General features: G+C 42.7%; 1 protein-coding gene and 1 non-coding gene across 2 annotated transcripts; both read right to left on the minus strand.

Moving 5' to 3' along the window:
- Window positions 1-13,610: 13,610 nt before the first annotated feature.
- Window positions 13,611-98,338, minus strand: TEX14 (testis expressed 14, intercellular bridge forming factor). The gene is made up of 6 exons (XM_073617957.1): window positions 98,228-98,338; window positions 90,538-90,703; window positions 84,287-84,420; window positions 77,351-77,432; window positions 77,092-77,219; window positions 13,611-13,761 (listed from the first exon to the last, which is right to left on the minus strand). Exons 2-6 carry the CDS (start codon window positions 90,640-90,642, stop codon window positions 13,644-13,646), a joined length of 567 nt encoding a protein of 188 aa, XP_073474058.1. The 5' UTR covers window positions 90,643-90,703; window positions 98,228-98,338; the 3' UTR covers window positions 13,611-13,643.
- Window positions 98,339-139,034: 40,696 nt separating this feature from the next.
- Window positions 139,035-139,253, minus strand: LOC141130899 (small nucleolar RNA U3). Its single transcript, XR_012242541.1, has one exon. It is a non-coding gene; the product is annotated as a small nucleolar RNA U3 (small nucleolar RNA).
- Window positions 139,254-144,179: the final 4,926 nt, after the last annotated feature.

Raw genomic sequence — 144,179 nt, forward strand, 5'->3', positions numbered from 1 at the left:
GCTGAGGTCACAGGTCGACCTCTCCTTCGGCCATCTTGAGTACTGGCTGGTCTTCCCTGACAGGCTGAGGTCACAGGTCGACTTCTCCTTCGGCCATCTTGAGTACTGGCTGGTCTTCCCTGACAACTATACTGTAGCACAAATAGCACCATTAGCATCCCTTTGCACGTCATCAGAACTTTCATTGTGGTCCAGATTAACCATTATTTATAGCTTCCCCCATCCCAATCTATAACCTGATATCTCCCCCAAAACCTTAGACCACCAATACTAAACCCCACTCTACAACAATCATTGAAGCAATGAGACTCCCTCAAGTATTCCGATAAACTAATCTCACCCCACCTCCCAGTCTCAAGGATTCTCTACAATCCTCTATTTAGTCCAGCCTTTGAAAATCCTCTAGATTTCATCTGGTGGTTCACAAGAGGCACAGGCCGTCTTTAAGGCAGGGCAAAAAGGGCAGCTGCCCTGGGCCCCAACATTGCTGTGGAGCCCAAAGCAGCTGCCTCATACTTGCCAACTATCCCAGTTTAAATTCCCTTTTCCCTTGAAGTTCTGCCCAATTACCATGTACAGGTGACTCACCTGCAGGCCCTGTGTTTATATGTAAATACCAGTGGCATTAATATGTAAATAGCCGCGGACTGGCGGCATTGATATGTAAATAGAGGCGGCATTCATATATATATCCTATCATGCCTCCCTGAGTTCATATCCACCATCACTTCTGCTGAATGCTGCTCACTGGGGAGGTAAAGGGGCATGCTTGAAAGTCCTGCCTACAACTGTGGTCATTAAGCCTTCCATCAGCCTGTTCTGCAAAGGTAAGGAAATTGAAGGTGGAACCATTTTTCTAAATAACATGGTGACACAGCACCATAAATGTTGGTGCATGTGAAAACGCACATCTCAGCAGATGGGTGAGGGTGTCATTAACAATTAATGGCACTGCTGTGTGTCTGCTAAAGGGGGGGACGTTTCTGTGGTGTCAAGAAAGCAATTTTGCATGCGTTCCTGACACACACACATGTGAATGTAGGCTAAATGTCTCAGTTACATTGGTGGTCAGTGTAAATCTTCTCATTACATTGGGGCTTGGTGTACAATCCTTTCATTCACACTAGTGACCAATGTGAAGGTCCCCCTTACATTGGTGGTCAGTGTAAATCCCTCCTTACATTGGTGGTTCCTGTGAATGCTCCTATTACATTTGTGGTCAGTGTAAATCCCCATTACATTGGTGGCCAGTGTAGAAACTCCTCTTTATATTGGTAGTCGGTAAAAAAATCCAAACTTGCATTTGCGCTCAGTTTTCAAATCCTCCTTTACATTGGTGGTCCATGTAGAAGCCCCCTTTAAATTGGTGGTGAGTGTAAATCCCCACTTTACATTGGTGGTCAGTGTAGAAATTCCCCTTTATTGGTTGATTGAAAATCCCCCATTACATTGCTTGTCAGTGTAAATTCTTCATTACATTGGTGATCAGTGTACATTTCCCTTTACATTGGTGGTAAGTGCGGAATTACCCTTACACTGTTGGTCAGTGTAAATCCCCCCTAAAATTGGAGATCGGAGTGAAAGTGTCACCTTACATTGGTGATCAGTGCAAATCTCCTCGACAATGGTTGTCAGTGTAAATTCCCCCTTACAGGGAGGTCATTGTATATTCCTCCTAAAACTGGTGGTTGGTGTAAATGCTCCTATTATATTGGTGTCAGTGTAGAAATCTCTCTTTATATTGGTGGATGGCATAAAATCCCCCGTTAAATGGTGGTCAGTGCAAATCCCCCCTCATATTATTGGTCAGTGTAAATCCCCTCCTCACATTGTTGGTAATTGTAAATTCCCCATTACATTGGTGGTCAGTGTAGAATCCCCCACTATATACTTGCCAAAGATTTTCAACTTTGCTCTACATAATTCAGAATTTGCCACAGTGTACTGCCTTCTAACTAATTCCATCCCCCCACCACCCCATCAACCCCCCGGGCATTGTCACTGATCGCACCCTCCCCTCCCCCAGCACTGCCACTGATTCAAGGAGTCCTAGGATGACTAGGAGTTTTGTGTCTATTGATGGGTCCCCTCACCGGAACAGTCCATGGTGTGCAGGCAGTGAGGAGATGATGTGCGGTAACCCTTAGCAAACAAATCAGTGAGCAGTAATGATGTGCACTAACCTCTTGCAACCAATCATTGAGCAGTAAGGATATGCAGTAACCTCTAGCAACCAATCAGTGAGCAGTAATAATGTGCAGTAACCTCTAGCAACCAATTAGTGAGTGGTAAGGATGTCCAGTAACCTCTAGCAACCAATTAGTAAGCAGTATTGATGTACAGTAATCTCTAGCAACCAATCAATAAGCAGAAGTCATGTGCTGTAACATCTAGCAAATAATCAGTGAGCCATAATGTGTGTTGTAATCTCTAGTGGCCAGTCAGTGAGTGGTAATGATACACTGGAACCTCTGGCAACCAATCTGTTTCAGTAAACTGATTTTGAGTCTAGCTGCTATTTATTGTATGTCTCAGAGCAGGCGGAGAGCGAAATTGCATGGAGGGGGGCCCAAGAGAATGTTTGCTCAGGGTCCAATCAATATTAACGACGGCCCTGAAAAGGCATCAAACATGTACACAAGTTTCTTTCACTGGACGGCATAATTTCTTTTTCATACCTTCAGAAACATTGGAAGCTTCCTCTGAGAGAATTTTTTAGACTCTACCAGATTACTAATTTCATACGTTCACTCCTTGAACAGAATACAGATGGCCCACTACTTTTAAGCCATTCAAAAGCAGATGAAAAAAAAACCCGCATTCAACAGGCTTAATATTACTCTTATATACGGACCTCACATCGCCCATACACAGTTCCAAGCTCCCAAATATACTCAACTGGGAACACGACTTAGGGGAATCCTTAAATGTTTCAGACTGGAACAAGATTTGGTCATCCGCAGCAAAATGCTCCAAAAATATCCTGACTAAAGAAAACGCACAAGTTGCTTTTTCAATGGTATATGACTCCAGAGCAGGTGGCCAAATTCACACCGACAGCTTTTCCACCATGTTTACGTTGTTGTGGGGTAACAAGAATTCTACACTATATTTGGTGGTAGTACCTAAAAATTTAGAGATTGTGGATATTGGTATACAATCTAAATCAAACTATTTTCCATAAAAATCTAGTCCTTTACCCCTGGGAAATCCTACTCCATAGACTTTCTTCTGACTTTACCACTAATGAATAAAAGCTAACCGCTTACTAGCTACACGTCAAACCTTAGCAAAAGCCAGGAGATAGCCCTCTTAGAACCTTATGGAGTTGAAGCAACAGATCATGGGCACTATGATTCAAGAGAAACTTACCTCTATACTAAACCATATCGAAATTTTTGAAAGCTTGGTCCTCATGACTAGAATACAATCACAATCTGAATCTAGATCATTCTTTACACTTTCTTTGAAAGGAAATAGGCTCTGTGAATTGGGAACTGCCAGGACCCGGGCACCTTATCTGATTTCTTTCTCCACCCCATTTTTTCTTCTTTCTAACCTCTCTCACCTCTTACACTCTGGCTGGCATCACTTCACTCTCGACCCTACCCTTTTGCCCTTCCCCATTTCAAATGTTTCTAAATCTTGTTAGAAGCAATGCCCCATATCATGGGCAACTATATTTGGAAATTACTACCTGCACCTCCTTTGGGCTACCTGCACACAGACTGGTATGATTCACATCCCTTTCTTCTATTTTCCACTCAACCTGCAAACAACCAAATCCTCAGGTCCCTTTTGCTGGTTTTAGTCTATGTCATGTTATGTTGTATACAAACACTTGTCTTTGAGAATTGTTGACTCCTATTCAGCGCACTCGATATACTACAGTATAAGCTACATAATGTACATCATTATGCACTCTGCATTGACTGCATTGAAGATGGCACAATGGAAAGAGCACCAATTTCCAAAGCACAACAGATAATTTAACGTTTAACCACATGCCGACCAGCCGCCACAGTTGTACTGCGGTAGAATAGCACGTTTGGGCGAAACGACGTTGTGTAACTGCCCGGTAACTGCCAATGCAAGTGCCCGGCGGTCTCGATCGTCGCTGGGCTCCCATGATCACCCCTGAGACACGGAGAACCTGGAACTGTGTGTGTAAACAGTTTCCGGTTCTCTGAGGGGAGAAGTGACATATCGTCTGTTCATACAGAGTATGAACAGTGATCTGTTATCTTCCCTTCACAGTCCCATCCCCCTTCAGTTAGAACACAAACTAGGACACACTTAACCCCTTCACTGCCCCCTAGTGTTAACCCCTTCACTGCCAGTGACATTTTTACAGTAATCAATGCATTTTTAATCACACTGATTACTGAATTAATGCCAATGGTCCCAAAAACGTGTCAAAATTGTCCGTGTCCGCCATAATGTCGCAGTCAAGATAAAAATCACAGATCGCCGCCATTACTAGTAAAAAAAAAATTAATAATAAAAATGCTATAAATCTATCCCCTATTTTGTATAACTTTTGCGCAAACCAATCAATATACGCTTATTGCAATTTTTTTTACCAATAATATGTAGAAGAATACATATCGGCCTAAACTGAGGAAAAACATTTTTTTATATATAACGTTTTTTTATATATTTTTGGGGGATATTTATTATAGCAAAAAGTAAAAAATAATGCGTTTTTTCAAAATTCTCGCTCTTTTTTTGTTTAAAAGGCAAAAAATAAAAAACGCAGAGGTGATCAAATACCCCCAAAAGAAAGCTCTATTTGTGGGAAAAAAGGGACGTCAATTTTGTTTGGGTGCAACGTCGCACAACTGCACAATTGTCAGTTAAAGCGATGCAGTGCCGAATCGCAAAGAGTGATCTAGTCAGGAAGGGGGTAGAATCTTCCGGGGCTGAATCGGTTAATTTCATTTAAAATGGAACTAAACTCTAAACATAACCACCTCCTTTTCAACAATCCGACACCCACAAGATCTTAATATCTTCTTTCCGGGTCTTTAGAATGCACAGAAGTTCATTTTATCCAGCACACGGGCACCACGCTGAGAATCTACCCGGAGCAGCTCAATGCACATTTTAAAGGAGACTGCAAACAGGCAAGCACATTTATTTATTGCAGAAGAGACAAAGAACGTCTTATCGACAATAAAGATCCTGACAGAATTTCTGTATAGCACAGGTTTGTGACCACATGTGGTTCTGTAGTTCTGCTTCTTTTTTGTCTGTTCACCTTATACTGGTACTATATTTTATGTCAATTAAAGCATGCTAAGAGCAAGTTTTAATGATGTTGCACAGTAATGGCAAAAGGGAGGGTCCTAGTATTAAAGTACCTAATATACAGGGTGACTCTGTAGGTACTTAAAAGTCACTTGTGCCAACGTCCCCGATATTGAGTTAGGGATATCAAAAGACTGAAAAAGTTTTGGGACTTTAAAGGCACAACTGTAGTGGACTACACAACGTATAAAAAAGAGTTGAATTTTATTGATAACATACAAAAAACAAAGAGGATAGACAGAACATCATTAAAACCACATCAATTCTAGACATACAATACATATAATAACACCATTGAGGATCCTATCCTGCATTTTTGTGTGTATTCCTATAGATTCGTGTACAATTAGGTCATAATCCAAATAAAGGAAAAAGGTAAACTTCCCCTAAAGAGTTGGAATTGGGGGAGCATTGCAGGTCTGGTATTCCCAGAATGATGTATTCTCCAATTGCTCTACATGTTTCACGTTGACAAGGAACGCTTCTTCAGGAGCTAGAGGTTCTATTAAAATTACATACAAATAAAGTATACAAGTACAAGTATTGGAATTTTGATATATGTTTTTCTTCTCTATTTGTATGTAATTTTAATAGAACCTCTAGCTCCTGAAGAAGCGTTCCTTGTCAACGTGAAAGATGTAGAGCAATTGGAGAATACCTCATTCTGGGAATACCAGACCTGCAATGCTCCCCCAATTCCAACTCTTTAGGGGAAGTTTACTTTTTTCCTTTATTTGGATTATGACCTAATTGTATACGAATATATAGGAATACACACAAAAATGCAGGATAGGATCCTCAATGGTGTTATGATATGTATTGTATGTCTAGAATTGATGTGGTTTTAATGATGTTCTGTCTATCCTCTTTGTTTTTTGTATGTTATCAATAAAATTCAACTTTTTTATACGTTGTGTAGTCCACTACAGTTGTGCCTTTAAAGTCCCAAAACTTTTTCAGTCTTTTGATATCCCGTTGCACAGTAATGGATGGCCAGTTTGTAAAAGCGCAATGAGTAAATTGCAATATATCCAAACCAAGAATCCCAGATTGTATCCAAAAGTTTGCTAGAATTTCGTAAGGTTATATACAGTAGAAGTGTTTAAAAGGGATAAAGCGGACTTTCAGTCATATTTTTTGTTTATTAAAAGTCAGCAGCTACAAAAAGTGTAGCTGTTGAATTTTAATAAACAGCCACTCATTTGGGGGGCGTGGCCTGACACAGCATGGAGTAGGACGTGTATCTCCTGAGCTCCATCCATTACTCCTGCTGTAATTAATCCTGGACATCCCATACTACACCATCAGCTGGATCAACCTCCCTAGAACATCCACTACATGCTGAACTGTCCATTTAAGCAGCAGGAAGGACGTAACAATATCGGGGACCCATTTAGTAATACACCGGACCCCCCAAGTATGTCACCAACCAAAGCACAGAAGGCAGCGGCGGCGAGACTTGACCAATACCGCCAACAAGACAAAGAAGATATGGAGGAAGATGGGGCCTCCAAGAAAGCAGAGGGGGGTGAACGAACAACGAATGATACTGACAAATTACTTGAAGCAATCACCTTCTGTAGAACTTCCCTCACAGCACAAATTGAGGAAGTCAAGATGGATATTTCCCTTATTAAGCAAAACTTTCAAAAGCTCAGAGATAGAGTGAAGGAAGCTGAGACCAGGCTGAGCACAGTTGAAGACGCCATTCCACCTCTACAAACATCCTCAGACCGCGTACAAAGGCAAATACACCAACTCCTTACCAAACAAGATGACATGGAGAATAGGCTGAGAAGATGTAATATACGCCTGATCGGTCTGCCAGAGGGGACTGAGGGCAAGGACACAACCACGTTCTTGGAACAACTACTGATCAACACCTATGGGAGAGAGGCCTTTTCCCCTATGTTTGCGGTGGAGCGGGCACATCGTATGCCAGTCAGACCCCCGCCGCAGGGAGCCCCTCCTCGCACTTTCATAGCTAAACTCCTTAATTACAAAGATCGGGATACAGCCCTGAGGATGGCAAGAGAGAAAGGCAATATCCCAGTAGGGAATGTCAAAGTTGCTATTTTTCCATATTTTTCAGAGGAGGTACAGCGCCGTCGGCAGAGCTTTACAGAGGCCAAGCGCAGGCTGAGGAATTTACAATACAAATACTCCATGCTCTTTCCAGCATGCCTCTGTATAGAACATGATGGACGTGCGCTCTTTTTTGAAGATCCTGAAGAAGTGATCTCCTGGTTGGAACGTCGCGCCATTCCTGAAAGAGCTGGTTGACCAGCGTTACATGACTGCATTGTTCCCTGCTGTTGTATGGAACCCTTTTTGTTGCCGCCTACTTGGGAATGTAAACTGTTCCTTACTACCCGCAAAAAAGAAGGTTTTGAACACGATATGGAATCGTTTACAAACCAGCGCATATATAAAGTACAAATTCTGGACCTTATAGTATGGGAGTCCACTTACTTTCCGGGGCTCCGGAAGAGCAGAAGTCCTACCAACAACGTGCATCGTGCAGCGAGACTTTACCCCACACACCACTGGGAAGCAGTACCATGATCATTGGAATTTTTTCTGGAACATACTAGATACATTCAATTGGAAACAAGGAGATGGAGAAACGGTACTATATCTAGTACTAATACTATGGATGACATCTCTTATTCTACTCCAACCCCGGAGCCTTAGCTAGTTGTACTGCATTTCCTATGTAACCTCGAAGTTGGAATGTTTCCCAGTTGGATACAAGTTGAGGGAATATGCCCGCACCAGTTTGGGACAGTGTAGGGCAGGGGGGGGGGTTCATCTGTTTATAGTTTGGTTTAATTTGATTGTGCATACTGACTGTAGACAACAGGTAACGCTTCGAATGCTGTGCTTATGAGTGTTCATGTGTAATATGTGCTATAGGTTTGATGCAAGATTTACATACTAGTAACCTATATGTTTCATACATAAAGAGAAAATTGCTTAACATAACTGTTTTATTAGATTCCAAAAGGTTCTATTTATGGCATCCCTAAAATTTCTTACATGGAATGTGAGGGGCATGCGTGAGAAATTTAAGCGTGCAGCAGTCTTCACATTCCTTAAGAAACAGCGTGCTGATGTGACAGTCTTGGTAGAGAAGCATGTTGAGGGGAGCATCCAGATGGCACTCCGCCGACCATGGGTGGGGTGGGCGTACCATTCTACCCATACATCCCATTCCAGGGGAGTCTCAATCTTGATAGCCAAATCGGTACATTTTGAGTTGTGTGAATTGTCCACTGATCCACAGGGGCGTTACGTATTTATTCTAGCTAAATTATATGGAGAACCCATACTTATATTGGCTTTCTATGTACCACCCCCATTTAACATTTCCATAATTAAAGAAGGATTTTCATTCATGGCCCGCCACTCTGATATATCTGCAATTTGGCTAGGAGATTTTAATACCACACTAAACCCGACCTTGGATAGACTACAGCCCGCTCCGCTCACCCCTAATACTCCCAATGAAACTAGGTTTTCTAAGCTTATTTCCACCTTCCACTTAACAGATACATGGCGTCACAAGTTCCCACAGACTAAATCGTACTCCTGTTTCTCATCCTCTCACAATAATATGTCCCGCATAGACTTCATATTCATTTCCCACAGATTAATACCAAGACTGTTGAAGGCGGTATTCTGCCCCAGAACACTCTCGGATCATAGTCCTTATTGGATTACGTTAAGTATCCCTATAGAAAAACCAACACGGTCTTGGCGTTTGAACCCATTTTGGCTCTCTCTTCTACCGGAGGATGATGAGCTCACGGATAAGTGGAAACTGTACTTTATAGAGAACGACAAGTCAGCATCGCCCTTCGCAGTATGGGACTCCTTTAAACTATTTGCTCGTTCCACGTTAATTAGTGCTATTAATAAAATCAAGACAACTTCCTCCAGTGCCCTCGGTAAGGCGCTGGAGGACTTATCCTCTACTGAAAAAGACTTTGCTACCACCTCAACCCCTGTAAATGCGGATCTGCTAAAATTACAAACCAGAGTAGTTACCCAGTTACAATACCAGAAAGCCAGACAAAAACTTTTTTTCTCCAGACAAAAAATGTTTGAGTACGGGGAAAAAGGCGGGCAAGTTGTTGGCCTACTTAGTGCACAGTGAAGATAGGCCCCCTGTGGTGATCACGCTGCATGGCACTGGAGGAGGACAAATAACAGACCCACCTAGTGTTACATCTATCTTCAGGGATTTCTTTACTGACTTGTATAAAACGACAGCTCCTACTGAAACACAATCAATGTCCATCTTTCTTGAGAAGGTGGTTTTCCCACAGTTAACAGAGGAACAGATAGACCTATTAGAGGCACCCCTCACTACAGACGAAATTACAATTGCCATTGCCAGTTTTGCTAGGTCTAAATCCCCAGGATCAGACGGACTCCCAATTGAGTTTTATTCGTAATTCAGCGAAATATTAACCCCTAAATTGTTAACCTTATACAATCATCTCTTCGAGACTGGGACTTTACCCCCATCTATGACAGAGGCAATAATAGTCCTCATCCCCAAACTAGGAAAAGATCCGGGATACCCGGAGTCCTATCGCCCAATATCCCTTCTACAGGTTAATATTAAAATACTGGCCAAAGTGCTATCTATTAGGCTTAATCAGGTTATTTTATCACTAATACATACAGATCAGGCAGGTTTTATGCCTGGTCGCAACACCTCGTTCAATCTCAGAAAACTTTATATGAACTTACAGGCTACACACGAGGAGGTTGGCACACGAGTTGTGGTAACTTTGGACACAGCAAAAGCCTTCGACTCGGAGTGGAGGTATCTCTGGAGATGTCTGGAGGGTTATGGCTTCGGTCCGAAATTTATCAAATGGGTTCAATTGCTATACCAGGCACCCAGGGCCAGGGTGGTGGCTAATGGATGGTCATCTCGGACGTTTGACCTCAGCAGAGGCACGAGGCAGGGCTGCCCCTTGTCCCCATTATTGTATGCCCTTGTGGCAGAACCCCTGGCGATATCCATTTGAATGAACACGGAGATTAGAGGCCTAAGACTAGGCTCTTTAATCGAAAAAAACAGCATGTATGCCGACGACACTCTATTGTATTTAGCGGACCCAGGCCCATCTCTATGTACCGCACTCCATACGATTGAACAATTTGGAATATTTTCGGGATTGAAAATCAATTGGGATAAGTCGCAAAGTCTACCAACTGATAGCTTCCCATCCCCAGAATCCCAAGCCAAATATTTGATGTTATCAAATATTTAGGGATCCGTATATCCAGATCCCCTGCAGATTACGTATCCCTAAACATAGACCCTCTCATTTCCATGGTTAAAAATAAAATCCGGGTTTGGTCCAAACTCCCACTTGGGACTTGGGGCCGCATAAATTTAATTAAAATGATCTTACTCCCTAAAATTCTGTATGTTCTATGGCATTCTCCGGTTTACCTACCCTTGAAGCATTTTAAATCTCTAGAGTCCCTTCTTAAGCCATTCGTGTGGGGCGCCAACAGACATAAACTGGCATGGCAAACTCTCAAAAATCAGACTGACCTCAGTGGCACAGCTCTCCCGGACTTTAACCTATATTACATTGCATCACAGTTGTCACAACTTTTTCATTTGGATAAAACGGATAGCGAGAGGTTTCTCACGCTCCTATGTCCAAGGTGGGCACAACAAACCAAGGACTCGATATACGCTATAGCATCAGGCTCGGGAGGGATGGAATTAGGGGACAATAGATTCTCTGTTATATCACTACAGGAAAATTTGGGACTTGGCTACCTCTAAACTTGAAATCCCACAGTTCACTGATTACACGCCAGTATGGCACAACAAGAATCTTCCTGAATTCAACAAAATACAAGACACATTTATATGGTCCATGCAGGGAATATTTTATCTGCATCACTTATTAAAAGACGGGCATCTAAAAATTCTTTAGATTTTTACAAATCCGTCATGCGGCGAAATCACAATTTCCTGATTCCCTCCCAAACCCTACACCTAATATTCTAATGGCAGTAATTAAGAACACAGACCCACATAAATTGATTTCAGTTTTCTATAACATGCTCTTAACCCCTGTGTCTACTAGAATAGCATATGCTCTTAAACCAAGATGGGAAAGAGATGTGGGACCAATAGAGGATGAGGAGTGGGGCGAGGCACTGGAGTCTTGTAGGGCTGTGTCCCCCAAATTATCAAATCGCCTGTCGCAGCTTTGCATTCTTCATAGGGCACACCTCACACCCCTCAGAGAGGCAAGATATAAACGCACACAATCTACCACATGCCTGATGTGTGGGAAAGAGACTGGCACCTTTTTCCATTTGATATGGACATGTCCTAAGATTCAGGGTCTGTGGTAACAAATTGTGACATTCCTCCATGATACAATGGGCTCACCCCTAGCACTAGATCCAAAACAGTGTCTTTTAGGTATAATTCCAGATACAATTGACAAATACACAAAAACATTTCTCCATGAAACACTTTTTGCAGCAAGAAAGGTCATAGCCAAAAAGTGGATGAGACAGAGGTCTCCTAAACTAGTGGAATGGAAGGTGGAAGTGAATAACACCCTGCCGTATAAGAAATGTATATATATTAATAGAGGCTGTCCTGCCAAGTACAATAAGATATGGGATTGTTGGCTCCAAGAATCTGATACCTGTGTATAATGCAACCAATTTAGTTTGGAATGTTTTCTTGAAGATACACCTTGTTGCATAGTTACTAAAAGTTCTATGTATGAATACTGAATATTTTCGCAGAATGAACATAATGTACTATTCAGCATATGTATAGACTTTGGAACAATACATGTACATGTTGTCAAGTTTGTATGTTACAGCAAATATTACATGTATGCACCAGTTAATTAATAAAACATTGTTTGATTTAAAAAAACAATCACTCATTTGTCCCTTGATCTAGCGGTAAACTCTCCCGCACTGTGTTCTCCCTGTGTCCTCTCTTGGCAGCACTGGTATCTCTACTATCGGCACCCAGCTGTGACAGCTTGCGGCTTCACAGCCGGGTGCCCACTGTGAATGCACTGTGACTGGTCCCGATGTCTTCTAGGACCTGTCATGTGTCCCAGAAGTCCTCGGGAGGGAGAACTTCTGCTTCATTTGCCTAAGGTGACCATAACAGAAGTGGGAGCGGGTACCTGTCAAAATCGGGTACCTGCTCCCCTCCTCCTCCCCAAAAGCTCATTTTTACAAACAGGAGACGGGGAGGAGGCCTTAAAGTGTAAGTTCCACTTTTGGGTGGAACGCCGCTTTGAATCAGTGTCAACAAGTAGTTACACCTCTTTAGCACCTGACTTGGTTTGTGTGTGCGTGTAAGCTATTTGGATTTGACCACAGACATTTCTCTGTTCTTTTGTAATTTAATTTATAAAATGTATTCATCCATTCTGGTGACTTTCCCCAACTGCAGTCAACAATATAGGGGTTTAGGATGGGTGAAGTCTGAGACAGATATGGCAGTGATCTCTCCAAGATTTTATTTTTTACCTGGTTGGGATGAAAAAGTAAATGGATGGTACTTGGAAAAAAGCGAAAACAAAAAAAACAAAAATGCAGTTACACTTATTTTTTATTAGCAAACATTATTTTTAATGTTTATGTAAAGCCAAAACATTTTTAGCTTTATGTAGAGTAGGGTATAAGGATATTTAATGCAGCCTGCTAGAGAGATCAACCTTCAAAGTGAATCATAGACAGTTGTCACAAGAACAGGTGACTTTACAGTTCATTAAGCCTAGCGCATTGAACATTTCTCCGATCTCCTTCCACTTTTTCTCTTGATTTCCCCTCCAGCAGTACCAGGCTTACGGGGAGTAACGTAAGTCTGAGGACCTCAAGGGAGAATACAGAGGGTGTAGGTTATGTGGGGTATTTTTTATTTTTTTAGTGGACATCTAGACATCAGCCAAACTCAGATGGGTAAAACACAAGGCAAAATATACTAGGGAGTGCTGCGGTGAATTGAATTGCACCACTAACTTCTAAATACTTGTTAAAGAAAACTCTTTACTCCATGTCATAAATCTGCTAGTTTTGATAAGTAAACATTTGTAGGGCCATTAGAAACCCATACTAAAAAGTCATTGTGTTTTTCTGTGGTCATAGCACCATTTTTTGGTAATATTTATTATAATTTGTTTTTACAACAGTGGGTATACCATTCTCATTTTCCATTACTACTGTGAAAAACATGTTTCTTATCACTTAACCTGCGGTCTCTGTTTATCTACTTCCAAAATTAGTTCATTGCTTGATCAATTCATATTTTACCTGATATTTTTCTGTTCCTCTATAAGAAGATCAGCAAAGCGCTCCTTACTGCAGTTTTCATGAGTCATCACTTTGAGGCCCTTTACTGTAACTTCTGTACACCCCCACATCAAACTACATAAAAAAAATGACAAACATTATTAAACATAAAATCCAGCATTTAGTTACCTACTTATACTAGCCATTGTACACAGCAACAGTGCTAAAGTTAGAAAAATGACTGAAAGGTTCTGTGTAATACCTCCCTTACAGATAAGGAACACACATCTATATACAGGGCCAGTAGCAGTGTACTTCCTACAAGATATCCCATGTAACCTCCTTTTTCTCATTTTTGCATCATAAATCACATTTAGGGCCAGTTCACACCATAGAAACGCAGTCCGGATGCGTTCCAGATGCTTAAAGCATTCGCGTTTTTGACACGTTCCAGTGCGTTTTTGATGCAGTCCAGTGCATTTTTTTCCCTCTTTTTTTCTTAATCCTAAATAAGGACATATGTGTTCCAGTGCATTTTTGGTGCATTCCAGATGCATTTTACAGAGTTCCAGTATAGTTCAGTGCAGGAAAAATGCAGCATGTCCCACTTTTTTTCTGAAACTAGAATGCACTGGAACTGCAAGCACTGAAGTGAACTATGCCATTGAAAATAATATAACCTACTTTCTATGCATTTATGATGCAGAAAAAAAATGCACTGGACTGCATGTGGTGTGATCTGGCCCTTAAAGTAGTTGTAAACCTCAGACATGAAATATAAACAAAACATAGTCTATAGTGTGTACTTGTCTCAATTAACCAGTTCAGCCCCGGAGGATTTGGCTGCTCAATGACCAGAGCACTTTTTACAATTTGGCACTCTGCTGATTTAACTGGTAATTGCACGGTCATGCAATGTTGTACCCAAACGAAATTTGCGTCCTTTTTTTCCCACAAATAGAACTTTCTTTTGATGGTATTTTATTTCCTCTGCGATTTTAATATTTTGCCATATAAACGGAAAAAGACCGAAAATTTTGAAAATAAAATGATATTTTCTACTTTTTGTTATAAAAAAATTCAAAAAACTCAATTTTAGTCATACATTTAGGCCAAAATGCATTCAGCCACATGTCTTTGGTAAAAAATGTCAATAAGCGTATATTTATTGGTTTGCGTAAAAGTTGTAGCGCCTACAAACTAGGGTACATTTTCTGGAATTTACGCAGCTTTTAGTTTATGACTACCTATCTAATTTCTTGAGGAGCTAAAATGGCAGGGCAGTACAAACCCCCCCAAATGACCCAATTTTTGAAAGTAGACACCCCAAGGAAATTGCTGAGCAGCATGTTGAGCCCATTGAATATTTTAGTTTTTTATCACAAGTGATTGAAAAATTACATAACAAATAAAAAATTACACAAAGTTGTCACTAAATGATATATTGCTCACACATGCCATGGTTATATGTGGAATTACACCCCAAAATACATTCTGCTGCTTCTCCTGAGTATGAGAATACCTCATGTGTGAGACTTTTTGGGAGCCTAGCCACGTACAGGACCCCGAAAACCAAGCACCGCCTTCAGGATTACTAAGGGTGTAATTTTTGATTTCACTCCTCACTACCTATCACAGTTTCAAAGGCCATACAATGCCAAGATAGCACAAACCCCCCCAAATGACCCCATTTTGGAAAGTAGACAACCCAAGCCATTTGCTGATAGGCATGTTGAGTCCATGGAATATTTTATATTTTGCCACAAGTTGCGGGAAAATGGCATTTTTTTTTTTTTTGCACAAAGTTGTCACTAAATGATCTATTGCTCAAACATGCCATGGGCATATGTGAAATGACACCCCAAAATACATTCTGCTGCTTCTCCTGCGTACAGGGACACCACATGTGTGAGACTTTTAGGGAGTCTAGCCGTGTACAGGACCCAGAAAATCAAGCACCGCGTTCAGGCTTTCTAAAGGCGTAAAATGGTGATTTCACTTCCTCACTACCTATCAGTTTGGGAGGCCATGAAAGAATAACAAAATAGCACAACCACCCCACCCCCACAAATGACCCCATTTAGAAAATAAGACACTTCAAGCTATTTGCTGAGAGGCATGTTGAGTCCATGGAATATTTTTTTTTTTTTTTACACAAAGCTGTCACTAAATGATATATTGTTCAAACATGGCAAAGTTATATGTGGAATTACACCCCAAAATACATTCTGCTGCTTCTCCTGAGTATGGGGATATCACATGTGTGGGACTTTTTGGCAGTCTAACCACGTACAGGACCCTGAAAATCAATCACCGCCTTCAGGCTTTCTAAGGGTGTACATTTTTTATTTCACTCCTCACTGCCTATCAGTTTCGGAGGCCATGAAATGCCCAGATAGCACAAAACCCCCCCAAATGACCCCATTTTGGAAAGTAGATACCCCAGGCTATTTGCTGAGAGGCATGTTGAGTATTTTGCAGATCTCACTTTTTGTCACAAAGTTTTGAAAAAAGAAAAAATAATCTTCATTTTCAAAAATAAATGACATCTGCAAAAATCTAACCAAGACAAAGCCCTTTCTGACCCTTTTTGTTTACATGAAAAAATATTTTTTTTGCAAGAAAATTACTTTTGAACCCCAAAACATTATATATATTTTTTTTAAAGCAAAGACCCTACAGATTAAAATGGTGAGTGTTGAAAATTTTTTTTCACACATTATTTGCGCAGCGATTTTTCAAACTCTATTTTTTGGGGAAAAAAACACACTTTTTTTACTTTTAATGCACTAAAACACACTATATTGCCCAAATGTTTGATGAAATAAAAAAGATAAATGGATACCAAACACGACATGCTTTAAAATTGCGCACAAACGTGCAGCCAGGACAAACTACATACATTTTTAAAAGCCTTTAACCACTTGAGCCCCGGACCATTATGCTGCCTAAGGACCAGAGGTCTTTTTCCAATTTGGCACTGCGTCGCTTTAACTGCTAATTGCGCGGTCATGCAATGCTGTACCCCAACGAAATTTGCGTCCTTTTCTTCCCACAAATAGAGCTTTCTTTTGATGGTATTTGATCACCTCTGCAGTTTTTATTTTTTGCGCTATAAACGGAAAAAGACCGAAAATTTTGAAAAAAAATGATATTTTCTACTTTTTGTTATAAAAAAAATCCAATAAACTAAATTTTAATCATACATTTAGGCCAAAATGTATTTGGCCACATGTCTTTGGTAAAAAAAATGTCAATAAGTGTACATTTATTGGTTTGCGCAAAAGTTATAGCGTCTACAAACTAGGGTACATTTTCTGTAATTTACACAGCTTTTAGTTTATGACTGCCTATGTCATTTCTTGAGGTGCTAAAATGGCAGGGCAGTACAAAACCCCCCCAAATGACCCCATTTTGGAAAGTAGACACCCCAAGGAAATTGCTGAGAGGCATGTTGAACCCACTGAATATTTATTTTTTTGTCCCAAGTGATTGAATAATGACAAAAAAAAAAAAACAAAAAAAAATATTTACAAAAAGTTGTCACTAAATGATATATTGCTCACACAGGCCATGGGCCTATGTGGAATTGCACCCCAAAATACATTCAGCTGCTTCTCCTGAGTATAGGGATACTACATGTGTGGGACTTTTTGGGAGCTTAGCCGCGTACGGGGCCCCGAAAACCAAGCACCGCCTTCAGGATTTCTAAGGGTGTAAATTTTTGATTTCACTCTTCACTGCCTATCACAGTTTCGGAGGCCATGGAATGCCCAGGTGGCACAAAACCCCCCCAAATGACCCCATTTTGGAAAGTAGACACCCCAAGCTATTTGCTGAGAGGCATGGTGAGTATTTTGCAGCTCTCATTTGTTTTTGAAAATGAAGAAAGACAAGAAAAAACATTTTTTTTTTTTCTTTTTTCAATTTTCAAAACTTTGTGACAAAAAGTGAGGTCTGCAAAATACTCACTATACCTCTCAGCAAATAGCTTTGGGTGTCTACTTTCCAAAATGGGGTCATTTGGGGGGGTTTTTGTGCCACCTGGGCTTTCCATGGCCTCCGAAACTGTGATAGGCAGTGAAGAGTGAAATCAAAAATTCACGCCCTTAGAAAGCCTGAAGGCGGTGCTTGGATTTCGGGGTCCCGTACGCGGCTAGGCTCCCAAAAAGTCTCACACATGTGGTATCCCCGTACTCAGGAGAAGCAGCAGAATGTATTTTGGGGTGTAATTTCACATATTCCCATGGCATGTTTGAGCAATATATCATTTAGTGACAACTTTGTGCAAAAAAAAAAAAAATTTGTCTCTTTCCCGCAACTTGTGTCGCAATATAAAATATTCCATGGACTCGACATGCCTCTCAGCAAATAGCTTGGGGTGTCTACTTTCCAAAATGGGGTCATTTGGGGGGGTTTTGAACTGTCCTGGCATTTTATGCACAACATTTAGAAGCTTATGTCACACATCACTCACTCTTCTAACCACTTGAAGACAAAGCCCTTTCTGACACTCATTGTTTACATGAAAAAGTTTTTTTTTTTTTGCAAAAAAATTACTTTGAACCCCCAAACATTATATATTTTTTTAAAGCAAATGCCCTACAGATTTAAATGGTGGGTGTTTCATTTTTTTTTTTCACACAGTATTTGCGAAACGATTTTTCAAACGCATTTTTTGGGGAAAAAACACACTTTTTTAAATTTTAATGCACTAAAACACACTATATTGCCCAAATGTTTGATGAAATAAAAAAGATGATCTTAGGCCGAGTACATGGATACCAAACATGACATGCTTTAAAATTGCGCACAAACGTGCAGTGGCAACAAAATAAATACATTTTTAAAAGCCTTTAACCACTTCACATCCAGGCCATTTCTGACACTTCGCTCCTACATGTCAAAAATCATCATTTCTTTGCTATAAAATTAGATAGAACCCCCAAACATTATATATGTTTTTTTAGCAGAGACCCTAGAGAATACAATGGCGGTCATTGCAACTTTTTATCTTGCACGGTATTTGCGCAGCAATTTTTCAAACGCGTTTTTTTTAAAAAAAAACAGTTTCATGCTTTAAAAAAAAAACAAAACAGCAAAGTTAGCCAAATTTTTTTGCATTGTGTGAAAGATGAAGTTACGCCGAGTAAATAGATACCTAACATGTCACGCTTCAAAATTGCACACGCTCGTGGAATGGCGCCAAACTTTGGTACTTAAAAATCCCCATAGGCGACGCTTTAACATTTTTTACTGGTTACATGTTTTGAGTTACAGAGGAGGTCTAGGGCCAAAATTATTACTCTCGCTCTAACGCTCGCGGCGATACCTCACATGTGTGGTTTGAACACCGTTTTCATATGTGGGCGGGACTTACGTATGCGTTCGCTTCTGCGTGCGAGCTCACGGGGACAGGGGCGCTTTAAAAATTTTTTTTTTTTTTTTATTGTTAATTTTACTTAAAAATTTTTATTTTTACACTTTAAAAAAATTTTTTTTTTTTTGATCACTTTTATTCCTATTACAAGGAATGTAAACATCCCTTGTAATAGGAATATGAGACGATCAGTCCTCTTTACAGTGAGATATGGGGTCAATAAGACCCCACATCTCACCTCTAGGCTGGGAAGCCTAAAATCAAAAAAAAAAATAAAACGATCGCCGCTTCACAGCTGAAGCGGCGCCGTTTTTTTGAATGCAGAGGCCGGGCGTGACGTCATAACATCGCGCCCGGCCTCCGAACGATCATAGAGACTCCGGCGACCATCTGGTCCGCCGGAAATCTCTATGGTGAACATCCGGCGCCGGCGGATCCGCTATCCGACTCACCGATCGCTGAGGTGAGTCGGTAGTAGCACCGGAGGGCGGCGGGAGGGGGGGGGACGTCCCCTCCCGCCGCCCGTAAGAACGATCAAGCGGCGGAACAGCCGCTATGATCGTTCTTATGGTGTACGGAATCGCCGGCTGAAAATGCCGGTATCTGAATGATGTCTGTAGCCTCAGACATCATTCAGATATAAGCCCCGAAAGTCGAGGACGTCATATGACGTCCTCCGGATGTCAAGTGGTTAAAAGTTACCACTTTAGATTTACAGAGGAGGTCTACTGCAAAAATTACTGCCCTCGATCTGACCTTCGCGGCGATACCTCACATGCATGGTGCAATTGCTGTTTACGTTTGACGACAGACCGCCGCTTGCGTTCGCCTTAGCGCAAGAGCAGGGGGCGTCAGGGGTGCTTTTTTTTTTTTTTTTTTTTTTTTTTGCTTTTTTTAAACTGTTCCTTTCATTTTTTTTTTTTATTCATTTTTATTGTTATCTCAGGGAATGTAAATATCCCCTATGATAGCAATAGGTAGTGACAGGTACTCTTTTTTGAAAAAATTGGGGTCTATTAGACCCTAGATCTCTCCTCTGCCCTCAAAGCATCTGACCACACCAAGATTGGTGTGATAAAATGCTTTCCCAATTTCCCAATGGCGCTGTTTACATCCGGCAAAATCTAAGTCATGAAATGCTCGTAGCTTCCGGTTTCTTAGGCCATAGAAATGTTTGGAGCCACTCTGGTCTCTGATCAGCTCTATGGTCAGCTGGCTGAATCACCGGCTGCATTCTCAGGTTCCCTGTTGAGACAGGAGAGCCAGAGAAAAACACGGAAGACGGTGGGGGGGGGGCATTCCCTCCCACGGCTTGTAAAAGCAGTCTAGAGGCTAATTAGCCGCTAGGATTGCTTTTACATGAAAGCCGGCCGCTGGCTGAAAAGAATGATACCAAGATGATACCTAAACCTGCAGGCATCATTCTGGTATAACCATTCAAAGTCGTGAATGGCGTACCTGAAGACAAAAAAATGGTTAACAATAAAGCACAGTAAACGGTAAAGTATAAAAAATTGCATACCTGAAAAGCAAACATGATAAAACATAATAACAATAAAACATTGCAGAATAGAATACAGTAAAAAAGAGCAGAACAATAGAGAGAGAGAATAGAGAGAGAGAGAACAATGAAACGACAACTATTTTTTTTTATTTTATATATTTTTTTTTTTTGTTTACACTTTTTTTTGTAACTAACTTTTATAACTGTAAACGGTTCCAGGTTCGGGTCTCTCAAAATGCGATGGCATCTTGGTACGTATATGTACGTGATTTTGCCTGTCCGTGCCACCTTGCCGACGTACATCGGCGTGAGGCGGTCGTCAAGTGGTTAAAAGTGTTTACAGCCGGGACAAACTACATACATTTTTAAAAGCCTTTAAAAGTGTTTACAAGTTACCATTTTAGATTTACAGAGGAGGTCTATTGCTAAAATGACTGCCCTCAATCTGACCTTTGCGGTGATACCTCACATGTATGGTGCAATTGCTGTGTACATATGACACCAGATCGAAGCCTTTGCGTGTGAGCACGGGGGGGGGGGGGACCCTATTAGACCCCAGATCTCTTCTCTGCCCTCATAGCATCTGACCACACCAAGATCGGTGTGATAAAATGCTTTGCCAATTTCCCAATGGCGCTGTTTATATCTGGCGAAATCTAAGTCATGAAATGCTCGTCGCTTCCGGTTTCTTAGGCCATAGAGATGATTGGAGCCATTCTGGTCTCTGATCAGCTCTATGGTCAGCTGGCAAAATCACCGGCTGCATTCTCGAGTTCCCTGTTGGGACAGGTGAGCCCGAGAAAAGGATGGAAGACGGTGGGAGTTCCCTCCCACCGCTTGTAAAAGCTGTCTAGAGGCTAATAAGCTGTTAGGATTGCTTTTACATAAAAGTCGACCGCTGGCTGAAAAGAATAATACCAAGATGATACCTAAACCCGCAGGCATCATTGTGGTATAACCACTCAAAGTCCAGCAACATACCAGTACGTTGCTGGTCCTTGTTGGGCATACACTGTAATGTTCATTTTTTCATGCAGCCTGTGGGCTGCATGAAAAAAAGAGATTGATCGGTGGGTATGCCCACCATTAGAATGCTGCCCTTCATCCACCCACTTCTAATGATGGGCATACATGCATGCACCATTTTTTTTTTTTTAACTGTGGTGGTGAAATCACCTCCTACAGCGCTGGAGTCGCTGATTTCCGTATCATGGGAGCAAACGCTGTAGCTGTCAAGATAAATAAATCAGTGCTTAAGCTGAATGGCATACCTGCTAAGCAAACGATGGCTAACAGTAAAACAAAGTAACATTACAGTATAACAGTAAGACATACAATACCATACCTGCAAAGCAAATACAATAAAAGTAAAAATAAAACATTTTTTAACGCAATCTGTACCTAAAAAATATATCCGAAAGCATGGGGGCAATCCGCCCATAATGTTAGGGGCAAATCGCCCCTCCACCCCCTGCTTCGGCATATATGCTCTTTTTTTTTTTTTTAACTGTGATGGTGAAATCACCTTCTACAGCGCTAAAGTCGCCGATTTACGTATTATGGGAGCAAACGCTGTTGCTGTCAAGATAAATAAATCAGTGCTACAGTTGAATGGCGTACCTGAAAACAAAAAAATGTTTCACAATAAAACACAGTAAACATTAAATTATAAAAGAATTACATACCTGAAAAGCAAACATGATAAAACATAGTAACAATAAACCATTGCAGTGTAGAATACAGTAAAAAAGAGCAGAACAATAGAGAGAGAGAATAGAGAGAGAACAATAAAACAACCATTTTTTTTTTTCATTTCTTTTTTTTTTACACTTTTATTTGTAACTGTAACGGTTGTAAGGGTTCGGGTCTCCCAAAATGCGATGGCATCTTTGGAGACCCTGTGAAAGTGTGTCCTAGTCTGTCCAGTGCTGTACCCTATCCTAATACTCCACTAGTGTGTGGTAGCATTCAAAACATTCACCAATGCAAAGACCAGGATGGTCAGGACAGGAGGGACAATAATAGCGGATGTCATTCCGCACTTTCTACAGACCAATTTTCTTTGGGGGGCTCGTTGGGTAGGGGTACTAGGGAGGACACGCGGAAAATGCCTCTCATGCAGGCGGCTTACTGCATTTGGATTGGGAAGTTGGGCCAGAGCACCGTCTGGAAACAGAAGGGCTGTGATGATCTCTTCCTGGAATTTAAGGAAGGATCCAGTTCGTCCTGAAGCTTTTTATAGCACATAAGCATTCAGCAGAGCCAATTGAAATAAGTATACAGACACTTTTTTGTACCAGGCCTGGCCTTACGGGCAACTAGGTACGGCGCCAACAACTGGTCGTTGAGGTCCACACCTCCCATATCAAGGTTATATTCGTGGACACAGAGGGGTTTCTCCACAACACCAGTAGCCGTAGGAATTTGGACTGTCATGTCTGTGTGAAGGGAGGACAGAACGAAAACATTCTGATTATCCCTCCACTTCACAGAGAGCAAATTATTACAATTATTACACTTCAAACAGGTTCTCTCCCCCAGCCTAAGACGGGAATCTACAAGCTGCTGGGGTAAGTCCCGGCAATTATATCGCACGATGCCACATGTGCCATTCCATGATCAAATAAGCGACTAAAAGTCCAACACAATCTTACCAGCGCTCCCTATGTAATCTGGGCAGTTTTTCGGCTCTACGTGACTATCTCTTCCCTCGTAAACCATAAAACTATATGTATAGCCTGTGGCCCTGTCACAGAGCTTACACATCTTGACCCCATATCTGGCACGCTTGCTGGGAAGATACTGTTTGAAAGACAAGCGACCAGAAAACTTAATCAGGGACTCATCAACGCAGACAACTTGATCGGGAGTAAACAAGGCTACAAACTGTTGGTTGAAGTAGTTTACGAGGGGCCGAAATCTGGCTGAACACACAACTGAATAATTATATTTGCAATGATACAGAGCTGTCTCCTGTACTTCCTACTAGCAACACTATTTTGTCTCTCAATGCAGAGACCTCTGCAAATGCCTGCAGCACTTCACATCCACCACACAAATGTTGATACTGTACACAGCAAAAGATACCATCTTCTACCAGTAGCAATTAACTTCCAGTAGAAAGCCACAGCTCAAGAAGCCTTACAGACTAAACCACAGCTTAATGCTCTAGCAATGTAATGTTATCCTGGTTTACTTCAAGGGGTTGTACAGCCTCAGGGTTTTTCACCTTAATGCATTCTATGCATTAAGGTGAAAACCTCCTCTGCTGCAGCTGCCCTCCCACCAGAGCCCCCCTTTTACTTACCTGAACCCGGTCTTTCCAGCAACGGGAACCAGCACACCAGCTCCAGATGGTGTCTCTGGTCCTCATTGGATAGATTGATAGCAGCGGGAGCCATTGGTGGGGCGGGGACGGGACCTGCTGTCTGTGCCAATGGACGCAGCAGCAGGACATGGGAGCGTGCCCCCAGGGAAAACACTTCTCCGTCGGGGCACTCAAGAAGAAGAGGAGCCAGGAGCGCTGTGGGGTGGGGCCGCTCTTTGCAAAACCCTTGCACAGAGGAGGTAAGTATGACATATTTGTTATTTAAAAAAAAAACAAAAAAACAGACTTTACAACCCCTTTCACCTCTTGGCCCCTTTAAGAGGTTTATGATGCTGGGAGGCGGGAGCGCGGCTTAAGATCATGTGACCACTGTGATTGGCTGTCACAGCTGTCACGTGGTCTGAAAACTCCTTGCCAGCGGGAGCTTTCGGTAAAGCGACAGTAACTTTGCCGAAGAGCGCACAGTACGCGCGCTCTTGGCACAAGTGTATTGGGGTAGTTAACGCAAATATGCGAGAATTTGACGCTATGGACCAGGCGCCGTGCAGCCAACGCCAAAGGGTTAAACACCAGAGAACTTATATAACCGAGGGGTTGCACAAGTTACTTCAGCACCAAACAATGAGTTATCAGATCTGTCTGACTTTGACATATATACAGTGCCTTGAAAAAGTATTCATACCCCTTGAAATTTTGTCATGTTACAACCAAAAACTTAAATGTATTTTATGGGGATTTTATGTGATAGACCAACACAAAGTGGCACATCATTGTGAAGTGGAAGGAAAATGACAAATGGTTTTCCACATTTTCACAAATAAATATCTGAAAACTGTGGTGTGCATTTATATTCAGCCTCCTTTACTCTGATACCCCTAACTAAGATCTAGTGCAACCAATTGCCTTCAGAAGTCACCTAATTAGTAAATAAAGTCTACCTGTGTGTAATTTAATAAATAATAAATAAAGCTGTTCTGTGAAGCTCCGAGAGGTTTGTTGGAGAACCTTAGTGAAAAAATAGTATCATGAGGTCCAAGGAACACACCAGACAGGTCAGGGATAAAGTTGTGGAGAAGTTTAAAGCCGCATTAGGTTATAAAAAAATATCCCAAGTTTTGAACATCTGACGGAGCACTGTTCAATCCATCATCCGAAAATGGAAAGAGTATGGCACAACTGCAAACCTACCAATACATGGCCGTCCACTTAAACTCAAAGGCCGGGCAAGAGAAGCAGCCAAGAGGCCTATGGTAACTCTGGAGGAGCTGCAGAGATCTACAACTCAGGTGGGAGAATCTGTCCACAGGACAACTATTAGTTGTGCACTCCACAAATCTGGCCTTTATGGAAGAGTGGCAAGGAGAAAGTCATGAGAAGTCCCGTTTGCGAGAAGCCATGTGGGGACATAGCAAGCATGTGGAAGAAGGTGCTCTGGTCAGATGAGACCAAAATTTAACTTTTTGGCCTAAAAGCAAAACGTATGTGTGGCAGAAAACTAACACTGCACATCACCCTGAACACACCATCCCCACCGTGGAACATGGTGGTGGCAGCATTTTGTTGTGGGGATGCTTTTCTTCAGCAGGGACAGGGAAGCTGGTCAGAGTTGATGAAAAGATGGATACAAATACAGGGCAATCTTATAAGAAAACCTGTCTGCAAAAGACTTTTGACTGGGGCAGGGATTCACCTTCCAGCAGGACAACGACCCTAAACATACAGCCAGAGCTACAATGGAATGGTTTAGATCAAAGCAAATTCATGTGTTAGAATGGCCGAGTCAAAGACCAGACCTAAATCCAATTGAGAATCTGTGGCAAGACTTGAAAATTGCTGTTCACAGATGTTCTCCTCCAATCTGACAGAGCTTGAAAGCAAAGAAGAATGGGCAAAAATATCACTCTCTAGATGTGCAAAGCTGGTAGAGACATACACAAAAAGAATTGCAGCAAAAGGTGGCTCTACAAAGTATTGACTCGGGGGGGCTGAATACAAATGAAGGCCACACTTTCCAGATATTTATTCGTAAAAAAAAATTGCAAACCATTTATCATTTTCCTTCCACTTCACAACTGTGTGCCACTTTGTGTTGGTCTATCACATATAAAATCCAAAAAAAAATACATTTATGTTTTTTGGTTGTAACATGACAAAATGTGGAAAATGTCAAGGGGTGTGGATACTTTTTCAAGGCACTGTACCTTATAATATGTTCTGAGCTCAGTAATATCTGTCACCCATGGTTTGATGACTGTCCAGAGAATTACAAGGCCTGATGATCAATCGTTAAAGGAGATAAGTTCACATATTGAAAAAAAATACGAAATGCACATTTTTTGCAGGTAGACAAATGTGCATTTATTATTTATTTATTTTTCTAAGGAGCCTGCAGAGCATTGCAACTGTGATCAGCAGATCACAGGTGCAATCTCAGGCTCCTGCAGACTCTCAGGATAGCTGTCTGTCCATACCTCGTACAGGCAGGCATCTACCTGAGAGCAAGAAGGTCAATGGACTATGAGAGCACTCTCCAGCGCTCTCATAGTTCATTGAGAACTATAAGCCATCAGCCGCACTGGGAAACAGTGGTTAAATGATGCGGCTGTGTGGGCGGTGCCCCACATGGCTGCACTATTTTCAAATTGTGACATCGGGTGCAGGGAGAAGATCCCCCGCCTGTTGTCATAGGGAGGGAGGAATTGGGGGGGAGAGGATGCAGATGCTGGAACATGTTACATAGAAATATAGTTTTCAAATGCAGATGCTCAAATGCCAAGACTAAGCTATTTGCATACTGCTCATGGCAATAATATGGTAAAGTCAAACCTGCCATACAGCCTTAATGAGGAGTGAGCAGCGCAGGGCTCTGAATACAAAAGAGATTCTTATACTGTTGCATGCTTATCAGTGATCAAGCCTGGATGGGGAACGAACACAGCTTGAGCTCGATTGAAGCCAACTTGGCAGCCTCATTGTCATCATGGTAAAACAATACAGCAGCTAAACACAGACACTTAAGGGGAACAGTATCCATCCATTTTAGTCACGTTTTAACGCACGCTGAAGTCCATTGACATACTTTAAGATGTCTATTGACATACATTTTGCATTTGAACACAACATTATGATGTGAATAGGACACCTTGGTAATTATTGTTTTTCAGATGGCCTTCCATTGATCTGGATCCGTGTCTTGGCCAGTGAATAGATTATGTAAAATCCCATGGTGTCAATCAAAAAAGAGCTCTGCCACCAGAGGTATAATCTTCAGTTTAAACCTTTCAATTAAAAAGGTCACACACGCCTTTTCCCTTTAAGAGCTAGGGTCAGCTATACATAGTTAGCACTTGTTTTCCGATGAAGACAGCTCATGGAGGAAACCATATAAAAGAAAAAGAACTGAAAGTGCTCCCTGTTTTTTATTAAATATACAAGATATTTTATTTACCCCACAAAAAATAATATAAAAGACAGGCTCATTAGTGTACAGAGTGGAAATGATTCCCACGGCTCACTGCTCCCTGCTGTAGCTGGCTGACAGCTCAAGTGTTTGGACGGATCGAGCTGTGGCTGAGGAACCTATCTTCTCTACTCCAATACACCAAATCAGGCGGATTGCTGTTATGCACACTTGATCACCTATATTTGTAGTCAGCACAGTACTTTCCTCTATTGATTGAATATTTGGCCCTTTATGTTGGGACATTTGACCATATTGATGAATGTGGTTGAAGTTTGTTTGGGTAGCAGTGACTTCATCTATTTTTGGACCAACACCGTTAGTCAACTGTTGTCACCCACTAGGTTAATTGGCCAGCCATCTTATATTTACTCCCACACCTGCCCTCAGGGTAAGATAATACAGCCTTGTGCCTATAGAGGAGAAGAAGCGAGCATTCAGCTGCTGCAGGGAGGAAAATACAGCCTACAGTCAGTTTCACTAAATGCCTTTACCGCAGCCTCCCCTCTCCAGGTTTCGGGATCGGCAACCAAGGGAAGCGATCTAATTATTACCTGCCGCCCATCGATGGGTAGATCATGATGGACGGGTTGCTGACCCCTGGTTTAGAGAAACCATCTCCCCCTCTAATCAATCTATCAACACATTCAATAATTTGTATCTTCAAAGAATCAGTACTCTTCGCATGTAAATCTAAAAAATGTTTAGTCACATTAGTCTGCATATTAGACTTTATATTCTGTAAATGATCCCTCAGTCTATCAGACAACCTCCTAGTGGTACCACTAACATATTGCACATTGCATACTTCACAAGAACATAGATTACTTAACATGTATTAGAATTCACCAATTGCCTAGTTTTGTTTGTGTCAGGGCTGGCTCAGCCCTTCCTTCTCTGAGCTGGCCGCTCAGCTGTCAGCTAATTGCCAGCTCTCATCTCTCTCCACAGTTAACCAGCTGTTGTGGATCTGCCCATCAGTCCCACCTACCTAAAGATCTCCAGCTCACTTAATTCCTGCCTTCACCTTGGTCACATCACAAGAAACCTTCTCCTGCATTCCTGTTTAAAGACTGGCTTTGCTGACATCCCTTCTGGCTCCTTATCCTGCTTGCTGTTCCTCTACTTGGATCCCTGACTTCTGGCCTGGCTGATTACCCGATCTGGTTACTGAACTCTGGCTTGGCTGATTACCCGATCTGGTTACTGAACTCTGGCTTGGCTGATTACCCGATCTGGTTACTGAACTCTGGCTTGGCTGACTACCCGATCCGGTTACTGGACTCTGGCTATGCTTTGACTACGCTTACTCTATTTACCTTTTTATTTTTATTAATAAACAAGTGTGGTTTTACTGTACTTCTATCTCGGTCTGGTTCATGGTTTCTGACAGCTTGCAATGCCTGTAGCTGCAGAGAGGTTGTCCCAAGTGATCACAACAGGAACACCTCATGCCTCCTTATCTAAACAACCCTTGGGTCCTTAGCCCACTACTAGCATCAACTTTAGGTCTAATGAACAAGCTTAGGGATAAAATGTTTCCAATTCTGGGAGATTTTGCGATGCAAACTTAACGCCCTAGGATATCCCTGTAACTGGAATCCTCAAATAAAATGGGAATATATTGATTTGTTATGCGTTGCACCTTCATAAATTCCAAACTATGTCTAGTAGATAAAATACTTTGTTCTTGCTGATCACGTTTCATATGTGGTTTATCCTTTATAGGAGACTATGGGGGTTATTTACTAAAGGAAAATCCACTTTGCACTGCAAGTGCACTTGAAAGTGCACTGATAGTGCACTTAGAAGTAAAGTCGCTGTAGATCCGAGGGGGACATGCAAGGAAAATTAAAAAACATTTTAGCTTGCACATGATTGGATGATAAAATCAGCAGAGCTTCCACTCATTTCAGATCTACCCTACTTGGATTGAGAGCAACTGCACATCCAAGTGCACTTTCAAGCGCACTTGCAGCGCAAAGTGGATTTTCCTTTAGTAAATCAACCCCCTATGGGGTTGATTTACTAAAGGCAAATAGACTGTGCGCTTTGCAAAGTGCAGTTGCCCTCTGCAAGTGCAGTTGCTCCAGAGCTTAGGAAATTAGGTAAAGCTTCACTTTGCAAAGAGTACCCAGTCACGTGCAAGAAAAATTTAAAAAACAGCATTTTTGATTGCACATGATTGGATGATGGGTGTCAGAAGAGCTTCTGCTCATTTACTAAGCTCTGGAGCAACTGCACTTGCAGAGTACACCTGCACTTTGCTAAGTGCACAGTCTATTTGCCTTTAGCAAATCAATCCCGATCTGTCACTATCCCTTGCATGTTTATAGGCCGTATTAATGATCCTTTCACTATAACCTCCTTCTTTAAAATGATTGGCAAGATCCTGTGATTCTTTGCCAAAGTTGACTGTATCTGTACAATTCCTACTCAGTCTGATATACTGACCTCTTAGAATGGCTTTGATTGGGCTCAAACCCTTTACACATTTTCAAGAAACGCATTCGCCTCCTAGCACAGAATTATATCAGTATATGTATTAGTATATGTAACTCTGCCATTTTATCTCTTCCTGAATCAAAATGCCCTGGCTTCTGCCACCTTGACAGCTTTTAAATGCTTTCAGATGTCACTTGGACCCGTACTCTCCAGGCCTCAGAATATTGATACTGGATACAAACCGCACTTCCACGATGTACCCTAAAGGACATTATTTATTATCCAAGGGGAGTAGGACCTTGGCCTCCCATAACATACTAGCTATGACAAATTTGTACAGTCTTAATTAGATGGTATCTCATCCCAGCTTAAATTGTTGCTTTCGCCCCCCAATACCCCGGCTTGTTTCTGGACATGTGGTAAGGAAGGCACTATGCTACTTATTTGGTGGGCCTGCCCAAAGGTATGCAGGCTATGGATCCAAGTGTACACCTTAACCAATACCATTCTGGGCCGTAACCTATTTAAAGATCTAATTAAAGCACTGCTAAACAAACTCCCCGAGGGCCTCTCACATTTACAGCTGCAAAACGTATCTCCTTCATTTTGTTGCCACAAAGTAGATGATTTGTAACTCATGGAGGTCCCCAGTACAAGACTTTTCTGAAGTTCAATCGCGGCTGAATGGGACCATGATCAATGAGAAATGAATGTCCATTTCTTCCCACGCCTTAAGTTCCTAATCAGAGACCCAAGGAGGGAATTTAGCCTGAATGTTGACATTTTTCGTAGGTTATTCTGTAAAAATCTGTCACGGGGTTTTCTCCGCTTTCTATTGTATTGCTTGAAATGCTGAATAAAAACGATTGAACAAGAATGGCTCTGATAGTGTACAAAGGATGACAACTATATGCATGTAACAGGGAATTTCTAATTATGGGTTTCCTATAGATCTTTAGGTGGTTGTAAACCCTCCCTCCTGACTTTTAACTATAGGTAAGCCTAGAATAAGGCTTACCTATAGGTGGGTGGTGAAAATATCTCCTAAATGTGTGCCGTTTAGGAGATATTTCACTTGCATGCGCTGTGAAGAAATGGACCTCTGTGCCATTTCTTCCCCAGCGTGTACCGTTACTGACGGCTCCCACGTGCATGTGCGGGAGTGAGGTCACGCGGCTCCGGCCAGTCACAGAGCCGGAGTCCGCTGGCCCCCAGAAGGAAGGGGGGCGAAGATGGATGCAGCCTGCACAGGGGACATCGATGGATTCGTTTGCAGGTAAGTGTCACATAATGGGCTAGTATGCGATGCATACTAGCCCATTATGCTTTTAATTTCCAGGCTTTGCAGGGAGCAAAAGAGGAAGTAAAACCCATCAGGGTTTACTTCCTCTTTAATCCCCATCTTTGGGTCCCCTTGGATCACCAAGTCTAGATAGCTGATGGTGTTCCGATGTTCCTCACTGGTGTATTGTAGATTGAGATCATTCTTGCTCAAATGAGCCAGAAACTTGTGAAAATCCTAATCTTAATGCACTATAAAGATCAGGTCATCTTTATGTCTATAGTAAAACCTGACAAATGGCCGAAAAGAATTCTCCCCACCAGGGACGTAGCACTCCTCCCGCCAATCCATGAATAGTTTGGCATATGTGAGGCAAACTTCGCCCCCATCAAATGCCATATCTCCATAACTACTAAATTAACAAAATGGGGGGTTATTTACTAAAGGCAAATCCACTTTGCACTACAAGTGCAAAGTGCACTACAAGTGCAAAGTGCACTTGAAATTGCACTAAAAGTGCACTTGGAAGTGCAGTCGCTGTGGATCTGAGGGGAACATGCAAGGAAAATAAAAAACAGCATTTTAGCTTGCACATGATTGGATAATAAAATCAGCAGAGCTTCCCCTCATTTCAGATCTACTCCTCAGATTTACAGCGAATGCACTTCCACATGCACTTTCAGTGCAATTTCAAGTGCACTTTGCCCTTGTAGTGCAAAGTGGATTTGCCTTTCGTAAATATCCCCCATGGCACTTTAGTGCCTTTAAGCCCAAAGCCAACATCTTTCTGTTTCTGTATCAAGTGTTTGGTGTCTCTGAGATATGTGGGGAGTCTCCATACTGGTTGTAGCAACTGATCAATCCAGTCCCACAAACCCTCACTCAAAGAACCTATGCTAGCTACAATCGGTCTTCCTTTTATATCACTGGTATCTTTATGAACTTTAGGTAAAGGGTGAATACGGTAATTGGGATGACTGGATGATCAGAAATACAATGGCTATAACACCCCCAAAGATTTGCCACATGATATACACAGTTCCAATTTTTCTTTATATTGTTGTTGGATAAATGTTTAAATGTTGACAAGCTTTTACATCCTTCAATTGTCTCACGGCTTCATCATAATAGTCACCTGTGTTCAGCACCACTATCAGCCATATTAATAGTTACCCAGGAATTTATCTTTCAAAGCTTTTCTCTCTCTCTTGGTTAAATGATCTCTCTGCTGTTTTCTCTCCACCTCTCTGGACAGATTCGTCAGCAGAAGTTCCACGTTTCTGGAATTCATCTAATGCTCTCCCTCTCATTAACCAGATTTTTAGGAACCTCAGGAGCCAAAGCATCACAAGATTGTTGATTAGGTAAAACCAGTAAACCTCAAGCATTGCCATTTAAACTCACTGGCCTACTTTATTCTTGAAGTGACAAAAGCAAACAAAAAATGTCAGTGTCTTGTGTGTTCATCATTTGTCATAATTAATTAATAATTAAAAGAAGTATCTACTCCAGGAAGGTGATTCTGCCCAGACTCACCAGATGTCGGGGAGGCACCCCCACGGCATCAACTAATACATCAGAATGGACTGGTGGTCTCCCAATGTTTACGCAAGGTCAGCGTCCAGCATCCAAAAGTATGTCAAATAACTTAATGTGACATCTTGGTGCATAATTCAATCCTTTGGATAGAAACCTAATCTCTTGTGTAAATTAGTAATCTCAAAAATTCAAAACATCAGTGCTCGTGTCATAGTGACCAAGTGACTTTTGTGATGGCATATAATCATGCTGAATCTTATAACTCTGTGTTTGACTCCTGCTCTCCTTGTTCTCTTTGTCCTTATTTGTGTTTCTTGTATTTGGATGAGGTCTCTCTCTGGGCCCTTTTTTTTGGGTCATTGTTGCCTCAAACTCCAGATGCCTCAAACTCCAGATCATCAGAAACTGTGAAAAGTGTCTTTTGCTTTTCTTTTTCATTCTATTAAATTCATCCTTGTTTTAGGCGATATATCCGATGTCAAAGATAACTCCCCTTCAGTATCTGAGCAGCAAATTTGTTCTATACTAAAGGTAGAGGTCGAGCCCCTTCTTAAAGTAAAGCCAGGCCCTCAGTTCCAACAGTGGATTAGTATGCTATATCATAGCCCCACTGCGGTCATTAAACTAAATGGCTTGCTTTCTGATTTTTTTTTTTTTTTTTTTTTTTTTTTCGGTGAATAGGGTTACCCAGCAAGGCTGCCCTATATCTACTGGGCTCTTTGCCCTATTAATTGAACCCCTGGCGGTGGCTCTGCGAGCCTCTCCAGAGGTGTGGGGTATTCAGGTCGGAAGTCTGCTAGAAAAGACAACACTATACGCGGATGACATGGCATTATTTTTATGTGATTCTAATACTTCCCCGTCAGCTTTGTCCATTTTGAATTCCTTTGTTGTCCCTGTCACGGAACGTCCCACACTCCGCTTGAGTGCTTCCGTCAGTATACCGCTTCCTAAGTTCTGGAACATGAGTCCAATGGATCTGGCTATAGGAACCCCCAAGAACTAGACAACACTAGTCTTGGAGTACATCAGAACTAACTTTTTATTTGAGATCTCACACAAATTTATACAGTAGGATGACTCAAAGCTAACCTAATTAACATGAGCTAATTTACTAAATCAATCATTTACCCAGACCAGATGACTCAGAGACATGACCTGTAGGACACAGACTTGTGGGCAACAAGCTTCACACAGTAGTATAAACACAATAGCAGGAGCTAATTACAATTAACAATACAAACAACAATCTCCGCCCTCCTCAGCCTAGTCATCAACAGTTCGTCTCCTAGCCAGTCCTGGAGGCTAATGTGATCAGCTCACTCAACTAACAGGTTGAGTTCAGAATCAAACAAACCAATAATAGTCTCTACATACATCCTGGGAGATATTGTGGACAAGTATTACTGTCCAATTTTAAGTAGTCCAAGATATATTTTCTCACTCACCCTGTGCCAGGGCAGCACAGGGTGACTTAGACATAAGAGGTGTATGGGGAGCTGAAACAAGGACATCCCCTACTTTCCAAGGGATTCTGAGTTCCACGGGCCCTCCCGTCACATCTCTCCCCTTTCCGCAGAAGACTAACACAGGAGGAGACCCCAGACGGGTTGACTCCAAAGTTAGTAAGTAGTTCCAGTCCTCTAATGCCTGTACCCACACAGTACCCCAAATAAATTGTTCCAAACAAAGCATTACTCACCCAGCCAACCTCTGCCTCTCTCAGAGAACATATCTGCCGCTGGGGAGAGGCCTTGACTGGCCCTTCTCCCTGAAGTCCTTTCTGCCGCTGGAGAGAAGACAGGGTGACTGGGCTCACTCTGTCATGCTGTTGGGGATCTGGGCCAACTGCCCAGCATCCCTGGAGTATACAGGTGGAGACTGAAGTCCCATCCACCTTCACAGGAAATCCATCCTCTGTTAGTTGAGGGCAGAGTCCAGCAGTCCTCGGCCCTGTTGCCAGCCCTTCTGCTGGGGACTCCGCATCCTCCGCTCCGGCTAACCGTTGGAGCAGGAGGCTGGCTTCCTCCATTCCCAAACTGTGTAGCTGCCATTGGGGAGGTGATCTGGCTGCTTCCTTTTCCATTCCCTCATCTGGTTGCTTGGACGACATGTCTATGGTACTGTCTCCCAGGTGCACTGATCTTTGCTGGGGAGGGAAGGCCACTTCCTCCACCCTGGCCAACTGCTGGGGAGAGACAACACACACCTCCTCTCCCTTCTCCCCCTGTATCTTCTGCTGGGAAGTGATTGCCACCTTCTCACCCTGGGCCTCCGAAACTGCCACAGGTGTGGGGCAGAGGTCTTGGACCCTCTGTCCGGTCGCCAGCACTTCTGCTGGGGGTTTGCTAGGTGGTTCCTCGTCTACAGAAACGTCTATTAAATCCCCAGTCTCTGGAATTGCTAAAAGTGTGGGGCAGAGTTCTTGGACCCTCTCTTCAGTTACCAGATCTTCAGCTGGAGAAGTTTGTTGTAACTCCACAGATACTGCTGTTGGTGCTGGGCAGAGCACAGTGAAGTTTGGCCCTAATACCAGCTCTTCTGCTGGAGGCTCATCAGGTTGTTCTTCCTCAGCAGAAAAGTCTATTAAATCCCCTATCTCTATAACTGGTGTCTGGGGATAGAGGTTCACCATTTCCTGTCCATGGAACCCAGAAGATGTTATCAGTGCTGGACAGAGGTTAGCAGAGCTCTGCCCTGTGGTCAGCACTTCAGGTTTGGGGACGGCAATCTTCAGATGTTCCACTGCCGATTCTCTGGTATGCTGCTGAACGTGTTCTAGCAGTTTCCTGTATGCCCTTTCCAGATGCTGTTCCTTCCTTAGCAAATGGTCCAGATCAGGTTTGAGCTCTGAGACCCCTGCAAGACCGAGCATAGCCTCTCTATATTCTCGCAGGTCCTCAAGGTCAGGCTCCCCTTCATCGCCAAACATAAAATGATCTGTAAGGCTCTCCCACAGCAATCCAGGGCCTCCAAAGTCATATTCCTCCGGAGAGTATTCTGTTGTCTCCCCTAAATATCCCTCCTCTGCGTGCCATTGCAGAGCCCGATAATGATTGTCCAGCTCTATCTCCTGCTGGACCAGCCTGTCCAACTCAGTCACCCATTGCTCCTGGGGCCGCTCTCCCAGGAATGCCATCCGCAATGCCCGTTGGTCACTGGCCCGTTGCTCTTGGGTTGGAAAGCACTTGCCCTGTTTTATACCAGCGAGCTGGAGGGCTCCAATCCAGAGCTCCACCCGAATTTGCTGCCTAAGCTCCAGGTATTCATCCTCAGACACAGTCCTGGTGTATGTTGAAAAGATGACCCGCAGCAGCCCCGGGAACTCTGATGCCAGGTTCATATCTCCGCTGGGGTGACTGAAGTCTGTTATCCTGATCTTGGATCCAGGTGGAGGTTTAGATTTCCCAGACTGCCGGAAGCTTTCCCGCTGCTTGTCACCAATGTCATGGAACGTCCCACACTCCGCTTGAGTGCTTCCATCAGTATACCGCTTCCTAAGTTCTGGAACACGAGTCCAATGGATCTGGCTATAGGAACCCCCAAGAACTAGACAACACTAGTCTTGGAGTACATCAGGACTAACTTTTTATTTGAGATCTCGATGTGACGGGAGGGCCCGTGGAACTCAGAATCCCTTGGAAAGTAGGGGATGTCCTTGTTTCAGCTCCCCATACACCTCTTATGTCTAAGTCACCCTGTGCTATCCTGGCACAGGGTGAGTGAGAAAATATATCTTGGACTACTTAAAATGGGACAGTAATACTTGTCCACAATATCTCCCAGGATGTATGTAGAGACTATTATTGGTTTGTTTGATTCTGAACTCAGCCTGTTAATTGAGTGAGCTGATCACATTAGCCTCCAGGACTGGCTAGGAGACGATCTGCTGATAACTAGGCTGAGGAGGGCGGAGATTGTTGTTTGTATTGTTAATTGAAATTAGCTCCTGCTATTGTGTTTATACTACTGTGTGAAGCTCGGTGCCCACAAGTCTGTGTCCTACAGGTCATGTCTCTGAGTCATCTGGTCTGGGTAAATGATTGATTTAGTAAATTAGCTCATGTTAATTAGGTTAGCTTTGAGTCATCCTACTGTATAAATTTGTGTGAGATGTCAAATAAAAAGTCAGTCCTGATGTACTCCAAGACTAGTGTTGTCTAGTTCTTGGGGGTTCCTATAGCCAGATCCATTGGACTCCTGTTCCAGAACTTAGGAAGCGGTATACTGACGGAAGCACTCAAGCGGAGTGTGGGACATTCCGTGACAGTCCCCAATTCTTCCACTTAAAATTCCTTCTCCTTCTTGCAGGGTTCCAGCCAACTGCTCCTTGCAACAAGCAGATAAGGTTAAGTACCTGGGCATCTATTTTCCTAGTTCAGTTTTTGATTTCATTACCTTGAATGTCACTCTGTTATTGCAGACGCTAAAACACAGGTTGCAAGCTTGGCAGAATCTGCCCCTAATGCTCATTGGGAAGTTAACTTACTAAAAATGAAATTCATACCCCTTTTCCTGTATATATTTTGTAATTCATCTGTTTGGATACCAAAATATAATTTCAGAAGCATAGATTGTTTAGTGTCCGCCTTCTTGTGGAATGGGCGGAACCCAAGGATTAAACTGCAGGTGCTTTAGCAACTATGAAAGAAGGGGGGGCTGGTGGTAATGGATTTCTTCATTACTTCCTCCCGGTCAATAAGGGTACTTTCACAAAGGGGCGGGAGGGGCGTCGGTGCTAAAGCGCCGCTATATTTAGTGCCGCTTTACCGTTGTTTTATAAGAGCTTTTCGGCCGCTTGCGCAGCGCTTTTAGCGTCCGCTAGCGTCCCAAAAAGAGTTAAAAGCTGCAGCGGCGCTTCCCATTAACTTCAATGGGCAGGGACGCTTTAGGAGCAGTGTATACACCACTCCTAAATCACCTCAAAGAAGCTGCTTGCAGGACTGTTTTTAGCATCCTGAAAGCTCACCCTTCAGTGTGAAAGCCCAAGAGTGACAGGAGAGGAGCTTTACAGGTGCTACTGTAAAACGCCTCAGTGTGAAAGTAGCCTTAGTGTTCGCTCATAGGTGGCTAACTATTCTAGATGATGATGCGGCGCTCCCCTTGGAGGCTGCTATAGCAGGTTCCTATGAGGCTCTAATGCATCTTCTGCTCCGAGGTAGTAGGGCCCCCTACCCCATTACTACATCTATGCGTGCAACTGTTAGAGCATGGGTGGTGGCTGGCAAAGCAGAATCAGGGGACTGTCAGGTAATTTCTCCTCATACTCCATTATGGAAAAATCCTCAGCATTCGCACTTCTATAAATACCCTGACCCTATTATATGGAACAAATTTGGTATTAAAAAGGTGGGGGATGTTGTTAGGAATAGCACACTCCTTCAATTTGATGCTTTGAAATATAAAATTTAAATTGTCTAACTCTCACCTGTTTCGTTACTTACAACTTTGTCACGCATATCATTCTCAATTTAGTAATGCTCCAATCACATTACGAGTGATATAGAGTCTATGCTTCGGGATGGTTCTTTAGACAAGGCTCTGTCCAATATTTATAAGCGATTATTTATGGATATCAGCAGGGTCCTTTCACCTTGCAGAGCAGCTTGGGAGGGGGTGTTCCCTCAGTTAGACGGGGATGAATGGGCAGATCTTTGGGAAATTAATTTTTCCAGATTGGTTTCGGCTTGAGACCATCTCATCCAATACAAATTCCTGCATCGGATATACCTCACTCTGGCCAGATTGGCTAGAATTTTTCCCTCCCAGTTGTCCTGTTGCTCGTGGTGCACCTCACCCAGGGCAGATTTTATACAAATTTTTTTAGGACTGTGCGGCTATACAGAGGTTTTGGCTGGAGGTCACTGAATGTATTGAAGAAGTTACTACTCTCTGTGTTAGACCTACTGTGGAAGTGTGTCTCCTGGGACTAGTCGATGCCCTAGCCCCTAAGAGAGTAACACATACCTTTTGACATTATTATTTTACTATGCTAGAAGACTGAGAGCTCTCACTTGGAAAAAGTCTACACCTCCTGCTGCCCTGGCCTGGAAGGCACTTATCAATAAAGCCCTTCCCTTCTATAAAGCCACATATACTTGTAGGGGTATACCCAATACACTTGATAAACTGTAGGGTGGGTGGACTAATAGTGCATCTACAGTGTCTGACTGTATGGTATGTTATAATGGATCCTGGTAATCACCATATTGTATATCTATGGAGTATGCTATTGATATTTTGGGACTGTGTATAGTGCATCCCTTAATTTGAGTTGGGTACTTATGTAATGTTGTTTATTCCTATAGAACCATAGATTGTTACCTGAATTGGCAGTCAATAAAAGTCCTTTCATAAAACTTTAATTTTGGGTTAAAATGAAGTGGAATTACTGTTATAACAGCTATCTATTGGCGTTGGAGCTATACTGTTGGCCTTGAGTTCCTGTTTGTAAGGTGTTGCCTGGCTGTCAGATGGTTCCTAATTGTGTATGTGTTTTCTTTTTCTGTATTGCTAATAGGGATGAGCCGAACACCAACCTGGTTCGGTTCGCAGCAGAATATGCAAACAGGCAAAAAATGTGTTCGAACACGCAAATACCGTTAAAGTCTATGGGACACGAATGTTAAAAAAATCAAAAGTGCTAATTTTAAAGGCTTATATGCAAGTTATTGCCATAAACAGCATTTGGGGACCCGGGTCCTACCCCAGGGGACATGTATCAATGCAAAAAAAAGTTTTAAAAACAAGTTGTTTCGGGAGCAGTGATTTTATTAATGCTTAAAGTGAAACAAAACAATTTAAATATTCCTTTAAATATCGTGCCTGGGGGGTGTCCTTAGTATACCTGTAAAGTAGCGCATTTTTCCCATGTTTAGAAGAAAACCACAGCAAAATGACATTTCCAAAGGAAAAAATGTCTTTTAAAACTATTCGCAGCTGTAATGTATTGTCGGGTCCTGGCAATACAGATGAAAATCAATGAAAAAAACGGCATGGTATGGATATTAAGGGGAACCCCGCACACAAATTTAAAAAAAGGTGGCGTGGGGATACCCCAGGCACTATATACTCTGAACAGCAATATATATATTATACGGCCTGCTCTATATACTGTGCAGAAAATTGGGCCTTAGGTGTTGGTGGTACCAGAACATTGTAAGCCCTCAATGTTACTCTTGGTGGGCCCAGGAACGGGCCCTGCTGTGAAATACTATATCAAAAATTGTAATTACATGCCCCTGTTAAACAGGGGCAGAAAATTGGGCCTTTGGTGGTGGTGGTGGTAGTACCAGAACACTGTAAGCCCTCACAGTTACACTTGGTAGGTGCAGGAACGGGCCCTTCTGTGAAATATTATATCAAGAATTGTAATTACATGCCCCTGTTAAACAGGGGCAGAAAATTGGGCCTTTAGTGGTGGTGATGGTGGTGCCACAACACTGTAACCCCTTACAGATACTCCTGTTGGGCGCAGGAACGGGCCCTGCATTGAAATATTATATCAAAAATTGCAATTACATGCCCCTGTTAAACAGGGGCAGAAAAATTTGGCCTTTGGTGATGGTGGTGCCACAACACTGTAACTCCTCACAGATACTCTTGTTGGGTGCAGGAATAGGCCCTGCATTGAAATATTATATCAAAAATTGTAATTACATGCCCCTGTTAAACAGGGGTAGAAAAACTGGGCCTTGGGTGGTGGTGCCACAACACTGTAACCCCTCACAGATACTCTTGTTGGGCACAGGAATGGGCCCTGCTGGGAAATATTAGATCAAAAATTGTAATTACATGTCCCTGTTAAACAGGGGCAGAAAAAATGGGCATTGGGTGGTGGTGCCACAACACTGTAACTCCTCACAGATACTCTTGTTGGGCACAGGAACAGGCCCTGCTGTGAAATATTAGATCAAAAATTGTAATTACATGCCCCTGTTAGACAGGGGCAGAAAAACTGGGCCTTGGGTGGTGGTGCCCTCCCCTAAACCAAAATTATTGTTGGAAGCTAGCATCATCAAGATTGAGGAGGAAAAGGATAGTCAGCATAGGCAGTTTTCAAGGGATCCCACATACATAGCAAATTCTGTTGCATTAGGACCAGGTGCTCCATAGGTGCTGATCCAAGACTGATTCATTTTTATAAATGTGAGCCTATCAACAGAATGTGTGGACAGGTGCACTCTTTGATCCATTACAAACCCTCCAGCAGCACTGAATGTGCGTTCAGAAAGCGTGCTGGATGCAGGACAGGCCAGTAGCTCAATTGCATATAGCAATTGCCAGTCTAGCCAGTGGTCCATCCTCAAGACCCAGTAACCCAGTGGATGCTCTGTTGGAAAGGTTCCCAAGCCTGCTCTTGCCCCTAGATATTCCTGCACCATGTAATGCAGACGCTGGCGATGGTTGCTTGAAATGATCAGACCTTGGCGCTGAGGACTGAAAAATTGTTTAAAGGCATTGGTCAACCGGCCATCTTCTTCACCGCTCTTCCTCTGAGTGAACGAAGCCTCAGCAACACGTTGTCACAAATCCTAGGGTCCTTTCGCAAGCTTTGCAGAATCAGGGAGGCCATGTCATGCGTAAGTTTGCAGAGCCATTCGATTCTGAGTCCTTTGTGTCACTAAGGATCACATGATCCATAACTACCTCCTCGCAGCCACGTACAACTCCTTGGGTTTATGGGGACTGAAAACCATCCCTTGAAGACTGCTGCTGAGTGTTATCCTCTACATCCATGCTGACACAATCCTTCTCCTCTTCGTTTGGCGGGCCCACAGGAATGTTATCTGGATAAAGGGGGCCTTGAGAGGTAAGGAAGTCCTCCTCTTCCTCCCGCTGTTCTGCCTCAAGTGCCCTGTCCATGATTCCACGAAGCATGTGCTCCAACAGGAAGACTAGATGGACAGTGTCATTGATGTATGCATTGTCGCTGCTCATCATCCTTGTGGCCTCCTCAAATGGTGACAGGACAGTGCATGCATCCTTGATCAGTAGCCACTGGTGTGGCGAAAAGAAGTCAAGCTCCCCTGACCCTGTCCTGGTGCCATACTCGCACAGGTACTCATTGATGGCCCTCTGCTGTGTGTGCAGCCACTGCAGCATTGCCAACGTTGAGCTCCACCTGGTGGGCATGTCACAAGTGAGGCAGTTGGTGGGCAGGCTGCATTCCCTTTGAGTGTCAGCCAGCCGAGCACTGGCATTGTATGACCAGCGGAAATGACCACAGACTTTTCTGATCTGCATCAGGAGATCCTGTAAGCCTGGGTACCTGCTCAAGAACCGCTGCACCACCAAATTTAGGACGTGTGCCAAACATGGAACATGGGTCAAGTGTACCTGTCGGAGGGCGGAGAGAAGGTTGGTGCCATTGTTGCATACAACCATTCCTAGCTGAAGCTGGCATGGCGTCAACCACCTCTGAGCCTGCCCCTGCAGAGCTGACAGAATCTCTGCCTCAGTGTGGCTCCTGTCCCCTAGGTAAACCAACTCAAGTATCGCATGGCATCTTTTAGCCTGACTGCTTGCGTAGCCCCTTGAACGTTTACGAAGCACTGCTGGTTCAGAGGACAAATCTGCAGAAGAGGCCATAGAGGAAGAAGAAGAGGAGGGGGTGGAGGAGAGAGCTGTGGCAGAATCACCACTAGCATTTTGGAGGCGTGGTGGCGGAAAACCAGCTCCAACAACACTGAACCCTATCCTGCATCCTTCCCAGCTGCCAGTAGAGTTACCCTTTCCATGCCTGCTGGACTATGAGTCAGCGGTAATATGCACCTTACTGCTGACCGCCCTGTCCAACGAGGGCAAAACATTGCCTTCCACATGCTGGTAAAGCCAGAATGGCCTTCCGTGAAAAGAAATGCTGATTTGGAACCTGGCACTGAGGTACAGCACATTCCACAAATTCACGAAAGGGGGCAGAGTCTACCAGCTGAAAAGGCAGCAGTTGCAGTGCTAGCAATTTGGCTAAGCTAGCATTTAGACACTGAGTATGTGGATGTCTGGAACTGAATTTCTTTTTACGGTTCAGAAACTGGGGTAAGGGAATTTGCCTGCTAAAATCAGATGGTGGTGTACTGCTAGCACATTGGCTGCAAGTACTTGGGACACCTATTGCTATACCTTCATTCCTCTCAGTGCAGGTTTTTTGAGAGGACTGGAGGTATAGTAGGGTTGGAGGTCCCGGATGAGGAGCAAGGAGAAGTCCGCCTTTTTCTGTGATGTGGGTCTTTCAAGTGCTGTTGCCAATGGATTGCATGGCAGGTCGTCATATGTCTGGTCAAGCATGTGGTGCCCAAGCGGCTGCTGTTCTGGCCACGCTTGATCCACTTCAGATATAGGTTGTAAACAGCAACGGTGTGATCTGCTGCACTCATGTCGAAAAAGGCCCTCATCAAGGAACTTTTAAAAGTCAGCGGGGAGTCAGCAGCGCCCTGCACCTGTAGAGCTCTGCGGTGTGATGCAATAGGGTAGCTGCCCTTAAGCTGCCCCCTAGAGGAAATCCTGCCTCGTTGGAGTTGTGCCGCCTCCTCCTCTCAGGCACCCAAGTACAGTCAGTAACCTCATCATCCCCTCCCTCCTCATCACTGGAGCAAACTTGGCAGTATGCTGCAGCTCGGGGAATATTACTGCCAGTTTCTTGTCCTTTTTGGGCACCCCTTCTCTCTAGGCTCACGTTAGTCCCTTCCTCAACCTGGGGACCAACATCGGAGCCTTCAAATCGCTGCGCATCCTCCAGCAGCATGTACCCAACACTGTGGTCGAATAATTCTGGGGACTCCTCCGTGCATGATGGTGGGGCAACGGAAGGAGTGACTGTGGACAAGGAGCTGGTGGAATAAGCCGCTTTGGCAGTTGCGTTGGAAGGCAAACTACTTTGAGCCTGGGTGACAGAGGATGAGGACGGCTTTGTTATCCACTCCACCAACTCTTCTGCATGTTCTGGCTCAATAAAATGGGCAGCAGCAGAAAAAAAAGGACAAGCGTGCCCCGCGGCCACCTGCAGAGGATGCACTATGTCCACGACCAGCACTGTTGGATTTAGACATAGAGGCTGCTTGCCCTCTTTTAGTGGCCTGTGAGCGTCTGCCTCTCCTTGGTGGCCTTCCAGACATGATGTATATTTTGTTTTGCAAAACCACACTACACTGTATTAGATACTTTGTACACCACCAGAAGTGCAGTAGAAACTATAAACACTGTATTAGATATTGTGTACACCACCTGCACTGTATTCGCAACTGTACTATGGCTGCACTGTATTGTGTACTGTGTGCACCACCAGAAGTGTAGTAGAAACTGAAAACACTGTATTAGATACTGTGTACACCTCTTGCACTGTATTAGCAACTGTACTATGGCTGCACTGTATTATGTACTGTGTACACCACCAAAAGTGTAGTAGAAACTGTACACACTGCATTAGATACTGTGTACACTGCCTGCACTGTGTTAGCAACTGTACTACGGCTGCACTGTATTGTGTACTGTGTACACCACATTATGTTGCTACACTTCCATTTTTTTTGCTGCAAATCAGAGAAAGGAGTTTCACATTTTCTCAGATGCATTCATTGAGGGCATTGCAGCTGTTTCCTACCTCAAGGTAAAAGACTCTTGCAATCAAAACCCACTGGTCCACCTGAAGTGGGCTCATCACACAGAAGGGCCTGGACAGGGAGGGGGATCAGTGCGGCGGGCGGGGATTAATTACAGGACGGACGTCCTGTGCAGCTCTCTGCAGAAGCTGAAAGCCTGTTTCTCCCCCTCTCCCTCCCACTGGCTTTCAGACACACAGGGCATCATTCATGTAACTGCCCTCCTATTGTGTGCAGTGTACAGATAGCTCATGTACAAATCACGCCAGCATTTGCATAGAAATAGGGTCAACATTCATATGTAAATCACCTGCTATTTATATGCAATTTTTACAGGCATTTGTATGTAAATTGGGTCAGTATTTAACCACTTGCTTACAGGGCACTTAAACCCCCCTCCTATCCAGACAAATTTTCAGCTTTCAGCGCTGATGCACTTTGAATGACAATTGCGCGGTCATACAACACTGTACCCGAATGAAATTTTTATCATTTTTTCACCACAAATAGAGCTTTCTTTTGGTGGTATTTGATCACCTCTGCAGTTTTTACTTTTTGTTAAAAAAAATGTAAAAAACTGAATTTTTAAAAAAAAAAAATTTATTTTTTTATATTTTGTTATAAAAAATTTAAATTGGGTCATTTTTCTCCTTCATTGATGTACGCTGATGAGGCGGCAGTGATGGGCACTGATAGGCAGCAGTGATGGGCACTGATGGGAGGCAGTGATGGGCACTGATGGGTGGCAGTGATGGGCAGCACTGCCAGGTGGCACTGATTGGCACTACAGGTGGGCATTGATAGGTGGCACTTGTGGGCATTGATAGGTGGCACTTGTTGGCATTGATAGGTGGCACTGTGGGCACTGTTAGGTGGCACTGTGGGCACTGTTAGGTGGCACTGTGGGCTCTTTTAATTGGCACTAGTAGGTGGCACTGATAAGGCAGATGTGCCTCTTCCATCCCAGCCGGTGATCGGCTTTTATTTCTACTCACGCTGTCAGCGTGAGTAAAAAAAAAAAAAAAACGATTACCGATCTTTTGTTTACATTATGTGATCAGCTGTCATTGGCTGACAGTTGATCACATGGTAAGGGGCCGGGACCGGCCCCTTACTCGGATCGGTGATCAAAAGAGTCTCAGTGACTCGGTAATCACAGCGCGCCCGGCGCGCCCTGCAGGGAGCGTGCACAGGGGAGGCCCTCATATGACAGCCTCCCGGGAATTCAGGTCTGCGCTGCGGCCGTAATTCGGCCATAGCGCGGACGTCAGGTGGTTAAAAACCCACCAGGATTCATATGCAAATCATGCACCCTCCTCTGCATGCCACCCACCTGCTGATTGCTACGAGTACACGGGAGGGGGAGAGCAGGAGAAGGGGTCGGTAAATATGTCATTTAACTGCCCCTTCCTTTTCTGACTGGACATAGTAAATGATCTGTACCAATTACGCCTGTTAATAACTAAAGCATAGTAAATTGTGTTTTCTATGCTTCAGTTTATGAATGAACAGAAGCCTCTGTCTCTTGTTCATTCATCTTCAGGGCAGCTGAGGCTAAGGAGAAAGGAATTGAGGAAATCTGTGTTCTCAATTCCCTTCATTGTCTCAAAGTTGAGATGTCAGGGATCTGTTTAGACCTCTAATATCTGGCCCATGCACAACAATGTAAAAGAAATAATGTAACTTTAAATTAAATTTGAATAAATTAAATTAAAATAATTTAATTAAAAAAAAGAATTAATTCAAGTTAATGAATAATTTTAAAAAATGTAAAAAATAACAAATTGTAAAAAAATATTTTAAAAAATAATAAAACATTTTTTTAAAATGTCAAAAATAATTTAAAAAATTGTAAAAATAATTTTAAAAATTAAGGGCTCATTCACACAGGTTCGGGTGCAGCAGCTGTATGAACACAGGTCCTAATTTGACAGGTGTGCAGGTGCGGGTGATCTCAAATGCACACTGTCTGTGTTTGGGGCCATACACCTGCATCCACATGCCTGTCAAATTAGGACTTGCAGCTCTGTTAGTATAGCTGCTGTATCCCTATAGCGTAACATAAGCTGCCTGCACACAGCAATAACAACATTTAAAAAAAAAAAAACTTATTCACACTGTACAGGCCACAGCACCTATGTAAGTGAGTCCCAAGACCTAATTTACACAGAGAGTTTTATTTATTAACTCAATACAGTTTTATCTTTAAGATTTAGGAGGAATTTTGTAAGTTATGTTATGTTTGTGTCTGCTAAAAAATAACTTTAGTGTATTATAGTGAAAATATAGTTTTGGTATTTTGGGGGGGGGGGGGGGGGTTGGGCTGTCAGATAGGCTGTATGGGACCCCATGATTTCTAACAGTAGCCCTGAAAACCCAGGTAGTTGGCAAAGTCAAGTTATCACCTAAGCTTGAGAAAACAATTCCTGGGCTTGGGCTTTGTAGGACTGTGTTAGCTGTGGAAATTGCAGATATTATACTGCGAGAGTTAGACATTCAGATAGATGTTCTACACCGGGGGTCGGCAACCTGATGATCGTGATTTACCGGTCAATAGCGGGCAGGTGATAGATTGCATCGCTTGGTTTCCGACCCGGGAACCTGAAGAGGATCGGTGGTGGGGAAGGCATTTAGTGGTATTGATTGGCTGGATTTCCTCTCCTTGCAGCAGCTGAATGCCGCTTTTCCTATCCCTCCTGGCATTCAGCTACTGCAGGGAGGAAAGATTATGTAATTAACCGGCTCCTTCCTTTTCTGAAAGAATGCAGTGAGTGATCAGTATTTATCACTCACTGTGTTCATTAATAAATGAAGCATCGTTAACTGTGTTTACAATGCTTCAGTTTGTGAATGAACAGGAAGCAGCTCTACACAGAGCACTTCACAATCATTCACTGTCCAGTGGAGCTGAGACTGCAGAGAAAGGGACTGGGGAATCTCTGTCCTCAGTCCCTTTCACTGTCTGAAAAGTGAGTTTGTTTAGACCCCTGATATTTCACCAAAGCCCCCCAACAGAGCTCCTCAAAATTGTACAAAATAACAAAAAATAATATTGTAAAAAAAAATTGTAAAAAAATAAATAAAATAAAAATAAAAAACTACTAACACCATCCACTGACACTGTCCACTACTCATTGCGAACAATGTCCTCTGCCCTATACCCCACGGACAATGTCCTCTGCCCTACTGACACTGACCACTTTTAAGGTAGGCTAAGTACGCCAACAGAGGAGGCGGGACCGGAAGCGGATGATGGAGTGAGGTGGTGAGGTGAGGAGCGTGTGTGAGTGTGTCCACCCCACTCCCACCATAGAATGAATAAAATGCCTATCTCTGTACGAAAGAGGGATATATGCCGCGCTAATGCTTGAACCTTGCAGCCCCTGTGCCTGTCTGCCGCCAGTACCTCGCATCTTGGGATTTCCCCCCAGCGTCCAGCTACAGGAGCCGAAGTGCTGCACTGCATCTCCCTTCACTTCTCGGAGGCTTCCGGGAGGCTTCGGAGGATTTCAGTTCCGAAAGGAAGTTAAGCGGAGACAAGCGGAGACAAGACAAGCTCTCGCGGGAATTCGACTGAGAAGAGCCATCTTGTCGGCCCCAGACACTGACGTTGGAGCGTCAACAGCGGAGGTCCCGGTGTGAGAAATCACAGCATAGGACCGGAGTGCGGAGGTACCCGAGCCCCCCCCGAAACAACGATACAGTGGTACATAAATGATCCCTGGGTGAGTGAATAGGCTTATAATTGAACCTTATTGAACTGTTTAAACTGACGGTGGTGAGAGTGTGTTGCCTAAAGCTCCCTAAACCCTGTATATCCTCCACTGTGGGAAGAAGCTCATATATGCCAGTGTACGTGTGGGACTTACTGGGACTTGCTGGTATCATGTGACAGGGTAGCGGCATATTACAACATATTGGCATATTACACTGAGGAGTTTAATCTCAGGGCTCTACTTGACAACACGTTTGAAGCCTCCAAAGTGCCTCCTTGTGCATCGGCCACTCCTTCATACTAATTAAATCTTGGGGGTCCCCTTTTTTTTTTTTTTTTTTTTGGCTCCCGGCCCCCTTACTGTGTTGCTGCAGCAGGATAAATAATACTAATTTGGTAGAGGCCGGAGGAGTCAGACATGTCAACAAGAAGGAAGGGTGACGAGCAAGCAAATGTGGAATCTATGGGGTCTCAGTCTTTACGTTCAGCTAAAGAAAAAGAAAAAGACAAAGGTGGAGTGTCATCGGTAGCAGGGGCAATGGCAGCTGCGGTTGCGGCAACTGCAAAATTGGAGAGACTGGTTAACATAACAGACCATACACCAACGAAAGGGGGGCAGCAGGTACAAAGCAAAACAGCGTCAGACAGGAAGAGCCTGGGCCAGATGAACACGCTCCCAAATAGTACTACAACAAAGAACCCCTCAAACAAAGGTGCGAGTATGGTGGGGAAAACAACAGAAACAAGTAATACCCAGATACAAGCAACGGAAGGCGAACCAACCCTTAAAGAAATCCTTACTGCAGTTAACTCTTGCAAACAATCTCTGAGCAAAATGGCGGATCAAATTTAAGACATAAGGGAAGAACTAGCCCACGTAAGCCAAGATCTCAAGAAAATGGCAGAAAGAGTGACAGAAATAGAAGGGAGAATAAGTCTGCTGGAGGATGACTTAAACCCAATGAAGCAAGAGTTAAAAGCACAGAAAGATCAGATAAAAAGGCTTATGGAAAAATTTGATGAAATGGAAAACAGACTCAGGAGAGACAATGTGAGGATAGTTGGGTTCCCAGAGAAGAGCGAGGGATTAGACCCGGCAGGTTTCGTGGAAAAATGGCTAATTGAAACTTTTGGGGTAGAAACATTCTCACAGCAGTTCTCCATTGAAAGGGCACATAGAGTTCCATTTAGACCCCCTGCTCAGGGTAGTCCCCCAAGAGCCTCGTTACTGAAGTTTTTAAACTATAAGGATAAGGTGACCCTTCTTCGAAGGGCTAGAGAAAGGGGGAACCTGTATTATAATGGAGCCAAGATATCAATGTACCCTGACTTTTCACCCGAATTGCAGAAGCGCAGGATGGAATTTCTGGGTATTAAGCGTAGCCTCCAAATGTATGACATTACGTATGCTCTTCTTTACCCCGCCAGGCTTCGGGTAAATGCGCTGGGGGGAAGTCAGATCTTTGAATCCCCAGAGAGAGCGCGAGCATGGTTGAAAGAAAAGAAAGATCAGCTTTTGCCAAAATAAACGGGGGCTGTAAATGAGGAAGGAAAGAGTACAAAACGATATAATTTGTATGTGTGGGGTGGGGGGATTCACAGGGTTGTGATAGAATAAAGATAGGTTTTCGTTTGGGTGAGGGATGGAGGAGGGGGGGGGGGGGTGGGGGGAGGGGGGGAGGATTGAGAGTAAGAAGGGTAGGGGTAGAGGAGAGGGTGACGGTCATTAAAAAAGCCTACAAGGGGGACCTAGAATGGTGGGGGGGGGGGAGGGGAGGGATGGGGGAGGCGGGAAGGGGAGGGTAATGATTATAATATGAAGACACAGGAAAGGGTACGTTTGCATTTTAGGATCGTAGGGAAATTCTTACTGCACAAAAAAATTATATTTTTTCACAAGGTTGTACTGAATACACTAGTAAATTATAAATAGTTATGGTAAATACGTACGTCACGTGTATTATGCATAGGTCTTTAGGACTTGAAGTCACTAAAGTAAAAAGGTTGAGTGATGGGGAAAAACCCCTCTTATCAGTAGTGATAAGCACTTTAGTTAGTCGGGAACGTAAGGCGTTAGGGAGGGACTCGGTGGTGGTGTTTTTTTTTTTTTTTTTTTTTTCTCTTTTTCTCTTTTTCTTTTCTTTCTGTTGGTGTTTTGCTCGCCTCTACTACTGCTTTTTCCCCTTAACTTAGGATCTCCTGTTCATAAATTTAAGCAATAAATCATGGTCCTGAACATTGGGTCATGGAATGTTAGAGGGTTGGGTACCCCTGTTAAACGAGCAGCAGTATATGATGGTTTAGATACATTTAAAGTCGAAATTGCCTGTCTGCAAGAGACACACCTGACAAAAGATACTAAAAATAATTTGTGGAACAAGAGATATCAACACCAGTTCCACTCTACATATACCTCCTACTCTAGAGGAGTATCAACTCTGATTGGCAGTGGGGTAGCGTTCATTTGCAGACAGTGCAGGATAGACGAAGAGGGGCGGTATGTGTTCCTGCATTGTGTAATAGAGAATCTGGAATGTGTACTGGCTAATTTATATATTCCTCCCCCGTTCAAACTGGATATTATGTATAACCTTATGGAATTTATAATTGACAAGGCTGAATTACCAGTTATAGTTGTCGGGGATTTTAACATGGTTTTGGATAATAAAGTAGATAGATTCCCTGGGGGGAAACAGAGTCAACGAAAGCAGGAAAACCGGTTGAAACAATTCCTTCAAGAAGCAGGGCTGCTTGACATGTGGAGAATACGGAACCCGGGGGCCTTGCAGTTTTCGTGCTACTCGAGTTCCTGTGCTTCACTGTCAAGGATAGATTTAGTTTTAGGTAATGGCCTAGCATCACAAGTAATAAATAACATAAACTATCAACCTAGAGGGGTATCGGACCATTCTCCGCTCACAATCTCGATAAACCCGGGTTATAAGAAAACCTATAGAACATGGAAGTTGAATCCAGCTTGGTTGGAGGTAATAGAGAATCAGGAAGAGGTAATAGCAGAATTGAAAGAATTCATAAAGTTTAACTCGGGCACCACATCAAGGGGGGTGTTGTGGGACGCACTGAAGGCATATCTAAGGGGCTTACTTATACAGAAGGTGTCAAAAATTAAAAAAACGTCCCGGGATTGGGAGGAGCGGTTCAAGAGGGAATTAATTGCTGCTGAAAGAGAGTACACAAACGAACCTTCCCCTGAAAAACAGAGAGTGTGGGAGAATAAACAACAAAGGTATAAAGATATAATAATTAGGAAAGTAGAAAATAAAAGGGCATTCCAGAAACAAGTCATGTACGGGGAAGGGGAAAAAGTTGGAAAGATACTGGCCCATATAGTCAAGTCCGGCTCCCCCCATCCGTGGTCCCGGACATTAAGACCTCGGAAGGCGAGACAACATCTCAATTAGAAATGATTACTGGGACGTTTAAAGAATACTATGAGAGGTTATATAAATCTAGTGGGACCATGGATGAGGGGGAAATGGACAAATTTTTTCAAAATATCGATATACCAACACTGGAGGGGATGGATGTAGATGAATTGGAAAGACCAATTACTATAGAAGAGATCAAAATGGCAGTATCAAGAAATGGCCAATCATAAATCACCAGGTCCCGATGGTCTCCCAGTTGAGATATACAAACAGTATGGGGAGGTACTATTCCAGGAACTTTTGGACGTATTTAATTGGGCAAAAGAGCAAGGGAGGTTACCCACTTCAATGACAGAAGCCACAATAATAGTATTGCATAAAGAGGGGAAAGACCCCCTGGACCCTGGGTCATATAGACCCATATCATTACTCTGTGCTGATGTAAAGATCTTAGCAAAAATTTTAGCTACCAAAGTAAAGAAAGTGATCCATAAAATAGTCCACCCGGACCAGACGGGATTCATACCCCATCAAACAACCAGTATGAACATCAGGAGAATTCTTTTGAACTTGCAGATTCCCACGGAAAACAGGGGCTCGAGGGCAATTCTTCTGTTGGATGTGGTAAAAGCATTCGACAGTGTAGAATGGGAATATATCTGGAGAGTATTAAAGGAGTATGGTTTAGGTCCCTCATTTATCAACTGGGTTAAAGTACTGTACAATGAACCAAATGCAAAAGTAAAAGTCAATAATGATTATTCGACTGGGTTTAAATTAGAGAGGGGATCAAGGCAGGGATGCCCTTTGTCTCCCATGATCTTTGCCCTAGCCATGGAGCCATTAGCTACAACAGTAAGGCAAGATAGGAAAATAGTGGGGTTCCAGAGGGAGGATGGTGAGGAGCGGATCGCATTGTATGCGGACGATGTCCTCATATTCATGGGAGACACTGAGGGATCCCTGAGACAAGTAATGGATATATTCTCAGGGTTTGGGAAAATCTCGGGATTGTCTATAAACTGGGGAAAATCAGTTTTATTGCCATTAGACCTCGTTAGTGCAGATACCCCTTCAAATAATAGTAGATTAGAAATAACAGCGTTAACAAAATATCTAGGTATTAAGATAACCAAGGACCCAGAGTTACCTAGATAATAATTTAACCCCCTTGTTAAAGAAATTCAAAAGTAAGATTGAAATATGGAAGGGCCTCCCGTTATCAACAGCGGGGAGGTGTAACTTAATTAAAATGCTATGGCTCCCCCAATTACTGTATATAATGCAGAACTCCCCAATATGGATAAGCAGGAAATGGTTTGATAAAATAGAAACAATATTTAGAGACCTTATATGGAAAGGGGGATCTCCCAGGATAAGATTGCAGACCCTACAACTCCCCTCGCGGGAAGGGGGGAAGGCAGTACCGCACCCACGTAGTTATTTTTTGGCAGCCCAGCTGCAGCACTTGGGGAAAAATAGCAATGACAGTTTGACGATCACGGGAGCCCCCCATAGGACCGTGATAGAGACCTTGGAGGCGGACTCCTTTATACATAAAACCCCTACTGTCAAATTAATAAAAAAAGTTTGGAGATCCGTTAAAGCACTGTTGGGAATGAATGGTTGGATCAAATACACTCCTCTGTGGAATAATAAGAACCTACAAGAACTACAAGAAATAGGAAAAATTAAAATATGGGAAAAAAGAGGAATAAAGAAATTAGTTCAGTTATATAATCAGTCTTCACTAAAACCCTTCTCCGTATTGAAAGAAGAATTCGATATACCAGATAGATCATTATATAACTACATACAAGTTAAACATGCCCTTAAGGCACAGTTTGGGGACCAGGGTCCCTCCTGGAATGAGTCCAGCGTGCTTCAGAAACTGGGTGACCAGGAGGGCCACTGTGGGTCTATAGCTGAAATATACCCACATATCTGTAAAAACAGCATAGAGGCCCCGGGAAAACTTAAAAGTAGAGGTAAATGGGAGAGAGAGTTGGGCGTGTTTTCAGACGGACAGTGGAGGGAGATACTAGTGGGGGGACATCGGGTGTCGGTTTCCCCTGCCCAAAAGATTTTGCATCTAATGTTACTCCATAGGACGTATTACACCCCTAAAAGGTTATTCGAATTTGGGAGGAGAATGGATGCCAACTGTCCTAGATGTCAAAATGAGGGGGACTTGTTGCATATGCTATGGAAGTGTCTGAAATTATTCCGGTATTGGTCAGAGATTGTAGAAACCCTCAATAAGGTCCTCTCCTTAGAACTTAAAATGGACCCGAAATTATGTATTTTAGGAGTAGGGGAGAGTATGGATATAGGAATCTGCAAAACTACAATAGTTCAGAGATGTCTCTTTCAGGCAAGAAAGTTAATTGCTCAAAGATGGCAGGCAAGAACCCCCCCACGGAAAGATGAATGGATTAAAACAGTGACTGAAACAATGTGGAAGGAAAAGGCAGTATATATAAAAAGGAGGAACCTAAAAGCATTTAAAAAACTTTGGAGACCCTGGCTGGAGGAAGTGGGATACCCGCTGTAGTGAAATATAGAGATAATGCCCTTGCGAACAGGAAAGTTAATATGTGTTGGAATGATGTGAACGGGGTGGGGTGGGTAGGGGGGAGGATAAAGGGGGGGCCGAGGGGAGGGGGAGGGGTAAGGGAAGGGAAGTGTGGGAAGGGATAAGGTTATAAGGGAAAAAAGGGGAAAAGGAGGGGAAGAGGGAAAAGGGAAAGGGAAGAGAAATAATAGAGCACTTTGGTTGCGGGGTTCTTATGTACATCTAGGAGTGGTGTTTTGCCTTATTAGTAATATGTTACTGTAAGAATATTGTATATTGAGATGTATTTTGTATGAATATAAATAAAGATGTTTAAATTAAAAAAAAAAAAAAAAAAAAAGGTAGGCTAAGTTAATATTTTAACAGTGACACTTGTTTTATTATATTTTTCTAAGTTTTCCTTTCTATTTGCTAGTTAATTTCTTTTAAAAAAAGGGGGGGCGCCAAACCCCAGTGATCTTTGATCTCTTTCATGTTGTTCAGGTACATCTCTGCCTCTCAGAGGTTGCCTACCCCTGTTCTATGCAGACAGCACAGTTGCTCCCGGGCTACATATACGATCTGACAAAATGCTTCTATGTCTAGGTCAGCAATCAAGTAGAAAGGATTAGGAAATCCTCCAAGCCTAAACAATGGCATTATATTCTATCTGAAATTAATCCTGCAGATCATGCCACCAGGCCAGTGTCCACAAGTGTTTCTGATCATTTTTCCTGGTTAAAAAGTCCAGAATTTCTGCTGAATTACACAGAGGAAACAGATTCTGATGTTTTTAATGTTCCACATCCTAATAACAAAACCCTTGCTAACCAGAGGTTCAGGTGGGTTGCCAATGCTTTGAACATTTCTGCAAGTGGACAAGTTTTGTACTCAATGTTGCAAAGTTAGTCCATATTGCACATTGTTATCACACTAAACCAGGCGTCTCAAACTGCTGGCCCTCCAGCTGTTGCGGAACTACAAGTCCCATCATACCTCTGCCTGAGGGAGTCATGCTTGTAACTGTCAGCCTTGCAATTCCTCATGGGACTTGTAGTTTTGCAATAGCTGGAGGGCTATTTGAAACCCCTGCACTAAACCCACTGACACTAACAGGCATAGCTGGCACACATGCCAAACACTTCCCTCTGCAGAAGACATTAAAGTGAACTAATCACAATACACATTGTATAACAGAATGTCTTTAGCACATAACTAAAATGTATGTACGTGACAAGAAGAATATTTCAAAATTTAATCTAATTGCCAGCTTGAACCCAGTGTTTGCCAGCAATGGTATGTTAGGCAGAGGGCGCTCATAACATTAATTAGAAAAGTAAAAAATGATTGAAATGTAATCAAATAGATATCACTGTGAGTAGCAAAATAAAGTGCAATGTGCCATATGAACAAATATATAAAAATATATAATGCTGAATAAACACAAGAATGACCGTGCAAAAAATTATTATCAAAAAGTTAAAGTCCCAATTCAACCGCACAAATAAATCCAGATAAACTTCAGTGTGTGCAGATTCTTCAAGAAAAAGTAAGTGGAAATTCCTTCACCAACTTGATAAACACCCAACGTACTCTTATATAAGATCAGCTTACCAGAACATGTTCACAACTTTACTTAAAAAGTGAGTCAAGATAAACTTTAGCAGGATAATGCCTGCTGCAATAATGAAGGCTAGGTGAAGGCAAACCCATCCTCCGATGGTATCAAGAATGGGATATGTGGAAAGATAAATAGGAACCAAATAGTGTAATCCTGTTTATTATAAAAGATTAAAAACACAGATAGGCCAAGTGGCTGCTTACATTCGGGTGTGCCTTAACCTGGCACTGGGTCTGCAAGCGTGGCTGGTGATCGGACAAATGCCTTGCAGCTCTCCCCCTCAGCTAGCGTGTTTTCCACCGTCCTACCCAGAAGCAATCCAAAGGGATCGGAAGTGCGTGAGGTAACGTGACCAAGTACTGCGTCGACGTAAGTTTCGTGTTTACGTCATCAGGAAGCGTACTTACTTATAGTATGGAGACCAATGATGATTGGTGGAATAGGAAATCGAATCATAGAAACAGCCATGGTGCCGGTTTACAAATGACAAGATATTCTCTGAGGCAACAACATTAGATAACGGAGTTAAAGCGGTGTTCCAGCCGTTTTTTGTTTTTTTTTTTAAAGTCAGCAACTACAAACACTGTAGCTGCTGACTGTTAATAAGGGCACTTACCTGTCCAGCGAGGCCGTGATGTCGGCCCCCCTAGGCCGATCCGTCCATTGGATTGGGTGCTGGCGCCACCATTGCAACTAAGGGAAACCGTCAGTGGAGCCTTGCGGCTTCACTGCCCGTTTCCTACTGTGCATGCTTTATGCTCTGTTTTTTAATTTATTTCAAAGAAACTTTTAATGTATAAATGTTTTTTAGGGTGGACCTCCACTTTAACAATGTATATTACATTAAACATAGAAACAGATACAATTCATTATTAGCAATAAATTTAAAACTTAATAAAAATGGTAATAAAATCATTAAAAATATAATAAAGGCATAACGATATATGGGATAATATCATTATAACCGGTTTTAAACACTTAGTCATTGGCCAAAAAACAATTTAGGTCCAACTCTATATTCATACCCAATGGCTGCATAGAACGCATTCTATACAGCCATTGGGTTTCATTTTGGGAGACTGTTCTCATCATATGTGTACACCTCCAATGCTTAGAAATGTTATCGATCCCATAAAAGGTTAATAATGTGGGATGACTATTATGGAGGGACCAAAAATGTTTTGATACACTATGCTTTAAAAACCCCTTTTTTATATTGGCAAGGTGTTCATTTATTCTGACCCTTAGTTGGTGTGTGGTTCTACCCACATATTGAAGCGAGGAAGGACATTCCAATACGTAAGTTATATGATCAGAATTGCATGTGATTAGTCGCTTAATTGTGAATTTTTGATGGGTCACTGTAGAATGGAATTGCTGGATTTTTTTTTACCCCTTCTCTTAGTGGTCCTACAGGCCTTACACCTAGTGCAATAATAGAAGCCTGAACCATCCAAGAAAGTGGAGGGCTTCATAGGTGGGTCTGGAACATTGGGAGCAATTATGTTCCTCAACCCTGGGGCTCGCAAATAGATGAATTTAGGCTCTGGAGGAAAAGTTTGTTGGAGGTCTTTATCCTTTAAAATAATGGGCCACAATCTCTTAAAGATTTATTCAACCTGCTTAAATTGTCTATGAAAGCCTGACACAAAGGCTATTTCTCCTTGAAAGGGAGTTTTTTTCTTAGTAGTTAGGAGTGATGCTCTATCCATTAGGGAAACTTGATCTTTAATTTTAATCAACAAATCAGATGAATAACGCTTTTCAATGAATATATTGGTAAGTACTTTAGCTTGAATTTGAAAATCTTCCATGCTGTTACAGTTGCGTCTAATTCGCATGTATTGCCCCTTGGGGATAGCCCCCAACCACTGGGGATGATGGCAACTGTGAATTGGCATGAAACCATTTCTATCGGTCTCCTTAAAGAATGATCTCATGCCAATTTTGTCCTGATTTTTAGTAAGTGTTAGATCCAAATAGTTAATCGATGACAAGCTACAATCAAGACCTTCTCCCAAGAAATTAAGTGTTTTTTTTTTAGTTTAGATTCCTCTTGTAAGACCCATTTAACCGCTTCTAGAGTATCATTTTGTTTGATATTGGTGTACAGGGACTCAATGTCCACTGTAACCAATAACGTATTTTCTGGGACCACAGTCTCCTGTAGCAACAGAATGAGTTCCCTACTATCTTTCAGATAGATAGTATCTTGTCTGATCACCAGCCACACTTGCAGCCCCAGTGCTGGGTTAAGGCACACCCAAATGGAAGCAGCTACTTGGCCTATCTGTGTTTCAGATAGATAGCATCTTGTCCGATCACCAGCCACGCTTGCAGCCCCAGTGCCGAGTTAAGGCACACCCGAATGTAAGCAGCCACTTGGCCTATCTGTGTTTTTAATCTTTTATAATAAACAGGATTACACTATTTGGTTCCTATTTATCTTTCCACATATCCCATACTTGATACCATCGGAGGATGGGTTTGCCTTCACCTAGCCTTCATCATAGCAGCAGGCATCATCCTGCTAAAGTTTATCTTGACTCACTTTTTAAGTAAAGTAGTCAACATGTTCTGGTAAGCAGATCTTATATAAGAGTACGTTGGGTGTTTATCAAGTTGGTGAAGAAATTTACACTTACTTTTTCTTGAAGAATCTGCACACACTGAAGTTTATCTGGATTTATTTGTGCGGTTGAATTGGGACAATTTAACTTTTTGCATAATAATTTTTTGCATGGTCATTCTTGTGTTTATTCAGCATTATATATTTTAAATATTTGTTCATATGGCACATTGCACTATTTTGCTACTCACAGTGATATCTATTCGATTACATTTCAATCATTTTTTACTTTTCTAATTAATGTTATGAGCGCCCTCTGTACTGCATTCAATTATTACTAAGTATTACACTTTATTAGGGGAGCAGCTGTTTATTCAATTTCACTAATTGTATTAGTTGTTGGCGCGGATTACATCACTTTTTTTTCACAAATGGTATGTTAGGGGTTGTGGTTATTTAAACGAGGCCAACTTGGGAGAGCAAGAACTTTATTATGCCCGGCCTCCATCATGTTGCGGCCTCCATCTTGCTTATTTGGCATCACCATAAAAGGGTTATGTACCAAAGAAGCCATTTTAGTTCAATCTTACTGTAGTTTATTGGATAAAAAAATATGAATACAGATAATATTCCAATTCATTGTGTGGAATTATCAATGTAAAGGGGAAGCCCCAACGATATTGAATCCTAGTTGAAGCCAGGACAGAGGTGATTTCCTTAATCTTCCTGTGTCTATCAAGTGTGACTTGTGAGATATCAGGGTAAATTTGCAGCGAGACCTCATCAAGCATTATATTCCTGGTGTTACGTGCCGCACGCAATATTTCTTGTTTGACTAAAAAGTCTTTCATGCATAGGACAATGTCTCTGGGTGGTTTATTCAGAGGAGGTTTAGCTCTTAAAGTGTTACCAAACTCAATTTTTTTTTTTAATAAAAATAACAAACATGTTATACTTACCTGGTCTGTGCAGTGGTATTGCACAAAGTGGCCCCGATCCTCCTCTTCTGGGGTCCCCGCTGGCAATCTTGGCTCCTCCTCTTCTTCTGCGGGACTACCATAACCAGCCGCTGGCTATGAGGAGAGGTAATCCGTGCACTCCCGAGCTGTGTGTCTACAGAGCCGCGCTCCATAGACTTACACAGCGGGTATCCTGCTGGTGCTTTAATGCATTGTAGAGAGGATATAAGGGCAGAAAAGATGCAGCCGTGCACAGCGATGATCTCTTCTCCCCTCTCTTCCCCTTGACACAGGGAGGTGGGGGGGAGGGGGCACATGAACACTGTTTTTTTTTTTATCTTAATGCAAGCAATGCATTAAGGTAAAAAATGTTTTTAGGTTTAGTAACACTTTATGGCACGGTCAATGCGAACAAAGGTAAAAGCATGAGATTCATGAATTTCCGACAACAAGCTCCTATCAAACATTTTCCATCGGAAAATCCTATCGTGTGTACGGGGCATTAGTCTGTCTTAATGAGGGGAGTTCTGGAGTGAGAGAAGAAGCAGCAGTAACTTTCTTGAGATCTGAGGAGGTAATGAGTGAGGGATTTCTGGGCACCACCACACTTCTTTTTTCTTGATGTAGGCATGCACAGATGTTCCTGCATGGGAGTGTTTGCACTGATCTTTGGCCCTGAATTTGCAGCTAAATGCCCTGAGAGGACTGGAGCTGTGTCTAAAAGCGGCTGCTCCATTCCAAGCCACGCATGCACCCCAATAATATTCCAATTCGAATAAGATTAGAAAGCATCATAAGAGAGAGTACAAAGATCTTCATAATACAAAATAAGAAGTTATTCGACAAAACTTGTACAAATGTGTGTTCTAATCGAACTACCATGATATCAAAGGAACAGTAGTAGATTAGAAGTCACTAAAGAAAAATGTAAAACTTATAGATGCAGATTTAAGTTTAAGATTCCTGCGTATGCTGTGGGGGTCACTTAGGTGTAATACACATCTTTGAGAGTTTTTCAAAACGTAGGATAAAGAGATAGAAGAGAAAGGTAACAGAGAGGGTAAAATAGTGTCAGAAGCTAGAATCCAGAAGGAGAAAGCACATATACTCTGTCAAGGTCCACAAGAGGTATGTGCTAAGTCACCCATGGCCCAGGTGAGGAACTCAGAAAACTAGTAAAACATAGATCACAAGGTCCATGTTAACGAAAAACGGATCTTGCCTACCTGCCTCCTGCACCAACAAACATTTAAGGTCCCTGATACAGTCAACCTCAGTGGTCCACTCCCTAAGAGAAGGTATGCTGGTCGACTCCCAATGGCGGGGAATGGTGTTTTAGCGGCCGACAAGAAATGGCAGAGAACGTCTTTTTTATGTATTTAAAGGGTCTTGGAAGTATTGATAGGAGAGCTACTTCAGGTGAGGGTTGAATAGAGGTCACCATCAACTGGCAGTATAGGTCAAAGATATGTTGCCAAAAGGATCTACAAAATGGGCATTCTGACCATACATGGATCATGGTACCCATGGAGGAACAACAGCGCCAACAAGTCTCAGGTGTAGAAAGGTTAAAGTGCTGCAATACACCATCTGGTGGTCACCTTGAACCCTGTTTCTTGGTGTTTGGTAGCTAAGGAAAGTGTATGAGTTAGGGTAAAACATTTTAGCCAATCAGAAGGGAAATAGAATGATGTAGCTCAGATTCCCAGACCTGAGTATAAGGGGGTAGATTGGGAGATGGCGCCCACAGAATCAAAGAGTACAATTGAGAGACCACATGTAGCAGAGGATAGTCCTGCAAGAGCAGAGATTCAAACTCAAATGGTTTAGCTTGCACCTCTGAGAGAGAAGGAAAGGAACTTATATACGATAAGGCCTGCCGTCGCTGTAACCATTGGGGTAAACTACCTCAAGGAGGCACAGAGACAAGAGTCGTTAACCACTTCAGCCCCGGATCATTATGCTGCATAAGGACCAGAGGACTTTTTCCAATTTGGCACTGCGTCGCTTTAACTGCTAATTGCGCGGTCATGCAATGCTGTACCCAAACGAAATTTCCGTCCTTTTCTTCCCACAAATAGAGCTTTCTTTTTATGGTATTTAATCACCTCTGCCGTTTTTATTTTTTGCGCTATAAACGGAAAAAGACTGAAAATTTTGAAAAAAAATGATATTTTCTACTTTTTGTTATAAAAAAAATCCAATAAACTCAATTTTAGTCATACATTTAGGCCAAAATGTATTCAGCCACATGTCTTTAGTAAAAAAAATGTCAATAAGCGTATATTTATTGGTTTGCGCAAAAGTTATAGCGTCTACAAACTAGGGTACATTTTCTGGAATTTACACAGCTTTTAGTTTATGACTGCCTATGTCATTTCTTGAGGTGCTAAAATGGCAGGGCGGTACAAAACCCCCCCAAATGACCCCATTTTGGAAAGTAGACACCCCATGGAAATTGCTGAAAGGCATTTTGAGCCCATTGAATATAAATTTTTTTTGTCCCAAGTGATTGAATAATGACAAAAAAAAAAAAAAAATTACAAAAAGTTGTCACTAAATGATATATTGCTCACACAGGCCATGGGCATATGTGGAATTGCACCCCAAAATACGTTTAGCTGCTTCTCCTGAGTATGGGGATACCACATTTGTGGTACTTTTTGGGAGCCTAGCCGCGAACGGGGCCCCGAAAACTAATCACTGCCTTCAGGATTTCTAAGGGTGTAAATTTTTGATTTCACTCTTCACTGCCTATCACAGTTTCGGAGGCCAAGGAATGCCCAGATGGCACAACCCCCCCCCCCAAATGACCCCATTTTGGAAAGTAGACACCCCAAGCTATTTGCTGAGAGGCATGGTGAGTATTTTGCAGCTCTCATTTGTTTTTGAAAATGAAGAAAGACAAGAAAAAAAATTTTTTTTTTCTTTTTTCAATTTTCAAAACTTTGTGACAAAAAGTGGGGTCTGCAAAATACTCACTATACCTCTCAGCAAATAGCTTGGAGTGTCTACTTTCCAAAATGGGGTCATTTGGGGGGGGTTTGTGCAACCTGGGCATTCCATGGCCTCCGAAACTGTGATAGGCAGTGAAGAGTGAAATCAAAAATTTACGCACTTAGAAAGCCTGAAGGCGGTGCTTGGTTTTTGGGGTCCTGTACGCGGCTAGGCTCCCAAAAAGTCTCACACATGTGGTATCCCCGTACTCAGGAGAAGCAACAGAATGCATTTTGGGGTGTAATTTCACATATTCCCATGGCATGTTTGAGCAATATATCATTTAGTGACAACTTTGTGCAAAAAAAAAAAAATTTGTCTCTTTCCCGCAACTTGTGTCACAATATAAAATATTCCATGGACTCGACATGCCTCTCAGCAAATAGCTTGGGGTATCTACTTTCCAAAATGGGGTCATTTGGGGGAATTTTGAACTGTCCTGGCATTTTATGCACAACATTTAGAAGCTTATGTCACACATCACCCACTCTTCTAACCACTTGAAGACAAAGCCCCGTCTGACACTTTTTGTTTACATGAAAAAATTATTTTTTTTTTGCAAGAAAATTACTTTGAACCCCCAAACATTATATATTTTTTAAAGCAAATGCCCTACAGATTAAAATGGTGGGTGTTTCATTTTTTTTTTTTCACACAGTATTTGCGCAGCGATTTTTCAAACGCATTTTTTGGGGAAAAAACACACTTTTTTAAATTTTAATGCATTAAAACACACTATATTGCCCAAATGTTTGATGAAATAAAAAAGATGATCTTAGGCCGAGTACATGGATACCAAACATGACATGCTTTAAAATTGCGCACAAACGTGCAGTGGCAACAAAATAAATACATTTTTAAAAGCCTTTACAGGTTACCACTTTAGATTTACAGAGGAGGTCTACTGCTAAAATTACTGCCCTCGATCTGACCTTCGCGGTGATACCTCACATGCATGGTGCAATTGCTGTTTACATTTGACGCCAGACCAACGCTTGCGTTCGCCTTAGCGCGAGAGCAGGGGGGGACAGGGGTGCTATTTTTTTTTTTTTTTTTTTATTATTTTTTTGCTTTTTCATCTTATTTTTAAACTGTTCCTTTCATTTTTTTTTAAATCATTTTTATTGTTATCTCAGGGAATGTAAATATCCCCTATGATAGCAATAGGTAGTGACAGGTACTCTTTTTTGAAAAAATTGGGGTCTATTAGACCCTAGATCTCTCCTCTGCCCTCAAAGCATCTGACCACACCAAGATCGGTGTGATAAAATGCTTTCCCAATTTCCCAATGGCGCTGTTTACATCCGGCGAAATCTAAGTCATAAAATGCTCGTAGCTTCCGGTTTCTTAGGCCATAGAGATGTTTGGAGCCACTCTGGTCTCTGATCAGCTCTATGGTCAGCTGGCTGAATCACCGGCTGCATTCTCAGGTTCCCTGTTGAGAAAGGAGAGCCGGAGAAAACACGGAAGACTGTGGGGGGGGGGGCATTCCCTCCCACTGCTTGTAAAAGCAGTCTAGAGGCTAATTAGCCACTAGGATTGCTTTTACATGAAAGCCGACCGCTGGCTGAAAAGAATGATACCAAGATGATACATAAACCTGCAGGCATCATTCTAGTATAACCACTCAAAGTCGTGAATGGCGTACCTGAAGACAAAAAAATGGTTAACAATAAAGCACAGTAAACAGTAAAGTATAAAAAATTGCATACCTGAAAAGCAAACATGATAAAACATAATAACAATAAAACATTGCAGAATAGAATTCAGTAAAAAGGAGCAGAACAATAGAGAGTGAATAGAGAGAGAGAGAACAATAAAACGACAACTATTTTTTTTAATTTTATATTTTTTTTTTGTTTTTTTGGGGTTTTTTTTTTTACACTGTTTTTGTAACTGTAACTTTTATAACGGTAACCGGTTCCAGGTTCGGGTCTCTCAAAATGTGATGGCATCTTGGGAGACCCTGTGAAAGTGTGCCTAGTCTGTGCAATGCTGTACCCTACGCTAATACTCAACTAGTGCATGGTAGCGTTCAAAACATTCACCAATGCAAAGACCAGGATTGTCAGGACAGGAGGGACAATAATAGCGGGTGTCACGCCTATATCCGTGCTTGCTGCAGACACAACATCTTTTTTGGGGGGTTCGTCGGGTAGGGGTACTCGGGAGGACATAAAGAAAATGCCTCTCATGCAGCCAACTGCATTTGGTTGGGGATGTGAATGGGGAGAGTACGGGTGCTGCAGAATTGGTGGGTTCCCAATTAGGATTGGCGAATGCAGCAGGAAGGGCATTATGGGCACGACGGGCCTGTTTGTATTCTTCTTGGTGGCAGCGGGACACTACTTGTGCTTGCCAACTCACCAGCTTGAACTGCACTTATGGGACTCGCCACGTCACCAAGTGTTACTGCAGTGCTGGTTTGACTACGACCGGGGTGTACTAGGCCGCTGGCGCTTGCCAGTTCACCAAAACGCTACCAAAAAAACTGTTAGCGATCGCAGGGATCAGGCCTGACTCTGCGAACGCTGCAGTTATGCGTTTAGTGTTTTGTAAGTGACAGTGATCGATCGATACTGCACTTGGGTGGGCTGGGCCGGGCGGAGGGGCAAAACGCAGGTCCTAGCAGGTATCTGGGCTGATCCCGCTAACACTGCGTTTTTGGGAACCCTAAACTGCTGGGGACGCTAGTATAGATCTGATCGGATCAGATATTGATCCGTTCAGATACTATACCACTAAGGGAGGTGTACGGTGCGTGCGTGGGTGCTAGCGCTACTGGCGCTAACCTGACGCTGCTTGGGGCTGGTGCTTACCAGTTCACCAAAATGCTACCAAAAAAAACCGTTGTTAGCGATCACAGGGATCAGGCCTGACTCTGCGAACGCTGCAGTTATGCGTTTAGTGTTTTGTAAGTGACAGTGATCGATCGATACTGCACTTGGGTGGGCTGGGACGGGCGGACGGGCAAAACGCAGGTGCTAGCAAGTATCTGGGCTGATCCCGCTAACACCGCGTTTTTGGAAACCCTAAACTGCTGGGGACGCTAGTATAGATCTGATCGGATCAGATATTGATCCGTTCAGATACTATACCACTAAGGGAGGTGTACGGTGCATGCTTGGGTGTTAGCGGTACTGGCGCTAACCTGACGCTGCTTGGGGCTGGTGCTTACCAGTTCACCAAAATGCTACCAAAAAAACTGTTAGCGATCGCAGGGATCAGGCCTGACTCTGCGAACGCTGCAGTTATACATTTAGTGTTTTGTAAGTGACAGTGATCGATCGATACTGCACTTGGGTGGGCTGGGACGGGCGGACGGGCAAAACGCAGGTGCTAGCAAGTATCTGGGCTGATCCCGCTAACACCGCGTTTTTGGAAACCCTAAACTGCTGGGGACGCTAGTATAGATCTGATCGGATCAGATATTGATCCGTTCAGATACTATACCACTAAGGGAGGTGTACGGTGCGTGCTTGGGTGTTAGCGGTACTGGCGCTAACCTGACGCTGCTTGGGGCTGGTGCTTACCAGTTCACCAAAATGCTACCAAAAAAACTGTTAGCGATCGCAGGGATCAGGCCTGACTCTGCGAACGCTGCAGTTATACATTTAGTGTTTTGTAAGTGACAGTGATCGATTGATACTGCACTTGGGTGGGCTGGACTGGGCCGGGCGGAGGGGCAAAACGCATGTGCTAGCAGGTATCTGGGCTGATCCCACTAACACTGCATTTTTTGGAACCCTAAACTGCTGGGGACGCTAGTACAGATCTGATCGAATGAGATATTGATCCGTTCAGATACTATACCACTAAGGGAGGCGTATGCTGCGTGCGTGGGTGTTAGCGGTACTGGCGCTAATCTGACGCTGCCTGGGGCGACGCATATCACCGCCGGGCGATCAGGGGGCTAAACCTTTATTGGGTAATAAACGACGGGTGCCCTGACACTATAAAAAATAAACGAACTAACCAGCGTCACCCGCAACGGTTATACGGTGATCAGTGGTCAAAGGGTTAACTAGGGGGCAATGAAGGGGTTAAAACATTTATTAGATAGTATATGGGGGTCCCTGACGCTATAAAACGCTGACGGCGAACCTAAATATTTACCTCCCTAACTAGCGTCACCAGCGACACTAATACAGCGATCAGAAAAATGATCGCTTAGTGACACTGGCGACAGGGGGTGATTAAGGGGTTAACACTTTATTAGGGGGGATTAGGGGGGTACCCTAGACCTAAAGGGGGCTAATACTAACTGCCCTACCACTTCTAACTGTCACAATGCAGTAATCAGAAAAAAAAAAAAAACTGCTTGGTGTCAGTGTGACGGGGGGGGGGAGGGGTGATTGGGGGGTGATCGGGGGTGTAAAGTGTGCCTGGCATGTTCTACTGTGTGTGTGTGTGTGTTTGTGCACTTACTCAGATGTCTTCTCTCCTCGGCGCCGGAACTGAAACTGCCGAGCCGAGGAGAGATGACATCACATCCTCTGCCTCTGTGTACTACAGGGGGAGATCCTCATTGGCTGGGAGCGATCGCGAGGGGGGGCCACGATCGGATGGCCTCCCCCTCATCTCTGATCACTGCCAGACCAACGGCGACCGCCTCAGGCACCGGGGGGTCCGATCGGACCCCCCACCCGCGGGAAGGCAATCACGTACCAGGTACGTGATTTTGCCTGCCCGTGCCATTCTGCTGGCGTACATCAGCGTGAGGCGGTCGTCAAGTGGTTAAGGATGGGTCTGCCCGAAAGACCTGAGCAAGTCTTTTGTGGTTCCAATTCCCAAACCTTGGTGTGTGAAAAGCTGGTGGAAAAGCTAGGGTCCTGAAAAACTGAGTCATAGGGTCCGTAAAAGGAAATAGGTGGAGAGCAGAGTTTGTGTGATCCCATATATGAATCGTCTGTCAAGTGATTTCGGAAGGGATTGAGAACCCAAGACGGGTGGTCAGTAAGGTCCAAGGAAGGGCGCGAAGATATATAGGGTTTATGTGGCCCTTTAACTGGACTTAGAGAATAACTTAGAGAAATGGTGATGGAACCAATCCAGAATTTGTGCAGCTTTATGATATAGGGCTATGTCCGGGACTGCTGCCCCTCCCTGATGTTTTGGAAGAGATACTGTTTCAAACCGAATTCTAGGACGTGCCTTATGCCAAATTAACTAAGAAAACTCCCAACGTAAAGATTGGAAATACGAGGCTGGAAGGCAGATGGGGACCAATTGGAACAGTTTTGGTACCTGTTCCAAACGGTCCCCATCAGCAAAGAAGGTCATCCATCTTCAATGTGTTCATTCTACCAAGCCACGAACGTTGTTTGGTAGCATATGCCATTAAGTGCGCGTTAGTTTTATGTAAAAGTGGGAGGACAGAAGGAGGGGTGAGAGAAAGTCGGGAAAAAAAATTAAAATGATGGGGGGAGATACCGAAACCATCCAACAAGTGTTATTGTTGGTAAGCTGAATATGAAGGTGGCAAATTATACTAGATTTAGTCTAATCTATATTGATGGCAGTCAAACCTTTTCCAGTTTGCCGCCTGCTGGAAAACGATCTTTTAAGGATTCAGAAGGTAGTGTCTCTTGTCCAATAACGAGTGTTATTGTTGGTAAGCTGAATATGAAGGTGGCAAATTATACTAGATTTAGTCTAATCTATATTGATGGCAGTCAAACCTTTTCCAGTTTGCCACCTGCTGGAAAACGATCTTTTAAGGATTCAGGAGGTAGTGTCTCTTGTCCGGCTTGCCAGTCTGGGTCAGGCTTTATGGGGGGGTTGTTCATTACCCGAAGATATTCCTCAGTAGATTTGAAATGTAGCCAGCATGCCCACGTAAAAGTGAATTTAGAAGGCGAGTCTTTTAACAGAGTTCTGCTATTTTGTTTACCTGCTTTTGCTGCATTTATCATCATCATGGAAAGAGATTTAAAATAAGAGGTGGAGGAAGAGGAGGAGTAGTGAAGAAGATATTGTGTCGGGTCAAAGAAGCCATGTTACTGAGGGGTGCTTTAAAGGAGTTGTTAAGGCAAAAGGTTTTTTATCCTAATGCATTCTATGCATTAAGATAAAAAAACCTTTTGTGTGTAGCAGGCCCCTCAACACCCCCTAATACTTACTCTGAGCCCCTTCTCTACTTCTCTATCCAGAGATGTCCATGATTCCCTCGGGTCGTCCGGGACTCTCCTCCTGATTGGCTGTGGCACAGGTGCGGCGCCATTGGCTCCCATGGCTGTCAATCAAAGTCAGTTAGCCAATCAGGGGAGAGAGGGGGCCAGGTCGGAGCTCTGTGTCTGAATAGATACACGGAGCTCTTAATCGACTCTGGTGCCCCCATAGCAAGCTGCTGGTCTCTGGGGGCACTTGTCAGGAGGGAGGGGCCAGGAGCATCGAAGAGGGACCCGAGAAGAGGAGCACCTGGGCTGCTCTGTGCAAAACCACTGCAACAGGGCAGGCAAGTATAATATGTTTGTTTTATTTTGTTTTTAAAAGCGAGACTTTACAATTACTTTAAGAGCTGCAGGACTTTAGAATGCAGGGGCAAAATAGCAGACAGCTACTATACATAACAGTTTTGTTTAGTGTTCCTAACTAAGAGGGAAACATCAGCAACAGCAAATATCAGGCTTGCTAGCTGACAGGTTAAGCATTGGCCCTCCCTTTACTCATGTTGGTCTAGATATTTTGGCACCACAGATGGTAAAAGCAAACAGAACCTAAGGTGGCCAAGAAAATAGAAAAAAGATATGTTCATCTGCATAAGTGTGCTTGCTATACATCATGTGGATGCCTCATGTTTCGTCAATGCTGTAGGGCGATTTCTTGCCATCAGAGAAACAGTGAAGCTGTTAGGATCTGACTGTGAAACTAATTTTACTGTAGCCTGTCAAGAGATACAGTTCAATTCTTATGCCATGTACACACAATCGGAATTTCCGTCAGAAAAAACTTGGATGGTTTTTCCGACGGAATTCCGCTCAAGCTTGCCTTACATACACACAGTCACACAAAAGTTCTCTGAACTTTCGACCGCCAAGAACGCGGTGACGTACAACACTACGACAAGCCGAGAAAACGCATTTTCGGATAGGAACTTTACCCAAACGAAAAATAGAGAACATGCTCCCAATCTTTTGCTGGCTGGAATTCCGCCAGCAAAAGACCGATGGAGCATACACACAGTCGCATTCTCCGACAAAAAGCTCTCATCTGAGTTTTGCTGGCGGCATTTCCGATCGTGTGTACGTGGCATAAGCCATTCGAGAACAATTTAGCTGATGATGGCTGCACAGCACATGGGTACAGAAAGAATAATAGGTATCACATGTAGAATACTGGACTCTATGTAGTTGGTCTTGAAATCCACAAGGCTTACTCATAACTTTAACTACTTTCCAGAAGCGTGTGCTATAATCAATTCAAATCTCCTTGTTCCAGTGCCTACTGATTCAGAGTCTCCAGCTGTCCTTACTTGATAATAATGGAAGACTGCATACTTTTCAGGGCTCTATAAGAATTGACCATCTTTACCCTTTCTGAGCTACCTCAATGATATGTGTCAGTCTGACAATACAATAAAGATCATGGTTGGAAACCACTGAACAGTGTGTGTGTTGTCAAATACAGTGGGGACAGAAAGTATTCAGACCCCCTTAAATTTTTCACTCTTTGTTATATTGCAGCCATTTGCTAAAATCATTTAAGTTCATTTTTGTCCTCATTAATGTACACACAGCACCCCATATTGACAGAAAAACACAGGATTGTTGACATTTTTGCAGATTTATTAAAAAAGAAAAACTGAAATATCACATGGTCCTAAGTATTCAGACCCTTTGCTCAGTATTTAGTAGAAGAACCCTTTTGATCTAATACAGCCATGAGTCTTTTTTGGGAAAGATGCAACAAGTTTTTTACACCTGGATTTGGGGATCCCCTGCCATTCCTCCTTGCAGATCCTCTCCAGTTCTGTCAGGTTGGATGGTAAACGTTGGTGGACAGCCATTTTTAGGTCTCTCTAGAGATGCTCAATTGGGTTTAAGTCAGGGCTCTGGCTGGGCCATTCAAGAATAGTCATGGAGTTGTTGTGAAGCCACTCCTTCGTTATTTTAGCTGTGTGCTTAGGGTCATTGTCTTGTTGGAACGTAAACCTTCGGCCCAGTCTGAGGTCCTGAGCACTCTGGAGAAGGTTTTCTTCCAGGATATCCCTGTACTTGGCCGCATTCATCTTTCCCTCGATTGCAACCAGTCGTCCTGTCCCTGCAGCTGAAAAACACCCCCACAGCATGATGCTGCCACCACCATGCTTCACTGTTGGGACTGTATTGGACAGGTGATGAGCAGTGCCTGGTTTTCTCCACACATACCGCTTAGAATTAAGGCCAAAAAGTTCTATCTTGGTCTCATCAGACCAAAGAATCTTATTTCTCACCATCTTGGAGTACTTCAGGTGTTTTTTTGCAAACTCCATGTGGGCTTTCATGTGTCTTGAACTGAGGAGAGGCTTCCGTCGGGCCACTCTGCCATAAAGCCCTGGAGGGCTGCAGTGATGGTTGACTTTCTACAACTTTCTCCCATCTCCCAGCTGAATCTCTGGAACTCAGCCACAGTGATCTTTGGGTTCTTCTTTACCTCTCTCACCAAGGCTCTTCTCCCCCGATAGCTCAGTTTGGCCGGACGGCAAGCTCTAGGAAGGGTTCTGGTTGTCCCAAACGTCTTCCATTTAAGGATTATGGAGGCCACTGTGCTCTTAGGAACCTTATGTGCAGCAGAATTTTTTATGTAACCTTGGCCAGATCTGTGCCTAGCCACAATTCTGTTTCTGAGCTCTTCAGGCAGTTCCTTTGACCTCATGATTCTCATTTGCTCTGACATGCACTGTGAGCTGTAAGGTCTTATATAGACAGGTGTGTGGCTTTCCTAATCAAGTCCAATCAGTATAATCAAACACAGCTTGACTCAAATGAAGGTGTAGAACCATCTCAAGGATAATCAGAAGAAATGGACAGCACCTGAGTTAAATATATAAGTGTCGCAGCAAAGGGTCTGAATACTTAGGACCATGTGATATTTCAGTTTTTCTTTTTTAATAAATCTGCAAAAATGTCAACAATTCTGTGTTTTTCTGTCAATATGGGGTGCTGTGTGTACATGAATGAGGAAAAAAAATGAACTTAAATGATTTTAGCAAATGGCTACAATATAACAAAGAGTGAAAAATTTAAGGGGGTCTGAATACTTTCCGTCCCCACTGTAAGGTATAAGGATGGGAAAAGATCAGTGCCTCAATACGATGGCCCGTACAGGCCAGCCAAAGAGCCCCAATATGCAAACCTTGGAGTTCACCAGCAAAGTAGTTGTAAATGGTGTCTAGGATGAGGGTCCAGTACTTGGCTATTTTAGGCCATACACACATTATGTGTATCAACATACCATTATCAATTTCACAACTTAGCATAGGTTGGTGTCTCTCCTATGTCAATTGAAAACTTTCTATGGGGTATGATAAGACCGATGCATAATGAAAAGTTGGGTATGTTTTTGAGACACAGAGAGAGATACCTGCAACACATTATTAAGGATATCTACCCACTCTTCATCATTAAGTTGACCAATATCTGATTGCCAGTATGCTCTACAGTTCAGGGAGAGGGATTTTGATGATTGCTGTATCATAGAGCTGTACAGTGCCAAGATGTGTCCTTGCTTAGAAGCAGAGGACAGGAAATGGTTGAGAACAGTAGGCATGGTATAAACCCATGGGAATGATTTGACTTGTGCCTGGATGGGGTGGCATAGCTGTTAATACTGGAAAAAACATTTGTTAGGCAGACCAAATTCCTCCTAATGTTTGTAAGTCTTTCAACAGTTGAACATTATATAATTGTGGGATGCAGATAAGACCTTCAGAAGGCCAACTATCAAATTCTTCCAGTTTCAATAATTCAGGATATTTAGGATTATTGAATATTCAGGTAAAGACAGTGTACCCAATGCATTGGAAGTGGGATTTGGCCCTACACCATAGCCTATCCACCATACAGAGGGTAGGGAACTGTCAGTCTGCCCTAAATCCTCTTGCCTCCAAACAATCCACCAATCATTTACTGGGGAGCCTATTAGTAAGAGATATCCTAATGGGATGAGTAGCATGAGGCCTCCTGACTCCTTAGCTTCCTGAAGAGTTGCCAATTTAATAAATGGATCATGTTTTTTTCCAAATACGTGTACAGAATATAGTGTTGAACTGTTTGAAAACATGCATGGGTAGCCATATTGGGGTGTTATGTAGAGCATAAATAAACTGGGATGCTCAAATCATTTTAATGAGGTTAATTCTCCCTATCACTGAGACAGTCAGTTAATTCAGCTTGTTGCCTTTTGCTTGAATCTGGTCAGCAGTGGTTAATATTTTGAGTGGCGAATTTAGTAATATCAGGGTGAATTGAGATCTCTAGGTATACAAAGGTGGCAATACTTTTGATTTAGGAGGCAGCCGGAGGCAAGGGGTCCTGCAGAGGGTCTAGTGGTAGGATGGTAGATTTATAGTGCATTCGGAAAGTATTCACAGCGCTTCACTTTTTCCACATTTTGTTATATTACAGCCTTATTCCAATTGATTAAATTTATTATTTTCCTTTAAAATTCTACAAACAATACCCCATAATGATATTTAAAAAAAGAATGATACAGCGCTGCGCTAAAAAAAACTAACTAAGGAAGCAGCCAACACCCCCGTAGACTCAGGGAAAAATAACAACTAAAGATTCACAGTGTTGCGCTATTAAGTGAATACAGTATATAGAAAACTGAACATTGAATACCATCAAATAATGAAAATCTCACGTGAACACTTGTGACAGTGACTGGTGAAAAAATATTATATATATGTGTTTAAATAGATTAAACATCAAAGGACAAAATCAAATATAGAGTCCATAACACCAAGAAGAAAAATCTGTGATAACAGTGTGTAAGTAGTACGCAGTTGCTTTTCTTGTACGTGCAGGAAGATCAATTAAACCCGGTAGCCTGGTAGATGAATGGACCATAAACGACCAGAGGTGCACAGAAATTTGAAAACGGTGCCAGGACCATCACCAGAAGATATGGAGGCTTACCAGAGGTAGTGGCCTGAAATAGCATATGCCAAAACAGGTCAAAAAGGCTTGATGACCAATTGGTCTAGATGTATTGTCTGGTCAGATGTCATCACTGCACCAACGGAGGGAAGGGGGGGGGAGTAATCAGCACGACTTCCTCAATAATAATCACACCACCATAAGCCAAGCGAGAGATTCGTATAACATGTGATAGATGAAAAACACTCACATAGTGTAATAACGTATTAACTTGGATTTATTAAAAATAGCAATAAAAAACAAACTCACATATTTTGCAGATCAAACAAGCATGTAATATCGTGTAGCGGTAGTTGTGAGGGGTCCACCCGACATGTTTCAACTCAAAAGGTCGTCTTCTGACGACCTTTTGAGTTGAAACATGTCGGGTGGACCCCTCACAACTACCGCTACACGATATTACATGCTTGTTTGATCTGCAAAATATGTGAGTTTGTTTTTTATTGCTATTTTTAATAAATCCAAGTTAATACGTTATTACACTATGTGAGTGTTTTTCATCTCTCACATGTTATACGAATCTCTCGCTTGGCTTATGGTGGTGTGATTATTATTGAGGAAGTCGTGCTGATTACTTCCCCCCCTTCCCTCCGTTGGTGCAGTGATGACATCTGACCAGACAATACATCTAGACCAATTGGTCATCAAGCCTTTTTGACCTGTTTTGGCATATGCTATTTCAGGCCACTACCTCTGGTAAGCCTCCATATCTTCTGGTGATGGTCCTGGCACCGTTTTCAAATTTCTGTGCACCTCTGGTCGTTTATGGTCCATTCATCTACCAGGCTACCGGGTTTAATTGATCTTCCTGCACGTACAAGAAAAGCAACTGCATACTACTTACACACTGTTATCACAGATTTTTCTTCTTGGTGTTATGGACTCTATATTTGATTTTGTCCTTTGATGTTTAATCTATTTAAACACATATATATAATATTTTTTCACCAGTCACTGTCACAAGTGTTCACGTGAGATTTTCATTATTTGATGGTATTCAATGTTCAGTTTTCTATATACTGTATTCACTTAATAGCGCCACACTGTGAATCTTTAATACCCCATAATGACAATGTGAAATAAGTTTGTTTGAAATCTTTGCAAATTTATAAAGAATAAAAAACAAAAATAAAATACTTTTTGCTCAATACTTTGTTGAAGCATCTTTGGCACCAATTACAGCCTCTTCTTTGCAGGACCTCTCAAGCTCCATCAGACTGGATGGGGAGCGTTGGTGCACAGCAATTTTTAGATCTCTCCAGGAATGTTCAATTGGGTTTATGTCTGAGCTCTGGCTGGGCCACTCAATTACATACATAGAGTTATCCCGCAGCCACTCTTTTGTTATCTTGGCTGTGTGCTTAGGGTCGTCCTGTTGGAAGATGAACCTTCATCCCTGTCTGAGGTCCAGAGTGCTCTAGAGCAGGTTTTTATCAAGAATGTCTCTGTACATTGCTGAATTAATCTTTCCCTCGATCCTGACTAGTCTCCCAGTTCCTGCCGCTGAAAAACATCACCATAGCATGATGCTGCCACCACCATGTTTCACTGTAGGGATGGTATTGGCCAGGTGATGAGCGGTTCCTGGTTTCCTCCAGACATGACGCTTGCCATTGAGGCAAAAGAGTTCAAACTTTGTTTCATCAGACCAGAGAATTTTGTTTCTCATGGTCTGAGAGTCCTTCAGGTGCCTTTTGGCAAAATCTAGGTGGGCTGTCATGTGCCTTTTATTGAGAAGTGGCTTTGGCCTGGCCACTCTGCCATGCAGGCCTGATTGGTGGAGTGCTGCAGAGATAGTTGTTCTTCTCAAAGGTTCTACTCTCTCCACAGAGAAAAGCTGGAGCTCTGTCAGAGTGACCATAGAGTTCTTGGTCACCTCCCTGACTAAGGGCCTTATTCCCTGATTGCTCAGTTTGGCTAGACGGCCCGCTCTAGGAAGAGTCCTGGTGGTTCCAAACTTCTTCCATTTATGGATGATGGAGGCCATTGTGCTCATTGAGACCTTCAATGCTGCAGAAATTTTTCTGTACCCTTCCTCAGATCTGTGCCTCGATACAATCCTGTCTCGGAGGTCTACAGACAATTCCTGGGATTTCATGGCTTGGTTTGTGCTTTGACATGCACTGTTAACTGTGGGGCCTTATATAGGTAGGTATGTGCCCTTCCGTATCATGTCCAATCAACTAAATTTACCACATGTGGACTCCAATCAAATTGTAGAAACATCTCAAGGATGATCGGTGGAAACAGGATGCACCTGAGCGCAATTTTGAGTTTCCTGGCAAAGGCTTTGAATACTTATGTACATGTGATTTTTTCATTTTTTATTTTTAATAAATTTGCAAAAATTTACAACAAACTTTTTTCACGTTGTCATTATGAGGTATTGTTTGTAGAATTTTGAGGAAAATAATTAATTTAATCCATTTTGGAAAAAGACTGTAACAATAACAAATATGTGGAAAAAGTGAAGCGCTGTGAATACTTTCCAGATGCACTGTATTCTAGTTATTAGTGAAACAAGAATAAGATTCAAATAAGATAAGATTCTTAATAAGATGCATTAGGTTCTCCTCCGAGGTGGTTCAGAGACTCTTCCTACCCAGAAGCTTAAGACGGTTCTTGTTCCACCTGGAGACTTTACAGCAGGAAACCTGTACCAGAGTCAATGGAAGCATGTCCAACACCTGACCAATTGCTTCTAGTATCAACGAAAGATAGAGTAGTTTACTTTTCTGCAAGGATGCAGAAAATGACAATGTCTCAACCTCAATATACAACTTGGATATCTTGTACCGCTGAAGGACCAAAAAACTGAGAGAAATGACTGACCAATGTGACTCATTACAATGGCTGTAAAGCTTTAAGTGAAGGTTGCATGACAAGGAACTGTTAAGACTTTCATCTGATCCTTTGCGGAACTTGTACTGCTCTTAACTTTTGGGGACTACACTTTGCTTTATGTGGCCAGGACAATGAGCTGATACTACATGTTGCACAATATAGCATTGCCTTAAGGTTACTGTTTGTTTTATTATATTCTTGTTTTCTCTTTTTATTTCATTCAGGCTTTCAAGACTGCAACAACAAACTGCTTTTTCTTTTTTTCTCTTTCTTACAACTGTTGTCATGTTAGAATTAATATAGTGGTATCTGACAAATAAACAGGGATTGAATCCATGTTTATGCGTTGTTGTTTCACTAAGACTAATTGTTGATGGTTATGCTGCCACCTTGTGATTATTGTTTTATTACACTCAATTTTCTGTGTATTCCCTCCCTTTCTTTAATAATTATGGTAACATCTACCGCATCATATTGCGTGCCTGATAAACATTGTCTGCACGGATTGTCTCTGCTACATTCACTCCAGGCATAGAGGTCTCAGGAAGGGATGTTACTATTACAATTGAAGTAAGAATAGCTCCACAACCCAGATACTCAACATATTAGGTATTTAACCCTGGTTCTGATCTGGGTAATACTTCCTATGGGCTGTAGAGGTTGCACCACCATAGCTCAAAGTGTACTGAAGGTGAAACCCTGTATTGCCATGAGCACATTTCTACCTTTCCCTCTGTCAGATGCTAAAAGACAGCATAGCGTTTCCCCGTGTCATGCCTACTGAGTGTTTTGTAGAGTAAAAGACGCTTGAAGACAGGCTAGAGGATTTTTTTTGTAAATAACTTTAGTTTTAACAGATTATCAAAGTTGTTTCTGCATGAAGAGTGGGGAACTAATAATATAAGCTAGCCTTCCATTTTCATAGAAGGACCGCTTTAAATAATGAACTTAGTTATGCAACAGCACTTTCTTTCCCCTTTAAAAAACTATACATGACAAATTAGGTTGCTTTATAGATCTTTTTGACAAGAGCAAGTTGATTTTCCATTAGGTCTAGGAGGAATTCACCTTCTCTTCGCAATCATTGCTGTTTATAATGTCTAATCAGCTAATTCAAACTTATACTTTAACATCTTACTTTGTCATTGTCATATACGGTCCAGCAGCAAAGCAGAAAGCAGGCTTACAGTCATCCTGTACAACACTTTTATCTTCAATTAAAGGAACTGTTGCTATAAAGCCAACCTGTCTGTCTATTAAGAAAAGCTGAAATTAAACAATGATTATTTCCGATTAGAAAAATGGAAATGATTTTACATACATATATTTTCTGAACAAGCTTACGATGTTCAGACACACATACAACTTCTTATTGGTACATTCATTTCAGGCCTTACCTCTCCATATCCAAAGCTACACATTCTCTTTACTGAAATACTTTTACACTTATGGTCTTTTGGGAGAGATTTATCAACTTTTCTAAAAAAAATTAAATACACAAACATTGAGTTAGTTTCTTTGAAATACAGAAGAAATAACGTTTTTAATTGTCATAGTAATCCATTTGAAGGGGTTTACATAGGTAAACTAGGAAGCACATTCTACACATTACAGCATAACTTTTCTTTTCAATAAATTCCTTCCCCTGCTGCTTCATTGAAAAAAGATAACAGCACCTGACACATAAAATTGAATGGAAGCGCTGGTTACTGGACCAAAATTCTCACTAGGGTATTTTAAGGGTATTTATATGAGGGTTTAATACTACATTAACCTCCTCCTATGCCTTTTTCAATAACAAGGGTTAATGAACCCAATTTTAAAGTGCCGCAGCAAGAACCTTGCAGCCGAAAGCTGCATCCACAGAAAAATGGACGTCCACCTAGTAAAATTTTGAAAAAGTTTGAACTGAGGACCAGGTGGCAGCCTTACAAAGCTAGGTAACAGAGGCTTGGTGCTGGATGAGTCTTGCGAGGTCCTGAGGGTAGGACAAATAGGGATTATGCCTTCCTGATAGAGGCTGTTGGTTTGAGGTATACTCTGAAGGCTCTGATCATGTCTAGACAGTTAAGAGAAATTTCCCTATGGTGATTAGGAGCAGGCACCAATGAAGGCAAGAATATTCCTTCAATGATGTGGAAGATTAATACCACTTTACGAAGAAAATAAGTTCTTGGGCATTAGACTACCGTATCTTTATAAAGAATAACAAACGACTGTTAGAGAGAGAACCACTAATTTAGAGACATATCTGACAGATTTGACAGCAACTAAGAAGGCCACTTTGCAGTGGAGATCATCTAATGCTGCATACACACGATCAGACTTCTCGTCGGAAAAAGATATGATGGCTTTTTCGACAGGATTCAGCTCAAGTTTGCCTTGCATACACACGGTCACACAAAAGTTTGCTGAAATTACGACCGTCAAGAACGCGGTGGCATACAACACTATGACAAGCCGAGAAAATTAAGTTCAATGCTTCCGAGCATGCGTTGGAATTTTGCGTGTCGGAATTGCCACAGACAATGGCATTTTCGGATAGGAACTTTTCCCGACCGATTGAGCATGCTCTCAACCTTTTGCTGGCTGGAATTCGGCCAGCAAAAAATCGATGGAGCATACACACGGTCACATTTTCTGATGACAAACTCTCATCGGTCTTTTGCGGGCCGAAATTCTGATCCTATGTACGTGGCATTAGGGCATTTCCCTGATGGAGTCAAAGGGTAGTTTCTGCAGGATAAAGAGAGCCAAATTGATGTCACAAGAAAGTACATGGATGCTGTAAGGGAGGCCAGAACCAAGATACAACTTGAATAAAGGCTTTGACAAGAGAGAGTGAGGCCAGAGGTTTTTGAAAAACAATGGACGAGGCCAAAACTTGTCCTGTTGAGTGCTAAAAGCCAAGCTTTGGTCAAAGGTCATAGGCGAGGACACGAGACACAAAGTAATCTCTGGTGTTGAAGTGCCTATGCTCAGACAAGGCAAAGAAGGATTTTCAGGTAAAATAGTATTACTTTCTGGAAGTGTCTTTTTTTGCATTTAGTAAAGTAGGAATAACAATCAGAGAACCTTCTGTCCCTCAAGACATGGGCGTAAACAGCCATGCCAATAAAGCCAGTGACAGAAAAACAGGGTGGAATAGAGGGCTCTGAGACAACAAGTCTGACCTTCTAAGAAAAGGCCTGAGGTTTCCATCTCCTAGTAGTCAGAGTATGCCAGTCTACCAGATTCTTAAGGGCCAGTTTTTCCTCTTGCTCTATTTTGTAACGCTGTCAAGGTAGAATTCACACTGGATTAAAGGCATAGATTAGGGGTGTGGACAGCCCAGATCACTGGAGAGTTTCTCCATTCAAGAGATCTGGCTTACTTTCTTTAAGGCTGCATGACTCCTGGTGCCCCCTTGGTGGTTAATGCAGGTCACAGCTGTGAAGATGTCTCATTGCACCCTGATTGGGTGTCCTTGCAGAGGCATCTTTATTGTTCTGATCTGAGCTGCAGGATTTTGATGGGGAGCTTGGTTTCTGCCAATGACCACGTTCCTTGAACTGTAAAAGACTAGAACCCTCCTCCTCAACCTGAAAGACTAGAATCTGTCATTACTACTTTCCAGTGATATAGAAGGAAAGACTTCCCCACTGTTAAGGCTGGAGTGGAGATTCACCAAGCTAGAGAATTCCTTGCTTGGCTGGACAGGAGCTTGAGTAGGTCAAAAGAAGGAGCATGCTTGTTCCATGCCAACAAGATGTTGTGTTGGAGACATCTCAAATGAAAATGGGCAAATGGAACAGCCGCAAAGAAGAATACAATGAGGCCTAGATTCTAATAGAGAATCTCACAGAGGGACATCTCTTTGACCTCAAGTCCTGAGCATTAGCTCAGGACTTGAGAAAGTTGTAAGGAAGACCTTTGCTTAGGACAGAGGTCAGCAACCCACCGCCCGTGGGCCGCACCTGGTTCGCGCCGCTAAATCTCCGGCCCTTCATTAATTCGCAGGCACACGGCCCGCGGACAAATGGTTGTCTATTTAATAATGTCATCTGCAAAAGTGTCTGTTATATAATAAAAATGCAGCTATATACCCCATTAAGAGCGGCGCTCGGCGATCAGATGACTCGCTGTCTCCCTCCTCTCCTCCCTTTCTGACTGACGTCATTCTCGGCCCTGCCCGCTGCAATTGTCAGACAAGGAGAAGAGAGGCGGCGGGTCACGTAAGCGTGGAGCAGCGCACTTACTGAGGTATATAGCTGTATTGTTATTATATAACACAGACACATTTGCAGATGACATTATTAAACAGAGTGAATAATAGGAATATTCAGGGCCATCTCTAATATTGTTTGGACCCCGGGTAAGCATTTTCTTGTATTTTCTGTCCACAGCCACTGCTGTACCCCCCATCACACTGTCCACAGCCACCTCTGTATCCGTCCACTTGTCCAGATCCACCTCTGTAACCATCCCCCCCGGTCCACAGCCACTTCTGTATCCCCACCCTGTCCACAGCCACCTCTGTATCTGCCCCCCCTCCACAGCCACCTCTGTATCCCCCCCTGTCTACAGCCACCACTGTACCCCCCCCCCCGTCAACAGCCACCTTTGTATCCCCCCTGACCACAGCCACCTCTGTATCCCCCCCCCCGTCCACAGCCACCTCTGTATCCCCCCCCCTGTCCACAGCCACCTCTGTATTCCCCCCCCCCGTCCACAACCACCTCTGTACACCCCCCCCCTCAGTCCACAGCCACCGCTGTACCCCCCGATCTTCATTTATTAGCAGGTGAATGAGGCTCTCCGTGCATTCACATACATTGAATCTGGCCCTTAAGTGGAAAAAGGTTGCTGACCCCTGGCTGAGGATGTGTCTACAATCAGACCCAAGTATTTAAGCTGTGGGGAATGTGGAGAATGTTGGATGTTGGAAGTTGATCACCTAACTGAAAGCCTGAAGCATCTGAATTGTCCTGTAAATGTTTGCAGACAGCTGAAAGGTAGATGAGTCCTTCAGAAGAAGGTTGTCTAGATAACCTGTGAACTGGATGCCCTGAGTTCTTAGAAGGGCAAGAATTGGTGCAAGGACATTTGTGAATATTCTGGAAACAGAAGATAGGCCAAATGGCAGATAGAGAAACTGGAAGTGATTGTCTCCTACTGCAAAGCACAGATAGTGCTGATGCAGTGTATAAATGGGAATATGTAGATAGACATACTGTATGTGCAGATGTCTGCAAAGTATTCCCCTTGTCTTTGAAAGGCATTAACTAATCTTGCAGATTCCATGTAAAATGTTGTAATTTGAAAGTATTTGTTGAGGAATTTCAGTCCAGGATAGGACGAATGCCCCCTTGGCTTTGGTACCGTGAACAGATTTGAATAGAATCTTTTGAACCTTTCCTATAGGGATATGGGCACAATTACTGAGGGGCTGAGACTGAGATGGTTCAAGGCATTCTGCAAAACAAACTGTTCTTTGGCAGATTTTGGATAATTTAAGATGTAAGTGGTGAGGGGGTAGAATTTTGAACTTTTTTTTGTATTCCTTTGAAACGGACTGAACCCACAAGATTCCAGCTTTGTTCAGGTCTGCAGCCAGCCAGCGGACGTTTCCACTGGTCATTTGGGCCTCCCCGTGGGACGCGAGAGCCCAGGTGAAACAGCAAAAGGCAGCGGGAGGGAGGGGCTGTCCCATCCCGCTGCTTGTGATAACAGTTGAGCGGCTGCTTAGCCACATTGGTTGTTATCACAAGCTGACTGCCTGCTCTAAAAAACATTATCGGGGTGATGCCTGCAGCTGCAGGCATTACCCTGATACAACCACTTGAAGCAGAATGACGTACAGCTACGTGATTTTGCGGTAAGTGGTTAACTGACAATTGCGCGGTCATGCAATGCTGTACCCAAATAACATTTAAAAAATATCAAATATAAATAAAATATATTTATTTATGGCATATTTCCCCACAAATAGAGCTTTCTTTTGGTGGTATTTGATCACCGCTTTGTGCTATAAACAAAAAAAGACAGACACTTTAGAAAAAAAAAAAAACACAATATTTTTTACTTTCTGCTATAAAATGTATTTAATAAAAAAATGTAAAAAAAATTAATTTCTTCATTAATTTAGGCCAATATGTATTTTGCTTAAAAAAATCTCAATAAGCGTAAATTGATTGGTTTACGCGAATGTTATAGCGTCTACAAACTATGATATTTATTTATGGATTTTTTTTTTATACACTAGTAATGGTGGTGATCAGCAACTTATAGCGGGACTGTGATATTGCGATGGACAATCGGACACTGACACTTTCCATGAACCAGTGACACTAATACAGTGATCAGTGCTAAAAATATGCACTGTCACTCTACTAATGAAACTGGCGGGAAGGGGTTAAACATCTTGGGCAGTTAAAGGGTTAACTGTGTGCCTATCCAGTTTTTTGTGTACTGTATGTTCTACTTTTACTAGGGGAAGAGATGGATTCTAGTCCCTGCTTTGCAGGAACACAGAATCCATCGCTTCCCCCTGTCAGAACAGAGATCTGCCCTGTTTACATAGGCAGATCCCTGTTCTATGTGGATTACCGACGATCGGCGGGTGCCGGAGGACATCAAGTGCCCGACACCTGCAGATTAACTTCTGCTGTGAATAAACACAGCAGAAGTGGTCTGCCGGCGGCGCACGTGTGCCCCTTCCAGGCAGGAAACTGCTGTAGGGTGGCCAGCAAGGTAAAACACACATGAAAATACAGCAATTGTATAAGATAATTTAAATACATTTATTCTGCTTGCATATATGCATTTAAAAATCCATCTGAGTGCATTTGGTGTAAACGATTCCTTAGTCAGGTATGCTGCTTGTTGTGTGCCTGTTATAGAGCTAGAATCAGATGCTGAGTATGGGGTTCAAATCAGGTCCTGCTCTGGTGCCAGGCAAGCATCGTCACTGAGTATTGTGCAGGCCTTCGGCAGAGCAAATGCTTGCCAGAGCTTTTGTCATAGCTTCCCTCCACAATAGATATGGGTGAAGGTTGCTGAATGAGGTAGAAAGGCAGGGTGGAGACATTTACAATCTCCATTTTGTTAAAACAGAGAATGACTTGCATTCATTGAGAAAAATTTAGGGAATTCTCTAAATGGCACCTGTGCCAAGCGAGCAATCCCTTGTGTTTACTATGCAGCAGGGCAGCCACTCAGCACAGCAGCTGGAAAACAGTACAGATCACTGTGTTAGTGGTGGCTATTTCAGTGACTCTCTGGCTTTAACTAGAAACTAATGACATTACTCTAACTGAAAGCACAAAAACTAAAATGTGAAAGATTACTTTGATTGTTAAAATGAGAGTAGTGCAGCTACACTTAGGCCCCTTTCACACTGGGGCGGTGGCGGCGGTACAACAGCGCTATTTTTAGCACTGCTGTACCGTCGTTCTTGCAGCGGTATTCGGCCGCTAGCGGTGCGGTTTTAACCCCCGCTGGCGGCCGAAAAAGGGTTAAAATCCCTCGTACAGCGCGGCTATACCCGCGGTATTGCCGCGGTATTGCCGCGGTATAGCCGCGCTGTCCCATTGACTTCAATGGGCAGGAGCGGTGAAGGAGCGGTGAATACACCGCTCCTTCACCGCTCCAAAAAAGCGGTTTGCAGGACTTTTTTCACCGCCCTGCCTGCGCACCGCTTCAGTGTGAAAGCCCTCGGGCTTTCACACTGAACAAACAGCGGAGGCTGTTTAGGGGCGGTTTGCAGGTGGTATTTTTAGCGCAATACCGCCTGCAAACCGCCCCAGTGTGAAAGGGGTCTTAAAGGCATAGCTTACCTTTACCAAAAAAAAACTGCCTATGCGGAAAAAGAACATCTGTAGATAAAAACAAGCTGTGCAACTTCAACCAAATTTGAATAATGCCCTTAATGTATGTGTGGGCCATTTACTGTATATATCATGAAGCCTGACTGGGCATTGCTAAGAGAAGCCTAGCTGTTAGCTGTTCACCAACACAGGAGTGAACTCTTGCTCCTGTGATGGTGAAGGGGAACAGTAACAGCTGGGCCTCTCTTAGTAATGTCCTTAGCAACATGCTGAGTATTTTCCAGTCAGGCTTCATGAGGTACATAAATGCCCTACTCATACAGCAAGGGCATTATTCAACTTCAGTCTAAGTTGCAGTTTGTTTTTATTTAGACGCCCCTTATTTGCATAGGCAGTCTTTGGTAAAAGTGAACTATCCCTTTAAAAAAGGTTATGTATAAAATAATACAGAATTTAGAATTCTATACAAACAATCAATATAAAAGAAAATGCTTCTAAAAAAAAGTCAGAGATTAAAATGCGCACCTTGGTAAAAGAAGTTCAATCAGAGATGAACTATTTATGAGTTCTTGTGATGAAACAATATTTTTGGCTTTGCAATTAAAGCCATGGATCAAAATATGCATATGTGCAGAGCATTGATCAATGAACTCCAACATCTGAAAAAATAAACACAGAAAATATAACTTTCTAAAATAAACCTATTACTTTTGAAAAATATTTTTAAAACATTAATTTGCTCAATTGAAAATCCCATTTTCAGTCCAACTGATGTAAAAGATAAGCAGCTTAAAGTCCTAACTACAGCCAGCTATACTCTATGCCATTTGTTTATTACAGAATTTTATATAGTGCCATCTATTTACACAGCGATTTACATGCTATACCTCAGTCCTTGCCCTCAAGGAGTTAACAATTTAAGGCTGGGTACACACGGGCCAAAAATCATCCAAAAGTGGCCAGTTCCATCTTCTGTCGGACAGGCATGCTGGAAAACCAGCAACTGACCAGCATCTAGTCAGAAAATAACAAACCAAATGACCATAAACACACCCTAAAGAGTTAAACTACATGATTTTATTAGCTATAGATAAGCAAAATACAAAAAGGCAATAAAAAGTCCCTAGGCCACCTATAAATAGACCAAAAAGGAAGTCCCAACAAAGTGGGAGCCTTCCAGCTTGTCTATGACCTCCCAAAAAGTAACTTGTAAAACAGATGATCCAAACAGTAATCACCTCTCATAGAACAATAGAAACCTGCAGTCCATAGGACCCTCCATAGATTCTGCAAACACAGAGATGTTCACGCTGTTTCCTAGATGGAATGACACAGTTACCAACCACAGAGAATACAAAAAATCAACCATTAGTCAGCCCTTCAGTCAAAAATGAGAAAAAGTGTCATGGAAAAAACAGGGAACAATACTGAATGCTGTAGGGTAGTCCAAACAAAGAATGTAGGGGGAGGAGAGCACTGTACTCCTTTCAATTATAAATATCCTCAAGTATGGGTAATTCCCATTGTTCTCATCCTGTACAGTGGCGGAACTACCGCCACAGCAACCCACGCGGTTGCTATGGGGCCCGCGATCGCTATAGGGCCCCGGCCCGCTGCCGAGTGGGGCCCTCCAGCCAGGCCCTCCAGCCGGTCCCTCGGCATCGGCAAGCTCCTGTGCAGGGACAGAATAACCGGCGCCATCCCTGTCCCAGCGACGTGACGTCACTCGGCCAGAGCCGCGATGGGAGGAGAGGCGAGAACTACTGCAGCCTGCAAGCACAGGCAGCGCCGCCGAGGAGGAACCTCATACACCGGTCCGTGACCCACTATTGCAGAGAGCCAGAGACAGTCAGCGAAGCCATCACTCACATTTCCAGGTAGGGAAGCAGCACAACTAAATTAAGCTGATGCAGCCACCCAGTGATGCCATGCAGTCTGAAGAATACGAACTGTCTTTAGACTGTGACTTTGATTTTTGTAATATGCAGCATGGCGAGGGGAGGGGGGTAAATGTCCTGCACTGTAACTGACTGCTGTATTAATGTCCTGCAGGCTGCACTGGTCACAGTCACTAATGAATGATTTTACTGGTCACTGAGGAATTAATTTACTGGTCGCAGTCACTGATGAATGAATATACTGGTCACGGTCATAGATGAATGAATTTACTGGTCACGGTCATAGATGAATGAATTTACTGGTCACAGTCACTGATGAATGAATTTACTGGTCACGGTCACTGAGGAATGAATTTACTGGTCACGGTCATAGATGAATGAATTTACTGATCACGATCATAGATGAATGATATTACTGGTCACAGTCACTGATGAATGAATTTACTGGTCACGGTCACTGAGGAATGAATTTACTGGTCACGGTCATAGATGAATGAATCTACTGGTCGCAGTCACTGATGAATGAATTTACTGGTCACAGTCATAGATGAATGAATTTACTGGTCACGGTCATAGATCAATGAATTTACTGGTCACAGTCACTGATGAATGGATTTACTGGTCACTGATGAATGAATTTACTGGTCACAGTCACTGATGAATGAATTTACTGGTCACTGATGAATGAATTTACTGGTCACGGTCACTGATGAATGAATTTACTGGTCACTGATGAATGAATTTACTGGTTATGGTCACTGATGAATGAATTTACTGGTCACTGATGAATGAATTTACTGGTTACGGTCACTGATGAATGAATTTACTGGTCACTGATGAATGAATTTACTGGTCACTGATGAATGAATTTACTGGTTACGGTCACTGATGAATGAATTTACTAGTCACTGATGAATGAATTTACTGGTCACTGATGAATGAATTTACTGGTCAATGATGAATGATTTTACTGGTCATGGTCACTGATGAATGAATTTACTGGTCACAGACACTGATGAATTAGAAGTACTGTGCCACATGAGTGTGATAATCTTTTGTTCAATGGAATTAGTTTTTTTTTTTGTGGGGGGCTGATTGCAGGGGGGGCCCCATACAACATTTTGCTATGGGGCCCTGTGATTTCTAGTTATGCCCCTGATCCTGTAATCCAAGTAAAAGATCATTGTGAGATGACGGACACTGTTAATAGATCACTTGGTACTATAGTTCAGTTGGATATACTATCACAGAGAAAGAAACATACTCCCCGATATGTATACAATGTAACCATATGCCGAGGTGCCCACTGCATGCAGGTGTGTCCTCCAGGCTTTTGTAGCAATAATGGTTGTATAAAGATACCATTTCGGTTACTTACTGGTAGCTGTGTATCCTCCAAACAATTGCAACAAACAGAGGTATGTGGAAGCACAGCAACGATTACTCACTGATGGTTGGTCACTCAGATGTCTCTCCGATACACAGTGAGATTCAATCTGCTGATCAATGTACGTGCTGTGCATATCCAGTTGATTATCTGAGTAGTCTGTATTTCAAAGCGGTGTCTCAGTACATCTGACATGGGTTAGGAACAGTCCAAAGGATGGTTGTCGTCCATGTCCATGATGTCTATTGATAATTTTGATTATCCGTGGTAGCCCATCTGAAGGTCATTAAGATTATTCACTTGCAGAGTGATATTGTCAGGTAACGATTCAATACCCTCAAACCCACAAACAAGTGTTAGCTGGGGTGGGTGAATAGCGGGGGTGCCCTCCTAGCGTAAAAAGCTTACATGTTTCGTTCCCTAGTTCATGGAACTTCCTCAGAGCTTCAAAGTTGTACTGAGACACCGCTTTGAAATACAGACTACACAGATGATCAACTGGATATTCACAGCACGTACATTGATCGGCAGATTGAATCTCACTGTGTATCAGAGAGACATCTGAGTGACCAACCATCAGTGAGTAATCGTGTCTGTGCTTCCACATACCTCTGTTTGTTACAATTGTTTGGAGGATACACAGCTACCAGTAAGTAACCGAAATGGTATCTTTATACAGCCTTTAAATACTTACCTGAATGATGAAAGGAACGCTGCTTGATCTCTGGAGAGTTGATTGAAGGAGTCTTGAGTATGCGATTCACGCTGAAGGGTAAAAAAAAAAAAAAAAATTCTTTATACAGCCTTTATTGCTACAAAAGCCTGTAGGACACACCTGCATGCAGTGGGCACCATGGCATATGGTTACATTGTATACATATCGGGAAGTATGTTTCTATCTCCGTGATAGTATATCCAACTGGTCTGGACTATAGTACCAAGCGATCTATTAACAGTGTCTGTCATCTCACAATGATCTTTTACTTGGATTACAGGATGAGAACAATGGGAATGACCCATACTTGAGGATATTTATAATTGAAAGGAGTACAGTGCTCTCCTCCCCCCTACATCCTTTGTTTGGACTACCATATAGCATTCAGTATTGTTCCCTGGTTTTTCCATGACGCTTTTTGTCATTTTTGACTGACGGACTGACTAATGGTTGATTTTTTGTATTCTCTGTGGATGGTAACTGTGTAATTCCATCTAGGAAACAGCGTGAACATTTCTGCATTTGCAGATTCACACTGTTCTTTCAGGAATTTTTACAGTTCGGCCCTCACCCTTAGGTAGCTGGGGGTATTAATAGGTGTAGAAGGGGAGTGCTTTATATCGGGGGAGGGTTCTATGGACTGCAGGTTTCTATTCTTCTATAAGAGGTGATTAGTGTTTGGATCATCTGTTTTACAGGTTACTTTTTGGGAGGTCATAGACAAGCTGGAAGGCTCCCACTTTGTTGGGACTTCCTTTTTGGTCTATTTATAGGGGATCTAGAGACTTTTTATTGCCTTTTTGTATTTTGCTTATTTATAGCTAATAAAATCATGTAGTTTAACTCTTTAGGTTGTGTTTATGGTCATTTGTTTGTTATTTTCTTTATTTTTGCATTCATGGTTCACCCAATGAATTGTAGCTCACCAGTGCCTGCAGCACTCATGCAGCCCCAGACCATGACACTCCCACAACCATGCTTGACTGTAGGCAAGACACACGTGTCTTTGTACTCCTCACCTGGTTGACGTCACACACGCTTGACATCATCTGAACCAATTAAGTTTATCTTGATCTCATCATCAGACCACAAGACATGGTTCCAGTAATCCATGTCCTTAGTATGCTTGTCTTCTGCAAACTGCGGGCTTTCTTGTGCATCATCTTTAGTAGAGGCTTCCTTCTGGGACAACAGCCATGCAGACCAAATTGATGCAGCGTGTGGCGTATGGTCTGAGCACTGACAGGCTGACCCCCCCACCCCTTCAACCTCTGCAGCAATGCTGACAGAACTCATACGTCTATTTCCCAAAGACAACCTCTGAATATGATGCTGAGCACATGTACTCAACTTCTTTGGTTGACCATGGCGAGGCCTGTTCTGAGTGGAGCCTGTCCTGTTAAACCGATGTATGTTCTTGGCCACCGTGCTGCAGCTCAGTTTCGGGGTCTTGGTAATCTTCTTATAGCCTAGGCTATCTTTACGTAGAGCAACAATTCTTTTTTCAGATCCTCAGAGAGTTGTTTGCCATGAGGTGCCATGTTGAACTTCCAGTGACCAGTATGAGAGTGAGAGCGATAACACCAAATTTAACACACCTGCATCCCATTCACACCTGAGACCTTGTAACACTAACGAGTCACATGTCACTGGAGAGGGAAAATGGCTAATTGGGCCCAATTTGGACATTTTCACTTAGGGGTGTAATCACTTTTGTTGCCAGTGGTTTAGATATTAATGACTGTGTGTTGAGTTATTTTGAGGGGACAGCAAATTTACACTGTTATACTAGCTGTATACTCACTACTTTACATTGTAGCAAAGTGTAATTTCTTCAGTGTTGTCACATAAAAAGATATAATAAAATATTTACAAAAATGTGAGGGGTGTACTCACTTTTGTGAGATACTATAAGTGTACTGCAAACTGTGGAGATACCAAGTCTCATATCTACTATAAGGCTATAGTAACAGTTCGATAACAGGCCAAATCTGTCTTACCTTTACACATCGCTAGTCCCTGTATGGCTCCAGGCTTCACGCATCATGGTGGCCATACCTCCAGAGGGATCTCTAACATCTGAGAACCATAGGAATGAACAAAGGCCCTGGACCTGTATAGCATCCTGCAGCAAATAACACGCGTTGCCCTTAGTGGCAAGGTGAGCGCCCAAGCAGGATCCGGTGCCCGAGGCAACATTAGCACTGCTCCCACAGCATGGGGTCCAGGTACTGTTCCTAAAGTGTTACCGAGGTTGTAGTGATCCGAATGCACTGTTTCAATTCAAATAGGTTGAAGGCAGTGTTGAGTCGACTGAAGACTTGATAGAAAAATTTGAAGTAAATAGGAACTAGTTAAGGGTAAAAACTTCTCCATAAGGGAGAAGAGGTCCATTACCTAAGGACACTAGCAAAAAAATAAGGTCTCACAGACAGGGCTAGAGTTATAGGGGTACGCCAAAGTGGACCTGTCCAAAAGCTTTGCAAGTGTCCACGTGAAGGTAGCAGTTTATAACCCGGGGTCAAAGAATACCCAGCCTGTATCCTGTACTGTATAATTAAGATAATATACTGTACGTTCAAACATTACAATTTGTTTTTTTTCCCACAGACAGTTTTAAACAGTGCCTCTTAGGCAACAAAACTATCTTACCTGGATCTTTTTATACCTAAAAATATATCATTTACACCAGAATTCCAAGGTATGAGTAAATAAGAATTGATTGCACATTGCAAAAGATTATACTGTATGGCATAATGAATTTAGTTAACATAACCTGAGTATGTTGATCTCTTCCTGCCATAATGGCCCAGTCGTATGGTCTTCTGGACTTTTCATCATGAAGTCGTAAATCTCCTCCTGCATCAATAAGCTGGCTCATAATCCACTGGTTACAGGAAAATGCTGCTGCATGGACAGGGGTGCTCCAATCAAAACAGCGACTAAAAAATATATATTTTTTCAATTTTCATTTTATTTTAAATTATGGCAAGTCCAAAGAAGATAATAATGATGATAACAATAATAATAATATAATATAAAACAAAGGCAAAATAACAAGTATTTATGGAACTGGAGGTAAGGAAAGTTAGGATGTCACTGCTCATGCTATAAAACTTACTAATGCATACAATGGCTTTCTCTAAGTTAATTGATGGACACAGCTCATCCTAATGTTGACCGTAGGGTTATAGCGCCGCCTACAGGAGTGTGACACTAGGCAGAAAAAGAAATCAGCACCACCTATGGGCAGTCTAGGCTAATATAAACCCCCTTTTCTGCTATAGGAAGCTTAGTTAGTCACTGGAGCTTGTCAAGTGGGAGGAACACTTTGGCCTGCACAGAGTCAAGGACCAGACTCGGGTACTCAGGTAAAATATACTTCTTCAGCTTCAGGGCCCCACCAAAGTCCTGCAGAGTGTGCAGCCAGATCGCCACATTGTCCATTGGTGCAGAACAAGTCCCTGCATGGAGGAGAAAAGCGACCAGATAATCTGAGCATGGAAATCTCCCGCATAGTCAGCAACACCCGGACTGGGGCTAGCACCTTGGCAAAAACCAGAGGGGGGGGGGAGCCCAGGCCAAATGAATGGTAATGCATGCTCACAACCACAAAACCTAAAAAGCATGCTTGATTTTTATGGGGGCCAGGAAATCACCCTGACGAAGGAGGACCACCACCAAACAGATGGATTGCTTCTTGAACTTCTGCACAAAGCAATTCAGGGCCTTGGGGTCGAGGATGGGATGAACTTCTTCCTTCTCTGGAACCGTAACAGGTTGGAGTAAAACTTCCATACTTCAAGTCCGGAACCAGGCAATCACCCCCTGGAGTAGCAGATCCTGCACTGCCCTATGACTGGCCAGCAGGCGAGCTAAAGAGAGAGAAATGATTGGAAGAAAAGAATATATCTGGCAGGTAGTAACAAAACAATCTTGTAATCAGACCTTTATTTCATGGGCCCTCAGGTAAAGCCAAGGGCGCGCAAACTATCAAAGACCGCCCCTAACAAAAAAAAAGCTGGTGGAGGCAAGCCTGCAGGCCAAGGAGGACTTGCCCACGGTCTCAGTGGGCCTTTGAAACCAGGTCCACTTTGTGCCACCTGCAAGAGCCTGGAAAGCCTTGGACCCTCTATCCAAGGAGCCAGAGAGATGAAAAGATCTCTTGTGTGCAGGGAAGGAAGGACCTGGCTCCTCCCCTTCCTTAGACTATGGAAGAAAGATACTCTTCCCCTCAGGGAGATACTTAAAGATGTCATTCAGGGCAGCCCAAAGAATCATTCATCCTGGAAGGGGATGTCCGCAGGGCCTTTTTAGACCTAGTTTTAGATCTAGTCTGCAGAACCACGCTCAAACCGAGCACTCGCTAAAAAGTGTCACCCCTTAGACAGAGAGCTTGGAGAGCAATGGGACTACATCCAAGGATGCATCCCACACGTACCTAAAGCCCTGAACCAGATGGTCCCTCAGATCCACATAGGCTGGAGACACCTGCTCCTACCTAAACTTCAGCATAGGATCTTAGTGCACTCAATAAATGTTTGGCATACAAAAGCCCAAAAAGAGGATGCAAAGCTGAGCCTGCAATAGTACACATTGCAGGTGACTGCTCCTGCCTTCCTGTCTGTAGGATCCCTAAAGGAGGGGGACTCCTCCACTGGCATCATAGTTGCCTTAGTCAACCTAGTTTAAAATAACTGACTCCATACACTAAACGAGGGACAAGAACGGCAAATGTCGAGTGTGTTGGCAGCAGCATCTGCCCAACAAGACAAGGGCATCGAACCACATCACAGTCACCCTCAGCTCAGACACAGAGCACAGGCGGCAGCAGGAAAAAGAAAGGTGGAAATTTCTCATGGTGAAAAGGTAGGCGCAGGAGTTTTGCCCCAGCATTAGCCCGGCCCCGTCCACCACTGTACTCCCCAGTGAGACAAGGCTGCAACACAGCTGCCCGAAGCACAGGTGGAAAAAGCCGCAGTCAAAAAGGGGGGTTGCCTTCGGTTACAACAGCAGGCATATCAGTCTGCCCTGGTGCCTGCCCACCACAGCTCCGACCCATCGGGAAAAGGGCACCCGGCTGCAACTGAGCTGGCCCAAGCACTGGTACATAGCACTTCATCAAAGAAATGCAGGAAAGGCAGAAGAGGACTGGTGCCCACTGTTAGCATGGTGGGCGCTATAGCATGCCTGATCAGCCACCCATCCCAGCTCCGTCCCCCAACAGAGCAAGGGCGTCGGCTATGGCATATCCTCAGGCAGAAAACATGAAAATAAGCTCAGCGCCAGTGTAAAGTAAATAAAATTTAGGATAGAAATTATAACTAAGCTGCTCCCTTGAAAAGTGATATACACTCCTAAGTACAAAAAATGTGAAAGAAGGGGGCGCTAGTTTGGTCATCTACATTTAAATAGCAGATATGGTGAACAAATGTGGCGTATCTGAAACATACACAACATGACAAACCATAATAAAAAAAAACACTCAAAGCAAGACCCTTATGATAAGGGTTGAGGTGGATAAAATAAAAAAAATATAATAGATATGCAAATATGCAAATGCTAAAAAAACACAGTCCCAAAAAAAACGTGATTTTCTAAATCCAGAGAATTATTGCAAGGTGATCTTATGTTCTATGCTTGATAGTGAGTAGTCCTTCACCACATCATTAACATACACCCAACGTGAGCAGATGAAGAAGCTGCTTACCAGATGTATTGGACTTCTTTAGTTAAAAAGAAAGTAAAATATCGCTTTGGCAGGATAATGCCTGCTCGCATATAAATGAAGCTTAGAGATGTACAGGGAACCTCTTCCTCAGAGTGCAAGGCAGCATATGCAAAACAATCAAAAAACTCCCATAGCATAATACTGTTTAATAAAACATGAATATAAAACGAAAAGGCAAATGGCTCCTTACATTAAAAAGTGCCTAACCCGACGTACATTTCCTGATTACGCCTCCTGAAGACGTAATCAAATCACACGACAAGTCGCAGCCTATTGGAGGCAATGGCACTGTTCCAATCAGTGCAACGCTGATTTTGCAGCGCAGCCCCGATTTGCAAAAGTAGTTTCTATACTACTCTTGCCAATTTCAGGTGCAACTTCAATAGACATCTGTGCATGAAGCCACACAGATGTCTATCAAGTAGCACCTGAAATCACGCTGACCTTGCTACTTTGAAATCGCGCTACTTCAAGTGAAGTAGCGCGATTTCAAGGTAGCATCAATGTGAACCAGGGCTCTATGTATGTGCAAAACGAATTGCTAACTTTTTTTGTTGCAGGAATAGTAAAAACAAAAGCTGTGTATCGGTCTTTGCAAATCTGAATGCCAATATCACTTCAGCTGACACATTTGCAAACTTCTGCAATAAAAATCTATCATAAAGTGGGCAGAATATTGATAATTTTAGACAGACTATTACTAATCAAACAAGCAAAAGTTTTTCCAGCTAACCAGCAAAAAAAAAAACATGGCACTATCTAGCAATTTACGTTAAAAACAGGTTTTCCTGTCGCATCATGGCAGAACACACCATGGGTTGTGACTCTGCCCCCACAACCTGATTGGACTGGTTAGGCACAAGTTTTGAAGAGTCCACAATGGCATTCTCCTTTTTTTCCTCACCTTTTAGGACTGAATGGATAAAGCTTGGACCCTTTACCGCATCGCCTCAGCTAGGTTCAGCCCCTCCTGGTTGGAAGTCCCTGGCTGTAGTCTCTAAATGAGCTTTATGCAGGGAACCCTACTCTAATGGTCTCAGGGGTCTATACGTTCTGGTGCCATAGAAGCCTTAAACAGGCTTAAACTAACTGTAGTGACCTCCACTTTACCTTCCTTCTTACACTCTCTGTTTTCCGGTCTTCTTTGTGTCTTCTAAATGCATGCCTTTTGGATTAATTTCCCTCTTCTTTTTTTTCCTCCACTCCACTTTCTGGACGTTCTAGATCCGCGATCTTCTTGCCCTACACAAGATGGCAGCCGCAGCCGGCTCTGTGCATGCGCGACTGTAAGTGACGCAGGCATTATCCCATTCTTGCCAATTCTAAAGATGCCGCCGGGCCCCACAATTTACTAAGGCACATGCGCGACACTGAAGTCGCTTCCACCACGACTGCGGCGTTTTTAAAAACTGGCTTTCTCTCTGCAAATACTGACAGAAGGTTATTCACTCTGTTCCAGCCTGCATATCCTTTCTCTCTGCTGCTGCTGATTGGTGCCCTCTATACCACACTGGTAAGTGACTCTTCTTCCTGCGTGATTTTTGCCTTAGCAAAACCTTTTGCCTGCCTCACTGGTGTTAATCTTACATTCTCTAGGATACTATCCTCTGCTCATGGAGGCCTCTGCCCCAGACCATCCACAGTCTGTAAGGTAAGGGGTGTCATGATTGGTAAGTAGAGAAAAAGAGAGCCATGCCACTAACATCATCTTATCCTGATCCCTGGCATGTCTTCGAAATCTTCTCGCTCGAAAGGCAGGGGGCATTCGCCTTCAAGGCACATACGCTCTAGAAGAAGTCGGTCAAGAGCCTACTCCCATCACCGTCATTCCCACAGGAAATCATCATCAACGATCTCATGATAGCCATCGTACCCGCCCTACAGCTAATGCCTGTTGGGTCTGCGGGGCTCAGGCCCTCCATGACAAGCTGGCATGCCAGGCCTGCGTTGAGGAGGCAACCAGAGAAAAAAAGGGATGCAAGTGAGGTGTCCAATATAATCAGAGAATCTGTAAAGGAGTCAATACTGCAAGTATCGGCCACAGAACTGAACAGACCATCTCAAAGCGCTTCAACGGCTGTTTCATGTATCCCTCAAAAATCATATCATTCATCGGATGAAGAAGAGTTACAGGCATCCACTGGGTTTAACTTTAATAGACCCATTTGCAAAGTCAGTAAAAGAAGCGATCAGTTGGGAAGAATCAAAGGATGCCCCTCGCAAGCTCAAAAAATACTTTCCGAATTTAAAGAAGGATCCAGAGACCTTCCCATTTATTGAAGAACTAGAAGATTTAATAAAAGATGAAGGGCTAAAACCTGACAAAGTCTAGCCTTAAAGGGGTTGTAAAGGCTCGTGTTTTTTCACCTTAATGCACCCTATGCATTAAGGTGATAAAACACCTTGCAGTCACCGGCCCCCTAGCACCCCCGTTTTAATTGCCTAAGTCCTGAATTTCCGTCGGCGCGTCCCTGCCATCCCTCTCTCCACGGGTTCCTGGCTCTTGATTGGATAGAGTGATAGCAGCGCAGCCATTGGCTCTCGCTGCTGTCAATCAAATCCAATGACGCGGGCGCCGGGGGCGGGGCCGAGTCCTGCATTCGGCCCCTATGGACGCCAAATGCTGGACTTGGGAGCACGCCCGCAAGGTAACCCCCTCGGGAGAGCGCTTCCCCAAGGGGGTTATCTAATGCGGGCAGGAGCCGCAAGAGCCACCGAGGGACCCCAGAAATGGATGTTCGGGCCACTCGAAGGAGGTAAGTATGACATGTTTGTTATTTCAAAAAAATAAAAAACAATCCTTTAGTATTACTTTAACAATAGGCTATCAAAATTAACCCCTTCCTCCCTGTGCGTACGCAGATATGCGGCCTTGGCTTTCGGGGGTAATACCGGGATTATGCCCGCAGCTGCAGGCATCATCCCAGTACCATTTTCTAGAGCGGCCGATCAGCTTTCCGGGGATAACAACCGATGGGCTAAAAGCCACTCGATTGTTATCCCGGAGGAGCGGGAGGGGACCTCCCCCACCTTCCGTCGCCTCCCGCCGCTCTGACTGGGCCTCCCGTCCCACCGTGAGGCCCGATCCTCGATACCGGCGGCTAGAGACAGACTGGCACGAAGCCGGAAACAGCTTTGTTCCAGTCTCCTGAATGTAAACACAGAAGCGACGTCACAACGTCGCTTCCAGTTTACTCGGCTGCCAATGGCGCCGGATTTAAAAATATATACAGTATTCAGAATCGCCATTTTCGCCGATCTGAATACTTTAAAGTGCAAGGGAGGGATTGGAGGTCTTTTAGACCCCCGATCCCTCCATAAAGAGTACCTGTCACCACCTATTACTGTCACAAGGGATGTTTACATTCCTTTTGACAGCAATAAAAGTGATCAAATTTTTTTTTTTTTAAAACACAATTTAATAATATAAAAATAAATAAAATAAATAAGAAAAAAAATTTTTTTTTAAAGCATCCCTGCGAGCTTGCGCAGCAAAGAAAATGCATAAAAAACAAAAATAAGATATTGTTGCGCTACTATAAAAAAGGGGTATGAATAGCAGCCAGCATCAACAATGTAGTGACAATGTGAAAAATGCTAAAATATATATAAAAATGCAGCGCTAAACATAAAAATCAGTAAAGGCTACCACAATATAAATATGTGACAATCAAACATTCAGCGTGATGGTATAAAAACCATATGTGAAAAAAGAAAAAGGGTTCTCATAGAAAAAAATTACAGTTCATGGCCACAGCTGGACATTTATTTGGCCATTAACTGTAATTTTTCTCTATGAGAACCCTTTTTCTTTTTTCACATATGGTTTTTATACCATCACGCTGAATGTTTGATTGTCACATATTTATATTGTGGTAGCCTTTACTGATTTTTATGTTTAGCGCTGCATTTTTATATATATTTTAAGAAAATGCATACAGAAGTCGCACCCGCATATGTAAACAGTGTTCAAATCACACATGTGAGGTATCGCCGCGATCGTCAGAGTGAGAGCAATAATTCTAGCACTAGACCTCCTCTGTAACTCTCTCTAACCTTGTAACCGTAAAAAAAATTTTTAAAGCGTCGCCTATGGAGATTTTTAGGTACCACAGTTTGTCACCATTCCACGAGTGTGTGCCATTATAAAGCGTGACATGTTTGGTATCTATTTACTCGGCATAACATCATCTTTCACATTATACAAAAAAATTGGACTAACTTTACTGTTTCGTTTTTTTAAAATTCATGAAAGTGTACCTTTTCCCAAAATATTGCGTTTAAAACACCGCTGCACAAATACCATGTGACATAAAATATTGCAACAATCGCCATTTTATTCTTTAGATTCTCTGTTAAAAAAATATATATAATGTTTGGGGTTCTAAGAAATTTTCTAGCAAAAAATACGTATTTTAACTTAATTTTGATTGTAAACACCAAATGGCAGAAATAGGCTTATGCCGCGTACACACGATCTTGATTTTGGTCAGAAAAAGATATGATGGCTTTTCCGACGGGATTACAGTATATTAGTGGATAAATGAAGGACAGGTATGCCCAGAGGCAGCCTATTCCTTCTTAAAAGCCCAAGGACACAACAGAAAATTTTACAAATATTAGGCAAAATACCACGCCAGATTATCCAGTTCATTGCAACAAAACAAATTTTAACAGCGTATTATAATAAGCTATACATTTAGGACTTTTTGAAACCTTTTGGTATAACACTTACTGGTTTGGATTGGATCCATATTCCAAGAGTAAATCGACTATCTTTTGGAGCCCAAGTAATGCAGCAACAAACAATGGCGTTTGTCCAAGAGAATTTACTGAATCAGGTAGGATTCCTGAAAATAAACAAGTGACAACTATAGCATCATATCATCCACAATTTAGTATTTAAAATATAGATTACCATGATTTTCAGTGAGATCATCAAACCAATGATGCTAGATGTTTATGGTCTGCAGCTGGTTGGTGTGGCACAAAGGAAAGTGTACCTGACTCCTCCAACAGCTAAGGGCCTTAAAGGCACAGTAAATCCAGTGCAATCAAAAAAAAAAAACATCCCCCTGCAGGTTAATACCATAATGTGCTAGTATGCCCGCAAATGGATGGGCTGCAGTACCAGTGCAAATCGGGCTCTCAGAGCCGCAATAGTGTGAACTACGCCTTAGACTAGAGTTAGTGATTTTTTTGGAGCTAAGAGTGCTGGAAAAAAAATTGCATTGTATTGTTTTATTTATTATTTTAGGGCAGATTTATATAAGGTGAAGTCTTGCAGGCAATTGGTTTTACGCTACAGTCGTTCAAGAGCACGACAATGTCTCTTGAGATTTCTAGTGTTGCCAGTTTGCCAGGGTTGTAACAGTCGGGGCCTGATTCTGCGTGTGGTTAGAGGAGCAAGTGCATCTAGTGATGATGAGAGTGAACTGTTGTAGACAGATGTGGACAAGACAGGGGAGAGATTATGTCATATAGGTGGTCAGTAGCAGAACAGAGAAGAGAAGGGTTAAAGTGGCGATGGTTCCTACAAGTAATTGTATGCTGCTTGGAGGTCTGTGTGGTTGGAGGCAAGGATACAGTGAAACTAATGAGGTTGTGATCAGAGAGAGGAAAGGGGGTGTTTGTGAGGTTGTCAGGGTTGCAGAGATGGGAGAATAAAAGGTGAAGGGTATTACCATTGGAGTGAGTGGAAGTATGTGTCCATTGGGTTAGGTCAAAAGAGGTTAAGTCGAGAAGTTTAGCTGTAGTTGGGCTGTTAACACTGACAGGAATGTTGAAGTCACCAAGAATGATGGTGGGTATTTCAGAGGAGAGAAAGTAGGGTAGCCAGGCAGCAAAGTCATCAAAGCGTGATACCGGTCCAGGAGGCCGATAAATTGCTGCAATCCTCAGAGAAATAGGAGAAAACAGACGAATACAGTGCATCTCGAAAGAAGAGAGGGATAGAGAGGGAGGGATAGGAAGGACTTTGTGGGGATAGAAGGAATCCAACCCCACCTCCTTTCTGTCTGTTGGGTCTGGGGGAGTGAGTCCAATGGAGGCCACCATTGGAGAGGGCAGCAGGAGAAGCGGAGTCAAAATTTTTAAGCCAGGTTTCGGGTATGGCGTATGTTAAAGCCATGAGAGATGAAGAGGACATGCACAGATGTTAGCTTGTTACAGATGGAGTGGGCATTCCAAAGGGCGCATGAGATAGGTGGGCTAATTTGAGGAAGCAGGGGGATAGAAATTAAACTGAGTGGATTGCGGTGGTTGCCAAAGGAGGAGGGGTATTGGATATGTGGCTTGCAGTTGAAAAATGGCAGGCCAGGATTAAGAGAAATGTCACCTGACACTAGGAGAAGGAGGAGGGTGAGGAAGGCAAGATGGGAGTGGGATGTGCATGAGCGCACGTGTCTCGTGGCCCTGGTGTTTATGTCAGCATGTGGGTGCAGCATATGCAGGAAATGATGGGTGCAGTAGTAGGGAGAGGGTAGGAGTGAGGGAGATATGTGCATGCTGCAGGGTAGAGAGGAGGGGTAGAGTAAGGATAATTTAAGGATAGAAGACACTGATGTGAGAAGGAAGAAAATGAGGATCATGTTAGTGGATAGAGAGTGGGAATCTGACTTGATATAAAATAAAATGTCAAATGCTGGTTTGCTTGTCATGGAGCAGAGTTCTTGTTGTATCTTCATCGAGCTTTAGTTATCCTGCTTTCGTTAAACTGCGCATCACTCGTGACAGAGCCACTCAGGAAAGAGCCATGTGGTGTGCACCACCCCATAAGCTGCTTTAAATTCATAGGGAGACTGAGCAGGCATGCATTTCTCAATTGATCATTATAGGGTCTGATTTGAGACACCTGAATATGGGAGAGTAGATAGCCAATACCAGACACAGGCTAGGGTCTTAAAGCTAATCACCTCTCTTGGGGTTGAGAATCAATCACCAGTAATGTTGCTATTGCAGTGTGGTTGTTATATAGCTAGCATTAAATGTAGAAGTTTAAAGATATGGCAATAGAAGACATTTACCAAATATGATACAGCAATGTCAGATAGTTCAGCAGAGTAGAGCATACAGATGGATAGACATTTACCAAATATGCTTGGGTCCTAGAGGAAGATGGTGAGAGGATTGTGTGTGTCCGTGGCGGGTCATGTACATGTAACTATAACTCCTGCTATCAGCAACTTGGAACCCGATCCAGAATTCCAAGGTATCCCTTGTGTAAATGCTGACTTTACAGAAAATGTGGATATAACAGAGGAACTCGGAATCATAAATTTGTCAAATCATAAACTTTCTACAACAGAAACAACAGTCCTCTCCAAAGGCCTCACATTCTGCCCAACCACCAAATTGGATAATTTACAGGTATGGTCAGATATGGAGAAATTCTTTAGGAGACTAAGGCTCAAAGAATATTTTCACAGTAAGGAAAGGAATCCTAGGACAATAGGAGGTGACAAAAAGAAAAAAAACAGCAACTTCACACCTCCACAAGGACGCAACCCCAAACCGGATACCTATATTGACAGCTTCAGGCCGCGAGTCACATCCCTGATATCCAGCCAGCAAAAGAAAATATTATACAACCTTTCACCACTGGAGCGAAGAGCTGTACATGATCTGCGCAATAATCAGGCCATAACCATCAAACCAGCAGATAAAGGGGGAGCAGTCATTGTGATGGATACAGACAAATATATACAAGACCAGAGGCCAGAGGCAGCTGGCAAATACTACTTACTACAAAAACTGGATTATGATCCGACCCAGGATTTCACTAAGCAATTAAAAGGTCTCATTGCGACAATACCAAGCCACCTACATTCAGAACTCATCAATGCGATTCGTGATAATCCAGAAATTGGAGACTTCTACATGCTGCCCAAGATTCACAAGCCAGGAAATCCAGGCAGACCCATTATAACAGGTATGAATACACTTACCGAACATATCTTAGGCCTTGTAGAAAACATGTTAAAACCTTTAGTCATGAACACTGCGAGTTTCCTGCAAGACACCACTGATTTTCTGAACAAGCTTAACAATATACAACAATTACCACCAAATACACTTCTAGTCACTATGGATGTAGAATCTCTGTACAGTAACATCCCTCACAAGGATGGGTTGGCGGCATGTCACAGATTCTTATCATCCTCACCAAACCATAAATACACGGCTGAGGATATGACACAGCTCATCAAATTCATTCTTACACTACTACTTCACTTTCAATAATGACATCTATCTCCAGTGTATGGGTACTGCTATGGGAAGCAAAATGGCACCCCAATATGCAAACTTATTTATGGCTGACCTGGAGGACAAATTCCTGAACAGCATACAGCAAAAGCCATACAGATATAATCGCTATATTGATGATATCTTCATGATATGGACTGAAGGTGAAGAAAATCTAAACCAATTCTTCTCATTGATCAACACGTTTCACCCATCTATCAAACTAAAAAAGGACTATTCGAACACACATGTCAACTTCCTGGACACTATATGGACAGTATACATCAGGGATGACAAGTTTCACACGTCGATATACAGAAGACCGACTGACCAATGCAGCTATCTTCATAGTTCCAGTTTTCACCCCTATACACTAAACGAGCCATCATACACAGCCAGGCCATCAGATACCACCAAATTTGTTCAGACCCAGAAGACAGAGATAAACATCTCAGATCACTGGCAAACTCCTTCCATAAGAAAGGTTACAAAGACAAAACCATCAACAACAACATAAACAAAGCCTTGAAAACCCGAAGAGAAAATCTCCTCCAATACACAGAGAAAAAAACGAATAACCGAGCACCTCCAGTCACCACATACAACCCAGCACTTGAAGGGATCAAAAAGATAATTAAAGATTTACAACCCATTATAACAGAGGATGAAACTCTGAAAGGAATATTCCAACAACCCCCATTATTGGCTTTCAGACAACCACCCAACCTCAGACACAAACTTATCAGCAGGAAACTTCACTCTGATTATGAAGTCACAAATAATGGAAGCAAACACTGCAATAACAAACGCTGCAAACTATGCAACCAGATCAATCTATCCCCTGCATTCTATAGCTCTCCCTCTGTCTTATCTCACTAACTCTGCTGCTATCTTTATTACCATTGATTTGTATGTGTTTGTTTTTCTCTTTTTTTTTTTTCTTTTTTTTTCTTCTTTAACATTCTACTTAAAAATTTGTGAATCAGTACTGCTTGGACCTTGAAAAAGGGGACATACCCCAAAAGCTTGTCCTGAAAAATTGTATGTTAGTGCAAATAAAAAAAGAATCACGGACAGTACTCAATTTTCTCTGTCACAATTGCACTAATACGGGTACGATCAAATCAATTATGACAAGCTTTATAAAATTCGGCCACTACTAAATTCTTTTTCTGAAATCTTCCCCCAGACCAACACATATGCGTGGATGAGCAGGCTGGGCATAAAACAATTTATTCCCACCAAAAGGGCCCGCTATGAGGTGAAGCTTTATAAATTGTGCGACCAAGTCACAGGGTATACATATGCCTTCATGGTATACGAAGGGAAGGACACCCAGCTACATCCCCCTAACTGCCCAGACTACATCGGATCAAGCTGGAAAGTCGTTTGGGAACTCATAAACCCATTCCTGGAGAAAGGCTACCATTTGTATGTGGACAACTTTTATACTAACAACAAAAGTTTGGTCCAGATTAATGGTAAAACACCCGGTGTGAATGGCACCACATCCCTGAAGAAAAAATGAGTAAAGGTAGGGAAAAGCAAGGGATTTTAACGGTGCAGGAGAATCCACAAAAAAGAGTAGTATTAAATAAAAAATAAATTTTAATAGGTTCAAAGTTAAAAAGACAAGCAAAGACAGATATTTCACAAATATTTGCAGTGTTTTACAATTATGGTGGTCACAACAAGCAGGTAAACTTGAGATGGTAAAGTCGCACATTAAAGCGGGGGTCCACCTATCTATCTTTTTTTTTTTTTGGAGTTCATTCACAAACTTTTCTTCTCATGATTATCTACTCACATGTTCTGTGTAATAAGTCCGCCTGTGTCCGATTTCGTTGTAAAGAATAACTTATAAAATTCACTGAAGGCGGTTTCCATCTTCATTGTGGGCATTTGAAGCCCACAAGCATGTATTTCCTGGATGCGGTGAATGCTGGGAGCAGAGATGTTGTGATGACACTGTTGCACAATGCATGCTGGGAAGCCTGAGACTAGCTCCCAGGGAATGTGGGAGGTCTGGGAGAGGCTAGAAACACGCCTACTCCCATGGGAGGAAAACCAGGAAGTGCAAAGAAGATTAGAAAAAAAAAGGTAATTACGGCGATTTAAATTTTTTTACACAGCATGTCAGCATCTAGGCAAGGAAGAGAATGCATAGAGATAATGTTCAAAATTTGGGTGGAACCCCGCTTTAACCCGACATATTTCGCTGAAATGCTTCTTCAAGGGATGTGCAGACCGAAACAATGATATCAACAAGAACTGTACAAGCATGGAGATAATAATAAAACAAACAGAGAAACTATACATATCTATATTACATTCTAAACAAATATGTCAAAAGGTGAGCACAGTGTATATCAGACACAGCACAAAAAGTGCTTACCCCGCAGCAACCTCCGCACAGCATAAACCACTGCATAACCCGCAACTAGCACAGTACCCCAAGAGAGGCCATCTCGGTGCAGTCACAGAGGACAGAAGGGTCAAACTAGGAGTAAAGGAGAATATATGTATATATTTATACACACATATATGCATAGTAGCATGTGCATATGTTATGAAGAGAAAAGGAAGAAATGAACCTGGCTACAAATATCAAATAGCCAGAAACCAAAAGGGTATGATTTCAGTACTTACTTTTAACATTATCAATTAACAAAGCATAGGGTGAAGGGTAGACTTCAGACAGCCTGCTGGTAGTAATCGCAGGGATACAATCTGATAACTATTAAAATAGAGAAAGAAAGAATGGAAAAAAGGGATACAAATTGCTGAATATTGGACCTATCGATAGAATGGGCAAATTACTAAATAATAAGGCTATATAAAATGTCAAAGATAAATTATATATAGGGCAATTTCTCTCAAGATAATGTGAAAATAAATAGCACATTTTTAAACTAAGTGATTAAGTCTAAGAGAAAATAAATTTGTCATGAGGAACCAAGCAACAGGTCTTTTAAGAAGGAACAGGGCATTCTACAGTGTATGGTAAGAACTTACCAGTCACAAACACTGTTTGCATAGAGTCTCACCCTCTGGCTCTGGCAGCTGAACTGCCAAATGAGCCAGCTTTATCTGCCCTCCATTGTGTCGGCGTGTGATGTCGCCGACACGATGCGGACGTGAAGACGCCTAAGCGCATGCGCAGGGAGCCAAGAGCCTGATCGACTACACACCCCAAGATTCAATGCGGCAATGGGAAGGCTCAGACCAAAGCACAGACAACAAAACTGGGCGAACGGCACACAGCCTGAGCAGAGTCCGCAACGCAGTTGTAAGGCAGTAGGATGTTTAAAAGGGAACGCTAGCAGCGTAACCAAGGAGGGGCTCTTGACCCCCTGTTAGCACGGCGTTAAACGGGCACAGAGTGAGGGATCACAATGTGCCCCGGGCGTCCGTATGACTGCTATGGACCAGCCCCGGGGGAGTGAAAGTGAGGAGAATCAGGGATAGACTGGGAAAGGAAGGAGCATAACGGAGTAGAAGATAAGCATGGTATACCGGACCACCCACAGCCGAAGCCCATCAATATGTCAAATAACAATGTGCTCTCCAGCTATATACTTTAATCATTACAAAAATACAAATATACAATTAAAATTTCATTCAGTACATTAAATGAGCAGATCAAAAATAAGGAAAAGAAAAATAAATGAGGCATAGAAGTAAATTAATAAAAAAAATAATAAAATAATAAAAAAAATAAAAAAGGGGAGAAGAGGGGGGAGGAGAAAGGGAAGGTGAACTCCCAATACTAAAATTATAAAAAAGGCTTGAAGCTGAGGCTTTCATTAAATGCAGGAAATGTGTTGCTCTGAGGTCATATATCCAACGGGCTTCAAGTTGGAGCAGTGTCCTATCCGCACTGCCCCCCCTTGCATCCAGCGGAACATGTTCCAATGCTAGAAATCTGATGGCATTGGGATTGAAATCATACTGAATACCAACATGTCTGCTAATAGCAGTATCCATCTTTCTTTTCTTTATAGGTTTAATATGATCTCTTGTCGCTTAGTTTTTCCAATATAAAACCCACCACAGAAGCATTGGGCTAGGTAAATGACACCTGGTGTTTGGCAGGTAATCCTGAATTTAGTAGAATGCCATTTCCCATTGGGGAGTAGGAATCGAGATTTGTGGTCAACAAATTCACAGACATCACAATGGCCACATACTCATTAATGGGGAGTAATTAAAATTACTATGGACTAAGCGGTCTTTTAAAGAAGGAACTCGTCGGAAGGTTATCTCAGGAAATTCTTGAATATATTTCCCAGCAACAGGATCTGCTGACAGGAGTGGCCAAAATTTATTCAGAATTTTTCTAATCTCATTGTGTTGGTTTGAGTAGCGAGTGATAACTCTTACTCTATCGGCTTTTTTGGGGCATTTGGAGGAAAAGATCAGAGAATCTCTCTTCTGGACATTGACACCGTTATATGCCCTCTTGAGGCAGGCGTGACTATAACCTCGAACTCTCAATCTATGATATAGATCTTTAGCAGCTACTTGAAAGTCTGAGTCTCTGCTGCAATTGCGCTTGAGCCGTAGGTACTGGCTATATGGAATACTTTTTACTAGTGAGTCTGGATGGGAACTTCTGGCATGGAGGATAGTATTGCCCGCAGAGGGCTTCCTATATAATGAAGAATCCAACTTTCCATTAGCGTCAATAGAAATGACCAAATCTAGAAAATTGATATTGGTTTGACTATATTCCATAGTAAATCCAAGGTTGAAGTCATTCATAGAGATCAATCTTAGAAACTCATTTAATTCTGATTCAGTTCCAGACCAAAAAATAAGAACATCGTCAATGTAACGATGCCAAGAAATCACCTTATCCAGAAGGTGGGTCAAATCATCCCTTGAAAAAACATCCTTTTCCCACCCCCCCAGGTACAGATTGGCATATGATGGGGCACACTTGGTCCCCATCGCAACCCCATGCACCTGGAGGTAGTGGGAAGAGTCGAAAAGAAAAACATTGTGTTTTAAGATATAGTCAAATAGCTCCAGCGCAAACTTTTTGTATTTAGAGAAGGAGGGACCTCTTTCATTTAAATGATTTTGTATCACTTCGATGCCCTTATCATAGGGAATAGTGTTATAAAGACTTTCAATGTCAAGGGCTACAAGCCAAGTATTCGGGGGAAGGGAAATACCCTCAATAGTTCTTAGAAGGTCAATAGTGTCCTTAATATAAGAAAAAAGCGATGTTACATGGGGATGCAGGTAGCTATCTATCAAAGAGCTTGCATTTTCAGTAAGGCTAGAACAACCTGAGATTATGGGGCGTCCAGGAGGTTCAGTAAGAGACTTATGTACCTTGGGTAAAGCATAAAATGTAGGGATCCTGGGATCCTTCACATTTAGGAAATTCCAGGTGTTTTGGCCAATAATTCCCTGATGATAAGCTTTAAGGATAATTGTACGATATTTTGTATAGAAATGATTGATTACTGTTTTAGAAATGGGTCGGTACCAGTCACGATTCAATACATTTTTTTTACACATAGTCACATATTGGGACAGGGCCCTCCAATTTAACACAAGTTAAATTGGAGGGCCCTGGAGAAGAAAATTTGGATTCTTCAATAGCTTGAGAGGTCTGTCTAACAAAAGCCGAAATATTTGGGTTAGTGTTCAAAAGTGGAAACAGCCTTGATTTCGGCTTGAAGGATTGTGGAGGGGGGAAGGACATGCCAGCGACCGACAGCTCCGGTGGAGAAGTAAACCAGGAGTCGTCGTCTGTGACATGTCCCTCCTCCCAAAGTTCCATCAAACCCTCCAATGCCTGATGCTCTTCGATATTTTCTTGAATATTGGGAAGGGTATCATATGAATGTGATTCTTTCGAAGGTTTATCAAAAATAACCCTATAGAGAAGCCTGCGAGCAAATAAATGGAGGTCCTTAATAAGGTGAAATTTATCAATCTGGGAGTCAGGACAAAAAGTTAAGCCCAATTTGAGGACTTGTGTTTCTGCTTCAGTTAGAACATGAGAGGATAAATTGATAATGGATAACTCTTGGTCGTTTGGTACAGAGTCTGGGGTGTTGAGAGGGGATTCTACATTGGAACAGTATCCTGTTCCTTCCCTAAAAAAATTGGTGCTAACTTCATATTAGCTGGTACTACTGGTCCTGAAGGGGAAACAATCACATGCTTACCTTGGTGGTGGTGTTTAAGTGTAAAGGAGAAGCAGTGACCGAAGTGGAAGGTGCCGTGGAAACAATAGTGTGAGTGGCCATAAGCTGAGGGATTAAGGACCTCCATTTATTTGCTCGCAGGCTTCTCTATAGGGTTATTTTTGATAAACCTTCAATAGAATCACATTCATATGATACCCTTCCCAATATTCAAGAAAATATCGAAGAGCATCAGGCATTGTATGTATGATGGAACTTTGGGAGGAGGGACATGTCACAGACGACGACTCCTGGTTTGCTTCTCCACCGGAGCTGTCGGTCGCTGGCATGTCCTTCCCCCCTCCACAATCCTCCAAGCCAAAATCAAGGCTGTTTCCACTTTTGAACACTAACCCAAATATTTGGGCTTTTGTTAGGCAGACCTCTCAAGCTATTTAAATTGCTTGAATCCAATCCCGAAATAATAATCAAACCTGCGGACAAAGGCGGAAACTTGGTTATTATGAAAGTGTCCCAATATGTGACTATGTGTAAAAAAATTTTATTGAATCGTGACTGGTACCGACCCATTTCTAAAACAGTAATCAATCATTTCTATACAAAAAATCATACAATTATCCTTAAAGCTTATCATCAGGGAATTATAGACCAAAACACCTGGAATTTCCTAAATGTGAAGGATCCCAGGATCCCTACATTTTATGCTTTAACCAAGGTACATAAGTCTCTTACTGAACCTCCTGGACACCCCATAATCTCAGGTTGTTCTAGCCTTACTGAAAATGCAAGCTCTTTGATAGATAGCTACCTGCATCCCCATGTAACATCGCTTTTTTCTTATATTAAGGACACTATTGACCTTCTAAGAACTATTGAGGGTATTTCCCTTCCCCCGAATACTTGGCTTGTAGCCCTTGACATTGAAAGTCTTTACAACACTATTCCCCATGATAAGGGCATCGAAGTGATACAAAATCATCTAAATGAAAGAGGTCTCTCCTTCTCTAAATACAAAAAGTTTGTGCTGGAGTGACTTGACTATATCTTAAAACACAATGTTTTTCTTTTCGACTCTTCCCACTACCTCCAGGTGCATGGGGTTGCGATGGGGACCAAGTGTGCCCCATCGTATGCCAACCTGTACCTGGGGGGGTGGGAAAAGGATGTTTTATCTAGGGATGATTTGACCCACCTTCTGGATAAGGTGATTTCTTGGCATCGTTACATTGACGATGTTCTTATTTTTTGGTCTGGAACTGAATCAGAATTAAATGGGTTTCTAAGATTGATCTCTATGAATGACTTCAACCTTGGATTTACTAGGGAATATAGTCAAACCAATATCAATTTTCTAGATTTGGTCATTTCTATTGACGCTAATGGAAAGTTGGATTCTTCATTATATAGGAAGCCCTCTGCGGGGAATACTATTCTCCATGCCAGAAGTTCCCATCCAGACTCACTAGTAAAAAGTATTCCATATAGCCAGTACCTACGGCTCAAGCGCAATTGCAGCAGAGACTCAGACTTTCAAGTAGCTGCTAAAGATCTATATCATAGATTAAGAGTTCGAGGTTATAGTCACGCCTGCCTCAAGAGGGCATATAACGGTGTCAATGTCCAGAAGAGAGATTCTCTGATCTTTTCCTCCAAATGCCCAAAAATAGCCAATACAGTAAGAGTTATCACTCGCTACTCAAACCAACACAATGAGATTAGAAAAATTCTGAATTCTGTCAGCAGATCCTGTTGCTAGGAAATATATTTAAGAATTTCCTTAGATAACCTTTAGACGAGTTCCTTCTTTAACCACTTGCCGCCCGCCCTATTACAAAATGACGGCGGCAAAGTGGTTTGATATTCCTGACCGGACGTCATATGACGTGATCAGGAATATCGAGCCGTTGCTCGCCCCCGGGGGCGCGCATCATGGCGATCGTTGTTGTCAGTCTGACACCCCGCAACACCGATCCAAGTAAAGAGTCTTTGACGGAGACTCTTTACCACGTGATCAGCCGTGTTCAATCACGGCTGATCACGATGTAAATAGGAAAAGCCAGTAATCGTTTTTTCCTCACTCGCGTCTGACAGACGCGAGTAGAAGAGAACCGATCGGCTGCTCTCCTGACAGGGGGGGTCTGTGCTGATTGTTTATCAGCACAGCCCCCCCTCTGATCCCGCCAAGGACCACCAGGGAAGCCGCCCAGGACCACCAGGGAAGCCATCCACACTGGACCACCAGGTATGCCCCTAGACCCCCAGGGAAATACCACTATGTGCCCAGGTAGCTGCCAATCTGTGCCCAGGCAGCTGCCAATCAGTGCCCACTCCAATGCCTACCACTGTCAGTGGCACCAGGGATGCCTATCAGTGCCTCATATCAGTGCCGCCTATCAGTGCCCATCACTGCCACATATCAGTGCCCAGCAGTGCCGCCTATCAGTGCCCAGCAGTGCCGCCTATTAATGCCACCCTATCAGTGCCCAGCAGTGCCACCTTTCAATGCCCATCAGTGTTGCCCATCAGTGCCAACCATTTCCACCCATGAGTGCCCATCAGTGCCGCCTACCAGTGCCCATCAGTGCCGCATATCAGTGCCCATCATCAGTGCACGCTCATTGGTGCCACCTCATCGGTGCCGCCGTATCAGTGCCTGTCAGTGCCGCCTTATCAGTGCCCATCAGTGAAAGAGAAAACTTACTTATCTACAAATTTTTTTAACAGAAACAAAAGCAAAACTTTTATTTTTTTCAAAATTTTCGGTCTTTTTTTATTTGTTTAGCAAAAAATAGAAACCGCAGAGGTGATCAAATACCACCAAAAGAAAGCTCTATTTGTGGGAACAAAATGATAAAAATTTAGTTTGGGTACAGTGTAGCATGACTGCGCAATTATCATTCAAACTGTGACAGCACTGAAAGCTGAAAATTGGTCTGGGCAGGAAGGTGTCTAAGTGCCCTGTATTGAAGTGGTTAAAAGACCGCTTAGTCCATAGTCATTTTAATAACTCCCAATTCATGAGTAATCAAGCCAATAGGGGCACTTCTCCCTGTGGCCATTGTGATGTCTGTGAATTTGTTGACCACAATTCTCGATTCCTACTCCCCAATGGGAAATGGCATTCTACTAAATTCAGGATTACCTGCCAAACACCAGGTGTCATTTACCTAGCCCAATGCTTCTGTGGTGGGTTTTATATTGGAAAAACTAAGCGACAATTTTTTAAACAGATAAGAGATCATATTAAACCTATAAAGAAAAGAAAGATGGATACTGCTATTAGCAGACATGTTGGTATTCAGCATGATTTCAATCCCAATGCCATCAGATTTCTAGCATTGGAACATGTTCCACTGGATGCAAGGGGGGCAGTGCGGATAGGACACTGCTCCAACTTGAAGCCCGTTGGTTATATGACCTCAGAGCGACCACATTTCCTGGATTTAATGAAAGCCTCAGCTTCAAGCCTTTCTTATAATTTTAGTATTGGGAGTTCACTTTCCCTTTTTCCTCCCCCCTCTTCTCCCCCTTTTTTTTTTTTTTTTTAATTATTTTATTATTTTTTTCATTAATTTACTTCTATGCCTCAGTTTTTTTCTTTTTTTTTTCAACATTTATTTTTGTTTTCATTATTTTTGATCTGCTCATTTAATGTACTGAATGAAATTTTAATTGTATATGTGTATTTTTGTAATGATTAAAGTATACAGCTTAACAAAAACAAAAAATAACATTGTTATTTTGACATAATGATGGGCTTCGGCTGTGGGTAGTCCGGTATGCCATGCTTATCTTCTACTCCGTTATGCTCCTTCCTTTCCCAGTCTATCCCTGCTTCTCCCCACTTTCACTCCCCCGGGGCTGGTCCATAGCAGTCATACAGACGCCCAGGGCACATTGTGATCCCTCACTCTGTGCCCGTTTCACACCGCGCTAACAGGGAGTCAAGAGCCCCTCCTAGGTTACGCTCCTAGCATTCCCTTTTAAACATCCTACTGCCTTACAACTGTGTTGCGGACTCTGCCCAGGCTGCGTGCCGTTCGCCCAGCTTTGTTGTCTGTGCTTCGGTCCGAGCCTTCCCATTGCCGCATTACATCTTGGGGTGTGTATTCGATCGGCTCTTGGCTCCCTGCGCATGCGCTTAGGCTTCTTCACGTCCGCATCGTGTCGGCGACGTCACACGCTGACACGATGGAGGGCAGATAAAGCCGGCTCATTTGGCAGTTCAGTTGCCAGAGCCAGAGGGTGAGACTCTACGCAAACAGTGTTTGTGACTGGTAAGTTCTTACCATACACTGTAGAATGCCCTGTTCCTTCTTAATAGACCTGTTGCTCGGTTCCCCAGGACGAATTTATTTTCTCTTAGACTTAATCACTTAGTTTAAAAATGTGCTATTTATTTTCACATTATCTTGAGAGACATTGCCCTTTATATAATTTATCTTTGACATTTTATATAGCCTTATTGTTTAGTCATTTCCCCATTCTATCGATAAGTCCAATATTCAGCAATTTGTATCCCTTTTTTCCATTCTTTCTTTCTCTATTTTAATAGTTATCAGATTGTATCCCTGCGATTACTACCTGCAGGCTGTCTGAAGTCTACCCTCCACCCTATGCTTTGTTAATTGATAATTTTAAAAGTAAGTACTGAAATCATACCTTTTTGGTTTCTGGCTATTTGATATTTGTAGCGAGGTTCTTTTCTTCCTTTTCTCTTCATAACATATGCACATGATACTATGCATATATGTGTGTATAAATATATACATATATTCTCCTTTACTCCTGGTTTGACCCTTCTATCCTCTGTGACTGCACCGAGATGGCCTCTCTTGGGGTACTGTGCTAGTTGCGGGTTATGCAGTGGTTTATGCTTTGCGGAGGTTGCTGCGGGGTAAGCACTTTTTGTGCTGTGTCTGATATACACTGTGCTCTCCTTTTGACATATTTGTTTAGAATGTAATATAGATATGCATAGTTTCTCTGTTTATTTTTTATTTTTTCTATCTCCATGCTTGTACAGTTCTTGTTGATATCATTGTTTCGGTCTGCACATCCCTTGAAGAAGCATTTCAGCTAAACATGTCGGGTGCGACTTTACCATCTCAAGTTTACCTGCTTGTTGTGACCACCATAATTGTAAAACACTGCAAATATTTGTGAAATATCTGTCTTTGCTTGTCTTTTTAACTTTGAACCTATTAAAAATGTATTTCTTATTTAATATTACTATTTTTTGTGGATTCTCCTGCACCGTTAAAATCCCTTGCTTTTCCCTACCTTTACTAACTTTTATACTAGTTTGCCCCTGTTCCGCAACCTTCACAGAAAGAACACTCCAGCATGTGGCACCGTAAGGACAAACCAGAAGGGCTTTCTTCAAAGCCTCTTCAACAAGAAGCTAAGAAGAGGGGAGACGGCGAGTTTATGGAATGAGGAAATTCTGGCTGTGAAGTGGAGGGACAGAAGGGATGTCTACGTGCTTTCATCGATCCACAACAATACATTAGTTGAAATCACCAGGAGGAATGGCCCAATCCAAAAACCAACATGTATCCACGAATACAATATGTTCATGGGGGGTGTCGACTTCAACGACCAAATGCTCGATCCCTACCTTGCCACAAGACAAACATACCAGTGGTATATAAAAGTTTCAATTCATTTGTTTAATTTGGCCATATACAACAGCTACATTATCTATCACAAATCCACTAAAAGCCCCAGAATCTTCCTTGGCTACCAGGAGGAAATCACCACTGCCCTTGTATTTCCAAACAGCCCACCAGAAACCATTCGATCCGATGTGATTAGCAGACTCTCCGAACGCCATTTTCCCAAAAAAATCCCTCCCAGACCAACACGCTAAAAACGTCAGAAAAAATGCCGGGTGTGCAGAGAAGAAGGAGTAAGAAGAGACACCACTTTTTATTGTCCCCAATGTCCTTCCCAACCAGGCCTCTGCATAGTTGACTGTTTCCGCCGTTACCATACGTCACTAAATTATTAGTGACGTATGGTAAACATAACCCTCACTTCCTGTCATTTACCTTCACACCCCTTATGCCTCTACTTGCTCTGTAACTAACCCTGGCTTGTTATTAGACCACGCTTCTGCCTACCGATTCTGTTCATACCTCTGCCTGATCTGGAACTGACCCTGGCTTGTTATTCGACCACGCTTCTGCCTACCGATTCTGTTCATACCTCTGCCTGATCTGGAACTGACCCAGGCTTGTTATTCGACCATGCTTCTGCCCACCGATTCTGTACATACCTCTGCCTGGTCTGGAACTGACCCTGGACTGTTTCACCATGCTTTTTGCCTGCCTCTTGGACTGATCTTGTACCCTGCCACTGGACTAGTGGGATTCATAACATAGGGGTCTCACATATGTGAGGGCCTCCAGAATTGTATTTCTGGATAAGGAAAACATTTTTTTTTGTTTTCTCATTCCTAGATTAGGGTCTGGAGACTCGGAGGCTTCAAAGAGATTTGGGTGGGAGAAGCCTCTACCCCTGTCCCCATTCTGTCCTGAACGAGGCCCTACTTCTGCCTGCTGCCTGTAGGACCTATGCCATCATGCCTCTGCCTGTCGCATGGACCATGTTCCTGCTTACTACTAGGACCAATATTTTGGCACTGCTGACAATCTCTGCCTGCTCTGACCCTGGACTGTATATGGACAGTATTCCAGCCTGTTACCTGGACAATTGCATTCGCTTTTGCTGACCAAGTCCCTGCCTGCTGCCTGGACCAGTGCTATCCTCCTGTGGACAACTGTGCTACTAAAACCACAGGTAATCTTTTGTTTACCCTTTGCTCAGCAGAATGTATTTTGGGGTGTAATTCTTGGTATGTGCATGCTATGTGTCCCTAGAACACCTGAAGGTGTTCCTTGTATGTGGCCAGGCTGTGTAAAAGTCTCACACATGTGGTATCGCCATACTCAGGAGGAGTGGCAGAATGGGTTTTGGGTGTTTTCATTTTTTTTCCACATTTTCCAAAAACATCTGGAAAAAAATGAACCGTTCAAAAGACTTATTATGCCTCATAGATTATACTTTGGGGTGTTAGCTTTCCAAAATGGGGTCATTTTGTGGGCGTTTCCATTGTCCTGGTGCTCCAGGGCCTTCAAAAGTGTAATAGGTGATTGAGAAATTAGATGTGTAATTTATGCTCCTAGAATGCCTGAAGGTGCTATTTCAATGTTGGGCCTCTGTATGTGGTCAAGCTGTGTAAAAGTCTCACACCACACATGTGGTATCGCCATACTCAGGAGGAGTAGCAGAATGTATTTTAGGGTGTCATTTTTGCTATGTACATGCTATGTGTTGGAAATATCTTATAAATGGACAACTTTGTGGGAAAAAAATGCGTTTTCATTTTTTTCCACATTTTCCAAAAACTTCTGGAAAAAAATGAACCCTTCAAAAGACTCATTATGCCTCATAGATTATACATTGGGGTGTTAGCTTTCCAAAATGGGGTCATTTTGTGGGCGTTTACATTGTCCTGGTGCTCCACGGCCTTCAAAAGTGTAATAGGTAGTCAACAAAAAAACATTATCATTTTGCAAAGAATTGTGGGGAAAAATGACAACATCAAAAACCTCACCATGCATCTTATTAAATACCTTGGAATGTCTACTTTTAAAAAAGGGGTAATTTAGGGGGTATTTGTACTTTCCTGGTTTGTTCGGGTCGCAAGAAATGAGATAGGCCACCAGTACATCAGGTGTGATCAATTTTTTACGATTTGCACCACAGCTTGTAGACTCTATAACTTTCACACAGACCAAATAATATCCCCTAATTTGGGTTATTTTTACCAAAGATATGTAGCAATATAAATTGTAGCCAAACTTTATGAAGAAAAATTTATAATTTGCAAAATTTTATCACAGAAACGAAGAAAAATGCATTTTTTTCCCCAAAATTTTCGTTCTTTTTTTATTTATAGCGCAAAAAATAAAAAACCCAGAGGTGATCAAATACCACCAAAAGAAAGCTCAATTTGTATGAAAAAAAGGACAAAAAATCCATTTGGGTACAGTATTACATGACTGAGTAATTGTCATTCAAAGTGTGAGAGCACTGAAAGCTGGTTTGGTCAGGAGGGGGTTTAAGTGCCCAGTAGGCAAGTGGTTAAGGTACTTCTATAGCTCTATCAATTTACGCAGCGCTTTACATATACACTGTACATTCACATCGGTCCCTACCCTCAAGGAGCTTACAAACTAAGGTCCCTAACTCCCATTCATATACTAGGGCCAATTTAGACAGAAGCCAATTAACCTACCAGCATGTCTTTAGAGTGTGGGAAGAAACCGGAGTACCCAGAGGAAACCCACGCAGGCACAAGGAGAGCATGCAAACTCCAGGCAGGTAGTGCCGTGGTTGGGATTCGAACCAGCAACCATTTTTACTGCTAGGCGAGAGTGCTACCCACTACACCCCTGTGTCACCCTACTTGTGAACCTTTTTGTGGACATGGTGTTCAGGACACTGCTTCTGGCTGGCAATCAGGTTAGGCTGACTCTGGTGACACTATCGTGGTATCGTTGATCAGGATTGCTGTTGCTGGGTGCATGGTGTGTCGATATTGACATGCCTTTGATAGGAATCAGGGACACTGACTGTCTGCACTGGTCTGGTGACACTGTTACTGGTATGGCTAGCGATCAGGTACACTGTTGCTGGCTGCACTGGTGACACTGTAGATGTTGCTGGCTGTGCTGGTGACAAGGTCAGGTGTGGCTAGCACTCAAGTACACAATGGATCTCTGCACTGGTGTGTGACAGTTTACAATGGTGTAGCTAGCCATCAGGCCACTGTATATGTCTGCTCTGCTGTGTAACAGTGTTTCACAGAAAAAATGTAACTCACATCACAGTAAACACAGATCCTCTCTGTCTCCTCACACAACACTGTGTGAGAGGAAACAGAGCTGATGACTGCAATTGTAGCCATTGTTTACCTTTGTGATTGTTGTGATTGGGCACAGCAATCATATGGTACAGGGTTAATTTCATTGGCCCTGTACCTCACTCTGTGATCTGCTGTGTCTAAAGGACAAAGTGATCACAGGGTGCGCATGAGGTTCTGTAGTAGAAGAATGTTTTAATATGCCCTCCTGAATCCAGGAAGCACCTGCCCATCTATTAATGTACAGTGGTCAGAAGAGAAGTGGTTAAAGTGGTTCTAAAGCCTAAAGGATTTTTACCTTAGCATTAAAGTGGATGTAAACCCGATTCATGAAATTTGAGCTCAGGACATATATCTGTGGTGTTTTCTTATCTCTATTCAAAGCACTAAGTCCGGTAGCCTTCTTCTGCTCTGTTCTTCTGTTACAAGCCTGATAACTTCTGACAAGTTCTCCCTCAACTGAGATAAAAGCAACCTGAGTTTTGTGTTGGGGAGGATGCTATAAATAGATTAGCTGAGTGCTGCACTATTAAACAAACAGTTCTGAAAGTCTCTACCTATGAGGAGAGGGGGTGTGTGCCTTTCCTCCAATCAGCTGTCTTGGCTATATGCTCAGACTTCACACTCAGTGCTGAACAGGAAGAGAAAATCTCCTAACAAGATCTGAACTTTCTAAAGAATATATAAAGCTGAAGACAACAGATATGCATGTAAAACTTATGTAGGGAGATTTGTTTCATCCCTGTGTATCATCTGAAGCTGTTCACTTCACTGGGTATATGTGAGGGTTTACATTCACTTTAAGGTAAAAAACTTTCTGTAACAGTAATAAGGAGAGCCGGCAAAACTCGACTAAGGCTATTGCCGAAACGCGTCAGCTTTATTGTTTTATTGTCACTCTGATGTACCAATAAACGTCACTTCAAGGATTACAGTTTTGCCGGCTCTCCTTATTACTGTTGCATTGGAGTGTGTTGGGACACATCGAGCCTCGGCACCTGTGAGTGGACCCGGTGTATGGATTAAGTTGTCCCTGCAGAGAGCGCTGTTACCTTTCTTCTTTTCCATGCCAAAAAATTTTCTGTGTAACAGAATCCCCCTCCTATACTTACCTGAACCCATTCACGATCCAGCGTTGTGCATGAGAGCCAAGGCTCTCAGGGCTCTGTAATTCCTCTCTGGGCAGATTGACAGCAGTAATAAGAAGAGCCGGCAAAACTGTAATCCTTGAAGTGTTGTTTATTGGTACAACAGAGTGACAATAAAACAATAAAGCTGACGCGTTTCGGCAATAGCCTTAGTCTTAGTTAATAGATGCAGACAAAGTGACTTGGGAGCGAACCCGCACGAGTGCCCCCATAGGGAGCGTCTTCCTATGAGGGCACTCGTCAAAGAGAAGGTGCCAGGAGTGCTGGCCTAAGAAGAGGATTGGGGCTGCTCTGTACAAAACCATTGCATATCGCTTCAAGAAACTAGCTACGACTAAGGCTATTGCCGAAACGCGTCAGTTTATTGTTTTATTGTCACTCTGTTGTACCAATCACTTCAAGGATTAGTTTTGCCCTGCAGAGAGCGCTGTTACCTTTCTTCTTTTCCATGCAGATTGACAGCAGCAGGAGCCATTGGCTCCTGCTGCTGTCAATCAAGCACTGTGAAAAGGAGTGGGGGGCGGGGCCAGAGACACCGGTCTGTGTCAATAGATGCAGACAAAGTGACTTGGGAGCGAACCCGCACGAGTGCCCCCATAGGGAGCGTCTTCCTATGAGGGCACTCGTCAAAGAGAAGGTGCCAGGAGTGCTGGCCTAAGAAGAGGATTGGGGCTGCTCTGTACAAAACCATTACATATCGCTTCAAGCAATCAGTAATTGATGGAAAAATTAACCTGGGGGATAATAACATACAATTAAATGCAAAACAGAATTTTATTAAAGTAGGCAAATGTTGCTGGATCCACAGGGTAGATTTATTAGTTTGTAAGATATTCTCTATACAATTTATATTGGGGTCTGTATATATCCACCCACCTTATAATAGTGAGGTAATTCACCAGGCTTATTCTTGGTAGATAATCCGGGGATGCCTCTGTTGAATGTGGGGGATTTAATAGTGTTTGTAACCCTAGTAGAGACAGATATCCAGCTGGTCCTCAAGTGGATACTCCCTTCTATAGGTATTGTAGAGAATTGGGTTTACAGGACATAGGGCGACTTAAAAACCTGTTGTCTTATGCCTATTCGTGCTGTTCTAGTACTTACCAGACTTTATCGAGAATAGACTTGACGCTGGGCACGGACCCGGCTCTTCCATGGGTGTCTAATATACAATATTTTATCAGGGGCTTATCAGACCACTCCCCCATTTTAGTTACCTTAGAAAAAAATCTAGGATTAACCTAACTGGCGTGTCCCTGTTTTTTGGATAAAAGAGTTGTCTCAGGGAGACTCAACGAGTCAGCTATAAGTGAGTTTTTCTGCATTAATGAGAAGTCTGCTTCACTTCAAGTGGTTAGGGATACCATGAAAGCCTTTTTAAGGGGGGTCCTATTGAAGGCAATAAGCTTTCGTAAAAACTCTAACTTAGAATGGGAGTCTTCATTAGCAGCCGAGCTGCAGCAAAAGGAAGCTCAGTATATACAGAATCCTACCCCCTCTAACCGCTAAACCTGGAAGGATATACAATTATTATATAGACGAACAGCCTTGGATAAGGATGATCAGGCTTGTTTTCTTTCCAGATGTCACGGTTTTGAGGAGGGTGAGAGACCGGGTCACATGCTAGCAGTAGTAGCGAACTCTCAAGAAAATACTAATTTTATTTCTGCTATTTGTACAGTAGGGGGCGAGGTTACACATGATCAAAATGAAATTATGAGCTCCTTTTGCTCCTTCTATAGTAACTTGTACCAGAGCAAAGTTGATTATCCCATGTCACGCCTTAGAGAATTTCTAGACCCCTTAAAACTGCCTTCTCTCTCCACTATGGCGAGAAGGGAACTTAATGCCCCACTGACACTGGAGGAGTTGGGAAGGGCAGTGGCAGAATCTCCGAATAGTAAAGCTGCAGGTCTAGACGGGTTACCATCAGAAGAGTATAAACAATATGGGGATGTCTTGTTGCCAGAATTATTGAAGGTACTCAACCAGGCTTGGGAATCTTTCAAACTTCTAGACTCTATAAATGATGCTTGTATCATTGTACTGCTAAAGCCAGATAAGGATCTTCTGGCTCCAGAATCTTACTGCCCGATATCATTGTTAAATTCGGATGTTAAGATTCTGGCAAGGATTTTGGTAATGAGACTGGATAGGGTTATGCAGGGATTGATCCACCCAGATCAGTCTGATTTCATATATACCAGGTCTACAGCGATCAATTTAAGGAGACTTTTTCTAAACATGCAGTTACCATCAGATAACCTGGGGAAGAGAGCTATTCTGTCACTCGACGCTGCAAAGGCATTCGACAGCGTCGAGTGGACATACTTGTGGGAGGTACTGGACAGGTTTGGCCTGGAAGAGAGATTTATACGCTGGGTTAAATTATTATATTCTGCTCCAAGGGCTTGTATGCAAATTAATGGGTTACTGACAAAATTCTTTTCATTATCAAGCGGCACTCCGTAGGGGCGTCTCTTGTCCCTATTGTTATTTGCACTGGCTGTAGAACCGCTAGCAGAAGCAGTTCGACAGTCTGAGGATATTTGCAGGTTTATTAGAGGAGTACGGAATGAGAAAATGTAATTATATGCGGATGATGCTTTGATGTTTCTCTGAGACACGGATAATTTGATTTCCTTAATGACCCTTATAAAAATCTTTGGCTCATTCTTAGGCTTTGGTATTAATTGGGACAAATCAGTCCTATTTCCTTTAGATGAATCTAATTTAAATATACCAAGTGGGGCTCAGCTAATTAAAGTTGTGACATGCTTTAAATATCTAGGAATATGGATAATTCCAAGGGTGAAAGATTACTTACAATATAATCTGATTCCCATTTTGGATAAATTTAAACAAGGGTCTAGCCTGGTCTAAGTTACCTTTATCAGTGGTGGGCTGAGCAAATCTTATAAATATTATCTGGGCTCCCCAATTACTATATGTTTTACACAACTCACCTATATGGATTCCTTTAAACTGGTTTAAGAAAATAGATTTTTTATTTCGAAAGTTACTGTGGAAAGGAAAGCCCTAGGATCAAACTTTCTATCCTTCAGCGTGCTAAGGGGATTAGCAGTGCCGCAGCCAAGAATTTACTTTGTAGCTTCCCAACTGCAGTATTTTGCTAGGTGGGGGACAATAGATTTGAGAGACCCCATACAGGTTGTGCTTTTGAGCCACTGCTCGCACTATAATCTTAGAGCTCAGCTAGAACCAGGATCATTTGCATGTACTCATTCTAGCCCAACAATGGTACTTATGAACAAAGTATGGCAGAAAATGAGACGCATAATGAAATATGAAGGGGTGTCAGAATTTTCACCAATATGGGGGAATAGGCACTATGAAGAACTCTGTAAATTGGAGGGGTTTGAGCACTGACGTTCTAAAGGAATACAATATATTCCTCAGTTCTATGCTCAAAATGTTAGGCAGCCATTTCAGGAGTTACAGGAGTCTTACCAATTGCCTCATAATAATTTCTATAAATATTTACAATTACAACATGCAGCCCATTCACAGTTTAAAGGTGTCGGGATGAATATAAGATCTATGCCACTGCTATCCTTATTGGCAGGGGCTATAGGAAAAAAAGGCCTAATTTCATTTGTTTATAGTCAACATATGACGCAGTATCAAGATATTTTAGACAGAGCTGGTAGATAGATCTGGGGTTCATATCGGAGGAGGAATGGCAAAATATCCAAAAAAGAGGGCCCCGTTGGTGGCTTTATCACCTACACAATGCTTATCCCAATTGTTTATTACATATAGGACCACGGAAAAGTTATATAAGTAGAGGCAGAGGGAAACCCCGGACTGCCCACGGTGTAAGCAATCCCTGGCTGACCTGCTCCATATGTTGTGGAAATGCCCCAAACTGGTCAGATACTGGCGAGAGGTGGAGACCACAATTAATGTAGCCTATAGTACTCATATTGAAGTGGACCCGAAGACCTGTCTACTGGGTTACTTTAATGAAGAGTTATATCCAAGGGAAACGTTAATACCAAATAGTAGATTATTTATAGCTTGCAAGCTAATTGCTAGAAAATAGATGTCTCCTAGTATACCAGTATTTGAGGAATACTATGATACAATACTAATGGAACAACAGGTTTATAAGAATAGAGGTACACTAGATATATTAGCCAAGCTGTGGGGACCCTGGTTAACAGCTCCAGGACTGGCTTTATTCTCCTTGGTCCCTTCTAGAACATCATAGAATGATCTACGAGGTAATAAGCAAATACGGGCCGGATAGGACGCTTTAAACTGTATGGAAGGTCTGATAGTGGGGGTCTGGGGGGGTGATGGTGTGTGTTTTTTTTTTTTTTTTTGTGGTATATTCTTATTTTGGAGATTGTCTGAAATAAGAGATTGGGATTTAAAAATATATATTATGTAGAATTATGCCCTGTACACACGATCGGATTTTCCGACGGAAAAAGTGCGATCGGATTGTGTTGTCGGAAATACCGACCGTGTGTGGGCTCCATCGGACTTTGTCCATCAGAATTTCGGACACACAAAGTTTGAGAGCAGGATATAAAATTTTCCGACAACAAAATCCGATCGTTTAAATTCCGATCATGTGTACACAAATCCGACGCACAAAGTGCCATGCATGCTCAGAATAAATTAAGAGACGAAAGCTATTGGCTACTGCCCCGTTTATAGTCCCGACGTACGTGTTTTACGTCACCGCGTTCAGAACGATCAGATTTTCTGACAACTTTGTGCGACCGTGTGTATGCAAGACTAGTTTGAGCCAACATTCGTCGGAAAAAATCTGATGGATTTTGTTGTCAGAATGTCCGGTCAATGTCCGATCGCGTGTATAGGGCATAAGTGTTTTTGTTTTGATGTAATATTTGTATGTTGTAAAACTGTAAAAAACTTGAATAAACAGTCAAGGATGAAAAAAAAAAAGAATATCAAAGATGCCCGAACAAAATAATTTCTAAAGACTTGGGCCTCTGTCAATTCTTAGCAGGCTTAAAAATCAAAGAAATTCAGCGCCTTTGCGACTCTCTTAAGAAGGATCTCCAGGAAGTATCACTGCAATAGTATGCCTGAAATACATGACAAAGTACCCTGGGGTGACAGGTAAGAATCTTTTGGTATTCCTTGAAATTAACCACTTGATGACCACAATACGTATATACAGTATATGTTGCAGTTTGCAAGTGGTTTTCCAGGATTATCGCTGAAGCTATCAGCCATAACCCCAGTATTTCTTTTTCAGTCGGTGGCGAGTGGTTCATGAGCTGTTGGAATGCTTTCAGAAGTGGCGGGAGGGAACGCCCCCCCCACCGCTCGCCAGTGTTTCTCAGGCTTATTGTTTCAATAGGTTCACCCAAGAAACTTTCAGATGGTGTGGCCAGCTGGTCACAGAGGCGATCAAAGACTAGATCGTCTTTCATTACCTCTATGGCCTTGGAGGACCAGAGCAGCGTCATGTCACTTCCGGTCCAAGGTGGTAGTAAACAAAATTTTTTTTTTAAAGCAAAAGATCAAAAAACATTTTTTTGATCTTTTGCTTTTAAAGGTAAAGGAGAGATTTGGGGTCTTTTTGACCCGAGATCGCTCCATATAGAGGACCTGTCATCCTTATTTTTATTACAAGGGATGTTTATCCTTATAAGGGATGACTGTCCTTGTAATAGGAATAAAAGTGATTAAAAAAAAAATTAAAGGGACAGTGTAAAAATAAAAAAATAAAAAAAATAAGAAAAAAATAATTAAAGCGCCCCCCATCCTGTTCTTGCACGCAGAAGCGAATGCATATGTAAGTCACACACCCTTATGTAGACAGTGTTCGCACCACACGTGAGGTATCGCTGCAAATGTTAGAGCAGTAATTCTAATGCTAGACCTCCTCTGTAACTCTAAACAGGTAAACTGTAAAGGCTGCCTATGGAGAGTACCATAGATTGTCGCCACTACACGAGCAAGCGCAATTTTAAAGCATGACATGTTAGGTATCAATTTACTCGGCATAACATCATCTTTGCCACCTGTGACTACTTTTTTGTTACAAGTCAGTAGAACCTTAGCTATTCAAACTAACCCTAAGCCTCGGTTCACACCAGAGGCGGCACGACTTGCAGGTCGCCTCGCCGAGGCGACCTGCACACGACTGCCGGGGCGACTTGCAAAACGACTTCTGTATAGAAGTCTATGCAAGTCGCCCCAAGTCGCCCCCAAAGTCGTACAGGAAACTTTTTCTAAGTCGGAGCGACTTGCGTCTCTCCGATTAGAACGGTTCCATTGTACTGAACGGGACGCTACTTGTCAGGCGACCTAGGTCGCCTGACAAGTCGTCCCAGTGTGAACCGAGGCTAAGAATGTATAACCTATAACAGCCACACTGTAGTGTGTAAAACCTATATTTCTCTTGATTATTTTACAATTTTTACAGTAAGGTTAAAATTGAAGTTTAGGCAACATATACAGTAAATCTGTTTAAAACACTTCCCTTCTCAAGCTACATACTGTTTGTAAAAGAGATGCATGTAAATACATTTTCTTGAATCCACTTTAGACTGTTCACGTGATGCATAAGCAGCGGCTTCCCTGTGACAGTGAGCTGCTGCTGCTTGGGTGGGGAGAGACTGTCGGCAATGACGGGGCAATGGAAGCTGTAAGGTTACATCATGGCTCCAGAAATTCAGCCTCATTGTCAAGCATCCCTGACACAGGGGAGCCTGAGCTTCTGCATCTTGTGACTAGACAGAAGAGGATTCAAGAAAAGGTACACACCTTTTTAACAAACAGTATACAGCACAGGTAGGAGGAGGGTGAAGAAGTTTTTTTAAGCAGACTTAACCTTAGGCAAAACTTCCACTTAAATGCAGAAATGTATGCTATCTTCAGTTCTTTTTTTGAGAAAATAGACTTTTTTTATATACAGAAATCCTATATATATAAAAAAAAAACACTGGAACAAATATGCCTCTATGGCGCTGTGATAATACCCCCAACCCCCCAGACACACAAAAATCAAGCACTACTCTACACCTCTACACACTGACCCCCTAAGCATATATTCCCTTTGCAAGCCAAAATTCTTTCTAAATAAAAATACCCCCAACCTAGATCCTAGCACAAATCCTCTACCCCTCAAAACTTTCCTCCGAGCACAAATTCTCTCCCAGCACAACCCCAGCCCACCCCCCACATGCCCCCTCTTAGACCAACCCCACCCCCAACAAATATCCCCATGAGCAGAAATCCTACTCCTCAGCAAAAATCCCCCCAGCACAAATCCACCTACTCATCCCTACTAGCACAATGTACAGTCCTCTACTACAGGCATGTCAAATTGATAGGGTTTTTTTTTCGAGGGTTGCATGCAGCCCATGTAGCCCATGTTGTGGCCTTCAACATGTTTAACAATTTCAATACCGGGCACTTTCACTCCCTTCCTGCCCAGGCCAATTTTCAGCTTTCAGCGCTGTCGCACTTTGAATGACAATTCCGCGGTCATGCAACACTGTACCCAAACTAAATTTTTATCATTTTCCTCCCACAAATAGAGCTTTCCTTTGATGGTATTTAATCACCACTGGGTTGTTCCTGTGTTTTTTGGGGGTTTTTTTTGCTAAAAAAATGAAAAAAGACCTAAAATTTTGAAGAAGAAAAAAGTTCCTAGTTTCTGTTAGAAAATTTTGTAAATGAATAATGTTTCTCCTTCACTGATGTGCACTGATAGGTTGCACTGATGGGCACTCATGAGGAAGCACTAATATGCAGCACTGATAGGTGGCACTGATAAGCGGCACGGATGGGCACTAATTGGTGGCACTGATGGGCGACACTGATGAGCAGGCACTAAAAGGCAGCACTGATTGGCATCACTGATGGGCACTGATTTGGCATCACTGCTGGGCACTGTTGGTGATGCACTGATAATCAGTGCCCTGATTATCTGTACAGGTCTCCCTGTGAGGAAATGCCGCTGATCAGCTCTCCTCTCCGTACACTGTCAAGGAGAGGAATTTCCTTGTTTACATGTGATCAGCTGTGATTGGACACAGTTAATCACATGGGTAAAGAGCCTCGTCATTGGCTCTTTACCAAGATCAGGGATGCATTGTGTCGCAGGGACACAGCACGCCACAGATCACTGAGCTGCATGCCCCCACGGGCACGCAATCGCGGTGAGAGTGGGACGACGTCATATGATGCTATTCCAGAACGAGAGAGCCACCTTGTGCCAATCATTGTACTATATGGCGGATGGGAGGTGGTTAAAGTATATTTAACTACTTCCCACCCAGGCCAAAATCTGACATTCCTCTCCTACATGTAAAATCATTTTTTTTTTTTTGCTAGAAAATTACGTTGAACCCCCAAACATTTTATATTTTTTAAGCATTAAAAAAATGGTGGGTTTCACAATTATTTACGTCACACGGTATTTACGCAGCAGTTTTTGTAAACACAATTTAAAAAAAAAAAATACACTAGAATTATTTTAGTGCAAACAAATACAACGTAATACCTATTTAAAGGTATTACATTGTAAATGCCTTTTTTGGTAAAATATAAAAGAGGATGTTACACATACCCAACATGTCACACTTTAATATTGATGGAAAAGTGGCAAACTACGGTACCTAAAAATCTCCATAGGCTACGCTTTATAAGCCTTTAGGCTACTTTCACACTGAGGCGCTTTTCAGGTGTTTTAGCGCTAAAAATAGCACCTGTAAAGAGCCTGAAAGCGCCTCTCAAGCCTCCCAATGTGAAAGCCAGAGTGCTTTCAAACTGGGGCGGTGCGCTTGCAGGACAGCAAAAAAAGTCCTGCAAGCAGCGTCTTTGGGGCAGTGCGGGAGCGGTGTAAACACCACTCCTAAACCACCCCTGCCATTGAAATTAATGGGCAGCGCTGCCGAAAGCGCCTGTAAAGCGCTTCGGCAGTGGCACTTTCCGGATGCTTTTAACCCCTTGTTAACCCCTTCTTTGGGGTTAAAAGTGCACTGCTTCCACCCGCACAGCACCAGTAAAGCGCTAAAACAAGCGGCACTTTAACACTAGCCCGGGGCATTGTTCAGTGTGAAAGGAGCCTTACAGGTTACCAATTTAGAGTTACACAGGAGGTCTGGTGCTAGAATTATTGCTTTAACTATAACGTTTGTGGCAATACCTCACGTGTAGTGTGACCACCATTTACATATGCGTGCCGACCTACATATGCATTCGCCTTTGCACACGAGCACAAGGAGACAGGGGCACTTTAATTTTTTTTTTTATTATTATTATTTACATTTTTCAATATTTTATTTTTACTTTACTGAGACATCTGGGGTCTATTAGACCACAGATCTCTCTTCTGCCCTTAAAAGCATCTGGTCAAACCGATAATGGCTTGTTTACATCCTGGAAAAACAGAAAATGACAAAATACTAATCACTTCTGGTTTCTTAGACCAATGTTTCTCAACTCCAGTCCTCAAGTACCCCAACAGGTTATGTTTTCAGGATTTCCCTCAGATGAAATGGCTGTGGTAATTACTGAGGCAGTGAAACTGATCAAATCACTTGTGCAAAATAATGGAAAGCCTGAAAACATGACCTGTTGAGGGTACTTGAGGACTGTAGTTGAGAAACATTGTCTTAGACCATAGAGATGATCAGGGAAGTTCCGATCCTCAGTCATCCCTATAGTTAGCTGGCGGAAGCGCCAGCTTCAGTCCCAGACTGGACAGGAGAGCCCAGAAAGGCGCCGGGAGAGGGGGCTACCCCTCTTGCCATATGTAAAAGCAATTCAGCGGCTATTTAGCCACTAGGATTGCTTTTACATTAAAGGAGTTGTAAAGGCAGAAGGTTTTTTATCTTAAAGCAGAGTTCTACCCAAAAGTGGAACTTCCACTTTAAGGAGTCCTAACCCTCTGACATGCCACATTCGGCATGTCATTTTTTTGGGAGGGGGGTAGCTATCTAGTTTTGACAGTTACCCAGCTCCCACTTCCACCTGCGCCGCCTAGGCGACTCACCCTCTTCACCTCCATGTAATCTTCTGGGACCTGTGACATATCCCAGCAGATTGCTCGGCCATTCAGTACAGCGCAGCACGACTCACGCATGCACAGTGCGCATCCGGCTGTGAAGCAGCAAGCTGTCACAGCCGGGTGCCCACATCTGCAATGCCGGCGCTGCAGAGAGGAGAGGGAGAGGAGCGAGGCTTCGGGCGGCCGCATCACTGGACCGTGGGACAGGTGAGTGTGTGTTTAATAAAAGTCAGCAGCTACACTTTTTGTAGCTGCTGACTTTTAATAAACTGAAGAACGAGTAGAACTCCGCTATAATGCATTCTATGCATAAAGATAAAAAAACCTTCTGTGTGTAGCAGCCTCTCCAGCACCCCCTAATACTTACCTGAGCCCCATCTCTCTTCAGCGATGTCCACAAGTGTCTTAGCCATCCAGGACTCTCCTCCTGATTGGCTGAGACACAGAAGCTGCATCATTGGCTCCCACAGCTGTCACTTAAAGTCAGTTAGCCAATCAGGGGAGAGAGGGTTTGGGGTTTCGTGTCTGAATGGACACATGGAGCTGTGACTCTGCTCGGGTGCTTCCATAGCAAGCTCCTTGCTGTGTGGGCACTTTACAGGAGGGAGGAGCCAGGAGCAGCAAAGAGGGACCCGAGAAAAGGGGGATCGGGGCTGCTCTGTGTAAAACCAACTGCAAGTTCAGCTCTGAATCCCAACACGTCTCAACCAAACTTACACCACGCTTGTTGGAATATTGACAATCGTCTAGCATGCATCATACAAATCTATATAGTACAATTGTTGGTGTATTTGGTGGTGTAAATGACAAAATCTAGGCAACAAATATACTGTGAATTTTTAGCAACATCTGTATACATGTTTTTTAACCTTTTTGTAATGAAGACGTTCAACTTTTAACTTTGTGTACTGGAGTGCCTATAAAGTCCAATATCAATGCCCTTCATTATCTAGTTGACTGGATTTACATCTTTTTAACCATTTGACCTCCGATAGATTTTACCCCCTTCATGACCAGAACATTTTAAGGTATTCAGCACTGCGTTACTTTAACTGCCAATTGCTTGGTCATGCAAAACTGTATCCAAATTACATTTATATAATTTTTTTCACACAAAGCTTTCTTTTGGTGGCATTTGATCACTGCTGGGCTTTTTATTTTTTATTGTATAAATGAAAAAGACCAAAAATTTTGGGGAAAAAAAACAATATCTTCAACATTATAAAACCGCTTCTCGGCCTTTTGGCTAAGATCAAGTGTAGTTTCTGCCTTGTTCTTGTCATTAGTTATGACCAGTGCCGGTCCCTCTCGGCCTTCGGGTGTTTCCTTCGGGTGCATCCCATGCTGCTATTGGGGGGACGACACTGGAAGTGTACAAGAGTGATTGCCTTTCCCTACCATCCATGAGTTGGCTGTGGGATTGGTGGGCATAGATATGGTGGGGCCGCCGAGCGCACCAAATACTTTGAGGCTGGTCGTGGCCGAGCCTAGACGGAGCGAGGTTGGATTGCACTTCATTCAGAAGGAATTGATTGAAGACCTTTTTGGGATGCCGAGAGAAGCCATTTTTTGCATGCAGTGTTTTCCTACCACTTGAATGTATGACGTTACTTTCTGGAAAAAGGAAGATCTGCAGACATGTATGCTACGGAAGGGCAAGAAAGAAGGCGACGAGATGCTGGAAGGGATCGTGTTCCTGTCGAGTGAGACGAAAGTGTGGGTCCCCATCACTGTGCATATGTACAATCCTTTTGTACAGGATGGGGAAATCGCTCCCTTTTTATTCAGGTACTGCGAGTCAGTTTCAGCAGGCGTGAAGCTGACGAATGTGCTAGGTACCTTCAACGGGCAGCGTAAATTTTGGGTAACCTTTAGGGCGGATCCAGAGGGTATAGGTGGCGTCAGGCACCCCCCTTAGTCCTTTTCCATTGGGAGGAATCGTGGCTACCTGTGGTACCCTGGCCAGCCCCTCTTTTGCAGGCAGTGTTTTGCTTTCGGGCACACCAAAGACCAGTGCGAGGGCGGGTTGACATGCCGCAATTGCTTCAAGCAGGGTCACGAAGCCGGTCAGTGCCCGGAGAAGAAGAGCTGCCACATCTGCGGTGGTAGGACGCACCTTGCGACACAGTGCCCGAAGTTTAACAGAGCGTCTGAGCCCACTCCAGAAGCTGTGGCGGTTAAAGCTGTGGAGGCGGGGGGCAAGCAGGTGCTATCCTACGCGGATGTGGCCAGAATGGGATCCATTCCAACCACCGCGGTGAACTCTGTTGAGCAGACCATAGTGCTACCCGAGGAAGTGGTGGTGCAGGCTGATGTCTGCCTACCTATGGAGGGTGAGCCAGGTCCCTCCCCTGTTGACGCCGTAAGGGAGGAGGGGGCCTCTCCTGTACCTGAGGAGAGTGTCCCTGGGCACCTCCTGGCCGAGGGGGAGTCAGAGGGGAGCGGTGAGGAATCGGAGGACTCAGAGGAGGAGGAGGAGGAGATGGAGGTGGGGCAGCTCTCCCTGAAAAGAAAGATGGCTGAGTCCTCCCAGGTCATAGGCTCCTTCCCGGACTCTCCAGGCCCTGAAGCATCAGATGTGGTGATCGACTCGGACTCCTCGCAGGCACCATCTTATGTAAGCACTGGTCAGGTGTCCGAGCTGCAGGAGGTGATAGGGTACTGCAGGTTGCCAAAGGGGAAGGCAAAGAAAAAATCTGGCGGAGTGAGCCTTGGGTCAGGGGTGGGACCAAGGACTAGGGCCAGGGATAAAAGTGGGAAAAAGAAAAAGTCATGACAGGAACATGATCCCTTCCTAATTTTCTATGGCCTTACGGGTATCTTCCCTCAATTGCAGAAGCATTGGGACGGCATCTAGACGGGCAGCAATTTTTAAAATCTTGTCTGGCTATGCCAATGATGTTTTTTGCTTACAGGACTGCAACATGAGGGAGGAACCACATACTGCAAGATGGACCCAGGGGGATGCAGTATGGTCATTGGGTCGGAGCAGGAATAGTGGTGTGGGGATTCTTATTAAAAATAAAAAAATTAAGATTTTAAGGAAGGTGGAGGTGGGACGATGTTTATTTGTTACTTTGGAATATGGGGGTGTTTGTTTTAAGTTATTTTGTGTGTATGCACAGGTTGATAAAAAGGGAGGTTGAAATTGTTTGAGAAAATGAAGTTTTTTGGGGGGGGAGGGATCCTATTATTGTGTTGGGGGATTTTAATTGTATTTTACGTAATGGGGATAGATATGGGGATGGAGGTGGTGGGGGGGGTGTTGATAAGTCTGGGAAAGAGTTGGTGAGATTTTGCGGTTGTTTGGGTTAAGGGATGTGGGTGAAGGTTGTGGGTTTTCTTATTTTAGCGATAAGGGTAATGTGAAATCTAGAATTGACTTTTGTTTTATTTCCAAAAATTTGCAGCCGGAATCCTTTATGATTCAGCGGGAGCCTTTCTCGGACCATGGTCGGATCGAGTGTGTTGTGAGTATGGAATCGGAGGTAAAGTATGGTAAAGGTGTGTGGAAGCTGAATGTGGAATTATTTGAAGATGAGGGTGTGAAAATAGAGTATGTTGAGTTTTTTGGGAAACTTAAAAGGAGGAGGAATGATTTTTTAAGTGTGATCGAGTGGTGGGAGTGGGTGAAAGGTCAGACTAAGAGGTTTTTTGTAAGAAAGGGTTGTGAGATTGCGAAAAAGGAACATGAGGCGTATGAATGGTGGCTGAAAAGATTGGAATATTTGGAAGAACTAAGGGAATGGGGAGAGAATGTGGGGTGTGAATTAGTGGAAGCAAGAGGGAAATTGAGAGTCTTTATGGAGCGGAGGGGGAGAGAGATTATGTCGCAAGCAAGGATGGTAGTGAAGGAGAAGGATGAGAAGTGTACGCGTTTTTTCTTTAACCTCCCTGGCGGTATGATTATTTCGGATTTTAGGTGCTGAAAGCGGTACAATTATTTTGCATGGAAATTTGGCGTTTTATATTGTAGGTCTGTAAATCTTAACAATAACACACTTAAATCTGTCCAAACCAGAGTCTAGTAGATATCCCGGGTATGATAAAGTTTGAAACACAAAAACATAAATTATAATATAATAAATAAAAATAAATAATTAAAAAAAATTTAAAAAAATAGTAATAAAATAAATTTCCCCACAATTCACTATCGCTCAATTCTGCAAGTGTTCTAATTTATTATCGCTGTTTTCTAGCTGGTCTAAAGCCACTTTTGACGTAAAGGGACACTTTTTGGTTGCTATGGACAATCTCCAGTTTCCAGGCAGAAAGAACAGTGTATATCATGTAAAACTGCATGCAGGGCATGGGCCAGAGCACTGGGGACAAAAGGGATGTGAAATCATTTCATACAGTACTGTAATCTGTAAGATTACAGTACTGTATGTGTTATGATTTTGACAGTTTTTTGAATTTGCCGCCAGGCTCCGCCCCCGTGCGTCGCGCCGCTCACAGGGAACGGAGCCTGGCACAGAGAGGCTTCGGAGGAGGACGGAGCCCTCGGACACTGCGGGGGACATCGCAGGATCCCGGGGACAAGGTAAGTAACGCCGCCCCAGGATCCTGCAATGCGATCCCGAGTGTGGCTCGGGGTTACCGCTAATGGTACTGAATTTTAACCCCGAGCCACACTCGGGAAAACCGCCAGGGAGGCTACAAAGGTATATGGTGGGAAGGTGGATTTGTCAAGTGTGTTGGATGAGAATGGACAGGTGGTAAGTGGGAAAAGGAGGTTGGGAGATGAAATCTGGAAGTTTTATTCCGATTTATATATGGAAAAGAAGAGGGATGAGAGGGTTGAGAAGGAAGTGTTGGAGCAGGTGGAGATGTGTCTGGATATGGAGGATAAGAGTATGTTAGGGGAGAAAGTGAGTAAAGGTGAAATTGATGAATGTCTGGGGAGTATGAAGAAAGGTAAGACGCCTGGGAGTGATGGTTTGCCAGTTGAGTTTTATTGTACGTTTTGGGAAGTGATTGGTGACTGCGTGTATGAGATGGTGATGAAAGTTTTGGAAGAAAGGAGGATGCCTGAATCTATGTCAAAAAGCGTGATTATTTTGTTGTATAAAAAAGGTGACAAGCGAGAGTTGAAAAATTGGAGGCCTATATCATTGTTGAATGTAGATTATAAGGTGGTGGCGAAGGTATTGGCAAATAGGTTGCGTGCGGTGGTGGAGAAATTGGTGGGGGAGGAGCAAGCGTGTGCGGTGCCTGGGAGGTCTATTGCAGAAAGTTTGGTGAGCTTGAGGGATGTGTTATGGTTTTGTAAGGAGAGAAAGCAGGAAGTGGCAGTGTTGGCAGTGGATTTTGAAAAAGCGTATGACAGAGTGTCGCATGATTTTATGTTCAAAGTATTGAGGAGAATGGGGTTACCTGAGGTGTTGATTGGGTGGATTAAGTGTTTGTATAGAGGTATGGTAAGTAAGGTTTTGGTGAATGGGTGGATGACGAGTGATATAAGCATTAGGTCGGGTGTGAGACAGGGTTGCCCGTTATCACCCGTGTTGTTTATTTGTGTGATTGAACCTTTGTTAAGGATGTTGATGAAAGATAAGTGTGTGAGAGGAGTGGAGGTGCCAGGGAGTGGTGGCAGGGTTTTGAAAGTAATAGGATATATGGATGATGTTACAGTGATTTGTAGAGATATGGCAGGACTGAAGAGAGTGAAGTTGTTGATTGAGATTTCTTGTATGGCAAGTGGTTTCTGTGTGAATATGGGGAAAAGTGAGTGTAAATTGTTTGGTGTATGGAGGGGGATTGAACAGTGTGGTTGGAAGTTTTGTGAGGGAGGAGTGAGGATTTTAGGTGTCAAGTTTGATTCTGATTTGTATGGGAGAGCGAGTTGGCAGGATGCGTTGGTGAAAGTAAAAAAGAAAATTGATTTTTGGTCTTTAAGGACTTTATCGTTGGAAGGGAAGGTGTTGATTGTGAAGGCTGTTGTGATTCCGATTTTGTTATTTTTATATTATGTGTTTCCAGCTCCAGATAGAGTGATGAAACAAATTGTGAGAGTGTGTTTTTCCTTTTTTGGTCGTCTAAGATGGAGAAGTTGAAAAGAGAGAAAGTAATGAAAGGAGTAATGAATGGCGGGAAAGGTATGGTGAGTATTGAGAAATTTCTGGTGGTGAAGTATGTAAGTATGTGTGTGAGATTAAGTGAGAAAGAGAATGTTGCAGGGTGTATGGTAAAATATGCATGTGGGAGTGTGTTACGGAAATATAAGTTGTGTGAAGTTGATTTGAGGAAACCTGTATGTTTTGTTGCGCCTTGGTTTTATGCGAGGATTGAAAGGTGTATGAGGAGGTATGGGTTGCAGGATGGGAGGCAAGATATATGGTGTGAGAGTAAGAAGGTTATGCAGATACTGAAAGAAAGAGAGGAGATTGAAGGAATAGGTGGTTTAAGAGTAGCCGAATGTAAGAAAGTCTGGAAGAATGTGTGCTGTAAGGGAGTGGATAATAGACAGAAGGATATTGCATGGATGGGGGTGCATGGGTGTTTGCCTACAAGAGAGTTTCAGAGAAGGAGAAGGTTTGTGGACAGTGAGGTGTGTCCAAGGCTGGGGTGTGGGGGGATTGAGAGGGTGGTACATGTGTTCTGGGAATGTCGCTATGCGAAGAAAATATGGAAAAGGATGGAAAAGATGATTGAGGGGTTGACTGGTGTGAATAGTGTAACGTATGAGATGGTGTTATATGGTTTGTGTGATCTGGGAAGGAATGAGGAGAGGTTGTTATGGATTGTTGTGAATTGTATTAAAGAGTGTTTGTGGGATGTTCGGAATATTTTGATTTTTAAGCAGGAAGCGGTTAAAGTGAAAGAATGAGTGGCCATGGTCCGAGGAAAGATTTACAATTATGCGTATTATGATTATAAGAAGTTAGGAGAGAAGGATGCAAGGGAATTATGGAAATTGGAGGAGTGGAAGCAATGGTGTATATAATGTAAATATGTGAATTATGTTATTGATGTTTATTCTTGAACGATTAACCTTTTTTATTTTTGTTTTTCAGGGTGAGTACAGGGGATGATAAAGGGACAGTGTGGAGAAAGAATATAGAAGTGTTTTTTGTTTGTGTAGGGATAGGGTGGAGGGATAGTATATAATAGGGATAGTTTGTCTTTTTTTCGCTATGAGGGATGGGAGTGGGTTGTTTTGTCAATGTTCTTGTTATCTTTATTGTTGTTTTGAAACGTTCTTGATATATTTATTGTTGTGAGATGTCTTTATTTTCTTTACTGTTGTTATGTACATTTTGGGTTTTGTGGGTGGGTTTGGGAGGGAAGTGGGTGGGGTTTGGGAGGGAGGTGGGAGGGTTATGTAAATATTGTAAATACTTGTCTGATAATGTACTTCAATGTTATTTTATTGTTCAAACATATTCTTTTGATTTATGTTATCTATGTATTTTACTTGTGAAATTTAAAAAAAAACTAAGCCCCAGTTCACACTGAGGCAGCGCGACTGCCTCAGGCGACCTGGACACGACAGGGGCGGCGACTTGTAAAACGACTTCTATATAGAAGTCTATGCAAGTCGCCCCCAAAGTAGTGCAGGAACCTTTTTCTAAGTCGGAGCGACGCAATTAGAATGGTTCTATTGTACAGAACGGGACGCTACTTGTCAGGTGGCTAAGTCGCCTGACAAGTCGTCCTAGTGTGAACCGATCCTAAGACAATGATCAGTGATAATACTGTACACTGACACGGTACTAATAGCACTGACTGAGAAGGGGTTAAAGAGGATCTTTACTCTGGGGAAAAAAATCAAAGCCAACAGCTACAAACATTGTTCTTCACTAGGCTATGGGTTCCTGGTGTCGGCATCCTAACTGTGAGAAACCAGCCAGCTGCCCACTGCGCATGCGCTAGTCATGCTGCGCTTTGTGAATGGTCTCACAATCTTTTGGGACCTCACCTGTGACGTGTCTCAGAAGACTGTGGGGAGGGGGGAGGAGGACTTCCACCCAGATCACCTATCAAAACTAGGTAACCACTCTCCCCCCCATAAAAAAAAAAATGACATGCCAAATATGGGCGAGGAGTGAGGGAGGAGGACTTGTGTTTGTACATCTAGTGACAATAAAGGGGTTAAATGTGTGCCTAACAATGTGTAATGTATGCTACTTTTACTTTACTATCTGCCTGTTTGAAACAGCCAGATCGCTGTTCCCCAGACACAAAGTTCTGTGGAAGCTCTATTTGCGTGAAAAAATTTATATAAATTGAATTTGTATACAGCGTTGCATGACTGCACAATTGCCAGCTAACCACTTCCCGCCTGCAATATAACAGAATGATGTGCGCAAAGTGGTTAGGTTATCCTGACTGGACGTCAGCTGCCCACCAAAGTGCCAATCAGTGCCCATCAAAGTGCCAATCAGTGCCCATCAGTAACACCTGTTAGTGCCCTTCACATATTCCAATCAGTGCCCACCAGTAATGCCTGTCACTACCTTATCAGTGCCATCTATTAGTACCCATCAGTGCTGCCTATTAGTGCCGTCTATGGGTGCTCATCAGTGCTGCATGTCAGTGTCCATCAATTATACATTTTAGTGCCTCCTCATCAGTGCCCAGTGTCAACTTATCATTGCCCATCAATTCCGCCTGATCAGTGCCCATCAGCGCAGTCTTATTAGTGCCCATCAGTGAAGAAGAAAACTAAATTTTATAACAGAAATTAAGAAAAAGTTTTTTTCTTTTAAATGTCAGTGTTTTTTAGTTTGTTTGGCAAAAATTAAAAACCCCAGTGGTGATCAAATACCACCAAAAGAAAGCTCTATTTGTGGGAAGAAATTATAAATATTTAGTTTGAGTACAGTGTTGCATGACTGTGCAAATGTCATTCAAAGTGCAACAGCGCTGAAAGCTGAAAATTGTCCTGGGCAGGAAGGGGGGAAAGTGCCCTGTATTGAAGTGGTTAAAGTAGCGCAGGGATGAATAATGGTCTGATCATGTAGGGGGTAAAACCTTCTGCAGGTCAAGTGCTTTAAGAGGAGTTCCAGACTCCTATGAAAAAAATAAAAAAAACTGTAGCTGCTGACTTTTAAAAAACAGCCACTTACCTGTCCTACGATCCAGTGGTGTGCTCACGCCAGTCACCTGCTGTCTTCTTTCCTCGGCGCTGGCATCTTCACTATGGGCACCAGGCTGTGACAGCTTGCAGCTTCACAGCCAAGTGCCCACTGAGCATGTGCGAGTAGAGCTGCACATTGTGAATGGTGGATGCAGTCTTCTGGGACCTGTCACATGTCCCAGAAGACTGCTGGTGGGGAGAAAGGGAGGAAGGATAACTTCCGCTCCAATCACCTAGGCAGTTGGAGCGGAAGTGTAGCAGATACCTGTCAATGTGTAGCCGTTCCCTCACCATTCCTCAAAGGTGCCAATTCTTCAAGAGGAGTGGAGGACGAGTCCTTAAAGCAGAACTTTCCCTTTTGGGTGGAGCTCCACTTTAAAGTGTATGTTATAAATAGTTTTTTTCTATGTCAATGGTGTCGGCAGGAAGTATGGATAGTTTAAAAAGACTCTTGGACATCTTAGCGAAAACAATATACAAGGATATGGGAAATTATTTTTCTACACACACACACACCTACAGAGGTTGAACTGGATGGACTGTTGTCTTTATTCAACCTTACCAACTATGTAACTATATCTATGTTTACATACAGTATGTGTATTTTATAAATCATAGTCTATTATTTTCATGTACTTCCATCTGAACTACCTAGTTAAACCTGTCAGGCACCTTTATTCCTTGTTCTAAACTGACCACACAAAGCACAGATTAGTATTAGTGTGCTCATTTTGCATCATTTAGCTGGCCATTCAGAAGCACAGGACACAGCATGCCTGTATTGGGTAGTTTGTTCAGCCACCACATCCCCTGACTAGTCACAACCTGCCCCTGGCACACAACCCCTCCCAATCACAGCCTGCCTCTTTAACATGCCCCGTGCTCAAGTGACATGGCTCAAGTTGAACAGACTATGGAATATGGGCTCATTATCTGCACTGTGTCTGGTAAACCTGTCCCAACTATCAGAAAGAAGAGATGCATGGCACATGGCAGAACTTTTGAAAGTTTAAAAAAGCTAGGAAACATTATTTCTAAAACTAGGCAAAAACAGTTATTGTGCCTAGATAGTTATAACTGTATTAGAAAGTGCCCATAAAAGTGTATGCTCACAACAACCACTTTAAGGCCTATGTTTTAGCGCAACTAACATGGGCCCTTATATGGAAATGTTTTTGCACCTTTATCATAAAGCGTACATATGTCCATTAAGATCTTACTATCTGAAACTCTGAGAAGGTTTCATACTGTTTGGGAGTTGGGACTGTCCACTGAAAGGAGAAGTCCAGCCTGAGCTCGTTTTGCTGGTCTTTTCCTAAGGGTCACAGGAGTGCAATTCGTTCTGCACTCCTGTGACCCATTTTGTAGTCTGAAGTCCGCTCTCTGCTGACTTTACACAGATCCAGGCACCGCGTCATCATGACAATGAAGTCTGGAACCGCCAAGTGCCTGGACCGATGGCAGTCTCAACGAGCCGCTGAGATGGCTGCTCCCCGCCCCCTCCACAGCTCAGTGCTCCAGTGAGGGAGGAGGAGCAGAGCAGGAGAGCTGACATTTCTGACATTTGGTGTTTGCAAGTTAAAATCTGTATTTTGCTAAAAAATTACTTAGAACCCCCAAACATTATATATATATTTTTAGCAGAGAATCTAGAGAATAAAATGGCAATAACAATCGAGCGGCTTTTAGCCCCATCACCCGTTCTAAAAAACAGTATCGGGATGATGCCTGCAGCTGCGGGCATCATCCCGGTATAACCCCCGAAAGCAAAAGCCTCAAAAGCATTTCATCTATAAACAATTTAAGCAGCAAGAAGGAAACCCAAAGTTTGCTATAAAAGCTTCAAACAACTAATCTTATCTAGACAAAACCAGAATACAATTTAATATTCATTATACAGTAAAATGATCACATTCTATTATTAAGACCCAATAAAACAATCACTCAGCTTGTGTTTCTTTCCTCCTTGCCTCTAAAATAAAAGCAAAGAACAGTCATCAACATCAAACAGCAGCTACAATAAGAAGCAGCACTGTAAGTCCACTTCACGCTCAGAAAGAAACACTTTTGCTCTTCATCGTGATTGATGAGTTTGAACACTTTAGAGCACATTTCGACAGTTAAAAACTATAGAAATGATCCCTGAAAGTATAGTCTTAACCTCAAACTGTGTTATTCAAAGTGCACATGTTACGAGCACCCATTACAAGTTGTAGTGACCTTTATCATACACAATAAAAAAACACAAATCACTCAACAAAGTTACCAATATCATTCCCAAACACCAAACTGTTTTCTGAAATGTGTTATCTGTATTTCAAATTACATAACATGTGTCTTTCTACCTATTTACTTATACTCTGATTTCAATTATCTAGCTTACAAGTCCTTCAGTCACAACATTTGCATATCCGGCATCTCTTAACCAATTGAAGTTCATCCCGCCCCCTGTAGCTCTTACTAATAAAGTTAGGAGAAACTTAACTCCTGATCAACCATAACAGATCAACATTTCTCTCTGTTGTGGGATAAAACATCGGTGAGTATTGCAGAGAAGTAATGAATATGGTTTTGTTATTTATTCTCACTGACATATGCTTTTGCAAAAAAAAAAAAATGCATTCTGCTAACTATGGGTGATTACGACATATAACTGTAGTATTCATTTTATGAATTACGTTTTTTTTTCCCTTTTTACATGCAAAACAAACTCTTCAACTTGACAATGACAGAGCACGGGACAAACTTTAATGATGATGTCTAGTGACTGAACAGTTTCTGCAAATTTTACTTTTCTTTAACCACTTCAGCCCCGGAAGGTGGTGGTATTTGCTTTATAGACAAAAGAAGAGTGACAATTTTGAAAAAAAACACAATATCTTTTACTTTTTGCTATACTAAATATCCAATTTTTTATAAAAAAAAGATTTTTTCCTCAGTTTAGGCTGATATTATTATTATTCTACAGGATTTATATAGCGCCAACAGTTTATGCAGCGCTTTACAATATAAAAAGGAGACAATACAGTTATAATACAATAGGATTAAGAGGGCCCTGCTCAGAAGATGTATTCTTCTACATATTTTTGGTAAAAAAAAAAATCGCAATAAGCGTATATTGATTGGTTTGCACAAAAGTTATAGCGTCTACTAAATAGGGGATAGATTTATGGCATTTTTATTATTTATTTGTTTTACTAGTAATGGCGGCAATCTGCGATTTTTATCAGGACTGCGATATTGTGGCGGACATATCGGACACTTTTGACACATTTTTCGCACATAATCGGAAATTTTATTTAATACTCTTTATTCTTAAAAACAACACCAAAAAAAAAGAAAGAAAGAAAGAAAAAAGAAAGAAAATGTTGTGGATCGTTCCTTATTTATCTTCCCATTGTCAGATTCCCCTTTAAATTTTTCCCAGATTATCAGCAATAACTTCTTATTAATTTCATCTCTATCTAATTCTTGATCAAGACTTTCCCATTTTGCCCATATTTTATCAAATTTGTCTTGTTTATTTCTGGTCCTATAAAACCACTTTTCTGCCTCCTTCGTGTCATCTACTTCCATTTTCCACTCTCTCAATGTAGGGCATGTAGTTTTTTTTCCAGTGCCTAGGTATTAACCTCTTTGCTGCATTTAATAAATGTGATATTACACTGTTCTTATAAGATTTTATGGCTCCCAAGGAATAAGAAATGTACTGGTGTTAGTTCTATACCCTTATTTGTCATTCTTTTGATCCAGGGTGCTATTTCTTTCCAAAATACCTTGATTTTAGGGCATTTCCACCAAATATGAAGATATGTACCTGCTTTTTTTACATCCCCTCCAGCAGCGATTTTTTTTTTTTTTATTACTCTATCAAAAAGCCAGTGGCGTGCAAAACACACCTCATTAACCTCCAGCTGGTGCCAAAATAAGTGCCCACACATAGAGAGTGAAACGCAAAAACGTGCAATAGGTGTACAGAGTCCTCCACTAGGGAAGACTCTTACCCTGAACCCCCCGGGGCATTAGGCGCCAGATAGGGACTGAGGTACTCAGACAAAGGGTCCATCCGGCCCAAACCAGGCAGACCCCCACAACTGGAAGGACTGCCAAAGCAGACCAACCCAAGTACAGTGGGGCTCTCCCTAAGAGAGACCCCTCAAAGGAGAGGGCAAACCAAGCCAAAAGGCCTATGTCCACCCCCTCCCAAGACTTTCAGAATAGGCCCGAGGACCCACACCCTACTCGCCACACAGTGACAAAACATTATGACAATAAAAAAAACTAGAATAATGATCCCTGAAAGTACAGTCTTAACTATGTGCTGTATTGTTTAAAGGGCACATGTTACGAGCACCCATTCAAAGTTGTAGTGACCTTTATCAAGCACAATTAAAAATACAAAACACTCAACAAAGTTACCAATATCATTCCCAAACACTAAACTGTTTTCTGAAATGTGTTATGTGTGTTTCTAGTTACATAACATGTGTCTTTCTACATATTTACTTATACTCTGATTTCATTTATCTAACTTACAAGTCCTTCAGTCAAAACATTTGCATATCCGCCATCTCCTAACCAATTAAAGTTTATCCCGCCCCCTGTAGCTCTTACTAATGAAGTCAGGAGAAACTTAACTCCTGATCAACCTTAACAGATCAACATTGCTCTCTGTAATCCTGGTGTTGTGGGATAAAACATTGATGAGTATTGCAGAGAAGTAATGAATAACTGTAGTATTTATTTTAGGAATTACGTTTTTTTTTTTTTTTTTTTTTCCCCTTTTTACATGCAAAACAAACTCTTCAGCTTGACAATGACAGAGCACGGGACAAACTTTAATAATGTCTAGTGACTTCTTTAAAAAAAAATAAATAAATACCCATTTTTTTGCATGTAAAAAAATGTGCATTTATTTATTTTTGAAGCCTGTAAAGCATTGCACCAACAATCAGCAGATCTGTCAGTGTATTTGTGTGGCTGTATATCCAGTACAGGCAAGCAGATACAATCTGATAGGAAGAACCAATGAACTACTACAGCGCCATGATAGTTCATTGAGAAATACAAGCAATACAAAGGATGTTGACACTGCAGATATATGTGCCCAGTTCAAATTTCATGAATCGAGTTTACATCCACTTTAAGCCCATCAAGATCTTACTACAGTATCTGAAACTATAGTGCCCTGTACACACGACCGGTTTTCCCACCGGAATAAACTCTGAAGGTTTTTCTGACGGAGTTCCGATGGAATTCCGCTCAAGCTGTCTTGCATACACACGATCACACCACATTCCGACCGTCCATAACGAGGTGACGTACAACACATACGACGGGACTAGAAAACGGAAGTTCAATAGCCAGTAGCCAATAGCTTCCTTCTCGTACTTGCTTCAGAGCATGCGTCATTTTTGGTAAGTCGGAAAAGCATACAGACGATCGGTTTTCCTGATAGGAATTGTGGAGTGCAAAACACACCCAAAAACTTCCACCCGGTGCCAAAAAAAGTGCACACACATAGAGAGTGACACACAAAAACATGCAACGGGTGTTACACTGATCCTCCACTAGGGAAGGACCTTACCCTGATCCCCTGGGGCGTTAGGCTCCAGACGGGGCATGAGGTACTTCACTTGGGTCCATCTGGCTGAAACCAGACGGACCCCCGTTCTCTGGAAGGTCTGCCGAAACAGACCCACCCAAGTACTAGGTGGGACTCCCCCGAAGGGAGACCCCATGAGAGAGGGTGAACCAATCCAGAAGGCCTACGTCCACCCCCAAGATTTTCAGAGTAGGCCCGAGGACCCACACCCTACTCATCACACAGTGACAAACGTGTATACACCGATATGTCGACCGATATGGGTTTTTCTCTGGCCGATGCCGATATTTAGAAATCGCGGTGGCCGATATATGATGCCGATTTTTTTGGGCCGATATATTAGGCCGATTTTTTTTTTCCTTTTTTTTCCCCTTCATCTCATAAAATCTAACAGTTAGACCCCTTTCACAATGGGGCGTTTTTCAGGCGCTTTTGGGCTAAAAATAGCGCCTGTAAAGTGCCTGTAAAATGGCTCCCCTGCAGTCTCAGTGTGATATCCCGAGTTCTTTCACACTGAGGCGATGCGATGGCAGGATGTTAAAAAAAGAGTCCTGCAAGCAGCATCTTTGGAGCGGTGTATACCACCACTCCTGCCCATTGAAATGAAAGCGCACCGCTGCCGAAGCGCCTGCAAAGCGTTTCGGCAGCAGCGCTTCATGGGCGCATTTAACCCCTTCCTCGGCCGCTAGCTGGGTTATAAGCGCCCCGCTAGCAGCCGAATAGCGCCGCTAAAATGACGGTAAAGTGCCGCTAAAACTAACAGCGTTTTACCGTCAACGCCTGCCCGCTCCAGTGTGAGACCAACCTTAAGTAATAAGTGATACAGAAAATTTTTTACATTTAAACATTTATTAAACAAAACAAACCTCCAATCAGTTCACTTGTATGTATAATCTAGATTAAAAAAAAATAACTATATCTTAAATATTAAATACACAAAAACAGGTAATCAAAACTTTTGGACGAAAAAAAATGGGCTAACTTTACTGCTTATTTTTTTTTTTTAATTTCATTAGTGTATATTTTTTTTAAAAATTGTGTTTGAAAGACCGCTGCGCAAATACCGTGTGACATAAAATATTGCAACAACCGCTATTTTATTCCCTAGGGTCTCTGCTAAAATATATATATATATAATGTTTGGGGGTTCTAAGTGATTTTCTAGCAGAAAATACAGGATTTTTACTTGTAAGCAACAAGTGTCAGAAAAGATTTAGTCTTTAAATGGTTAAACTGAGAACTCCTCCACATGGAGTTCAGCTCATTGATAAAAGAACCTGAAGAGATACAATGTATCTTCTTATCATACTTGGCAGGCTGCCCAGGAAGGAGAGAATCCTCTCCACAGATAACTTCAGTAAACTTGCATTGACTTCTATTACAGAAGTCATTTGCTAGTCCCGCTGAAGTTATAATCGGCTTTTTTTATCAGCACAATCGGCCGATGCCGATTAAGTAAAAAAAGCCAAATATCGGCCG

Source organism: Aquarana catesbeiana, linkage group LG02 (genome assembly GCF_042186555.1).
Source record: "Aquarana catesbeiana isolate 2022-GZ linkage group LG02, ASM4218655v1, whole genome shotgun sequence".
NCBI classification, from domain to species: domain Eukaryota; kingdom Metazoa; phylum Chordata; class Amphibia; order Anura; family Ranidae; genus Aquarana; species Aquarana catesbeiana.

Excerpts from the sequence above, each read along its gene's own strand:
- TEX14 (XM_073617957.1), bottom strand. The coding sequence starts at position 90,642 with ATGAGCCAGCTTATTGATGCAGGAGGAGATTTACGACTTCATGATGAA. Across the intron at positions 77,433-84,286 it reads ATTGAACTTCTTTTACCAAG|AAAAGTTGATAAATCTCTCC; the intron begins GTGCGCATTTTA and ends AATTTTTTTTAG. Across the intron at positions 77,220-77,350 it reads GTAGCTTTGGATATGGAGAG|CTTTTCTTAATAGACAGACA; the intron begins GTAAGGCCTGAA and ends GTTTAATTTCAG.